Source organism: Cupressus sempervirens, chromosome 2, assembly GCF_028749045.1.
Source record: "Cupressus sempervirens isolate cs-2001-9-10 chromosome 2, ASM2874904v1, whole genome shotgun sequence".
NCBI classification, from domain to species: Eukaryota; Viridiplantae; Streptophyta; class Pinopsida; order Cupressales; family Cupressaceae; genus Cupressus; species Cupressus sempervirens.
This window is the reverse complement of record NC_143119.1, coordinates 381,490,034-381,634,212: the sequence shown is the minus strand read 5'-3', so window position 1 is coordinate 381,634,212 and position 144,179 is coordinate 381,490,034. Positions and strand designations below refer to the sequence as shown.

The 144,179-nt window shown below is 35.6% G+C and overlaps 1 pseudogene; it reads right to left on the bottom strand.

The window, feature by feature from the left end:
• Positions 1–49,816: 49,816 nt before the first annotated feature.
• Positions 49,817–120,548, bottom strand: LOC149572726 (ubiquitin C-terminal hydrolase 12 pseudogene; annotated as a pseudogene).
• Positions 120,549–144,179: the final 23,631 nt, after the last annotated feature.

Genomic DNA, 144,179 nt, shown 5'->3' with positions numbered 1-144,179 from the left:
AACCAATGCCAATCTCAAGAATATACCTCCCACTGCTCTTCCAAAGTTCTATGGCCTTGCAGCTGAAGACCCTGATACCTTCTTGTTTGAGTTTGACATCCTTTGTCATACTTTTGACTACAACACTGATGCCCATAAGCTTAAATTATTTCCAGCCACATTGAAAGAATTAGCTTTACGATGGTTCATAGGCTTAGGAGCCAATGCAGCTATGAATTGGGATGAAATGCAAGCCTTGTTTTTGGAAAAATATAAAGAATATTGCAAAGCATCTGGCACAAGAGGAGATGATATCTTTAGGATATCACAGAAGGAGGAAGAGACATTAGAAGACTATGTTTCTTGATTTTTATATACACTACAAAAGAATCCTCAGCACACATTGTCTGAAGATTCCCAAAAACTAGTCTTTCTAAGAGGAGTGAATGAAGACTGTTTGGAAGCATTGGACCTGATGGCCGGTGGAGATGTATATCAAGCTCAATGGGATGACCTCAAAAAGATATGTCAAAACTACTCAAGGTCAACCATGAAGAAAGGTCAAGGACCTTTTTCTACGATTACAAAAGGAATTAGTCAAGGCATTTCAAAACTTGAAATATCCAATTTGTTGTCATATTTCAAACAAGACATCATTAATGATGTCGCTACACAGTTGGATACAATGACTGCAAAGAAGAAGCAAGAAGAGGATGAGTTACAACTAGCTGAGTACTATCCTCATTGCCAAAAGAAAAAGAAGGATTTCCACTATAAATTGGTTGCAAGCATGGAGAACCAGCATCTTCCAACTGAATATGTAAAGACAGATGGAGATGATGAGCAAGTATTCTTTGTTGCTCAATGTCGACCATGGACTCAACGTCAAAGTATGCCTCAAGACCCCTTGCAAAATTCAAATTCATATGGTAATCAATGGAAAAACTGCAATACCCAAGGTCCTCCACAAAACCAACCCAATTGGAATAATGCTGGGCAAAATAACCCACAACAGTCTCAATGGTCTCAAAATTTCCAAAAACCTTGGCCTAACCAACAAAATAACCCATGGCCCCAGAACCAGCAGAACCAATGGCAACCACCCCAAGGGAATTGGCAATCTCCAAACCAATGGAAGGGATCTCAACAATGGCCTAACCAAAATACTCATGCTCCACAATTACCCCCTCCAGCTCAACAACCTGCTTTAATGCCACCACCTACAAATAGTGGACCTCAAAAGCAAACACAACTACCTACACAACCTCAGCCAAATCCAAATAGCCAACCACAATAGCCCATGTATAGTGTCGATACCCAGTAGTACCCTGCTTATCCCCTAGATGTCACAGATATATATTTGAGATCTGGAATGACCTTACTAGCACCAAAGCCACCTTTTATAACTAAAGTACTAGAATCTCCTACAACATCAGAACCTTTGGTTGATGAACCTATCGACCCAACTAATGTTACCATACCAATACCCTTTCAACCAACAATAGAGCCCCCTTTTCCAGACCAACTAATACAAAAGGAACCTGAACAAAGAAAGGAACAACCCTTTGACAAGCATTAGTTTAGCAGGGGGTAGATGATGAGTCTAAAAAATGTCATTATTTTGTTATGTTTAAGATACTTTGTGATACTCCATTTATCCTTGTTTTAACACTTATAAGCCTATGTTTGATAAACCTTTGATGATTTATGGGGTAGAAAAACTATGTCATCTTTTTCCTAAATTATATCTAATGTGTAGTATTTCATATAAATATCCAAATGTGTGTTCTTATACTTGAATTTAATTTGATGGATGTTTATTCACAAATATGTCTTATATCATAACTAACTTGATGATAAGGATTAAAGGATGAGCGAAAGAATCCAGAATTTGGTTGCCGATAGCATTCAAGGAGAAACGAGCATCAACGAACAACTACGAAAAGGAAGTTATAACCACTCCAAGAAACATGGCAGCAAATAAGGAGGAGCTTTTACGAGCCATTACCTTCTCTACATTTACATTGTAACAAGTGGATGCTGAGACTTCATTGCTCCCTCCTCAATTTCGTTATCCTTCCTTTTCGCTTTCAGTTGTTCTCCTATATTCTCTCCTATGGACTTAACTTAGGATAGTTACTTATTTGTTATGTAATAAAGAGTAGATTCCCTATATATGTCGGGATCGAGTCCGATGTGTGAAGTTTTAGTTTTTGGTTTTTGATAAGTTTTATTGAGTAAGAGAGAACACTGATTCACAGTTTGTTGCAGTTGTGTTTTACAATTCTGAACCATGTAATGACTGATTAATGAAATGAATTAGTTCTCTTTAGCTTCTATCCTACATTGGTAGATTAGAGAAGCCAACCAAGCGGGGGCACTTGGAAGGTGGATTAGATTAGGATAGAATAGAATCATTTTACTAGCATTAGTAGTATTTTAAGTAAGACATAGCTGGTTAATTCCTTCCTATAGCATCACACTTCATGAACATTCCTGCAGCATCTACGAAAATACTCTAGTGGATGAGTCAAGATGGAATCTTTGTTATCTTGTCATTGTGTTTTCAACATTCATAGATTCAGTAGTTTCCTCTTCATAGAAGTAGTGTAGTTTCCTTCCTTTGCATTTTTACTTTCCTGTAGCACAAGCATAATGACTCATCAAGGTACCTAGTGCACATACTGTGCCTATACATCCTTGGATTGAAAATCTAAATGCACCTCATGGTAGGGGAAAAGTAGTCCTTAGCTTGAATAGACTATTCCTAAGCCAAGCCTAGCACATGACTATGGAACACCTATTGTGAGGCAGTTCACTAGTGTACATACTGTGCCGACCATTTCAAGTATACTTCCTTGGGTTGACAATATAAATGCACCTCATGGTAGGGGAAAAGTAGTCCTTAGCTTGAATAGATTATTCCTAAGCCAGGCCTAGTGCATGACTATGGAACACCTGTTGTGAGGCAGTTCATTTTTGGCGCTGTTGCCGGGGATGGTGTTAACCAAGGAGCATTTTTTGAGTCATAGTTTTTAGATTAAGTTCTTTTTACTAGTGTGAAAATTTTAGTTGCATGCATCGAAGAGGAAGATGATGAGATGAATATGGAAGATTTCTTCGACAAGGATCTATTAATTTGAATGAAGAAGTTGAAGAAGAAGTTGAGTTGTCCTTTGAAGATGCAAGTCCTGTTTTCCCCACAGTATCATCATCAAGAGCTGAATCCATAGATATATCTGGTCTCCAACCTTTCATTGAAATAGTGACCAGTCTTCTTGATAACACTACCTTAAATCCACCAGTTGTTAATCATCCTGTGCCTAACATTCCTTTTCAGCAGTAACCTCATAATCCAATACCACTAGTCATGGCACAACCCACTCTTCCATTTCCACTTCCAAGTCTCATAACCAATGCCAATCTCAAGAATATACCTCCCACTACTCTTCCGAAGTTCTATGGCCTTGCAACTAAAGACCCTGATACCTTCTTGTTTGAGTTTGACATCCTTTGTCATAGTTTTGACTACAACACTAATGCCCATAAGCTTAAATAATTTCTAGCTACATTGAAAGAATCAGCTTTACGATGGTTCATGGGCTTAGGAGCCAATGTAGCTGCGAATTGGGATGAAATGCAAGTCTTGGTTTTGGAAAAATATAAAGAGTATTGCAACGCATCTGGCACAAGAGGAGATGATATCTTTAGGATATCACAGAAGGAGGAAGAGACATTAGAAGACTATATTTCTCAATTTTTATATACACTACAAAAGAATCCTCAGCACACATTGTCTGAAGATTCCCAAAAACTAGTCTTTCTAAGAGGAGTGAATGAAGACTATTTGGAAGGATTGGACCTGATGGCCGGTGGAGATGTATATCAAGCTCAATGGGATGACCTCAAAAACATATGTAAGAACTACTCAAGGTCAACCATTAAGAAAGGTTGAGGACTCCGCTCTATAGTTACAAAAGGAATTAGTCAAGGCATTTCAAAACTTGAAATATCCAATTTGTTGTCAGATTTCAAACAAGACATCATTAATGATGTCGATACATAGTTGGATACAATGACTACAAAGAAGAAGCAAGCAAAGGTTGAGTTACAACTAGCTGAGTACTATCCTCATTGCCAAAAGAAAAAGAAGGATTACCACTATAAATTTGTTGCAAACATGGAGAACCAACATCTTCCAACTAGATATGTAAAGATAGATGGGGATGATGAGCAAGTATTCTTTGTTGCTCAATGCCGACCATGGGCTCAACATAAAGGTATGCCTCAAGACCCCTTGCAAAATTCAAATTCATATGGTAATCAATGGCAAAACTGTAATACCCAAGGTCCTCCACAAAACCAACCCAATTGGAATAATACTGGGCAAAATAACCCACAACAGTCTCAATGGTCTCAAAATTTCCAACAACCTTGGTCTAACCAGCAGAATAACCAATGGCCCCAGAACCAACAGAACCAATGGCAACCACCCCAATGGAATTGGCAATCTCGAAACCAATGGAAGGGATCTCAAGAATGGCCTAACCAAAATATTGGTGCTCCACAATTACCCCCTCCAGCTCAACAACCTACTTTAATGCCACAACCTACAAATAGTGGACCTCAAAAGCAAACACAGCTACCTACACAGCCTCAGCCAAATCCAAATAGTCAACCACAGTAGCCCATGTATAGTGCTGATACCCAGTAGTACTTTACTTATGCCCTAGATGTTGCAGATATACATTTGAGATCTGGAACGATCTTACTAGCACCGAAGCCACCTCTTATAACTAAAGTATTAGACTCTCCTACAGCATCAGAACCTTTGGTTGATGAACCTGTTGACCCAACTAATGTTACCATACCAATACTAGTTCAACCAGCAGTAGAGTCTCCTTTTCTAGACCAACTAATACAAAAGGAACCTGAACAAAGCAAGGAACAACCCTTTGACATTGTTAATCAGTTGAACAATATGCATGTCCAAATACCTTTGTTTCAAGCTATTAAGGACATTCCTGCTTATGGAAAAGCTATAAGGGAGGCTTGTCTAAAGAAACCTGGAAGGAAGAAGAAGGATCCTACCACAGTTCATGTTGTTGGATACTTAGCTGATATCATTTTAAGAAGAGTGATTTCACTAAAATATTCTGACCTAGGGAGTCCAGTAGTAAGTGTTAGCATAAATGGTCAATTTGTTAAAAATGCCTTAATAGATTTGGGAGCTGCTATAAATGTGATGACTAAAAAAACCATGAAGAAGTAACAAATAGAAGGATTAAGGCCCACACCAACTATTCTGCAACTTGTAGATAGTTCCACTGTCATTCCTGATGGAATGATAGAAAATATTGTTGTGACCTTAGATTCCCTAGAATATCCTGTGGACTTCATGATTTTGTCTCCTAAAGTAAACCTATCTGGCTATCCTGTCATTCTAGGTAGACCATGGTTGGCCACAACTGATGCAAACATAAATTGCAGATCAGGGAATATGACCATATCAAATGGCCAAGCAACTAAACAATTTGATCTATATCCTCCTACACAACCATTACTAGATTTGAGTACATCTTTTTGGCTAGATTTAGGAGATGAAGAAGAATAGATAAATTCCATAGTACAACTTATGATGTTACATAAGCTATCTTTTCTAAAGTTGCAAGAAGAAGATTCAGTAATCCAGAACATCCTTACCAACACTTGTCTGGTAGGAAAATATGTGTCTGAAAGCTCTGTATTAGAATTGATTACATATGAGGAGTGTGATACAAGTTGTACTTTACTTAAGGAACCTAAAAATCTTTGTTCACTACTTCCCTGTGAATTAGAAGGAATCCCAATCTCTGAAATTGCTATGGTAGAATCCACTATTCCTGTTGAACTAAGCAAAGGCCATAAACTGCATGTTAACCCCAAATTGACATTTGTATAGATGGAACAATTAAAAGAATTGCTTTAGAAGCATGAGAAGACTTTTGCTTGGGATTATGGTGACATGAAAGGATTAAGCCCTACACTGTGTACCTATAGGATATACATTAATGAAGGTTTTCTACCACTTCGTCAACCTCAGAGGAGGATAAATCCAAGCCTTAGAGAAATAGTCAAAACAAAATTACAAAAATTGCTTGATGTTGGCTTTATCTATCCTATATTTGATAGTAAATGGGTATCACCACTGGTTATAGTACCTAAGAAAGGAGGAAAATGGTGAATTTGTGTAGATTATAGGGAGTTGAATAAGGCTACTAAAAATGATCATTTTCCTTTACCCTTCATAGATCAAGTTTTGGATACACTAGCTGGAAAGAAGTACTTCTCCTTTTTAGATGGATACAGTGGCTATAATCAAATCAGTATTGCTCCTGAAGACCAAGACAAAATACATTTACCTATCCATGGGGTACTTTTTCATACTCTTTTTTACCATTTGGTCTTTGTAACGCTCCTGCAATGTTTCAACAGGCTATAATTAGTATTTTTGCTGATATATCACATGATTGTATGGAAATCTATATGGATGACTTTACAACATTTGGAGTTACTTTTGAAGAAGCAATGATAAATCTTGAAAAAGTTTTGGTAAGATGTCAAGAACATAATTTGGCACTAAATAGTGAAAAGTGTTTCATGGTCATGCAAGAGGGTGTCGTACTCGGTCATTTCATATCTACTGCAGGTATACAAGTAGACCCAGCTAAAATCGAGGTAATTCAAACATTACCCATACCCACTAAATTAAAAGATATTAGATCTTTTATGGGACATGCTAGATATTATGGGTATTTTATAAAAGACTTCAGTAAAATAGCTAGTCCCTTGTACAAGTTGCTCACCAAAGAAGCTGAATTCAATTGGACACCTGAGTGTGATAAAGCTTTCCTACAGCTTAAGAAACTTTTGACCATAGCCCAAATTTTACAAGGCCTTGATTGGAACCTACCTTTTCACATATATTTAGATGCTTCTGATTATGCCATAGGTGCAGTTTTAGCACAGAAATACTCAAATCTTTAGAATGTCATTTATTATATCAGTAAGAGTCTTCATGGTCCAGAACTAAATTGTATAGTGACTGAAAAAGAATTGTTAGCAGTAGTCTATGCTCTAAATAAATTTTGGCATTACATCACAGGTTATCCTATCTATGTTCATACTAATCATGCAACAATCAAATATCTCATGAACAAACCTGCTATAACAGGTAGGTTAGCAAGATGGTTACTATTGCTACAAGAATTTGACATAACCATAGTGGAAAAGCCTGAAAAAACAAATGTTGTAGCTGATTATTTGTCAAGAATCAATCATCATGATACTAATACTACTCTGGTAGATGATGCATTTCTAGATGAACATTTGTTTCACATTGCTGTTAAAGTTCCACGGTATGCAGATATTGCTAACTACATTATAGCTAATAAGACACTAGTGCATTTTTCTTATAAGGAGAGAAAGCTACTCATACAGAAAAGCTTCCATTTCTCATGGATAGACAATTTTCTGTTCTATACTGGACCTGATCAAGTTATGCGCAGATGTGTAAGAGAAGATGAGACATATGATATTTTGCATGCATGTCATAATGAGCCCTGCAAAGGACATTTTGTAGCCAAAAGAACAGCTTCCACAATCTGAGCCACTGGTTACTATTGGCCTACCCTTCATAAAGATGCAATCAATTATACAAGGAAGTGTGACCAATGCCAAAGAATGGGTCGCCCAACCAAAATAGATGAAATGCCTCTGAATCTTCAAGTGGTCTTAACATCATTTGACAAATGGGGAATGGACTTCATCGGTCCTATTGATCCTCCATCGAATGGGAAGTCTTATATTCTGGTTTGTACTTACTACCTAACCAAATGGGTTGAGGTTAAGGCTATGAAGCATGCCCATGATGAAAAAGTTGCCAAATTCCTGTATGAAGAGATTTTTACACACTATGGAGTTCCTAAAGAATTGGTTACTGATCAAGGCACACAGTTTACTTCCAACCTGATTTCAGAATTGATGAAACATTATAACATCAGGCATTGTAGATCTAGTCCTTATCATCCACAAGCCAATGGACAAGCAAAAGTTACCAACCGTGAACTAGAAAATATTCTAACTAAAACAGTCCATTTGCATCATCGGGATTGGACTAGCCGATTACAAGAAGCTATTTGGGCTTATAGAACAACTTGAAAAACCACTACTGGATTCACACCATTTGAGCTTTTGTATGGGAAAGTGGCAATGTTTCTAGTTGAATTTGAACACAAGACTTTAAGAACAGCCTTGACCTTAGATATTGATCTTCCTATAGCACAAAGAGAATGCCTCTGGCATCTTAATTCTTTGGATGAAATGCGCAAGACCGCTTTAGAACACATTGAACTGGTGCAAAAATAGAGAAAACACTGGCATGATTCTCATATCCTCAACAAATAGTTCAAAGCTGGTGACTGGGCATTATTGTATGATTCCTACTTTAAGGATATGCCAGGGAAGCTGCAGACACGATGGTTAGGACCATATATAATCATCCATGTCTTTGACAATGGAACAGTTCAACTAACCATAATTGATGATGTGCCTTTCAAAATGCTAATCAACGGTCATTGACTTAAACTATACAAACAGCTTCAAACAAAAGTCAAATTTATGCAACAGTTCGAACAACCAGATCCAACAACAACTCAAGTATCTCTTCCTGCAACAGAAGGTGAAAACCTTTCGCTTTCTCCTCTTCAACATTAATTCTAATTTTCATGTCCATAATAATAACTTTATGTTCGCATAAAGTCCATTTTCTTTTCATGATATTTCTTTCCATTCATATCTCAATCTTCCATCCACCAACCCCACTCCATTTCTTAATCTTCCATCCAGTCAGTTTCTACATAATTAATTTTTTGTGTTTTCAATCAAATCTGCACATGCTGATGGATGCTGTGGTTTACATTATTTTTGCCACCTTTTTTTTGGAGCATGTGACAATCCACTTGGCAAGTATAAACGTTTTCAAACTATTATTCATTTATAAGTTTTCATATTTTGTTAATTATATATAATACTGCATAGTCTGTATAATTACAGTGTATTCTAGTCCCTCACCCATACTAGTCTGACAAGTGAGGACACTTGTCATAAAATTAGCAGGGGGTAGGGGAGTGTCATACTATCCAATGACATGCCTGATTAACTATGATGATTTTCTAAAATCCTGGCATTACTCTTTATTAATGAGAACTTTTTGCCATAAGTATGCCATGTCAAGTGTTGTACTCTCACTTTCTGAATGAATTTTTTTCCTTGTTCATGCTAATCCATGATGTGACCTATTTTTAAAATTTTGACATTTGAACCATGTTTCCAGACGATTCCCATGCAAATTCATGATTTACTTTTACCTAAAGTTTAATTATGGTACATAACAATTGGTTATCATAATTAATGTTCCCAAAATGAAGCGGTGAAGCGTCTAAGAAATAATGCAGCATTTTGAAGTTTGCATTCAGAAAGGGAGAGAGAAACGGAGTAGCAGAAGAAGTATCAAGAAATGGGAGGAGGTTTACAGAGAAAAGAGCCGGTTGAGCACATTTTGTTGCTCTCTGACATAGAAGCAGTAACAAGATTCAATGCATGCGAGTGGTTAGGTTATTATTTGAATTTAACAGCATATGATGAAGAAGTAGTTGTAGAATTCACCAGGACATTTGATGAAGGTGAAGCTTCTGTGTGGAGTTTAATAGTAATTGTAATAGAAGAACGAATTGCAGAAGTAATAGGGTTACCTTCTGCTAGAGAGCATTATCCGAGCTCGCATCATGCTAGGTCAGCAAGGGCCTAGTTCACTACCCCACATGACCCTCCATTGGATGTTACAAAGTAGGGGTGCAAGAGATTGTCGTTGCTGCCTCCATATCCTGAGCTAGAAATACATGTCATCAGGTATTTTACTTGTGAAGGAAGATTTTCTCACTTACATGCAGACAATTTTAAGTTGCTTAGTTGTATAAGGCACAATATTACTGTGGATCTTCCAAATTTTCTGTATAACATGCTCTGTATTAGTGCGGAAGAGACTCAAAAAGGGCAAGATAATTTTGTCACTCACCATGCCTTGATTAAGTTGTTAATAGAAAGGTCTCTTAGGGATGTATCTCTTTTGACATGGGATGACTTTTTGAAATTTAAAACCCTACAACCCCAAGTTGACCCTAGTGAATGGCAGGGTGAGGAAAATGTAGTTCCCAATAGTGAGCCTATAGAACAAAATAATGAAGGAGCTGAAATAGAAAATGCACAAGGGATTGAACCGAAATTTGCTTCCATTCAAGAGAATGTGCCTCCACTTGAACAGGACATCCTAAATCCACTACTAGTAAAGCTAAAAAGAAATGGAAGTCACGAGAAGAAACCGCTGCTCAACAAAATTCTAGTCCCACAATTAAGCAATAGAAGAAAACAAAGAAGGTTCCTGCAGCAACTAATCTTGTAGGAATGATATCGAAATAGAAAAGTAGGCAAAAGACAGTAGTACAAGAAGAGACTCCTTTGCGGAGAAGCCCTAGAATGAGAGGGCAGATTTTTAAAGATCCTATATTGTCTAAAGCACCTGCTCCAAAGTCTCATGTGCAGATAATTTCTAACCATTCTCCCCTTCACACTGAGATGACAGAAGCTTCTTGTAATCCTCCTGCAGCATGTGAGCAAGAAATTAACGAAACCTTAATGGATTTACCAGGTGTTTCAAGCCATGAGAATGAAGTAGTTCCTAAATGTCATGATTTGAATACTGCCTTAATCCCATATAAGTCAACATGGATCAATAGTTTGGCAGAACATCTATGGTGCGAATAGAAAAAGAAAAAGGATTATGAAGAGGATAACAGTGCCGTCACCTTGCAAAAACTCCATTTGCAATTATATGGACAGCATTTATTTGCTGAAGCACTATGGAAAGAGGAGAAGAAAAGAATGAGCAAGATCATAACATCACAAAATGAGGAGATTAAGAATTGAAAGAACAACTAGAAAGAAAGAAACAACACATGGAACATGCACTTAAATTAGCTGATCAAGCTCTTGCTTGCAGACCACCTCTTCGAGTATATGTTTTTTTTTAGAAGAACAATATCTTTTGTTTCAATTGATGTTAACCCTCAGAAATGTAAATGTAAAATTCAAAACTGCACAAGAGTTTTATGGGTTGTATCAAACCTTACCACCATGGTAGAAAAATCTATTGTGTGAGTTGTATATTCATAATTTTTTCATTCCTATAGAAACTGAGTGGAATCATTTTCTCTATATAGGAGATGTGCATTTGAAAGCTTTTATGTCATGGATGTCTAATGAGGAAAATTATGACAGACAATTGGTTAATTACAGAGATGAGGAGAGAACAAAACCTTTACCCTTGAGGGCAGAAAGTAAACAACCAGAAGAAATTCTTCAAGACTGGTTTACATTAACCTATGGGAAGAGTAATCCAGAAGTTAGAAAGAAGGTATTTGCTGCTAGAGCCAAAGTGTATGACGAATATGAAAACTTGCCCTACTTTGCATTCCAAAGAGTTATGACTGGAGTAAGAGGTAGATGGGCACGGTTACCTGATTCTCTCAAGAAATCAGAGCCGCACAGTCCTATTAATTTGGAAGTAGCACTATATAAAGTTCCAAAATATTTAGAATTGAGAAAGCAACTAAGGCCAGAGCTATGGTGTCCTTTAACCATGCAACCTCCAATGCTTTTATGGCCCCTGTATTGTATTGATGTTGACAAACTTGATAAGTTGTAGGAAGACCACAGGAAAGAAGTATGGGAAAGGACCAGAGGATTCTATTACACCTTCATGAGTAGTTGAAAGGGAAAGACAAAAGTTGGGGAGCTCAGATCTTTGACAAAGAAGTGTAATGCTTGAGAACAAGCATTAGTTTAGCAGGGGGCAGATGACGAGTCTAAAAAATTCCTTTATTTTGTTATGTTTAAGATACTTTGTGATACTCTATTTATCCTTGTTTTAACACTTATAAGCCTATGTTTGATAAACCTTTGATGATTTATGGGGTAGAAAAACTATGTCATCTTTTTCCTAGATTATATCTAATATGCAGTATTTCATATAAATATCCAAATGTGTGTTCTTATGCTTGAATTTAGTTTGATGGATGTTTATTTGCAAATATGTCTTATATCATAACTAACCTGATGATAAGGATTAAAGGATGAACGAAAGAATTCAGAAGTTGGTTGCTGACAGCATTCAAGGAGAAATGAACATCAAGAAACAACCACGAAAAGGAAGTTATAACCACTCCAAGAAACATGACAGCGAATAAGGATGAGCTTTTAAGAGCCATTACCTTCTTTGCATTTATGTTGTAACAAGTGGATGCTCAGACTTCATTGCTCCCTCCTCAATTTTGTTATCCTTCCTTTTCGCTTTCAGTTGTTCTCCTATATTCTCTTTTGGGGACTTAACTTAGGACAGTTACATTTTTGTTATGTAATAAAGAGTAGATTCCCTATATATGTCAGGATCGACTCCAATGTGTGAAGTTTTAGCTTTTGGTTTTTGATAAGTTTTATCGAGTAAGAGAGAACACTAATTCAGAGTGTGTTGCATTTGTGTTTTACAATTCTAAATCATGTAATGATTGATTAATGAAATGAATTAATTCTCTTTCGCTTCTATCTTGTGTTGGTAGATTAGAGAAGCCAACCAAGGGGACCCAATTGGAAGGTGGATTAGATTAGGATAGAATAGATTTATTTTACTAGCATTAGCAGTATTTTAAATAAGACGTAGCTAGTTAATTCCTTCTTGCAACATCACACTTCATGAACGTTCCTGCAGCATCTGCGAGAACAGTCTAGTGGATGAGTCAAGATGAAATCTCTATTATCTTGTCATTGTGTTTTTAACATTCATAGATTCGGTAGTTTCCTTTCCACAGGAGTAGTGTAGTTTCCTTGCTCTGCATTTTTACTTTCTTGCAGCACAAGCATAATGACTCATCAAGGTACCTAGTGCACATACTATGCCGACCATTTCAAGTATACATCCTTGGGTTGACAATATAAATGCACCTCATGGTAAGGGAAAAGTGGTCCTTAGCTTGAATAGATTATTTCTAAGCCAAGCCTAGCGCATGACTATGGAACACCTATTGTGAGGCAGTTCACTAGTGCACATACTGTGCCAACCATTTCAAGTATACGTCCTTGGGTTGACAATGTAAATACACCTCATGGTAGGGGAATAGTACTCCTTAGCTTGAATAGATTATTCCTAAGCCAAGCCTAGCGCATGACTATGGAACACCTATTGTGAGGCAGTTCTTTTTTGGCACTGTTATCGAGGATGGTGTCAACCTAAGAGCATTTTTTGAGTCATAGTTTTTAGATTAAGTTCTTTTTACCAGTGTGAAAATTTTAGTTGCATGCATCAAAGAGAAAGACGATGAGATGAATATGGAATATTTCTTTCACAAGGATCTATTAATTTGAATGAAGAAGTTGAAGAAGAATTTGAGTTGTCCTTTGAAGACGCAACTCCTGTTTTCCCCACAGTATCATCACCAAGAGTTGAATCCCTAGATATATCTGGTCTCCAACCTTTCATTGAAATAGTGACCAGTCTTCTTGATAACACTACCTCAAATCCACCAGTTGTTAATCATCTAGTGCCTAAAATTATTTTTTAGTAGCAACCTCATAATCTAGTCCCACCAGTCATGGCACAACCCACTTTTCCATTTCCACTTACAAGTCTCATAACCAATGCCAATCTCAAGAATATACCTCCCACTACTCTTTTGAAGTTCTATGGCCTTGCAACTGAAGACCCTGATACCTTCTTGTTTGAGTTTGACATCCTTTGTCATAGTTTTGACAACAACACTGATGCCCATAAGCTTAAATTATTTCTAGCCACATTGAAAGAATCAGCTTTAAGATGGTTCATGGGCTTAGGAGCCAATGTAGTTGCGAATTGGGATGAAATGCAAGCCTTATTTTTGGGAAAATATAAAGAATATTGCAAAGCATCTGCCACAAGAGGAGATGATATCTTTAGGATATCACAGAAGGAGGAAGAGACATTAGAAGACTATATTTCTCAATTTTTATATACACTACAAAAGAATTCTTAGCACACATTGTCTGAAGATTCCCAAAAACTAGTCTTTCTAAGAGGAGTGAATGAAGACTATTTGGAAGCATTGGACCTGATGGCTGGTGGAGATGTATATGAAGCTCAATGGGATGACCTCAAAAAGATATGTTAGAACTACTCAAGGTCAACCATGAAGAAATGTCGAGGACTCCGCTCTACGGTTACAAAAGGAATTAGTCAAGGCATTTCAAAACTTGAAATATTCAATTTGTTGTTAGATTTCAAATAGGAAATCATTAATGATGTCGCTACATAGTCGGATACAATGACTTCAAAGAAGAAGCAAGCAGAGGCTGAGTTACAACTAGCTAAGTATTGTCCTCATTGTCGAAAGCAAAAGAAGGATTGCCACTATAAATTGGTTGTAAGCATGGAGAACCAGTATCTTCCAATTGGATATGTAAAGATAGATGGGGATGATGAGCAAGTATTCTTTGTTGCTCAACGCCAAGCATGGGCTCAATGTCAAGGTATGCCTCAAGACCCCTTGCAAAATTCAAATTCATATGGTAATCAATGGCAAAACTGCAATACCCAAGGTCCTCCACAAAACCAATCTAATTGAAATAATACTAGGCAAAATAACCCACAATAGTCTTAATGGTCTCAAAATTCCCAACAACCTTGGCCTAACCAACAAAATAACCAATGGCCCTAGAACCAGCAGAACCAATGGCAACCACTCCAATGGAATTGGCAATCTCCAAACCAATGGAAGGGATCTCAACAATGGCCTAACCAAAATAATGGTGCTTCACAATTACCCCCTCCAACTCAACAACTTGCTTGAATGCCACCACCTACAAATAGTGGACCTCAAAAGCAAACACAACTACCTACACAGGCTCAGCCAAATCCAAATAGTCAACCACAACAGACCATGTATAGTGCTGATACCCAGTAGTACTTTGCTTATGCCCTAGATGTTGCAGATATACATTTGAGATCTGGAATGACCTTACCACCACCAAAGCCACCTCTTATAACTGAAGTATCAGACTCTCCTGCAGCATCAGAACCTTTGGTTGATGAACTTGTTGACCCAACTAATGTTACCATACCAATACCAGTTCAACCAGTAGTAGAGTCTCCTTTTCCAAACCAACTAATACAAAGGGAACCTGAACAAAGCAAGGAACAACCCTTTGACATTGTTAATCAGTTGAACAATATGCATGTCCAAATACCTTTGTTTCAAGCTATTAGGGACATTCCAACTTATGGAAAAGCTATAAGGGAAGCTTGTCTGAAGAAACTTGGAAGGAAGAAGAAGGATCCTAGCACAGTTCATGTTGTTGGACACTTAGCTGATATCATGTTAGGAAGAGTGATTTCACCAAAATATTCTGACCCAGGGAGTCCAGTAGTAAGTGTCAGCATAAATGGTCAATTTGTTAAAAATGCCTTAATAGATTTGGGAGTTGCTATAAATGTGATGACTAAAGAAACCATGAAGAAGTTACAAATAGAAGGATTAAGGCCCACACCAACTATTCTGTAGCTTGTAGATAGTTCCATTGTCATTCCTGATGGAATGATAGAAAATATTGTTGTGACCTTAGATTCGCTATAATATCCTGTGGAGTTCATGATTTTGTCCCCTAAAGTAAACCTATCTGGCTATACTGTCATTCTAGGTAGACCATGGTTGGCCATAGCTGATGCAAACATAGTTTGCAGATCAAGGAATATGACCATATCAAATGGCCAAGAAACCAAGCAATTTGATCTATATCCTCCTACACAACCATTACCAGATTTGGGTACATCTTTCTGGCCAGATTTAGGAGATGAAGAAGAAGAGATAAATTCCATAGTACAACTTATGATGTTACATAGGCAATCTTTTCTAAATTTGCAAGAAGAAGATTCAGTAATCCAGAGCATCCTTACCAACACTTGTGTGGTAGGAAAAGATGTGTCTGAAAGCTCTGTATTAGAATTGATTACATATGAGGAGTGTGATACAAGTTGTACTTTACTTAAAGAACCTGAAAATCTTTGTTCACTACTTTCTTGTGAATTAGAAGGAAGCCCAATCTGTGGAATTGCTATGGTAGAATCCACTATTCCTGTTGAACTGAGTAAAGCCCATAGCTGCATGTTAACCCCAAATTGACATCTATACAGATGGAACAATTAAAAGAATTACTTCAGAAGCATGAGAAGACTTTTTCTTGGGATTATGGTGACATGAAAGGATTAAGCCCTACACTATGTACCCATAGGATATACATTAATGAAGGTTTTCTACAACTTCGTCAACCTCAGAGGAGGATAAATCCAAGCCTCAGAGAAATAGTCAAAACAAAATTGCAGAAACTGCTTCATGCTGGCTTTATCTATCTTATATCTTATAGTAAATGGGTATCACTACTGGTTATAGTACCTAAGAAAGGAGGAAAATGGAGAATTTGTGTAGATTATAGGGAGTTTAATAAGGCTACTAAAACTGATCATTTTCCTTTACCCTTCATAGATCAAGTTTTGGATACACTAGCTGGAAAGAAGTACTTCTCCTTTTTAGATGGATACAGTGGCTATAATCAAATCAATATTGCTCCTTAAGACCAAGACAAAACTACATTTACCTATCCATGGGGTACTTTTGGATACTCTATTTTACCATTTGGTCTTTGTAACGCTCCTGCAACATTTCAACGGGCTGTAATTAGTATTCTTGCTGATATATCACATGATTGTATGGAAATCTATATGGATGACTTTACAACATTTGGAGTTACTTTTGAAGAAGCAATGATAAATCTTGAAAAAGTTTTGGTAAGATGTCAAGAACATAATTTGGCATTAAGTAGTGAAAAGTGTTTCATGCTCATGTAAGAGGGTGTGGTACTCAGTCATTTCATATCTACTGCAAGTATACAAGTAGACCCAGGTAAAATTGAGGTAATTCAAACATTACCTATACCCACTAAATTAAAAGATATCAGATCTTTTTTGGGACATGCAGGATATTACAGGCGTTTTATAAAAGACTTAAGTAAAATAGCCAGTCCCTTGTACAAGTTGCTCACCAAAGAAGCTAAATTCGATTGGACACCTGAGTGTGATAAAACTTTCCTATAGCTTAACCAAATTTTAACCACATCCCCAATTTTACAAGGCCTTGATTGGAACCTACCTTTTCACATATATACAGATGCTTCTGATTATGCTATAGGTGCAGTTTTAGCACAGAAATACTCAAATCTTGAGAATGCCATTTATTATATCAGTAAGAGTCTTCATGGCCTAGAACTGAATTGTACAGTGACTGAAAAAGAATCGTTAGCAGTAGTCTATGCTCTAAATAAATTTTGGCATTACATCACAGGTTATCCTATCTATGTTCATACTGATCATGCAGCAATCAAATATCTCATGAACAAACTTGCTATAACTGGTAGGTTAGCAAGATGGTTACTATTGCTACAAGAATTTGACATAACCATAGTGGATAAGCCTAGAAAAATAAATGTCGTGGCTAATTATTTGTCAAAAATCAATCATCATGATACTGATACTACTCTGGTAGATGATGCATTTCTAGATGAACATTTGTTTCATATTTCTATTAAAGTTCCATGGTATGTAGATATTGCTAACTACATTGTAGCTAATAAGACACCAGTGCATTTTTCTTATAAGGAGAGAAAGCTACTCATATAGAAAAGCTTCCATTTCTCATGGATAGACAATTTTCTATTCTATACTGGACCTGATTAAGTTATGCACAAATGTGTAAGAGAAGATGAGACATATGACATTTTGCATGCATTTCATAATGAGCCTTGCAGAGGACATTTTGTAGCCAAAAGGACAGCTTTCAAAATCTTAGCCACTGATTACTATTGGCCTACCCTTCATAAAGATGCAATCAATTATACAAGGAAGTGTGACCAATGCCAAAGAATGGGTCACCCAACCAAAACAGATGAAATGCCTCTGAATCCTCAAGTGGTGTTAACACCATTTGACAAATGGGGAATGGACTTCATCAGTCCTATTGATCTTCAATCTAATTGAAAGTCTTATATTTTGGTTTGTATTGACGACCTAACCAAATGGGTTGAGGTTAAGGCTATGAAGCATGCCCGTGATGAAAAAGTTACCAAACTCCTGTATGAAGAGATTTTTACATGCTATGGATTTCCTAAAGAATTTCTTACTAATCAAGGCACACAATTTACTTTCAAACTAATTTCAGAGTTAATGAAACAGTATAACATCAGACATCGCAAATCCATTCCTTATCATCCACAAGCCAATGGACAAGTAGAAGTTACCAACCATGAGCTAGAAAATATTCTAACTAAAACAGTCCATTTGCATCGTTGGGATTGGACCAGCCGATTACAAGAAGCTGTTTGGGCTTATAGAACAACTTGGAAAACTACTACTGGATTCACACCATTTGAGCTTTTCTATGGGAAAGTGGCAATGCTTTCAATTGAATTTGAACACAAGACTTTAAGAATAGCCTTGACCTTAGATATTGATCTTCCTGCAGCACAAAGAGAATGCTTCCTGCATCTTAATTCTTTGGATGAAATGTGCAAGACCGCTTTAGAACACATTGAACTAGTGCAAAAATAGAGAAATCACTGGCATGATTCTCATATCCTCAACAAATCATTCAAAGCTAGTGACTGGGCATTATTGTATGATTCTCGCTTTAATGATATGCCAGGGAAGCTGCAGACGTGATAGTTATGACCATATAAAATCATGCATGTCTTTGATAATGGAACAGTTCAACTAACCACAATTGATGATGTGCCTTTCAAAATGATGATCAACGGTCATCGACTTAAGCTTTACAAACAACCTCAAAAAAAAGCTGAATTCATGCAACAGTTTGAACAACCAGATCCAACAACAACTCAAGTATCTCTTCCTGCAACAAAAGGTGAAAACCTTCTGCCTGCTCCTCTTCAACATTAATTCTAATTTGGATGTCCATAATAATAACTTTATGTTCGCATAAAGTCCATTTTATTTTCATGATATTTCTTTCCATTCATATCTTAATCTTCCATCCACCCACCCCACTCCATTTCTTAATCTTCCACCCACTCACTTTCTACATAATTAAGTTTTTATGTTTTCAATCAAATCTGCACATGCTGATGGATGCTGTTGTTTACATTATTTCTGCCACCTTTTTTTTGGAGCATGTGATAATCCACTTGGCAGGTATAAACATTTTCAAAGTATTATTCATTTATAAGTTTGCAATTTTTGTTAATTATATATAATACTACATACTCTCTATAATTACGACATATTCCAGTCCCTCACCCATACTAGTCTGACAAGTGAAGACACTTGTCATAAAATTAGCAGGGGACAGGGGAGTGTTGTACTATCCAATGACATGCCTAATTAACTATGATGATTTTCTAAATCTTGGCATTACCCCTTATTAATGAGAACTTTTTGCCATAAGTATGCCATGTCAAGTGTGGTAATCCCACTTTCGTGCTAAGCCATGATGTGACCCATTTTTTAAATTTTGGCATTTGAACCATGTTTCCAAATGATTTTCATGCAAATTTATGATTTACTTTTACCTAAAGTTTAATTATGGCACATAACAATTGGTTATGGCAATTAATGTTCCCAAAAAGAAGCAGTGAAGTGTTTGAGAAATAATGTAGAGTCTTGAAGTTTGCATTCAGAAAGGGAGAGAGAAACGGAGTAGCAGAAGAAGTATCAAGAAATGGGAGGAGGTTTACAGAGAAGAGAGCTAGTTGAGCACATTTTGTTGCTCTCTGACGTAGAAGTAGTAAGAAGATTCAATGCATGCGGGTGGTTAGGTTATTGTTTGAATTTAACAGCATATGATGAAGAAGTAGCTGTAGAATTCACCAAGACATTTAATGAAGGTGAGGCTTTTGTGTGGGGTTTGACAGTAATTACAACAGAAGAATGAATTGCAGAAGTAACAGGGTTACCTTCTATTGGAGAGCATTATCCGAGCTCGCATGATGCTAGGTCAGAAAAGGGCCAGTTCACTACCCCACATGACCCTCGATTGGATGTTAAAAAGCATGGGTGCAAGAGATTGTCTTTGTCGCCTCCATACCCTAAGCTAGCAATGTATGTCATCAGGTATTTTACTTGTGAAGGAAGATTTTCTCACTTACATGCACACCATTTTAAGTTTCTTAGTTGTATAAGGCACAATATTGCTATGAATCTTCCAAATTTTTTGTATAATATGCTCTGTATTAGTGTGGAAGAGACTCAAAAAGGGAAAGATAATTTTGTCACTCAGCATGCCTTGATTAAGTTGTTAATAGAAAGGTCTCTTAGGGATGTATCCCCTTTGACATGGGATGACTTTGTGAAATTTAAAACCCTACAACCCCAATTTGACCTTAATGGACGGCAGGGTGAGGAAACTGTAGTTCCCAGTAGTGAGCTTGCAGACCAAAATATTGAGGGAGGTGAAACAGAAAATACACAAGGGATTGAACCAAAATTTTCTTCCATTCAAAAGAATGTGCCTCCACCTGAACAGGACATCCCTAAACCCACTACTAGTAAAGCTAAAAGGAAATGAAAGTCACAAGAAGAAACTGTTGCTCAACAAAAACCTAGTCCTGCAATTAAGCAACAAAAGAAAACAAAGAAGGTTCCTGCAACAACTAATCCTATAACAGTGACATCAAAATAGAAAAATAGGCAAAAGATAGTAGTACAAGAAGAGACTCCTTTGCGGAGAAGCCCTAGAATGAGAGGGTGGATTTTTAAAGATCCTATATTATCTAAAGCACCTGCTCTAGAGTCTCCTGTACAAATGATTTCTGACCATTCTCCCCTTCACACTGAGATGACAGAAGCTTTTGGTAATCCTCTTGCAGCATGTGAGCAAGAAATTAATGAAACCTTAATGGATTTACTAGGTGTTTCAAGCCATGAGAATGAACTAGTTCCTGAATGTCATGATTCGAATACTGCCTTAGTCCCATATAAGTCAATATGGATCAATAGTTTGGTGGAACATCTATGATGGGAACAGAAAAAGAAAAAGGATTATGAAGAGGATAATAGTGTTGTCACCTTGCAAAAACTCCTTTTCCAATTATATGGACAAAATTTATTTGCTAAAGCACTATGGAAAGAGGAGAAGAAAAGAATGAGCAAGATCATAACATCACAAAATGAGGCGATTGAAGAATTTAAAGAATAGCTAGAAAGACAGAAATAGCACATGGAACATGCACTTAAATTAGTTGATCAAGCTCTTGCTTGCAGACCACCTCCTTGAGTACATGCTTTTTTTTTCGAAGAACAATATGGTTTGTTTCAGTTGATGTTAACCCTCAGAAATGTAAATGCAGAATTCAAAACCGCACAAGATTTTTATGGGTTGTATCAAACCTTACCACCATGGTAGCAAAATCTATTGTGTGAGTTGTGTATTCATAATTTTTTCATTCCTACAAAAACTGAGTGGAATCCTTTTCTCTATATAGGAGATGTGCATTTGAAAGCTTTTATGTCATTGATGTCTAATGAGGCGAATTATGATAGACAACTGGTTAATTACAGAGATGAGGAGAGAACAAAACCTTTACCCTTGAGGGTAGAAAGTAAACAACCAGAAGAAATGCTTCGAGACTGGTTTACATTAACCTATGGGAAGAGTAATCCAAAAGTTAGAAAGAAGGTATTTGCTTCTAGAGCCAAATTGTATGCTGAATATGAAAACTTGCCCTACTTTGCATTCCAGAGAGCTATGATTAGAGTAAGAAGTAGATGGGCATAGTTACCTAATTCTCTCAAGAAATCAGAGCCGTACAGTCCTATTAATTTGAAAGTAGCACTATATAGAGTTCTAAAATATTTAGAACTGGGAAAGCAACTAAGGCCAGAGCTATGGTGTCCTTTGACCATGCAACCTCCAATGCTTTTATGGCCCCTATGATATTTATGTTGACAAACTTGATAAATTGTAGGAAGACCATAGGCAAGAAGTATGGGAAAAGACCAAAGGATTCTATTACACGTTCAAGAGCAGCTGAAAGGGAAAGATAGAAGTTGGGGAGCTCAGATCTTTGACAAAGAAGTGTAATTCTTGAGGACAAGCATTAGTTTAGCAGGGGGCAGATGATGAGTCTAAAAAAATACCTTTATTTTGTTATATTTAAGATACTTTGTGATACTCCATTTATCCTTGTTTTAACACTTATAAGCCTATGTTTGATAAACCTTTGATGATTTATGGGGTAGAAAAACTATGTCATCTTTTGCCTAAAGTATATCTAATATGTAGTATTTCATATAAATATCCAAATGTGCATTCTTATGCTTGAATTTAGTTTGATGGATGTTTATTTCCAAATATAACTAACCTGATGATAAGGATTAAAAGATGAGCGGAAGAATCCAGAAGTTGGTTGCCGACAGCATTCAAGGAGAAATGAGCATCAAAGAACAACCACGAAAATGAAGTTATAACCAGTCCAAGAAACATGGCAGTGAATAAGGAGGAGCTTTTATGAGCCATTGCCTTCTCTGCATTCATGTTGTAACAAGTGGATGCTAAGACTTCATTGCTCCCTCCTCAATTCCATTATCCTTCCTTTGCGCTCTTAGTTGTTCTCCTATATTCTCTCCTGCAGACTTAACTTAGGATAGTTACTTTTCTATTATATAATAAAGATAGATTCCCTATATATGTCAGGATCGACTCCTATGTGTGAAGTTTTAGTTTTTGATAAGTTTTATCGAGTAAGAGAGAACACTGATTCATAGTCTGTTGCAGTTGTGTTTTACAATTCTGAATCATGTAATGACTGATTAATGAAATGAATTAGTTCTCTTTAGCTTCTATCCTACGTTGGAAGATTAGAGAACCCAACCAAGGGGGCCCACTTGGAAGGTGGATTAGATTAGGATAGAATAGATTCATTTTACTAGCATTAGCAATATTTTAAGTTAGACGTAGCTAGTTAATTCCTTCCTATAGCATCACGCTTCATGAACGTTCCTGCAGCATCTGCGAGAATAGTCTAGTGGATGAGTCAAGATGGAATCTCTGTTATCTTGTCATTGTGTTTTCAACATTCATAGATTTAGTATTTTCCTTTCCACAATAGTAGTGTAGTTTCCTTCCTTTGCATTTTTACTTTCCTGCAGCACAAGCATAATGACTCATCAAGGTACCTAGTGCACATACTGTGCTGACCATTTCAAGTATATGTCCTTGGGTTGACAATCTAGATGCACCTCATGGTAGGAGAAAATTAGTCTTTAGCTTGAATAGATTATTCCTAAGCCAAGCCTAACGCATGACTATGGAACACCTATTGTGAGGCGGTTCAGGGTGCATTAGGGTCACATGCTATCTCCTAGGATTGTCGATGTCAGAAAGGGTACACGAGGAGGAATTTGCAAATGGTATCACCATAATTGAGGTTTCTCTAGTGACACGCTAGGTCACTAACAAAAAATCTATGTGACCTACTAGTAGCAACATAGTGAGTGCCCATATTTTAAAGGAAGTGGCAACCTTTTAAAAAAAAAAACTAATGTGATTGCAAAAATTCTCATGCAAGTTCATAAATATGCATGACCATATTCTTTGACACTATTATTGATTGATGAATTTTCAATAAATGCGTTTTGTGTTCTCTGTCATAAGAATTATGAATTTGTCGAGAGTTGCTATCTCAATAGCCAGTAAGTTGGTGTTCTCCCAATAGCAAGGTAGCGATTGGTCAGGAGATTGTGATGTAATGGAAATTTTAAAAGAGATGGGCCCCAAACAAGTGATTCATCAAAAATGAGTTGTGCATATTAAATGACATGTTGGCATCCTACTTAGCATTTATAGGTCAGAAGTTTTGACTCTGCTAGAGCTCACTATGTCGCTACCAGGAAGTTTGTGATTCCCACTGGTAGCAAGGTAGCAACATACCTAAAAATGAAAAACACGGTAGAGTCAAGGAAAAATGATGTCATTGGAAATTAAATAATATATATGTGTGCTAGCATGTTAGGCTAGCTTAGCAACAACAATATCTTGGACCCACCCCCTTCATAGAACATGTCAATGATTCTAAATTGTCAGATCAAGTATAAATCGACGATGCTCGCTAACTCGCTATAGAAAGGTGCTCGAAAGTTATGAATAGAGAGGTAGCAAGTGAGGGACCCACCATTTTTCACTTAAGGGTTGTATCAAATGTCTGCCACAAGATCAAAGCAAAATCAGTGGTTATTGCTAACTCACTATAGAAAGATGTGTGAAAGTTATGCATAGCAAGGTAGCGATTTGATGACATGTGTCCTCAATCATTAGGGGGGCCGTCAGAGTGACGAGAAATGAATTTGAGATTGATATGTGGCAAAGGGGGAGGAGAGAAAGAAGAAAATGATTTAAAAATCAAATTTCAAATGATTCTCCAATGCTCAGATTTTAAAATTGAAATATTTGAATAGTTTGACTATATGAGCTTTTTTAAAGAAATTCAATTTCTCTATTCAGTTCGGGAGGCATATTTTTCAAAATGGTTTCAGGGGACATTTTTCAACCAAAATATATAGTGTAATATATCGTCAAAACTGAAAAAGAGTGAATTTTCTATTTTTGAAGTCAAATTTTTTGTAGGTGTTAGCTAGTTACAACTACTGAGGTTTTTATTTTATTTTTGGGGCTTCATAGTGAATTGTGCAATTTTAATGTTGCAGATGAAATTGCAATCAGATATAGATATATTTTCATCTGATTTGACTTCTTTAGTAATTTGAAGGATGACTTGAATGTTTTTGAAGGTGGTGGAAGCAATTGTATTCTTGCCAACAACATAAGTGAATTTCACGAAAAAACTGATATGACAAGTAAAAATCAGATTTTGAAGTTCTAGTATAGTTTGTAATGCAGTCTTGATATTTTCTCCATAGGATATTTTGCAGATTATTAAAGTGGAATTATATTAGATATTTTGGCATCATTATGAGTTTAGTTGTAGGTAGTTGAAGTATGATCAGTTTTAGAAAATTTAGATTAAAGACATTCTTAGTGGGACAGATGTCATTTCCAGATTATTTTTCCTGAATATCTTCTCTCCCATATATCTTCCTTGTCTACTCATTGTAAAGGGTTCCAATTTTTTGGAGATTTTTTGAGGATATTGAGACCAATCTAGTTCCAGAGTTAGAGAATTTCCTGATAATTGTGATACCAATTTTCCCAGTGTTCCTCTGATATGAACATCAATATTGTATTTCTTTTGAAGCATTCATATGTCAAAGTCAGTTCTTTGTGTATTTTCTAAATTTTAATATGTAGATGATGTGTTGGTTTCAAGGAAATTAATGCAAGAGCTTCATTTCTTTAGTTTCATTCTGATTCTTGTCTCCTTCTTCAGTTGAAATACTTTCAGATTGTATGTTAGAATAAACTTACTATTGGAACAAAGAAGCCAAGTAAATGCTTATTTATACTGATAAGGTTGTGGGTTACACTAGGAGTATACTTCAAGTATCCATCTATATGTGAAGGTTTAGTTGGTGCCCTATGGATAAGGAACTGGTCAGCTTGAAGGATACATGTTCTTTGTTGTTGCATACTCAGGTTATGCTAAGAAAATCAAATCTTTAAATGAATATCAGTTTCCCATTTTATGTATTGAAGAGCTAGAATTGTGGGTCATGGCTTATTTGTTGTTTCTTTTTTTTATTGTAGTTGGCTTCTATAATCAAGAAAATTGTCAAAAAATTGAAGAAGAATATTGACCATTTCTACTATAGGGGATAGTCTTGCATAAAAGAGTAATAAGTTAATAAGATGGTATCCCTTAGGTTTTCCCACCTTGGCTTAGTAGAGCCTAAAGTGAAGTGATTCCTAATGACTCTATTAATTGGTCCAGAACTAAGATGTAGCCTTGCTAAACATAGGATTTAGCTCATCCTTAGGCTTGTCCTTGGTCTTTGTTTCTTGGTATTAGGTTTAAATCTACCTGATATGTTCTTTACAAGAAAGAACTCCAACAAACCTCTTGCAACAATGTGACTTTGTTATTTGGTAAACTTTGTGATACTTCAATTTTCACCAAAGAAATTAAAGATAAATTCTCAAAGATTGATAAAGATCTAAAGCCAAGTGCATAAAAGTTGCAACTTGACTTGAGTTACAACTCTTCCCACTATACAAAGATCAAATTTTTAACTAATATGTAGGTAGAATTGCTAAGAGAAGAAGCTAGGATAAGAGCTACACTGGTAGATATATAGGGCATGATTCTCCCAAACATGGATGCATTGAAAAAAGATATTGCACATGGTAAAACTCTCATCCATGATAACTACTTCTTTATTGTAGATCACATGATAGAACTATCAGTAGAAGTTTAGGTTGCATTGTACACAAGCTAGGTGTTGCAAGAAAATTGGGACAAGACAATGGCATTAATTCTAAAGGTACATTTAAATTTCTTGTTATATTTTGGCATTATTGTATAGTATATAATATACATATTTGGCATTAATGTCAAAAAGGGGGAGAAGATGTAGATAGCATATTGAAAAAGGGAAAGGATATGATATAATATGTAGTATACCAAAAAAAAATTTAAAAATATATAACATATAAAACATACTATAGAAAGGGGTAGATGATGAGAAGATGAGATGCATAAAGGGGAGAAGATGTGAAAAGATGTAGAATATCTTGTATATATGTATGGGGGAGCAACATCATGTTATATACATGTATAGATAATCAAAGAAACATCTCTTACAAAAGAAAATTTGAAAAATCTCAAAAACAAAGTATGCTAATGAGTTGAAGACACAAGATAAAGAATAAAGATTGTGTTTGAAATTTTTTGAGAATTCAATTTTGATTTATTAGGTGTTTTTGTCTTTAATGCCAAAGGGGGAGATTGTTGACATTGCAGTCAAGTTTGTTATTAGAGACACACACTTATTCAGACAATTAGTATCTACTGAGCATATTATATAGTTAACAATATTAACCAAGCATTTCAAGTTTTACCGAGTTCTATAGTTGCTACTGATTGAAGGAACAATATTTAGTTTGCACTGATTAGTTTCTACTATGATGGTGATCAACAGTTTAAACTTAGCATCCTAGTATTTACCAAGTTTCTTAGAATAAACTAAATTGTGTAGTGCTTACCGAGTTCCTAGTTACAGTGATGTGAATTCAGTATTGACTAAGCTACTCAAAATAAGCAAGTAATTTAGTTTAGACCAAGCTCATAGTGATAATTTTGACCGAGCTATGTAGTGTGAATCAAGTGATTCAATTTACATGCTGAGTTTCATAGTATTCACCAACTCACTAGTGTAAAACAAGTTCAAGACTACTTGGAAGTGATCAATATGGACCAAGCTTCTATGTCCACCGAGTGCATGACGATGTCAAGCATTGATAGTAGATGTTGAGTATTAGAACCTCACCAAGATAGTCTTCAGAACCTTGGTTCCTATAGTTGTGGCCAACTTTGTGTATTTTGTGTAAACTTGTATTGTAGCTAACTTTGTTAAATTATAATTTGGATTGGTATATATGTAACATATTGTATCACATCCAAAAAGAAGTATGAAAGTAATGTAATAAGTAGAGAAGATAGGAAGTGCAAACTATAAAGGCTATAGTAGTATAAAGAGTAGTAAAGGTTTATCTATCATAGCAAGGTGATCATTTCACTCAAAGGAATCTCATTAAATAAACCAAGTTGTAGATCAAAGATCAGTGATTGTTTCATCCTAACTAGGTGGATAAATTAAATGCTTTGACAAGGTAGAGCTAATAGTCTTTTGTAAATCTCTTTACCAAGTGCATAATTTATTGTATGTTCATAAATCCTTTTACAAGGTGGACCTAGAAGTCCTTATTGCTCCTAATAGGGTAGATCATCATAAGTGATCATTGTAAGCCTTGATAGGCCAAATTTATACTACAATACTAAAGCTTGTACGTATCTTCCCCACTTCAATTTTACTTTCTATTTGGAAGGTTTATGGGTCACCATATTGTGTGTCAAAAGTGTTATGAAAGTTCTAATATTTTTAGTTTCTTATGCAAGCAATTAGATCAGTATAAACATGAAGGATTAATTTGTAATAAAGGATTAAGTTTTATAGGTTACTGATTCACCCCTCCCCTCTCAGTGACTTAGCCTATCATATATATATTTCCAACAATAAACAACACAAAAAAAGAGATCTAGGACTAGCTGCCCTTTTCCTGCCCATGCTTGTCCTCCTTTTCCTTAGGAACATCCTTGTCTACATCCTCCCCCTCCACCTTAACTAGTTTGTCTAAGATGTTCTTTAGTCAGTCCTCTGATAGAAACCCATAAATTGATCAAGTTGTTTTGGTAGCTTTTCCTAGGTTCCTCTCCTCCTTATTGACCTACAAGAAGTAAAGGGTTGTGGCCATAGAGTGCATGACCTTGGTAGAAAACTCAACCAAAGTTTCAAATCTCTAGCATATACTAGATTGATTGCCAACTAAGTCCTTCATAGACTGCTCCCACCTTTTAAGTCTAGCCTTACTATGGTTGTTCTTCCCTTTCTTCCTAGTATCTTTGGTGGTGTATTTCCTTAGGGAATTAATGTCCTCCCCCAACTTCTAGCTAGAGTAGCCTCTTGGGTGTTAGAGCTATGGAAAGGCCTAAGAGGGCTTAGGGTAGGCTTGGTGTCCTAAGGCAGTTTCTTCTTTCTTGCAGGTTTGACATTGCTATCAAAAGAATTAGAGGTGAAATCATTCTTGGGGGTAGACTTAAATTTTTCTAATTGGAGACATTTATTGGTTCTCTTGGTCCTCTGCATACCCTTCCTAGTATTTGAATCCAACTCTATGAGGATAATTTTAACCTCAAGTTCAATTTTGACTTCTGGGCCAATGGTTTTCTTGAATTTCTTACCTGGGTTCAAGGAGACTTGGGGGTGATAGAGGCCAGAGGGTTAACAAAGAGAGGTGGGTTATGGGCCAGATGTTGACTATACAGTTTATTCATAAGCCCCTAATAGATAAGGTAGAACATTTCAACCTCGTCATGTTTTCTCCTAGCCTTATAAATATAATCTTCCAACAAATTCAATAAAAGAAATAGGAAACTATTTTATGATAGTTATGTGTTGTTTCTATGATAAAAGAAACTATTTTAATGATAACAACATTAATGAAAATATGGAAAGATATAAATTAATAAAAGGGTGCTACTATAGTTAGGGACAATGAATAAAATGTGTTAGAAGTAACAAATAGATGCATTAAAGAAAGATCAACCAATAAAATATGGACCAACATGAGAATGTGGTAAACGCACTTAAGATAATGATTAAATACCAAGGCAAGGGATTAGTGATATTATCATGATCAAGCAATAGTTCACTATGATAGTTATGCATGATGAGAAAATTGTTTCCTCTAAAATGAGTGTTCATTATCTTCTAGATTTTATTATTGGAAAGATTCTTAGCTATCAATATGACAACTAACAAGTCAATGTGAGATATAATGTTGTGGATTCCGTTTATTTTCACTAGAATTGATTACATGCTCTTAGTGGATTTAATATGAAAGAGGCATGGAAAACATGTTTGGGTCTTTGCACTTGTCTCCATTACTTGTCGTATGCTATTTTTGTGGTCTCTATAGATCTATTTGAAACTTCTCAAACCTAAATTTTTTTGTACAACTTTTTGTTGGTAATACTTGCATAAAAAAATGTAAGAGCATTCAATAATGAAATTTAAGTTATAAATAATATTAATCATAAATTGAAAATTAGAGATGTTCAATTGTAACTATTGGATACAATTGTTCAATTGTGTGTTGTCTTTGATGTCACACAAATGTCATATCAATCATCAGACAGTTTCTACCAAACTCATAAGGTCAGCATAGCAAAGGATAGCGTCTATCAAGCTCAGAAGGTTAGCAAGGCAATAGACAGTGTCTACCAAGCCCAAAAAGTTAGTAAAGATAGCTTGCAGCGTCTACTGAGTAGACAGTTGGTTACCGAGCCTCCAAGGTAATCAAATAAATTTAGTTCTTACCAAGCTCACTTGGTAATCGAAGAAAGCATGAAAAAAGAAGTTCTTACTAAGATCACTTAGTAATCAAAGAAAACATGAAAAAAGGAGTTCTTACCAAGATCACTTGGTAATCGAAGAAAATATGAAAGAAATAGTTCTTACCGAGTTCACTCAGTCATCAAAGGTAAATTGGTAAAAGTAGTTCTTAATGAGTAAACTCAACAGCCAAAGGATTTTGTAATGTTAATTGAGTCAAGAAGGTTAACTCTGGAAATTCCTGGAAGTAGTATTTAATGAGTAGGGTCGGCCCGTAAAGGACATTTATTTGTTTAAGAATAATATCTATAGCTGACTGTTGTATGGTTTATTGGTAAATGTAACATGTAAATGAGGTGACTTGACAACCTAAATGATATAAGTAAAAAGTCAAGTTACAAATTCAAGATAGCATGAGGTGGAAGAATGTGGAATCAATATGATATGAAGACTGATTATTGTGGAAGTAGTTTCGAAGGATGATCAAAGATCATTGAGAAGTAGCAAAGCCATATTTGATCAAGGAGGATCTAATGATGTTGAACAGAGACCTGTATCCAACAAATTTAGTTTCATCTTATTCAGGTCAATTCATTGTTTCTTTTAAACCATTGTAGTAGTGATTTCAAATCTCTTAATAGATTTGGTTTAATAACCAAATTGTAAATCCTCTAACAGGGTGACATTTTAGTTGAATTGTTCTAAAGACCTCTAGCAAGGCCACTCCTAGTAGGGTGATTAAATCCTCTAACAGGGTCACATCTAATAGTGTGTATTGTAACCTTTAATAGGGTTGGCTCCTAATAGGGCTCACTTCAGAAGAGTGAAAAATTGGTGACTAGTTACTTGGTGGTTTTTCTCATATTGGGTTTCCACGTTAAATCTGGTGTCTCTTATGTTCAGTTTATTTTCAGTTACATGCATGAATGCTTGTAAAGAAAGTAATAGTTTAATTTACTGAGTTACAGCATTTATTTACTGAGTACAAGCAGTAACTAGATCTTTAAGACATCTAAGCGATGTGTGGATTAATTTTTGGTAGTAACTGATACACCCCCCCCCACCTCAATTAATCTATCTTTAATTGCAATAGTAACTTCCTCATAAACATAAGTCCCTCTAAGGATTGTATTTTTCATGCCAGGCATAACTCCAAAAAAAATTACTAGCTAGGAAAGAAATGAGTTAAAATTAATATTTGTGAAACATGATAAAAATATAAAAAATAGTGAAAATGACAAATTAATAGCCCATCTTTCATTAGTACATGATAAGCTTGTCATCTACTTCAGAAGACCAGAGGCCTTTTTTGATTTTGGGTTTGGGATGAGGATGAGCTTATGGTCTGAGTATGAGAAAGTTGGACCACCTAGAAAATGAGCTCTTATGTGCTCTCACCAATGATTGAATAGAAATGAATTTACCCAAATCTCGCTTGAAAGAAGAGAAACATACATTTTAAATTTTCTATGGTCATGCCCCATCATTTTTTTCCCTCTTTAATCAATTACTCATTACTATACATAGGAGACCAACTCTTTATTTTAAATACAAATCATTATTTTATCATTAGCCAAACCCATGTCAATTAGCTTTAAAAGGCTATTTATTATTGGCAAAAAAAAATCATTTAGTTTTTACATACTTTTCTCACTCCCTTATCTTATATGCAAGCATTGCTTCCATCATTTCTTTCTTCAATCTTTGGTCAATAAATCTACATCTCCATGATTACTCTTTATCTCTAATTTCATCTCTAATTTCATTAACTTTAACTCAATTTGAAATCCTAGTTGTCTACTCTAGGTTTCTATTTACATGGACAAAAGAAAATAGAATGAATCACCAAAAAATGATTTTTTAATATTAATATTTATATATATCAAATTTAAAATTCCAGATCTACCATTTGAAAGAATTTTAATTTAACTTTTTCAGAAAAAGAAAGCAATAAAGAAAGCTTGTGTATTATTGTATAGGATTTTTAGAATATTCATTAACCTTTAAAAAATAATAAAATTAAGTTTGTAGCATAGCAATATTTAGTATAGTTAGAATAAAGAAGCATCAACATTTTCAGTCAAGAATAGAGATTTTTTATTAAAAAAATACAAATATCTAGAAAAAAAGAAGAAGCTATTTTAGTATCTTAAGGAAACAAGTATATCACAGTATTAGATTCACATATAAGTTATCCTTAACTACCATGAAACTACAAAGATAGAGAATAATTTTTTGTTCTTTCACATGCAATAATAGTTCTTGAGGTAGAACTTAACTAAAATTGCTTTTTGTCAAACACATTCAATTGATTATTTGAGCATATAAACATAGTTCCTTATTATTAAACATAGACTCTCAGTTTTGTCAAACCTAACTAATAAAACCCATTCAAAAACTACCAATTTTTTATTCTAAACATGTTGGTTTGAAACCATTCACGAATAAATATAGTTCAAGATTTTGACTATTTCTAATATTTAAACCATAATAATTATTGATATTTCAAAAATAAATCCAAGCAGTACTCTAAAATATTCCACTTGCAGAACAACATATCCAATTCATTCATCTAATACCAAATTCTCACATTAATAAATAAAATTAATTCTCCTTCAAGACTAGTGATAATCACAAATCATAATCATGGGTTAGATACATATTTGGGGTTGATTCCTTTGAAGTAACATATTAAATTAATTTGAATCCATTTTTAAATAACCAAATAGAGAATTCAAAACTCATATCATCTATGAAAACCTACATTCCTTAATACAATGAAATAGATCAATATTCATCTCAAAACCATAGCTTGGAATAACTCAATAGTAACATTCCCTACACACTTTTTCTCCCATCCAAAATTGATATATGATAAATAAATAAAAAGCATTTCATTTAAGTCTTAAATTATATGTCTATTTTCCAAATTTACTAGATTCTCTATATTAAAATTTTTCACTATATTTTTATATATTCTCCTTTGGGAATGACCCTCAATTTTCATCTTCTGGATGGGGCTACAACTCAATGGTATCAAAGAGTGTCCAAATAGCCTCAACAATAGCGGAAGGGATGAGGTGAATCATTAGGGGAATAGGACTCCCTCTCCTTATGGAGTTCTTAAAATTATTGGTAATGGTTCTTCCAGGGGGAATCTAGGACCTGATAGTATTAGGGGAGTGGCTCGTTGCAGCTCTGTTGAAATTAAATTCTTTTTCTCAGTGCATAAGGCTTACCATACTAACAACCTCATGAGGCTCAGGCCATTTTATATGTTGTGGAACAGTGTTTTTTGAGGGGATGGTGCAAGATTATCTATGAGTCTGGCTCTAAAGTGGTGGTGAACTTGCCTACTTTGTAGGAGCTTGAGGATTTTAGTTGGCAACTAGAGGCCCTATCATTGTTAATTAGACTCTTCTCTTTTGTACCTCTCTTGAGTTCATTACACTTACTTACATTCCTCATGAATGGAGCAAAGTTGTTGATTTTTTGGCCAAATTGGCTTCTGTTCATGCTCCAAGCTGGAATATTATGGATATGGGACGAATATCCCTTGATATGTTATGAGAATTTGATGAACTTGTTGTTCAGGACAAAGCTCCTTTTTGAGCTCTCCCTGTTGTAATCCTTTATGTCTTAATAAAAATTTACCCCTCTTTAAAAAAAAAAAGACTATTATTTTGCTAATTTGCAAATGTAGAATCATGGTTTGGATATTGTTATTTATCAATTTCCTCAAGGACATTGATTAAAATCATTATAAATGCAAGCTAAAGATAGTGTTCCTACACCATTAAGGTTGAAGATATATCATAGATGACCATTAAAAAAAGAAAATATGATAAGGGAAAGGAAAAAATGAAGTTACCATAAAAATTGAGGATATTCAAGGGAAATGACATAATTTAACTGAAACTATTGGAGATAGAAATGCTGACAAAAGAGGGGGAAAAAATACACTCAAATGAGTCTAAAAGTATAAAATGTTTACTCGGTATAAAAAATAAAATCAAAATAGTAAAAAAAAATATAATAACTAGAAATATTTTTTTACAGCTAGGGTTGACAATTTTCTAGCAAAAAATTATAAAATGAGGGTATATAAGCCTATCTACTTAATTATAGTTTGAATTGATTATAGATCATATATATTGACAATATTACTTCTTTTATGTTGAAGGGATTATAAAAAAATTACTTAACTTTAATATAATATATACTTATTATCACCTCTACAAATAATAGACTATAACATCAAATCTTAAAAAATCTTTATTTATAATTTTAAATAAATGTCATAATTAAAATTATAACATCTATCTATGGACATTACCTTTAGCAACTTGGATTAGATGGGTTAGAAGAAGCAAGAGCATATGGCTGAGGAGATCTAGAAAGGCTATGAAGCAATAGAAACAATGCAAGAGTTTGAAAGAAAGGTAGAGGAGTAACATAGGTTTTTCATTACTTGTCTTTTGGACTATTTGGTTTCTATAGTTTTTGGTTTTTGGATTTTTCCTTGCCTATTGTCTTGGCCTTTTGGTTGGCCATAGTACTATGGCTAGGCTTTTGTTTCTTATTATTAGCCTTCTGATATGTATTAACTTTTGGGTTTTAGGATCCATGTAAAACCTTTTTTTCTTATCAAAAACATATATAATTATATTATGTTCTCAAGAAAAAGATGGGCGAGCTTTAGAATAACTTCGATGAAGAAAGAACAAAACTATTTTTGATGGAGAACTAGGTGGGTAACATCCTTGAGAAGCTAAAGGCCTATTAAATGGAGTTGCATCAACTCTCCCATACTTTTGTTCAACTAATTGGTGGCCCTAGTAAGAGAACAAGGAAAAATACAAAGAATGTTATTGTTGTTGCCCATGGTTCAGCTGTGGAGGACAACATTCAATGGACTATGGCTGATGGTAATGAGATAGCCAAGATGATCAAAGAGCTAGCTTAATTTTTGGTTTTGATTATTGGTTTGGTTGCTATGCCTAGTTATTTGCGTGTTAGTTTCAATTTTCTAGCTTTTGTTTTATTGATATACTCTTAGGTTCTAGGTCCTTGTAAAACCTAGTTATGAACTCTGAGTTGTTATTTTGTAGGTTCTAGGTCATTGTAAAACTTGGTATTTGTTGTTGTTTTGAATCTTTAGGTTCTAGGTCCTTGTAAAACCTGGGGTACTTTTATTGTTTATTCCTTTTTTTTTCACTATAAGGGGTTTCAGGTCCCCTCAAAACCTACTTTTACCATAATATAGAACATATATAATTGTATATAGCATAAAGGTACACTTAAATCCATATGGAAGCTAATGAACTTTTATGGACAAGAACCAATGAGGAAAAATATATGATAGAAAATAAATAATTTACCTAATAAAATTAATTGCAAAATTGAAACAAGATCACCATCAAAACATAATAATGCCAACATTTTTAGCTACTCAATTAACTTATGCAATTTTTCAAAATTTATTGCATCAAGAAGAAGTTAATTTAATACATTTTGGTACTCTTAAAACCAATGAACATGCCTTTATGTCTACAAATCAAAGTCATAATTCTAGATCAACTAACCACCACAATCGTAGTAACCATAATACTTATAATTCTCATTATTTCATCATAATAACAATAGTCATAATCACTCTAATAAAAAATTTCATTCTAATAGTAATCATAATAATATGAATAATAATTATAATCATCAAAATAATAATTCTCACTCTAGGCCCTAGTGCATCTATTGTGGGAAAGATTTTCATGTATCAATAAGTGTTTGAAAAAGAAAAATGATTAAAAAAACCCATCACTTACAATAACCAAACTAATCAAACACCTAATCACAAGAAACATAATAATAATGGTCAAATATATCATCACGCACATGTAGTTAAAATGTTTCTAGACCTTTAGAATAGATCATAGATATTGATGCATTTCAACATGTTATGTCTCATAAAGAAGTTCTTCATGATTTGTATCATAATATTTATAATATTAAAATTCAAGTTTCTAACACTCATAGCTATAAATTTAAATATTTGCATGATGTGATTGTTTCTCATGAAAAAATCAAATTGAAAGCTAATCTTTTTTAAGTTTCCTAATTATTTAAACATATTGAAATTAAGTTTTTAAAGGACATTTTCAATGCTATTGATCCAAAATATAATCTTTCTTTTATTGTATTAAATAAGAGATATTCTAAGGATTCATACAACTTGTTTGTCCTCTTTTCCAAGTGTGAGGATATGTTATGTTGTTTCTCTCTTGTAAAAGGGTGAGGACATGTCATGTTTTTAATTCCTATACATTAGTACATTTTAGCAAATATGTGAATATATGACTAAAACTTTTAGTCACACCACTAAAACCTTTAGTCATGTGACTAAAACTAATCACATTCTACTATTTCCTTGTAATTTACAACTATATGTGACTAAATATATGACTAATTTGATCAAGAAGTGGAATCACAAGATAATTGAATAGAATCACTAAATAGACTAATAAATATACAACTAAATAAGTGACTATATAATTAGTCACCTACAATTAGTGGCTTAAGGACAAACTACTAAATAAACTAACAAATAAATGACTAAATAAGTGATTAGATAATTAGTCATTTAATGTACTTCCTCCCTTTACTTTTCTATGGTTTATTTATCAATGGATTAGGTTGAGTTTATTTTTCATAATTCATTCATGGGCCTTGGATCTTCTCTTTTGATACTAATTGTGGTTTGACTTTGAATCTACCAAGATACATCCCATTTTGTTGAATGACTTGAGAGATTCTATTCACCATTTTAGGAGATCTAGAGTCATTTGGAAATGAAAGGAGTCACTAAATATTAATTACTTCTAGATGATCTTATTTTTTAGGTGGTTTAATTATTGTCTTCCTTTGTCTTGTGATTTTCTATAATGTTTTACTCAAAAAATAAATGCTTGATTATTTGGTAAATTAAATTTTGATCACTTTATAATGGATAGCTATCTACAATTATCTAGATAGATATATTTAAGATATCTATATATATATATATATATATATATATATATATATTTGTAGAAATATGATGTTTAATTTATTTGGTTTATCTTGCAAATTGAGAATTCCTAATTGATGTACAATTATAAAATCTAGAATTTTCCATAAGCCTATTTCTAATAAACAAAAAATTTCAAGGGAAGTCTTGTGAAAACTCCAATATTGTGATTAGTGCCAATAATCAAATGTTATTTTATCTTTTGATGTGATATTTCTTTTAAAATTCAACTATGTAATTTTTTTTATTCAAACTAATTAACCAATATTTCACACATAGTATTTCATACAATCCCATATCTAACAAAAATCAATCAAACACTTAGACCTCTTGCTTTTAGAAAATACTTATAGAAGTAATCCATTCTTCGATAATAATAATAATAAAATCAAATTCAAATCTACCTAAAAGTTGCCTATAAAACACGAAAAAATCACTAAAAAATAAAACCTTCCTCATTAATGTAAAGGAGAATTATTTTGTGAGAGCTAATCTTGTTCACCCAAAATTGACCTGCTACTTGCTAGCTTCTCTTGCCAAAAAATTGCAATTCCACGGTGTCATTTCCTACACCAAGCATCAAAAAGCCCTCCACCATGCATGTTGTCTCCTCTATGTGTACGTATTTGGTTGTGTTCAAACAATAAATTGAAATCCAAATTCCTCTAAATAAAATGTTGGATTGCTTCAAAATGACCATGCCCAAATGAGATAGGGTTATAGTACATTGCAAATAAGTATGTTCTAGTTTATAGAAATTTTGAGATGCAATGGCCTTTAGCTTCTTAACAAGGGGACAATTCTATTGTTGTAAGTATATATTTTACCTAAACCAAATTTCTAAAATACAATGTGTTTGGAGAATTGTTGTTTGATTAGGTTTGTTCCTCCATAGCCCAATTTTGAGTTACAATGTATTAGATTTACAAAGTTCATTGCATATATGGTTTTTCATCATTTCCCCCTTGGATATTGCCTCTCCATGTTTGGCACAATTTACATCTTTACAACATTATTATTTCTTCTCAAATTTACTTCCCAATTTGGTCCTATGGGAAAGGTAAATGATCAATTATTCTTTTTTGCTCATTTTGTCTACTATGATCACAATCCAATGGGTTAGGCTATTTATTTTTATAAATATATTTGTAGATGAAAGTGTCATTCAATTTTATGATTTCTTTTATAATCATTATTCTTGTGAATTAATTTGATTCATTTTAATGATGTATATACTTCAAATTTCTTCCCATATATGTTACATCTTTTCCTTTCGAGTAATGAGTTATAGCTAAAGGATACATTTTTTTGCAATGAAACTATGAATATTTTAATGTTCTTCTTCACTATCTCTTGATGATGGATCATGGGAAAACAATTATGTTGGTCAGGCTATATTTATGTAGGTGCCTAATAAATTATGTCCCATTATACACACACACACACACACACACACACACACACACACACACACACACACACACACACACACACACACACACACACACACACACAGGAGTATGTGTAGGATCATGGTCAACCAAACTATGGCCTTAAGTGGTAGTGAAAAACTAGTAAATTAGGGTTATGTCAACTTAACACAAAATTTTTAAGTGGTTTTGGACTTTATATCAATAAGTTGTAAGAAAATAATTTGTAAGAAATTGAATTTAGTTTCTAAACTACTAGGTCTTCTTTGGAGAAAAAAATAATTGATTGGTCAAAAGTTTCGATTTTAATGCAGTACTATGAAAATTTGAGGGCGAAAATAAAAAGTAGGTGTATGTTTGACCACCTTAATCAAAATCAAATGATAATATTTTTTAAATATAATTATAGATATAAAAACTAGACTCATGCTCGGATGTGATGCATATTTTTGAGTATTTTTATTCAAAATAAATAATTAAATATGATTTTTTTATTAAAAAAATTTCAAAAAAAAACTCCCATGTCTGACCACCTTAACTAATAGAAAATTTTACCAAATTTAATTTAAAATTTTTTTTCTTATACTAGGTGAAGCATAGAATGTGACACAACTTTTGGATTTAAAAAATGTTATACCATTTGAAAGTTATAGCTATTTTTCAATTAGTATGTCAATCAACACTTTAAAATCATCTTCATTGAAAATTAACTAATAAATACTTATCGAACTCAAAATTTGATAGCAATTATATCGATGCAATCTCGAGAGTGTTATAAAAAGAATCATTTCATTTCATTCAATTTCGATGAAAATAACATTTTCAGATGGCTACTCGAAGTCTGAGTGTCAATGAAACCCTTCTCAAACACGTTTTCTAGGTTGACCGAATAGGCTTGGTAAATATCAAGGCTAATCGAATACCCGAATTCAAATAGGGTATCTGATTTCAAATCAAATACCCAATCTAAAATTGGGTATCCGATTAGGTCCGAGATTTTTCAATTGAAATTTGGAGGGAAATTTGAGAGAAAATAAATTTAAGAGGAAAACTTTAGAGTGTTCTAAGGAATATTTATTTGGGGAAAGTGTGGACATTGATATTATTATTATTGACTATTATTATTATATATGATTATAATTATTATTATATTATAGTAAAATGTATGATTATTATTATTAAATATAATATAGTTATAAATATAATAATAATTATTATAACTAAATATAATATAGTAATATATATGATAAATATTATTATAATAAAATATATATAGTAATATTATATGACTATTATTATATATAATAATATATATGGTTATTATTATTATTGAATCTATAATCTAGTAACATGTATGATTATTATTGTTATATAATCTAATAATATATTATTATTATATTAAAATATACAATATTATATGATTATTAAATATAGTATTGTCATAAAATGCATCAAAAGGGGCCATAGGTTTTCGACACATTCCCAATGGATCCCTAGGGGTCCTAAGGGTCCTAGGGATATACATTGTCATGAAATGCGTCCCTAGGGGTCCTAGCACCCCTAGGGAATAGGTTGTGATGAAATTCGTAGAGAGGGGTCAAAGGTCATCCTATGGCACCTTTCGACCCATATAGACGATTATGATATGTCCTTAGGTTTCTTAGGACCTCTAGAGACATATGTCGTCATGGAATGTGTCAAAAGAGGTCATAGGTCATCTTATGACCCCTTTCAATGCATATAAACAATTATAATATGTCCCTAGGGGTCCTAGGAACCCTAGAGACATATGTTGTAATAAAATGTGTTGAAAGGGGTCATAGGTCATCCTATGGCTCCTTTCAATCCATATAAATGATTCTAATATGTCCTTAGGGGTCCTAGGACCCCTAGATACATGTCATCATAAAATCTGTCGAAAGTGGTCATAGATCATCCTGTGGCCCCTTTTACCCATATAAATGATTCTAATATGTTGCTAGAGGTCCTAGGGCCCCTAGAGACAGATGTTGTAATAAAATGTGTCGAAAGAGGTCATAGGTCATCTTGTTGATCGTTTCAACTCATATAAAAGATTATGATATGTCCTTAGGTGTCTTAGGACCACTAGAGACATATCTCATCATGGAATGTGTCAAAAAGGGTCATAGGTTATCCTATGACCCCTTTCAACCAATATAAACAATTATAATATGTCCCTAGGGGTCTTAGGAACCCTAGAGACATATGTTGTAATAAAATATGTTGAAAGGGGTCATAGGTCATCCTTTGGCTCCTTCCAACCCATATAAATGATTCTATTATGTCCTTAGCGATCCTAGGACCCTTAGAGACACATGTCATCATTGAATTTGTTGAAAGTGGTCATAGATCATCCTATGGCCCCTGTTGACCCATATAAATTATTCTAATATGTCCCTAGGGGTCCTAAGACCCATAGAGACATATGTTGTAATAAAATGTGTCGAAAGGGGTCATAGGTCATTCTATGGCCCTTTTTGACCCATATAAATGATTCTAATATGTTCCTAGGAGTCCTAGGACCCCTTGAGACATATGTCATCATGGACTATAGTAAGAGGGGTTATAGATCATCTTATGGTCCCTTTCAACCCATATAAATGACTCTAATATGTCCCTAGGGGTCCTAGGGCCCCTAGAGACATATGTTGTAATAAAATGTGTCGAAAAGAGTCATAGGTCATCCTATGACCCTTTTCAACCCATATAAACAATTATAATATGCTCCTAGGGGTCCTAGGACCTTTATAGACATATGTTATAATAAAATGTGTCAAAAGGGTTCATAAGTCATCCTATGGACCATTTCGACTCATATAAATGATTCTAATATGTCCCTAGGGGTCCTAGGATCTCTAGCGACATATGTCGTTATGAAATATGTCAAAATGGGTCATAGGTCATCCTTTGGCCCCTTTCAACCCATATAAATGATTATAATATGTTCCTAGGGGTCCTAGGACCCCTAGAGACATATGTCATCATAGAATGTGTTGAAATGGGTCATAGGTCATCCTATCGCCCCTTTCGACCCATATAAATAATTATAATATGTCCCTAGGGGTCCTAGGACCCCTAGAGACATATGTCATCATGCAATGTGTCGAAAAGGGTCATAGGTCATCCTATGGCCCCTCTCGACCCATATAAATGATTCTAATATGTCCCTAGGGGTCCTAGAACCCCTAGAGACATATGCCATCATGGAATAAGTCAAAAGAAGTCATAGGTCATCCTATGGCCCCTTTCGACCCACATAAATGATTATAATATGTTCCTAGGGGTCCTAGGACACTTAGAGACATATGTCATCATAGAATGTGTTGAAAGGGGTCACAGATCATCATATGGCCCCTTTCAACCCACATAAATGATTGTAATATGTCCCTAGGGGACCCCTAAGACCCCTGGCGACATATGTTATCATGGAATGTGTCAAAAGTGGACATAAGCCATCCTATGGTCCCTTTCAACTCATATAAATGATTTTCATATGTCTCTAGGGGTCCTAGGACCCCTAGAGATATATTTCATCATGGAATGTGTTTAAAGCAGTAATAGATTATCCTATGACCCCTTTCAACCCATATAAATAATTGTAATATGTCCCTAGGAGTCCTAGGACCCCTAGCAACATATTTCATCATGGAATGTGTTGAAAGGACCTATGACCCCTTTCAACTCATATAAATAATTGTAATGACCCCTAGAGACATATGTCATCATGAAATGTGTCGAACCAATATAAATGATTGTAATATGTCCCAAGGGGTCCTAGGGCCCCTAGAGACATATGTTGTAATAAAATGTGTCAAAAGGGGTCGTAGGTCATCCAATGACCCATTTTGACCCATATAGATAATTCTAATACATCTCTAGGGGTCCTAGGACCCCTAGGGACATATGTTGTAATAAAATGTGTTGAAAGAGGTCATAGGTCATCCTATGGTCCCTTGCGACCCATATAAATGATTATAATATGTCCCTAGGCGTCTTGCGACACCTTGAGACATATGTCATCATGAAATGTGTCGAAAGCCCGGTCATAAGTCATCTTATGTCCCTAGGGGTCCTAAGACCCCTAGCTACATATGTCATCATGGAATGTGTCGAAAGGGGTCATACGTCATCCTATGGCCCCTTTCAACTCATATAAATGATTGTAATATGTCTCTAGGGGTCCTAGGGACCCTAGAGACATATGTTGTAATAATATATTTCAAAAGGGGTCATAGGTCATCCTATGACCCCTTTTGACCCATATATACAATTCTAATATGTCCCTAGGGGTCCTAGGACACCTAGAGACATATGTTGTAATAAAATGTGTCAAGAGGGGTCATAGGTCATTATATGGCCCCTTTCGACCCATATAAATAATTCTAATATGTCCCTTAGAGACATATGTCATCATGAAATGTGTCAAAAGAGGTGATAGGTCATCCTATGGCCCCTTTCAACTCATATAAATAATTGTAATATGTCCCTAGGTGTCCTACGACCCCTAGAGACATATGTTGTCATGGAATGTGTCAAAAGGGGTCATAGGTCATCCTATGGCACATTTCAACCCATATAAATGATTGCAATATGTTTGTAGGGGTCCTTGGATCACTAGAGACATATGTTATAATAAAATGTGTCAAAATGAGTCATAGGTCATCCTATGGCCCCTTTCAACCCATATAAATAATTATGATATGTCCTTAGGGATCCTAGGACCCCTAGAGACATATGTCATTATTGAATGTGTCGAAAGGGGTCATAGGTCATCCTCTAGCCCCTTTCAACCCATATAAATGATTATACTATGTCCCCCCTAGAGATATATGTCATCATAAAATGTGTCGAAAGGGGTCATAGGTCATCCTATGACTCCTTTCAACCCATATAAATGATTCTAATATGTCCCTCGGGATCTTAGGACCTATAGAGACATATGTCATCATAGAATGTGTCGAAACGGATCATAGGTCATCCTATGGCCCCTTTCAATCCATATAAATGATTGTAATATGTCACTAGGGCTCCTAGGACCCCTAGAGACATATGTCATCATAGAATGTGTCAAAAGTGGTAATAGGTCATCCTGTGGCCCCTTTCAACTCATATAAATGATTTTAATATGTCCCTAGGGGTCCTAGGGCCCCTAGAGACATATGTTGTAATAAAATGTGTCGAAAGGGGTCATAGGTCATCCTATGGCCTCTTTCAACCCATATAAATGATTGTAATATGTTCTAAGACATATGTCGTCATGAAATGTGTAGAAAGGGGTCATAGGTTAGGCTATGGCACCTTTCGACCCATATAAACAATTATAATATATCATAGGGGTCCTAGGACCTCTAGAGACATATGTGATCATGGAATGTGTCAAAAGGGTTCATAGGTCATCCTATGGTGCCTTTTGACCCATATGAATAATTATAATATGTCCGTAGGGTTCCTAGGACCCCTAGGGACATATGTCATCATAAAATGTGTCGAAAGAGATCATAGGTCATCCGATGGACCCTCTCGATGCATATAAATGATTTTAATATGTCCCTAAGGGTCTTAGGACCCCTAGAGACATATGTCATCATGGAATGTGTTGAAAGGGGTCATAGGTCATACTATGGCCTCTTTTGACCCACATAAAGGATTGTAATATGTCCCTAGGTGTCCTAGGACCCCTAGAGACATATGCAATCATGAAATGTGTCGAAAGAGGTCATAGGTCATCCTATGGCCCCTTTCCACCCATATAAATGATTGTAATATGTCCCTAGATGTCCTAGGACCCCTAGAGACATATTTCATCATGGAAATATGTCAAAAGGGATCATAGGTCATCCTATGGTCCCTTTCGACCCATAGAAATGATTTTAATATATCCCTAGGGTTCTATGGGCTCCTATAGACATATGTTGCAATAAAATGTGTTGAATGGGTTCATAGGTCATCCTATAACCCATTTTGACCCATATAAACAATTCTAATATGTCCCTAGAGATATATTTTGTAATAAAATGTTTCAAAAGGGGTCATAGGTCATCCTAGGTCATGTTGTCCTTTTTTTTTTTATTAACACTATCAAATATTGGGTATTTGATATAATATCAGATATCTAATATTTGCGACTATTAAAAAGAAAAAAGAGACAACCCATGAGTTGTTCACAAAACAAGACTGTGAAAACAAGCCGCGGCTTGTGTTTTTATTTATTTTTAAATTACACTAACAAATATCGGGTATCCTATATTGTATCTGATATCTGATATAATATCAAGTATCCAATATTATATCAGATATCCAATATAATATCGAGTATCTGATATCAAACTAGATAATTGATAAGGGTTGGGCCTTACTTTCCAGGTTTGGTACTTAGATAGCTGAAAGAAAGTCAGAGTGGATTTTGAAAGGCTTTTAGATGTTTTCAAACTCTATTTTTTCACATCACCACTTTTTGGCACACCACGATCCTGCATATAACCCCCCCCCCCCCCCCCCCCCACACACACACACATAGACACACACTTGCTGAATATTTTGTCATCAGTATGAAAAGTTGATGATCAAGATTGTATAAACTTAAACATTGAGGGATTACTCGAAGAAATGATGAATTGGAATGAAATGGTTATCAAGATGTTGATTATTCATTAGATCTTTATTAGATGGTTACTTATTTTTTTGAGCTGTATGGTTGTATGGTTGAGCTATTTGAGCTTCTTGTTGCATGCTTGAGTTGCTTGGTTGTTTAGTTGAGCTTCTTGAGCTTCATGAATGCATGCTTGAGCTACATGGAAGCACACTTGAGCTACCAATAGTGACATGTCATCAAGTATGTTAAAAGAATAAAATCTAATGGAATCTCATTGTAGTGACTTTTATTAACATTTCGAATATGATGATAAATCTAACTATGGTTAATGAAACTGATCTAGACATATGTAGATATGTAGATGGAATTGATGGCCTTCCAAAACATTTTCCAAAGCTTCCAAACTCTAATGGTGTTTTTTGATGAAGAGACATATAATAAAAGTTTAAAAAGTGGGTCTTGATAGCTATTGGTTGCATCTAGCTCTATAGGTTTCATGTCTACATCCCCAAAAAATTAGAGAAGTTTAGAGCAAGACCTAAATCTGACACATGAACTTGTAAAATTAGTAATAGAGTATATATATGTGTGTTTGTATATTTCTATATATTGTTAATATGTAAATGAATATCTCTATCTATGGACACTACACCGATAGTGAACTAAATTGAGTGAGAGCAGGACTCCTCCAAATTGGTAACAGAATATATGTCTGTATTTATCTATATATGTATGTATGTGAATATAAATATATTGATGTACACTCACATGGTTAATATTCTAATTAAAACCTTCAAATGATCATAGTCTGATGCAAACACATATTGTAATTTTCCTTCAGAATACTAGATTATTTTTAATTAATCTTTTGATATTTTAAGATCTCAATAATTTTTACTATATATCAAGTCTAGTTCTCCTTAAAGCTTACAAGAAGATTGAATTTTAAGGAAAGATTCCACAAGGAATTCAACACCTTTTTATATCAAGATATTCATAAGCCACATGGATACCATTCTATGTATTTTTTTCATTTCCTTTCATTATAGCTTAAAAGTAGATTGAACTAAAAGAAACACTCCATGATTCATAGAGTTGATTGGAGTATTAGACAATTATTTCTTTGGGTGGTTTTGTAATTATTCCTTTCTATATTTCTTGTTAACATTCTTCTTGTTGATGTTTAATATGATACTTTTCTTTTCACTAGGGGATAACATCTACTCTTTATGAAAAGAATCAAGAATCTCTTACAGTGATAGTGGAAGAAGTAACTCCTTGATCAGTTGGAGCTTTAATTACCCCCTATGAGCATGTTGTGTAAATTTATGCTAGTCTTGTCAACATTAATGCTTATCATCAACCTAGTAAGATCCTAATTCTCATGCCATTCGAGACTCTATGAGTTTAGGTTTTTGGATATATGTTAAAACTTTAGCTACTACATTTAATATATACATTTTCATCAATGTATTTGCTAATAATTGTTGGTTAGGCATCGACAATTTTGGCAAGTTATGGGTGAAAGTACAAAGATGTGTCACCTTTAGGCTAACTTATTAGAATGATCGAATTTGAGTATTTATATCTAAATTTTTTTTTTTTTCAAACATATGATCTAGATAAATTCATTCTTGATAATTTATATATGGTCTCACACTTTTCCAATTGGAAATGTCTATTAAATGCATGTTTTATACTAGTTTGTATCCAATTACTTAAAAAATAATATTATTTTAGAAAAGTTTCATTTCAATAACTCTTATTATTTTTTATGATTTTTTTAATAACATATAAACACCATTTTATAGAGCTTAGATTCAAGAACATTTTCATATAGATTTTATAGTGCTTAAATTATATATAGTATATTGTAATTAAAAAACTCTACCAGCATATATTTTAACACTTGAAAAGATGTTGATTTTGACAAAGAAAAAAATATTAAATGATATCAAAAAAATTTTAAAATTATAGAATGTTTTAGACCAAAGAGTCCTCTTCTCGAATATATAATTTTTGTCCTCGTTAGAATAGATTGGTTTTGAAAAATTTGGTGGGAGATGAAAACTATCGATTTCAAGTGAGTTGAAATTTGAATCATTATAAAAGTGGAAATATAGTTCTAAAGAAAATTTTTATTCTTGAATGTTCTACCTATGTATGTTATCTATAACATAGTTTGAGGTCAAAGTTAAATAAGTTAGTTTTTGTATAATTTTGTGCTGGGAACTAGACCCCTAATTTTCATCATTTTTTAGCAGCTAAAACATTATGTATAAAAATTAGGAAAATGTATCAATTCTTATTCTAAATAATTATTAAAAATTATAATCCCAAACTTCATCCATTTCTATACATTTCATTAGTTTACATCATTTTCAAATTCAAAATAACAATACCAATTTTATGTCATTGAAGGTGAAAAATTATACTTTTGTTAGACTTTTCCTTTACAAAAGGGTGACACATGTTTGTGCTTTTACCCTTATAGTCCCATCCTTATTCAAACCAGAATAATTCAAACCCAAATTGTTCAAGTTGGAGTTCAAACTAGTAACCAATATACTTTTGCCAAATTGACAAACTATGTCTTTCTCTTCAAGATACATGATTCTTTAATTGGTTCACAAAAAAAGACTGATTCAAACTCAACTTATTCCATTAAAATCAATAGGGCTAATATCCACACATGAATCAATTGAGTAAAAAAATGGTTGAACTGCAATCATTTTGGATAAACTAGAAATCGTTCTATTTTAAACTCAAAACTAATTTCTGATTGTAGAATGCATGCAAATGTGTCATTTCACAATTTCTTTGGGAAAACTAATTCCATACTTTAATGTGAAATATTTAAACCAATCTTTAAACCACTTAAATTTTGATCATAAAATCACACTATTTTTCCTAGAAACTATTGAATGATAAACCATTATAATCCATGAACAAAACTGAAATTTGTTTTCAAAATGGTGGGGTCTCAAGCATCTATTCCCTAAGCCAATAAAGCCCCTTAAAATTTAGATTTTGCATAGATTTAAATATGCAGTAAAGTGACCAATACCATGGACTAAACAAACAAAAATTTAAATAAGCTTTTGCACAAAGTAAAATCTGCTCAACAGAACCAACATGCAAGATTCACATGCTCGATAATAAGATAAGAAAAATTTAAACAAGATGAACTCAAAAATGAAATTAAAATTGTAGGCTTCTATTTTAAAAAAACTAATAGATGATCCATGATTGCCAACAGTTAGAGGGTCTTTAAATTTCACATTCTAGCTCTTACTTCCAAACTCTATTTTCTCCACAACTCTAGCCCTTTTTATAATACTCTTGGGCAGTTGTAGTTACAAACAACTCTCCATTTCCTTTATGGTTTTACAAATCTTGTGTTCTTTTACATGGTATTTATGATTATTAATCAATATTTTGAATAAATACATGATTTTGAACTTATACCTAAGCAGGGTAATATTCATAGTTAAGTGGTGTGAAGGTGTTCCTACACTAGTATGTTACATACATGTTGATATTTGAAATTTAATCTACTAGTTATGGGAACTAAAATTGATGCAAACTAGAGTAGCATTTGAAAGGCCATTTAACCCTTATCCCAAAGGAGCAAATGTTCCTATGGCTGTAGATGATCTCAATGTGCCATATTAAGCAACAAAAGAATATGGAACAATCAAGGAACAAATGTGTTTTTCTAGTGGCATAGTCACATTCTATTGTCAAGTTTATTATGTTCATTAACTTAGCTAAGCTTTTCTTGTACAAACTATAGATTGCAATGATTTTTCAACATAGTGTAAAAATGCTTGTATGGTATTATAAGTTGCTTATGAAGCCTATGTATATTCTAGCTGATGGTACATGTGAAAAATGATTTTTATGTTTCTTTTGATTAATAAGAGTTCTTATCTCTACAATTTATGTTTGTTTCACAAAAACCTTTGGAGACCCTTATGAAGACACCATCTTAAATTATTATAGATCTAGTTGTGTATCAAAGTATGCCTCAGGGTCCAAGTGATTACGAAACTATGTTCAACCCAGTAGTGGAAAGGAAAATGAAGTTGCAAAGACCTACTCCTAATATGGTAAGATATATTTAATCTATTCTTATGCACATATATTTTTTTAAATCTAGATGGAAAATTCAAAACTCTCAACATTCCAATTCTATATTGAAATTTTAAATAAAAGGCAAGCACTATTAATTCCAAGAAATATAAAGAGATATTCATAAGAAGTAATTACATACAAGAGGAGAGACAATTAACTATAACTACCACTTAGGCACATGAGTGGTTGAATGCTTAATTTAACTTAGTGCAATTGTAAAAGTCTTCTCAAATTATGTACATCAAAATAAGGGCATCTGAAGGTGCAATCATTTAACCTCAAGTTTGTGCATTTCAAGTTTAGAGCTCAATTTTATATATCTATAGGTTTCTCAAAGTTATGGTGTTCTAATTAGCTTGGTGAGATTCCTTTTCTATGCGATTAGAATGCTCTAGCCCAAGGTACTACTCTGAGGCTCCATAAACATGATGCTTCTAAAAATAAGTAGACATGGTATCTGTGTCTTAAAGATATTTTGGATGATGCAAGGAGAGGAAAGAAATTTTTTGCTAGGAAAGTTCATCAGGAGGAACCTACAACCTCTTTTTTATCCTTTCTTTTACTTTAGCCAATGTATCACCCTCACTAATAACCAAAATGAAAGGCTCTCAAAATTATGTACTATGTTATTTTGAAATACATCTTATTAAAGTGTTATACATGAATTAGCTGATTATGAGGACCTAATTTCTTTTCCTCCTCTATGATCTCTTCTTCTCTCAAAGTCTTTTACTAATCATTTATATTCTCAATCTTTTCATTCAATGGAAAAATCTTGCAAATTTTATGGTAGAAGACCTCAAGTAATCTCAAATCCATAGTTATCTTGGATAGCTCCATAGCGTAGGGGCACCTATTCAAGTGCGGTAAACCCACTCAAATGTACAAAAATAGAGTGAAACTAATATAATTTAGGTCCTAAATTTATTTTAATAATATTTAAAGGGTTAAGGGAAAATTTTAAGTCATTTGGATAATAATTGTAAAATTTGTTCAAAAGTTACCAAAAATTAATGAAAACTTTTACAACTTGGTGACAACTTTTTAAAAGTTGGTTTAAAGGTGTTAATGAGTAGATAAAGGTTTGTTGGAGACTTTCATGAACTTCTAAATTATATATATTTTGTCTCCAAGACATGAAATGGTAAGTTGGAGAAGTTGGAGGAAGGATTTGGAATGGAAGAAGACTTATTTTGATGTTGTATATTTTAGTTTTTTGGTTATTTTTTCCTACAATTTGTTTGATGTTTTGGTTGATGCAAACTCATTGTGAATGATATAGACCTAAAACTTACATTTTTAGAAAGGTATATGATTTTATTTGATTTGGTTTTGGTTTAGATGATTTTTATTATGTTTGGAAGAAGTTATGGCTGTTTTAGTGAAGACAGGTCAAATTCTGTCATAATATGATCAATTTTGAGGAAATTGTAATAACTTTTATTTCCTTGCTCAGATTTGGCTATAACTTGGTGACAATGTTTCTAACTCACTTTTACTGAGTCTCACAAAAAGGATTGGTTTCATTCTTTCATTTATGGAAGTTATTAAGGATTGATTAAGGGTTTTAAATTCTGCCCTAGTTGAGAAATTGTTATTAAAAGATGTGACGTTCTTGCATTCATTTCAATTATTGGAAAATATTATAAATGTGAATCCATACCTATAATTTAAAAGTTTCATGGAAGGCCCATATAGCACAATTTTGTTGTCCTCTCTGCATTAAGTGGTATCAGAGCCCAAAAGGTCTAGGCAAAAGATATTTTGCGGTTGTGTTTTTGTCTTTTACAAGTTGAAGAAAGAAACTAGATACCAAGAGACTAGGCCAAGAGAGAAGGTAGGGGAAAGGACTAAGGAGAGGTATCAAAGACAATAGGAAGAAACGTGAAAGATACTTTCCTGAAAATGGATTCATTTATGAAATTGATGCATGGTAATTTTGAGGGTAAGGGTCCATTATAGAAGAAGAAGGAAGAAAAAAGAATAGACAAGGGGAGATGGGAAGATTCAAAAAAGAAGCCAAAAATAATACAAAGAAGTTGGAGGCACTTCTTAAAATCCTAGAGCAGAAAATTGCAAATGGTGGGGGAGATGAAGAATTTAATTTCTCAGAGCTTCAAGAGGTTGAAAAAGATGTGGTGAAAGAGAATGAACTTAAAGAAGAGCAAAGAGAAACAAGTATAGAAGAAACAAAAGAGGAAGAGTTGATTGAATCTAATATGGAAGTTGAACCAATCAAAGACTCCATGAAGATGGACATTGCTAAAAATGGTTATGATGAATTATTTTTAGAGATAAAGGATGAAAATGAACAAATATTAGAGAGTGATTAGATTTATGATGAGAATGATGGTAAAAGAGAAGAGCCACCAAGAATATTGGAGAAGAAAGATGTAAAATTTTTTATTGATTTTGATACTAATCAATTGATTTTTGCACTTAATTTTTTTATCATACTCATTTCAATGTAGGTGTTGAAGAAATAATATTGGAGAGGACATAAATTTGTTCTGAACAAGTTCATATTCTCAAGAAAAAGGATTGAAAGACCAAAAGTGAAGATGAAGAGATCTTTTGAAACCCCATTTCCAAGAGGACTTGGAAAATTTTCAAAGTTGGGGAGTATGGTGGAGGTGCACTTATTCAAGTGTGGTAAAACCACTAAAATATATAAAAATAGAGTGAAACTGATATAATTTAAGTCCTAAAGTTATTTTAATAATATTTCAAGGGTTAAGGTCAATTTTGAAGTCATTTGGATAATAATTGTAAAAGTTGTTCAAAAGTTGCAAAAATTATAATGACAACTTTTACAACTTGGTGACTACTTTTTAAAAGTTGGTTTAAAGGTGTTAATGTGTAGTTATAGGTTGGTTGGAGAGTTTAATTTGCTTCTAAATTATATATATTTTGTCTCCAAAACATGAAATAGTACATTGGACAAGTTGGAGGAAGGATTTGGAATGGAAGTAAACTTATTTTGATGTTGTATATTTTAGTTTTCTAGTTACTTTTTCTTGTAATTTCTTTGATGTTTTGGTTGATGTGTCATGCCCAAATTTTGAGGGCAAAAACACACACCAATTTTTCTTTCAAGTTAATAATTAAAAATACTCTAAGTTTGATATTGTCATTTGTTTCACTATTTCATTTCTGACTTATAAAAATAATTTGCAACAATAATTTAATCAATGTTTATAAAATATTTAAACTTAGAATACAATTTTATAAACAATAGCATTAAAATTACTATCAAAATAAAACTTAATTAGATTTAAAATGTCAACTAAATTAATAACCAAAACTAACTAATAATAATTCATGATTAAAATATAATGTTAAAATTCTAACAACTTTGAAACTAACTAATCTCTACAATTAACATTAATACAAACTGAGATTCAACTTATCAATTACTAATTACTAGCACAATGATACTATATTACTTCCTTTAACGAATCAAATCAACCAACATTACCTAAAAAACATATTATACTTGTTGGAGTGTGAAAACGTTACCCATTTCCAATTACCCTAATGAGAACAAGATGCATCTAGGGGCAACTAACTCCCATTATCAACACATCCATTCAAACACCAGGCCAACTATAAGGCATGATCCTTCTTCTACTTCAGGCTCTGCAAAACCTAGGCGGGTAGACCTGTAGATTCTTTATATGGTACCAGTTGTCAAAGCATACACTGAATCTAATATGAAGCAGATAAAACCCTTATTTCTTCTATACTCAACCAGGAATCATAAGCATGAACTAGCTAAGAACATAACTCATGAAACTGGCAAGCTAAGTGTGGGTTAACATTGAGTAGCTTTCAACATAAAAGGGAAAATCGATTTAATATTTTGATATCAGCAAGACCCAAGTATGAGCAACAGAACTTAATGATCCTATCTCTGACCAGTGCCTTATCTATTGGGCAATTAAATGAATCATAACCATACATCTCCTGGAAACCTCAAATGTATCTCTACATTAAGATCCCTGATCTATCTTTCACCTTGTGAATAAACATCTGCTACAGAATGAATCTCATACTCAGAAAATCCTATCATGAAATCTACAAACCCTGTGACAAATATCAAGCAATTACATGGTTCTTTGTGCCATAAGCAAGACATTTTAACCACATACATTTCAAAATGTAATGCAACATAATTCATGCTCTTTGATCACAAATTAGAAGAAATAACAGAGCCATAATCAGGAGACAAGATTCAAACTGAACTTCAAACTTTTGCTGCACTTTATTTGTTTTCCTTGAAATCAAATACATGAAATGTATAGAAAATAACTCATAGATCACCTAACAGAAAGAAAATATCTGCATAAAAATTAAAATGTTGTTCAATACAAGAGAAAATGCTGAAGAATGGTTTCTCAGTGCAAAAACTGGAACCCTTTCAATGGAAGCAAGAAAGAAAGATATAGAAGAGAAAGAATTCCCGGATCTATTCTGAAGATGACAAGTGTCCACTTGAAATTCAATCCTCTGTAACTGAATAACTTCTTCCTTCCATCTCCCATTCTGATTTGATTTTGTTTCATCATTAATCTGTAACAAACTTTGCAAAATATCTATGCCTAATGATGAAAACCCTTTACTTGTCAAAAAATCTGATTTCCCCATGAAAAAGCCAGTGAAAATGAGTTTTTACTGAGTAAATCAGGACAAATTTGACCCTAACTGCATTTCCATTGCCTTCTACTGATATCCAGGTCATTATCTTGACAAACAACAAATCTGAACTTCTTGGTATGAATATGGTTGCACTTTAAGGTACCTGATAGAAAACCTCATGTAGCTCAAACTGACTGATACTTGTGTAAAAACTAACTCCAGAATTGGAAAGTTCGTCTTCTCCCGATTCCGGCGATATATAACACTTCATATTTTGGTTACCGGAAGTGCCTAAAATTGCCATTTGAAAATGTCCCCTCTGGCTAAAAGTTCATGCCTGCACTTCTTTGAATTTAAATTTCGCAAAATTTAAATATTTCATAAAGTTTAAAACTTTACAAAATGAAACTCCTTTTATTTAAGAAGTAAAAACTACACGCCAATGTTATGAGAAAATGATAATAAAATATTTAATTTTTTATTACTCTTTACATTTTCCTTGCTCCTTAAAACTGTAGTCAAACCTCTGTTGATCGATGCCACATGTCGCCTCTTGATTCGCTCAGGCCTGCACCATCCGCCACATGGCACCTTCTCATTCACCAATTTGTTGCTAGGCAGGACCCGCTTGGCATTCTAACTCTTGTCGAATTTTGGGGTTTTCCGACGACCTCGCTACCTTGCTAGCCGGATTTTTTAAGATTTTCCGGCTAGCGACATAGCGACTAGCCGGATTTTATGCTTTCCCGACCTCTCCATGTTTGCTAACGTCATCTCTGTTTTGCACATTTTTCGATCAAAATACTATTGCTTAGTCGACTCTAGTTGTCCAAGTCGGACCCACGCGCAATCTTGAGTTTCCAAGAAACCTTATGTCTTATGGACACGATACCATGTGAGTGGACTTACATTTAAATGATTTAGAAAGCCCATCCACCGGCAATATGGGATAATCTTTCTAGTTTTACCTCTGCACCCTACGCAAGTTTTCTTTTAACATGAAAGGAGAATGGGGTCTTGAAACGTGGTCCTGCCTCCATTCACTATAGACTACGGCTTCAATCTTCTTGTGAGCATTGATTCTCGTCATTGCCAATTTTGATTGATGCATGGGTTTTTCTCCATACTTACGTGAGTTCCTTTAGACATGACATTAGAAACTCCTCTGCTTGCGGGATTTTTTTCTTGACTGTGTGATTGTTTTTGCTTGAGCCTTCTCCTACAACATTTTTCTTGCTCTGATGGCATCTTATTAGATCTTCCCCTGCTTGCTAATATTTCTTTGTTTTCAGCGGCTTGGTTGGATCCTGCTACTCACGTTGCTTGGACTATGGCATGAGCTGCAGGCTTCATGGACGTGAGTACCTATCCTCCTACTGTTGTGCATCACTAATGCCTCCTTCCCTTAGCGCAGGTGTCTTGCCTTCTGACTGTGGATCCCTTCTTTTACTTATAACGTGGACCTCCCACTCAGCAACAAGCACGTTTTTGCAACTGAATACCAATGTAGACATTAAAGATGTCCCCTTGCATGGATATGGGCATTTTTTACATCATCACTGGCTGCTTATCTTTAGACTTCTCTGCTACAACTTGGTTCTAACTCTATCTTTAGCATGGACTTTTCTCTGATTTTCTTTTCCTTGCGCTAAGATTGCAAGGTTTCTCCGATGCAGGGGTCGGCTTAGGGGCACCAAATGTGGTGGAAAATTGGGCATAAAACTCAAAAATTGCGTGGTAGCTGAGCCATAGATTGCTGGCTGCTAAGACAAGGTAATGCAGATTGATGAACTAGGGGGCATTGATGTGGTGATTGTGATCCTTGACCATGTCTTGGCATGAATGCCTAGCTAGGTGTTGCAACTTGGTTATGTGTTGCTTGTAATGCTTTGGTTGGACCACAAACAATTTGACCATAATTTTGAGCTTCTCAAAGCTGATGGAAATAAGTAATGAATCCCAGCCAAATCCTTTCTATGATAGAAAATCCACACTACAGTGTCCAACTGTGATCTATAATTCACAATAAGTGCCCCACCTACCATAAGTGATTTCGCCTTTGATGAGAAAAAACCCTCCAATCTTCAAACTCAAACTCAAGAATCCAGGGTTAAATTAGCGACACACGCTATGTTTGAAGACTCCATTTTAGGATCATTTCTAGCATATAATTTTCAAATAGGTAGTGATGTTCCTTAATGCAAGTCTCATGGCAACAATAAGCACACACTCAAATGCCTTTTCATAATTCCTCACAAATCAATTTCACCCATATTAACTTTCAATCTACAAATATGAGTTTTCTGTAGTCTTCAGCAGTTGGGTCACATTAATTGGACCCCATTAAGACTTAAGTCATCCTTGCAATGCAACAATGCTGATAGAGCCATATCTTGATCACTGGAGTTAGGTCACATGGTGACCCGACTAAAAAATTTCGTTTTCGGGTGACTAACTTTTCAAATTGATATATCAATCATGTTGAACTGATTAGAATCAAATACAACTCATTTCACCACTGATCCGCAAACTATCATTTTTTGCGGTAGGAGCTCCTGTTGACTGCCTTTGAAAACTGACCTGAACAACTGACCAGGCTCTAGAAACTAGCACACTAAATCTCTGTTCTGCACACTCTCAGCTTGTCGAATCTCATCCCATGACGAATTAGGAGTCAAAAGATATTGACCCTCAAAGCCGCCTTCTCAGATTTATCTGCAACAAAACATGTCAGAAAAACAACAAACAAGGTTCGGATTTAGCTTGGAAAACTGGGCAAATGAGCACATGGGGAGATGAAAACTGGGGCGCTAAAACTCCGTCATGAGGTGAGTATGACTATTCAATTTTGGCTCATGATGAATAATAGGGCGTAAATGGCGATCAGTCAAAGTGGGCTACTCAGAAATTTGCAAACTGGACATGCTGACAGAAAGCATTTTTGCGAATGGAATTGATTTGGAAAAGTGTGCAAATTGATTCTTCATGACTTAAGAACTGGCATACTTCAAGGATTTCTAGGAAAAAACACAATTGTACAATCCATTTAGGCTAGCCAATCACAGGATCAAAATTATAACATGCCAAATAGGGGTACGGATCAATCTGGATACCTTAGCCGTAACAAAACAATGCAAACTGGGTTTTTGATCATGTTAGCAAACTGATCAAATGGATTCGACATGATCTCAAAATTGGAACATATGAAGTTTCTTACCTCTAGAACACAATTCAAAAAGAATTTTTTCATTTGGGTCAACTGGGTCAAAGAAATGATTGGTCGAACAGGGCTTCCCAGAATTGTGAACAACTAGTTAAATGCACAAAACAGTAAATGACCAACTTTGGGGGGTGCAAAACCTAGTCAAACGGATTCAAAATGACTTGAAAATTGAAACATAGGTTCTTTGATATGCATACAAAAATCTCCAATGTGGTGAGCTATGACACATTCCTGGGTAAAAGATATTCAAATTCAAACTGGGCCTCTGATTGCTACTTGACACTTCGGTGAAAAATGCAAAATTGATATTAGCTAAAAATAGAACTTTGCCAAATGACTCAGAAACTCAATTTAACTTCATGAAATGCTTAGGCACGCTGAATGAAAGGTGTTAGAAGCATCAAACACTCTAGGGGTCTCAACTGGACAACCGGGTACAACCAAGCGCATGCATTTTAAAAGCATTTAAGGGCTTGATTTTTTTAATGGTTCTCAAAATTGACCATGCAATTTTTAGTCCCAACAGTGGCTCTGTCTGGGGATGCATGACCCTTGCGGGCATGACAAGGATTTAGATCTCTGGAGGAAGTAGACCATTCCCAAAAACTTCAGAACTTCCCTCAAACAGCTTATTGAAAGCAAGGAAACAACTACAACTACCAAGACTATGTACATACGATGGCTGCAGGCCACCAAAAAGTTTCAGAACTTTTTACCTCTATCAAACACCTGATTCTCATTCACATCTCCCTGAGGTAAACTGAAATTCTCATTATCATTTGTTTCACCCAACGTATCAACATTTGCAATTAGCTCAATAGGCAAAACAAAACTATCGTCATCTTCATAGTGCATATAAAAATCAAACATACTTTCTTCATCTTGCCCACTATGAAAAAATGGATCAGCATGACCATAACAACTGATATCAAACTGAAACTGATCACTACTGATTGAATCATGGATTATTTCAACTGGAAAAACAAAGTGCTCATATTCAACTTCATTCAACGAGTTACATGAATCAGATGGTAACTCACCTTGTGCTTCCATAAATGAAGAGTATGTGAAATCTGATCGTTGCCTACTTGCAACCATGTTACACTTTCCATCAGATTTATCCTTTTCTGAAACCTTTTCACACTCAAAACATTGATTAGTCACCATATATGAAAATTCATTCTGAAAGTGTTGATCTAGACTATGCTGATCACTATCATTTTCTTCATCAAACTGAATGTCGGAATACACCTTGAACTCATCTTTACAAGACTTATTAGCACATGAAGAAAATCTATAATCTGATTGACAACCTTCACTATTTTCCTCCTCATCATATGAAAACTCAAAACTTATTGTAACATAACTAGCATGGAAAGAATCTGAAACAGCATTAAACTTCCCTTCATTAACATTCTCTACATCCAACAAATCGTCATGTGCAAAGACATTTGAGGAACTGTCACCTACACCTCCAAAGTCTAACAAAGATCATTTGGATTCTACCTCTTTTTCCACGTCAAACTTTGGGAAATTGATTTGACTGAATGAGAAAGTATTATGAGAGAACATGTGAAGATCCTTAGAAATACTTACGAGCTTTTCAAACTCATGAGCCAACAAAATAGAGATTTCATCAGAACTCAAGAAGATTGCCTCAAAAATCTTCTCCTGGCTGTGATGGTCATCTGGATAACATGAAGAACTTACAACAGTAGGATCCTTAGTGTAACAATCTGGAGAATCAAAATTATTACAACATTCTTTCTTATCATGGCAATCACTGGATCTACTGTTGTTACAACTTTCTTCAACTTCATATGTACTGTAACTTAATTTATCTTCTCTTTTATATCCATCCTCTTCATGCTGATCACTATTACCTGATTCAGTAACATTTGAATCCACCTCTTCACAATCAGAAGATAGATTATCTTGCTCTATGGACTCATTGTATTCATTACTACCTTGGCTTTCAGCACACTCATTATCATCATCATCAAGAGACATAATATGAAATATGTAATCATCATCTTCCATCTCTTGAATGAATCTTTCAATTTGTAAAAACTTTTGTAATCTTATAGGTGCTGGCCAATTGACTGAATCGGGTACAAGAACATCAAGGAAAACACTAGGCATTGAAGATTCCTTAGGTCTACAATGAAAAGGCATCTTACTGATTACTGACTTAAGCCTTAAATAACATTGTTCGACACTTAGACCTTGAGTACTACCTACTTCAGTTCTTATAATATTGATAATCCTTTTGTAAACCATTGTGTTCAACATAGCAATATTATCATTCACAGTTTCTAGACTCTCAAAATTTGGCAACCTAATCTCAGATCTGAGATCTGACTCCATTATAAAACAAAATTTCTACCTCTTCTTTCTAGTGCTGAAAATCACTGAATAGAGGCAACTTTTTTAAACACTTGACTTCCATGAAAAGAAGCATGAAAATCAAAATACCTCCAGTGCTGATACTGAACTTGGATCTGCTGATTTGGCATAGGTGCAAGACTGAAAATCCTTTACACCACTGATCAAACTTTGTAGAGTCGCCACCTCTTTGCAAGAGGAATGAAATAACCACTGTTGTGATCTATTTTTATATTTCAATTATTTATAACAATAGATTGCAACCAGCACTTAAAAATTTATCAAGAATTTGAAACTCCTTTTCAAGAAACTACCAAAAGCTTCAGATCTGCCCATACAACTGAAAGTCCTTCAAAATTTTGCAATGAAATCAACTAGGAACAAATTGGTACAGAGATTTGAGAGTCGCCACTCACGCTTAGTGAGAAATAAAACAATAATTTGTCTCTTGACAAATCTGAACCAGACTTTCAATGTAGGAAAAACTTGCAGATCATTATTATCTTGAAAAGAATTTACACTTTATAAATGAATTCTTGACTCTGAAACTTTCTCAACAGTATTTGAAAACTGGACTGATTGAAGATAGACCTATGACAGTCATAGAACACAATTTTCATCTAGTTTCAACATACTGCTGATAATGAATAAAGCTTAACTTGGGGACATGAAACTTTAGCAAGGAAAAGGAACACATCTTGCTATTGATATGATATATCCAATCTGTTTCATGGCAGAGATTTTTATTCTTTCTATATGCAATTCCCTAGCAGAGTCGCCATTTTGTTGGAGTGTGAAAATGTTACCCATTTCCAATTACCCTAATGAGAACAAGATGCATCTAGGGGCAGCTAACTCCCATTATCAACACATCCATTCAGACACCAGGCCAACTATAAGGCATGACCCTTCTTCTACTTCAGGCTCTGCAAAACCTAGGCGAGTAGACCTGTAGATTCTTTATATGGTACCAGTTGTCAAAGCATACACTGAATCTAATATGAAGCAGATAAAACCCTTATTTCTTCTATACTCAACCAGGAATCATAAGCATGAACTAGCTAAGAACATAACTCATGAAACTGGCAAGCTAAGTGTGGGTTAACATTGAGTAGCTTTCAACATAAAAGGGAAAATTGATTTAATATGTTGATATCAGCAAGACCCAAGTATGAGCAACAGAACTTAATGATCCTATCTCTGACCAGTGCCTTATCTATTGGGCAATTAAATGAATCATAACCATACATCTCCTGGAAACCTCAAACGTATCTCTACATTAAGATCCCTAATCTATCTTTCACCTTGTGAATAGACATCTGCTACAGAATGAATCTCATACTCAGAAAATCCTATCATGAAATCTGCAAACCCTGTGACAAATATCAAGCAATTACATGGTTCTTTGTTCCATAAGCAAGGCATTTTAACCACATACATTTCAAAATGTAATGCAACCTAATTCATGCTCTTTGATCACAAATTAGAAGAAATAACAGAGCCATAATCAGGAGACAAGATTCAAACTGAACTTCAAACTTTTGCTGCACTTTATTTGTTTTCCTTGAAATCAAATACATGAAATGTACAGAAAATAACCCATAGATCACCTAATAGAAAAGAACTATCTGCATAAAACTTAAAATGCTGTTCAATACAAGAGAAAATGCTGAAGAATGGTTTCTCAGTGCAAAAACTGGAACCCTTTCAATGGAAGCAAGAAAGAAAGATATAGAAGAGAAAGAATTCTCGGATCTATTCTGAAGATGACAAGTGTCCACTTGAAATTCAATCCTCTGTAACTGAATAACTTCTTCCTTCCATCTCCCATTCTGATTTGATTTTTTTTCATCATTAATCTGTAACAAACTTTGCAAAATATCTATGCCTAATGATGAAAACCCTTTACTTGTCAAAAAATCTGATTTCCCCATGAAAAAGCCAGTGAAAATGAGTTTTTACTGAGTAAATCAGGACAAATTCGACCCTAACTACATTTCCATTGCCTTCTACTGATATCTAGGTCATTATCTTGACAAAAAACAAATCTGAACTTCTTGGTATGAATATGGTTGCACTTTAAGGTACCTGATAGAAAACCTCGTGTAGCTCAAACTGACTGATACCTGTGTAAAAACTAACTCCAGAATTGGAAAGTTCGTCTTCTCCTGATTCCGGCGATATATAACACTTCATATTTTGGTTACCGGAAGTGCCTGAAATTGCCATTTGAAAATGTCCCCTCTGGCTAAAAGTTCATGCCTGCACTTCTTTGAATTTAAATTTCGCAAAATTTAAATATTTCATAAAGTTTAAAACTTTACAAAATGAAACTCCTTTTATTTAAGAAGTAAAAACTGCACGCCAATGTTATGAGAAAATGATAATAAAATATTTAATTTTTTATTACTCTTTACATTTTCCTTGCTCCTTAAAACTGTAGTCAAACCTCTATTGACCGATGCCATGTGTCGCCTCTTGATTCGCTCAGGCCTGCACCATCTGCCACATGGCACCTTCTCATTCACCAATTTGTTGCTAGGCAAGACCTGCTTGGCATTCTAACTCTTGCCAGATTTTGGGGTTTTTCGGCGACCTCGCTACCTCGCTAGCCGAATTTTTTGAGATTTTTCGGCTAGTGACATAGCGACTAGCCGGATTTTACGCTTTCTCGGCCTCTCCATGTTTGCTAACGTCATCTCTGTTTTGCACATTTTTTGGTCAAAATACTATTGCTTAGTCGCCTCTAGTTGTCCAAGTCGGACCCACGCGCAATCTTGAGTTTCCAAGAAACCTTATGTCTTATGGACACGATACCATGTGAGTGGACTTACATTTAAATGATTTAGAAAGCATATCCACCGGCAATATGGGATAATCTTTCTAGTTTTACCTCTGCACCCTATGCAAGTTTTCTTTTAACATGAAAGGAGAATGGGGTCTTGAAACGTGGTCCTGCCTCCATTCACTATAGACTACGACTTCAATCTTCTTGTGAGCATTGATTCTCTTCATTGCCAATTTTGATTGATGCATGGGTTTTTCTCCATACTTACGTCAGTTCCTTTAGACATGACATTAGAAACTCCTCTGCTTGCGGGATTTTTTCCTTGACTGCGTGATTGTTTTTGCTTGAGCCTTCTCCTACAACATTTTTCTTGTTCTGATTTCATCTTATTAGATCTTCCCCTGCCTGCTAATATTTCTTTGTTTTCAGCAGCTTTATTGGATCCTGCTACTCACGTTGCTTGGACTATGGCATGAGCTGCAGGCTTCATGGACGTGAGTACCTATCCTCCTGCTGTTGTGCATCACTAACGCCTCCTTCCCTTAGCGTAGGTGTCTTGCCTTGTGACTGTGGATCCCTTCTTTTACTTATAATGTGGACCTCCCACTCAGCAACAAGCACGTTTTTGCAACTGAATACCAATGTAGACATTAAAGATGTCCCCCTGCATGGATATGGGCATTTTTTACATCATCACTGGCTGCTTATCTTTAGACTTCTCTGCTGCAACTTGGTTCTAACTCTATCTTTAGCATGGACTTTTCTCTGATTTTCTTTTCCTTGCGCTAAGATTGCAAGGTTTCTCCGATGCAGGGGTCGGCTTAGGGGCACCAAATGTGGTGGAAAATTGGGCATAAAACTCAAAAATTTCATGGTAGCTGAGCCATAGATTGCTGGCTGCTAAGACGAGGTAATGCAGATTGATGAACTAGGGGGCATTGATGTGGTGATTGTGATCCTTGACCATGTCTTGGCATGAATGCCTAGCTAGGTGTTGCAACTTGGTTATGTGTTGCTTGTAATGCTTTGGTTGGACCACAAACAATTTGACCATAATTTTGAGCTTCTCAAAGCTGATGGAAATAAGTAATGAATCCCAGCCAAATCCTTTCTATGATAGAAAATCCACACTACAGTGTCCAACTGTGATCTATAATTCACAATAAGTGCCCCACCTACCATAAGTGATTTCGCCTTTGATGAGAAAAAACCCTCCAATCTTCAAACTCAAACTCAAGAATCCAGGGTTAAATTAGCGACACACGCTATGTTTGAAGACTCCATTTTAGGATCATTTCTAGCATATAATTTTCAAATAGGTAGTGATGTTCCTTAATGCAAGTCTCATGGCAACAATAAGCACACACTCAAATGCCTTTTCATAATTCCTCACAAATCAATTTCACCCATATTAACTTTCAATCTACAAATATGAGTTTTCTGTAGTCTTCAGCAGTTGGGTCACATTAATTGGACCCCATTAAGACTTAAGTCATCCTTGCAATGCAACAATGCTGATAGAGCCATATCTTGATCACTGGAGTTAGGTCACATGGTGACCCGACTAAAAAATTTCGTTTTCGGGTGACTAACTTTTCAAATTGATATATCAATCATGTTGAACTGATTAGAATCAAATACAACTCATTTCACCACTGATCCGCAAACTATCATTTTTTGCGGTAGGAGCTCCTGTTGACTGCCTTTGAAAACTGACCTGAACAACTGACCAGGCTCTAGAAACTAGCACACTAAATCTCTGTTCTGCACACTCTCAGCTTGTCGAATCTCATCCCATGACGAATTAGGAGTCAAAAGATATTGACCCTCAAAGCCGCCTTCTCAGATTTATCTGCAACAAAACATGTCAGAAAAACAACAAACAAGGTTCGGATTTAGCTTGGAAAACTGGGCAAATGAGCACATGGGGAGATGAAAACTGGGGCGCTAAAACTCCGTCATGAGGTGAGTATGACTATTCAATTTTGGCTCATGATGAATAATAGGGCGTAAATGGCGATCAGTCAAAGTGGGCTACTCAGAAATTTGCAAACTGGACATGCTGACAGAAAGCATTTTTGCGAATGGAATTGATTTGGAAAAGTGTGCAAATTGATTCTTCATGACTTAAGAACTGGCATACTTCAAGGATTTCTAGGAAAAAACACAATTGTACAATCCATTTAGGCTAGCCAATCACAGGATCAAAATTATAACATGCCAAATAGGGGTACGGATCAATCTGGATACCTTAGCCGTAACAAAACAATGCAAACTGGGTTTTTGATCATGTTAGCAAACTGATCAAATGGATTCGACATGATCTCAAAATTGGAACATATGAAGTTTCTTACCTATAGAACACAATTCAAAAAGATTTTTTTCATTTGGGTCAACTGGGTCAAAGAAATGATTGGTCGAATAGGGCTTCCCAGAATTGTGAACAACTAGTTAAATGCACAAAACAGTAAATGACCAACTTTGGGGGGTGCAAAACCTAGTCAAACGGATTCAAAATGACTTGAAAATTGAAACATAGGTTCTTTGATATGCATACAAACATCTCCAATGTGGTGAGCTATGACACATTCCTGGGTAAAAGATATTCAAATTCAAACTGGGCCTCTGATTGCTACTTGACACTTCGGTGAAAAATGCAAAATTGATATTAGCTAAAAATAGAACTTTGCCAAATGACTCAGAAACTCAATTTAACTTCATGAAATGCTTAGGCACGCTGAATGAAAGGTGTTAGAAGCATTAAACACTCTAGGGGTCTCAACTGGACAACCGGGTACAACCAAGCACATGCATTTTAAAAGCATTTAAGGGCTTGATTTTTTCAATGGTTCTCAAAATTGACCATGCAATTTTTAGTCCCAACAATACTAATAATGGAAACTAACTTTTCTAGCAATAGTCCAATGTTAAATTATTCTGACAAACGTCCACAGTAATAACTAATATACAAAAACATAATAATTAAATTTCTTAAAACTAACACTAACTAAAACTAGAATATAAAATGACAAACCAACTATAACCTTGATATGCTAAGTTCAATCAAAAGAAATAAATTACTAACATTAAAATGTACCAAAACCTAAACATATTAATTAAGTTACCAATGAATTAAAACAAATCCATAATTAAACTAAAAATAAAACTTAAAACATATATTAACAACCTAAAAAAGATGATAAATAAATTAAAAAAAACACTAATATCTAACATATATGAATATTTTTAAAAAGACATAATAATTTAATTATAAAAATTAATTTCCAAACTAACTAATATTATCAAAAGAACACTAAACTAATCTTACATAACAACCAAACAATTAAAAAAACCAAAACACTAACCATTTCTAAAATTATCTAAGATCTAACATTTTAATTAATACTAATTAAGTCATAACTAATCTAAATCTAATTACACTTAACAAAAAAAACATAATAATAACAATACTTAAAGATAACTGACATATGACTTTAAAGCACTAACCAATTCAGATTTATTAATATCTGATTAAAACCAATCTTATAATAAATAACTACAAAAGAAAACCACAAACCTAAAACTTAAAATAATCTATTCCCACTAACACTAACCTACTTCTAAATGTCATATCTCCCCAAGGTGGTGCCCAACTACCAAAATGGCTTCTATTACTTCCCATGCTACTAGCGCTTCCCAAGCACTTTCCAAATAGTGGCACTCTGCCTGAGCCAAGATCATGCGCTACCCAAGGTGGAAAGGTGGGAGAAGTCTTCAAAAAAAGAAGTCTTAAACATAAACAAGCACAATGCAATAAATCAAGGGGTAAGATAAAGTTGCGAGCTCCTATCATGGGGGTACTAGGGTGATGTCACCCTAAACATGCTTAGTTTGACTTGATAAAAACTAATCATACCCCTTCAAGCAAAAGCTGAGGCCAAGAAGAAAATGGTTAATGCCAAAAAGTTTGGGGTTTCTTTTTAAAGGTTAAGTAAATAGAGTGCTAAGCAGGATCAAGATATAACAACAACAAAAACAAACTTTTAAACTTTTTCCCTTCCACTTGCATACTTCACTCAAGGTGATGGGACAAGGGGGTGGCATCATCAACAACATTTGTGTTTTCTTCCTCACTGTTATGCCTAGTGTGAATGCAATTAAGTAAGTGGGGTGGTAGAGTTTATGGTAGAAAGATAAGTAGTTAGGATTGCCATTGGGATATTTTACGACATTTGTTTAATTATTTAATTTTTTATTTTTTTTGAAATTAACTTTGAAATAAAGGATCAATAGAATATTATCTGTTACCAAAGGGGGAAATTTAATTTCTTTCCCATACAAAAACCAGAGAGTTTTTTCTCTCTTGGGACAATTTTTTTTTAAAGTCTTTATTTTTCTAAGTGTTGAAATTTTAAGAGCGAAAGGCCAAAAGATAAATTTTTTTCTAAGTATGAATACCAATTTTATCCATTATTCAAAGGAGGGTAACTATATATATATATATATATATATATATATATATATATATATATATATATATTAATGCTATTGAATTATGCTAAAACATAGTTGGGCCAAGAATTGAATATCTTCTTTAAACAACATTACAAGATTGATTTTTGGTTTTCAATAATCATGAAACTGAACCTACGTTCATAACATAATTTTTGTTTTCAACATATAAGGAACTTGAAATTTTGCCTAATTGAACATCATCACCTCATCTTATTTTTTATGTGCATCCATATGATTGAAAATTACAAGAAAACTTATGAGAAGCAATAATACTCAATCACTATTTTATTGGCAACCTAATTCAAAGGCTCAACCAGGAAAGAACTAGGAAGAAAACCTGGTGTCGTTGCCACTACAACAAAGTTTTGAAATACAATTTACATAGGATTCCAATCCAAAAATTTCAAATATCCAATATAAGTTTACTTCATGACCCTTATCAAGGGGTACATATCATTTCTGCAACACATTGCTAAGATCATGGAGGGAACAGAATTTGATCAGGTGTCAAACAAGCATGACCAAGAGACAAAATCAAGCATGCATATTCATACTAGGTTTTCACAATAGGATTCACAATGAATCAAAACTAGGGAAAGGTGGATTTTTCCAATAGGAGATGTTAGACACAACACCAAACTAAGTACCCAATTCGGGCTATAACTCAAGAACTTCAGTTCTTCCATTCTTACATGCCAAAACTAATATGTGGTTTGTGTTGACAGGTAGGGGCCCATAACACCCTACCCTCTCTCCCTCTTCTCATCCTGAGAAGAGACTCTACACTATTGGAGTCCAACCAAAAAGACCTTTCCCAAAATTGGCCACTTTTGCCCTCTCCAAGGGTGATTAATGCCAAAACACCCATACAAGAAAACTTTGAAATTCAAACAAAAAAAAAACAACACATGAAAGGAAAGCATTCAAGAAAACATGGTTTCAATCTTTCCCAATTATACCCAACATACATACAAGCATACCAATAAACAACACAATAGCATAAGCATGAAACAAGCATGAAACATCATGTAGAAACATGAACAACATGATCAAGGAGATGAAGAACTCCTGCCTTTAAAAAGAGGTTATAGTAATATGAACAAATTGAGAAGAGCTTTTCCTTCCTTGCCTTCAATCTTCCAAGACTTCTCTCTAAAAGTAGAGATTGGGTAACAACCAAAACTACTCCAAAAAGGGCCTCTAAATAAGATCCAAACTCAACCACCAAAAAGGGCAATAACTTCTCCCACTCACTTAAAAAATCTAGAAGTTTCTAACTCAACCAAACCTAAGGTTAACCATTAAGTGGAGTTGAGGTTATGCAACTCATGATAACCACTTCCAATTTTCGTACAAAGGCAAAAATAGACTTTTTGAGTGACCTCAAAAGTCAACAAAAGGTGCTTAGGGGGTGGAAAATTCCCCCAACCCATACCCATAACCCTTGGGTATAAAGATTTCATGTTTAAAGGCCTTAGGAATTGATTTGGGACCAAACAAATAATAGAAAAAATTTAGGACCATCTAACAACTCCAAAAAATGTAGATTAGGCACTAATCCAAATTAGCATTAACTAAACTCGATTGAAACAAATTAGTGAAAATGATACTAACTTGACCCGACTTAGGTCCAAAGATTGCTCAGATAATCCTAACTAGCATGCTGAAAAACATAAACAATTCATGAGTGTCAAGTGACACTATAAGAACACAATTACGAAACATTAACATTTACTGATCACATAAAGATACATTCATACATCTCACAAAAATAATTAAGTTGCAAACAACAAGGTTTCCACAAAAGCACATAGGGATCAGTTCCATTCCTCTGTCGGGTTTCTCAGCTAAAATATCTTGCACACTCATTGCACACATCAGTAGTACCATAAAATCACATGCACATATGTATATATGTATCAAGGAATCACATAAATTAAAACATACATCTAAAAATCAATCAGGGTTTCTCTCATCCTACTCATATTCTTAATCATTAAAATCTTTTAATCAAAGTGTTAATCCTACATTTACTTATTTCGTCAACATACATGTTCATAAAGCATTAAATGACGAACTCAAATATCTAAAAGTAACATCACACAACATGAAATAATATAATATGTTCAAGTATCTGATAATGTCTCAACATCTTAAGTCGTGAGTATCAAAATAATAATGTATCAACTATGGCTTCGAAGGGTCAAGGCAAGGCCTCACATCCTTCCCCACTAGGCATGAACTTCGTCCTAGAGTTCATAAAAAAGATAAGGGTATTGAGATTGCATCTGTGTTGCATCCTCCTATGAAGCCACAACCTCATCATAGCAATCCCATTGGACCCTATCCTGGCCCAACTCTCGACCTTGAGGAGCTAGGGTCTGCTATGCAATAATACAGATAGGCTCTAGCACTAGCTACCTGACTGACTCCATCTATAGCCTGATGCTCAACTTGTCAATTATCAACTGCTGCAAAAACTCTATGGGACCTACCCATGTCTCCAACTGTCGGCTATGAAGAAGCCCCTATTTGACCACTAGATGACTGTCCCTATGGACACTCTCTAGCTATGTGACCCATGCCACCACAAGTGTAGCATGGCCCTCAGGTATAAGATCATGCATCCTGTGATCCAGATTGTTGTGGGCCTCCTGACCTACTAGACCCACTATATCCACCCCTAGAAGATTCTTGAGTCTTCTCTGACTGTGGCTGTTGTGGTATCTACAACATATGCCCCATTCCTCACTAGGAATGGGGACCCCCTACTTTCCTTCGACTCCCAAACTCATAGTTCGAGAACTTGAAGAAGGAGAAAGTTTCCTTTGAGTCGGTTAGGGTAAAATTCAAAATTCAAAAAATAAAAAAAATAAAAAGTAAAAAATAAAAAAAAATTGCGCGCAACATACATCTCTCATGGAATTAAAGGGACTTTCAGTTTGGAAATTAGAATCCTAGACTAACAAACTCTCAACACTTTTCAAATTTAAAGATTTGATGGTGTTAGGTGTTGTTCAATTTCAAGTCAAAGATGACGAGAAATGATCCAAATTCTGACCAGTTCAAACAGGAGGGGTCTCCTCAAAGGGTTGCTAAGATCGTTGTTTGGCGTAAGAGTTTCTTAAAAAGTTCTAAAATAGGAACGCAAGGGATGTTCGTAAGAGATCGAATCCAAGAAATGAGACTGATGTTCTGACTACATAGTCTAAGCATAGTCAGGATACAAAATTCTAAAAAAGAAAAAGAAAAAGAAATGAAAGACAGTGTTAGGTCTGACGGATTTTAAAGATCTGAAATGGCTAAAGATACGTTGCAAAACAAAGTGTCTTGTATTCAAAAGTATTGTTTCATCAAAAGTAATGTGTTGAATGATATAGAGAAATTATGCAAAAGGCTAGAAATTAAAAGAACGTGACATCCCGCCAAGAGCCCTCAAACTGATTCTCTTATCCGGTCAAGCAATTGATTGATAAAATGCCTTCATGGAGATTCAAAATGAATGAGTTGGGAGGAGTGGAAGATTGTTTCAAGTTGTTAGAAAACTCTGATTGATTGCAGCTTGACACATCAAAAGGAATGAATACACAATGCACACACTAAGCTAGAAGGTTTCGAGTTTTGAGATTTAGACTAAGAAGTCATCCAAAAGATGCTTGGAATGTTCGAAGCTTGGTTGGTGTTTGACACAAATCAGAGAAATGTTTGCTGATTAAGAAATGCCTTGGTCATTTCTTCTTCTTTTTCGGGGCTATTTGTTGTGGTATCCACAACACACGCTCCATTCCTCACTAGGAATGGGGACCCCCTACTTTCCTCTGACTCCCAAACTCATAGTTCAAGAACCAAAAGAAGGAGAAAGTCTCCTTTGAGTCAGTTAGGGTAAAATTGAAAATTATAAAAAAAATTAAAAAAATTCATAAGTAAAATAAAATTGGTTTTTTGAATATCCTTTTTTTAATGTATCCAGTAATTAATCAATTTTTTTTTCTTTGTGACGTGCAGGTAATACAATCAAATGGCATCCACATCTAGATCAATAGCAAAGCCAGTTGTATACAAGTTCCAAAGCGTAACCCCAAAGTCATGATTACACAATGAACACTCTGAGATCAAAGACATAGAACTTGGACACACAGACTTGGGAGAATTTTTGAGGGTTTGTAACAACCCAACTAAAAGATCTTCTTTGAGATCCACCTTAATATGGTCTGGATTGGTAAATACAGCATCACATCCTAAGACTGTTGAGTCAGCTAAATTGATTATGACCTTATCCCAACATTTTATTCCCAAGGAAAGGGTGGTAAAGAGCGTCATTGGGGAAGTAGTCTTGGATCTATGACCTAATAATATCAAGAAAGTCTTTCACTTACCTAGAGTTGATCAGTTTATCAGGCTCTCATATGAAGCAGCTGAGAGGTGGCATAAGGACCATCACCAGGAGGCCATGGAAATCATATATTCCTCATACTTCATTGAGAAGCCATCTTGGGGAAAGATGATCAGCAAAGTAGATATGGCTTGAGGATACATTAGGGATGACATTGGATATTCAATCATTCTCCTAAGCAGAATTATGGCATTGCTTGCAGCAGGTCATCTTGCTCCATTCATAGTTAATTTCATTGAAACCATTAGACACACAAAGATGCCACTGGATTGGGCTACCACACTTAGTGAGAACTTGTGTGATTAGTTGCAGACAGTAAAGGACAAGAAGAAGTTCTATATGAATTCTTATGTGATATATCTACTTGTAGCAAGAGCCACCAACTATCTCAGGTTGTACAAAAAGGGTAGTATGCAGGATCCTAACGCATGGTCATATATAGTTTATCCTCAGCTAGTTAAGAAAAAGCTCTCACGACAAAGCAAAGAGTACAGGATTATGAATGATGCCTTTATCTTTTCCATCATTTGATTCATCGAAGGCGACTAAGGAAAGAGATTGTCTAATGAGGCCAAGGCATAGATCACAGCTCTCGGTGCATATTTTATCTAGTTCCAAACATTCACATACATTCAGGTTAGTGGTGCATCTATCCATCCAAAGAAGCTCCCAAGGTACCCAAGTGACAAGTTGGTCTAGATGGAAATTTCTCGATAGATTGAGTCAGCCTATGAGAGGATCAAGAAATAACGAAGGGCTTGTTGGGATTGGCCTTTTGTAATAGGGGCATATCAAGTAAAGAGAAAGTAGGATATCTCAACTTTTGAGTGGGAGTGGGTGAACTATCCTCTTGAGGAATATAAATCTCCCCGACCATTCTTTGACAGTGTTGGTAAAGTGGAAAATTTGGCAGGAAAAGAGTTCTACCACAATGACATCATTGAAGATCATTGGATGCATGCCACAAATGACTATGATGTTCGTATTAGGGACTATTGTAGAATGACTTTGTATTTAGTAGAGAAGCCTCTCTATTTGACCATCCCATATGAGATAAGGCTACAAGATTTGTAGGAGCTACTAGATCCCTTATTCAATATAGATAAAGTTGGCGAGAGGCCCATTCTGAATGTAGAAATCGATAGAGAGGAAGGAGATGATATTAATCATCGAGAAAGACATGTCATCAGAATGACAAAGAGTTGGATCAAGTAAACCTTTCGACTTGATCCAATTTTAGATATAGTGATATTCCATATACATGCTCGCCCCAAAAAGGTAAAGGGGAGGAAAGTCACGGTTCCTATATTTGTGCTCCAGTCTCCTATCAGGCCAGAAACGGTCTACCAACATAATCGTCCAGTGGGATATAACCATCCACCAGAGAAGAAGAAAGAAAAGAGGAAGAGAGCCTTTCCTCAGAGGATCTAGACATAGCATGTTGAAGAACGAGCCCCTTTGCAGCAACATGAATCTACTCCCCAAGACCCCCAACACTCTGGGATTTCTCATATCTAGGTTGATTTTACATTACCTCCTATTTTTTCAAGCTAGCAAGAGGAGGGAGAGATTCTAGAGACATCCATTCCTCTGATGCATCAAGAGCTCGCTTCTCCTATGGTTCCACAAAAGCAAAGGAGGGTCAAGGTTAGAATGAACAAGAGGCCGAGAGTTCATAAAAGATTAGTGCCTAATCTATCTATTCCTGAAACCCTTCTCGAGGAAGAATCAGATGAGGATGAAATAGAGTTAGATGGGGAGGAAGAGCAAGTGCCTCTACAAGGGAGAACCCGACTTGCTAAAGCTACAGAATTGGAAAGAAAGAAGAATGTCACAAATACCCCACAACCCAACTAAACTGAAATAGAAGAGCTCTCTTCGTCAAAAGACAAAGTACAACGATGGGTGAATGAGCAAAGAGAGCTAGGTGATGATATTCTCTCCATTCTATATTTTGATTTCATGCAAGTAGGTACAAAATTGGTTGGAGATAAGATTAGAGATACTCCTACAAGTGAATTTCAATAGCAAGATTGGACGCAGATGTCACCTGAGACACAAGGTCCTCATCCAACACCCCCATCTTCACCTCGGTCTATGATGGTAGATAAGGTTTTAGTGACACCTCCACCTCTGAGTTTAGAGGAACATGTTTAGAAGGAATCATCATTACAAGAAGAACTAGAACCAAGGGTTACTGATGAGCCATCAAAAGAGGCACAGGTAACGGAATGTATACAACAGCCTTCCTAGGAAATTGAGGATCAAACTACAGGATCTACAAAAACTAAGACTACAGAAGAAGAACCCTCACAACAGGAGACTCTGGCTAAGAGTGGCAAAGGGAAGGAGATATTTGAACACATCCCTTCATCATCTAGAGCCAAGGTTACTGAAAGACATATCCTGAGATGGTTCCGAAAGGAAATAATGAGAAGTGCTAAGCATCAATTCCTTGCTTCAGAGGATGATATCTGTGACATTACAGAGATTTTGAGCAAGCCAGACTCTCCATTACAGGATGCAACACCATTTTCTTTCATTACCACTACTCAGAATCAAGAATTATTTGGACAAGTGGCTCATCCCCTGAAAGGTACAGATGAAGAAGCTATCAACCTTCAGGACTATGAAGTAAAGGATATCAAATTATGGAAACCTACATGGGATACTTCTCGACAAATGATGACTATGGGAGTCACAGAGGTTCTTAACCACATGGAATGTGATGAGCTTCAAATCAGAGCACTTCGAAGGCAAGTTGAGATCTTGAAAGGATATCTAGCTGAAGTTATTGGTCCTCTTGATTCTGAATGCCCCGAGGAGACTTTGACTTCCATTCTTAAAGAAGGGGAAGGTGTACAGCTCAATCCATTTTTGAGAGCTTGTCAAAATTGGTGAGACAACCTTGAGGATAGGGGTATCACTATAATTATAGGAAGTCTAAAATTATTGCATGCTACATAAGACAATGTTCATAAGATTGTGGCAATTTTGAGGTAGGACTTCAGCATTATGGATGAGGTACAGGTTTGGAGCAAGGATTTGCAAATTCTACAGGCCATAAAAGGATAAAGGTACCACATTTTGATTGATGTATATACTGACAAAGAGCTAGACATGATGGATTATTGGATAGAAAAGATTATAGAAGGAAATAAAGTGATGGAAACATTGCATGATGAGATACATAGGCTTAAGGACCAAGCTCAAGAGCGAATTTTGGAAGCAGAAAAGTTATATAGTGATGCATGCTTGGATATTTTTGAAGATGAAGAATGAGAGAAGCTTTTACCAGTTGAGGTAGTTTTAGAAAACTTCAAAAAGACATTAGAGGAAGCATCCAGTGATGAAGACATTAGACAAGCCTTCAGGACAGAAGAAGCATTGTTAGAGTTGGATACCAAACTTGGGGATTTTGCAGAAACTCGAATTGAGGTGGAAAACTACAAAGAGAAGGTTAAAGATAAGTATGAGGCTTTGGATCTTCCCAATGCTACTAAGATTACTGAGATTATAGAGAAATTCAAGGGAAAATATCCAAGCATATCTTTAGGATGAAGATGAACAAAACCCAGATGCCAAAATTTCAATTTTGACACTTAGAAAATTTTGAGGTTTTTGACTCAGTCGAGATTCGTAGCTCCACAAGTCTGCAGCTCCACATTTTCACATGGCTCCACAATTCAGAGGTGCACTGACAGTTGACTGCCAATTTTAAAAATAGCACTTTCCATGCATTGGAAATGCATTTTGATGGCAAGTTAACTCTGACACACATCAAGTGAATGGCTAGCTTCTATTTTTGGGTGTCTGCATGCACTTCTACTTTGATTGATGGCTTCCTCCTACTTTCTCTCTCATGCTTTCATTTTTTTTGACATGAAAAGGGCTCATGCATCCAATTAATGAATAAAATATGGATGGAGTCCCTCTAAGCACCAGTTAGATTACTAGTTTGTATATATTTAGTTTGTTTTAATTTTTTTTTTTAAAAGCATTTTATTGCATCAAGATATCTCTCACTCTCAACACAAATTGAGGAGATGATTTCTTATAAATACCCCATTGAAAAATATAAAAAGGGTTGCTGTTCTTATGCAACTAAATTATGCTTTTGGTGCTAGCATTCAGAGTGTAGTTATTCTTGCCTAGATGTGTCATTGTTTTATGGATTTTATTCATGAGATTGTGATTGAGCCAAAGGTTTATTGCATTGTTTCTAGTTGTGCGATCTTTTAGTTTTGGTGTTTCCTACAGATATATGAATTTCGTTGACGTAATGAGCTTGTGAAGAGATCACCCAATTGTGTCTACATAGCTTTTTGTCTCACATGAGCGCACTTTCCATGGCCTTGCAATTTGATGAAGAGTGAAATATCATTCGATTTGTTATAGATTCTCACCGATAATTGCATCAATGGATTCTAGGAAGCACTGCTCCTATTTTCATTGGTTTCCTACTAATTTCTTCAAAGGTTTAACTCGCAGTGTGTTGTGTTCTATAGCTTATGTCCATTTAGGAATTTCACTTTCAAGTTATTTGATTTCATGTTATTTTCTTTTAGTTTCATTATTTGCTTTAGTAACCCCCCAGTTAGAATAGGACCTCATAGTAGTTGCATTGTTAGAGTTGCATTCATTGAAAAATAGAAAATACAAAAACATTGTTCTTTTGGTGTGATATAATTTTGAGACAGCAAACAGATTTTACTTGATTCCAAGGTAAAAGAGTTTTTGGAACCAGCAAAGGCCTCCTCATGAACATTCACATTTATCTTCTACTGAGCAAATTTTGGTACGTCACAAGACAAACACTAAACCTTGGAGTGGATCCTTAAAAAGATTTTCTTTTCAAGAGAGGAATTACACTATGGATTCCTACCATTAATCTCATGCAAAAGAAATGCCCAACAGAAGTGGCACTAGAAGGAGGGTCCTACAAAGAACATACTATTGAAAACAAGAAAAATTTGATCAAATGTTGAAAATTTTGCACCCTTACAATAATCTACACTACGTAAAATGTTCAGAAATCACTTCTAAAATTTTCAAAAATTCAGGTCCATAGCTCCGCAGTTTCGCAAGTCTGGAGGTCTGCATCTCTGCAGATTTGCAGGTCCGTAGATCCGTAGAACTCTATGGTTTGCAAATTCAGAATAGTGAGGAAGTGTACTTCTGCAGAGGTGGGCTTTTCCCAGAATTGATACAAACTGAAAGATATTGATCCTAGTGTAGAACCAGAATCAGTATGCAAAGAACATTAACAAATAAAGTAAACATTCACAAACCAAAAACTAAATTGACATATATGCTTAGACAAAGAAAGCAAACAAGAAGTGCAAACCTCACAAGAGAAAACACTCCATGCTTTCTTGATTCTGTAGATGTGTCCTTTTGCTGTGGATGTATGCTCAAGATGCTCAAAAGCTGCTTCAATGGAGATGGGTAATGGCAAATTGGTAGCTTTGTGAGCTCTCAATTTGGCATTATAAGGGTATGGTTGATGGCTTTGGTTCTCAAAATAGCATGGTAACTTTAGCTCAAAGATTGTTGATGAAATGGCTTGGGATGGGATTCAATTTATAGGCTAAGGGGTAGAGGGATGGAGGGCTTAGATGCAAGGATGGATGAAGGCTTAAGGAGGGCTAAGATGCACTCAAAGGGGAGCACATGGATTGTGCTTGTTTAGCACCAATGGGAAGGTGACACTTGTCACAAGGAGGATGAGTGTGAGAGGGTAGGGTAAAGGGTTGGTTAAAGTCATGATGAATGGGGTTGAGTATGTAAGAGGGATGTAAGAGGAATGAGTGTGAAAGAGGGAAGAGTGTGGAAGATGGGTGTAAGAGTCATGAGTGGGCTTGTAAGAGTCTTTATTTTTTGTAAGAGCACTCATGACTTAGTGGTTGAGTTTTTTTGAGGGGAGACTTTGGTTTGGATTAGGAAAGTCTTAAACTTGTTTAAGGAATGTGACAACATTAGGGGGTGGATTAGGCTTGGGTTTAGGATTAGATTAGGGATGTTAGAGATGTGCAAGTGGATGGCATTAATGAGGGTGCGTGAGTTAGTGGCTAAGCATGGTTAGTATGGGTGGATGGGGTGGATTAGGCTAAATGGAGGATTAGAGATAGGTTAGGGGTTTTTGAATTTGAGGATTTCATTTATCAAATAGATTTATTTAATAAATGGGGATTTTTGGAATTAGATAGAAGAATAGGATTTAATTGATAAATAATAGATTATTTGATTTATCAATTAGGACTATAGATGATTAATTAAATTAATCAACTAGGGGATGACAAAGGATTAATTAAATAGAAATTTAATTAATAATGCCCTTTTTAGATAACTAAATAGGATTACTGAAATAGTGTAATCAAATTTAGGTGTCTACATTTTGCCCCTCTTTGACATAGTGTTGAGACAACACTATTTCAAAGAAGTTTGAATGAAGACGACACGAGGAAGATGTTTTAGCAACAAGGTTGCCCCAGTCTCGGATAAGAAGAGGACAGACTAGACTTAGATGATGCCCCCTCAAGAAGGTGGCGGGAGAGAAATGAGGGTCGACGACTTCTTGAAAAGTACAAGAAATTGAGACGAGCTGAGACCCAGGTTGGCAAAGGGGCTGAATTAGCTCAAACTCTTACTATGGGAGAATGATAAAGGGAAATCAGAGGCACAATAGTAAAGCAAGCTTAAGACTTTCCAGGATTGGGGGGGGGGGGAGATGGAGGAGTGGAGCGCTATAAAAGGAATCCATGATAGGGAGATGGATGATAGAATGATAAAGCTAATGCAACAGGATTTCAAAGAGTCAGATTGGCGGAAGATGGGTTTCGGAGATCCCTAGGACTAGGATTGTGGATCTTGAAAGATGAGGCTTGGTGGATTGATTTGATTGGTGGATCCCTAAGACTAGGATTGTGGATCTCTAAAGCTAAGCGTGAGGAGTGATTCAAAGAGATACTGATGCATAAGCTGGGGTAGGAGTGACAGATGTAGGATATGGATGGGGGATAATGGAGATGAAGGGAATCCATTGAAGCTTTTTGAGCAGGGGGATACTTCAAAGAGAAGTACCACCATGTAGTTGAGCACTAGATTTGCTATAAGACTGTTGGTTAATTGCCAGGGTTACCAAGAACATCAAGGCCTTTTTACCAATCGTCCAGAGGACTGACGAACTAACTCAAAAAAAATACACAAGGATTGCCCCAGTATCACACATGAATCCCAGAGGAAGCAGCCTGGAAATGACACTAGGTAACCCACAAGCAAAAAAAGAAAACAAGCAAAAGACCTGATCAAGAGCTTATGCTCTAATTGCCCCATTCGCAGCATACCATGATATGGAAGATCATGGCAACCTTGAGGAGGGAACAAGGAGATTGCTTGGAAAAGATATTTCAAGACCCAAAAGGGAAGATCAAAAGAAAGTGAAAATCTAAAAGAGAACTATTTGCCAATGAGATGGGTAGGACGAGGTACTAACGAACCAAGATTAGACATGAGGAAAGCTATATCCTGCAAGGACCTATCAGAGAGCACCTAAGCTAATGGATCGGGATGAGTGATGCATCTAGCAAGCTGAACTAAGAAGGATAACACTTTGGTGATAAGAGATCTAGCTAAAGGATGCATTGGAATATCTAACCAAGGTGTGCGATGTGTGCAAGATGTTGACCAAGGATGAACTAACACGAAAGTCAGATAGATACAATGATACTAAGCTAAAGAGGATGTACAAGCTGACAGACCAAGATATGTTACAAATGTACAAGTTTGTTCATGTTTTGGTTTTTTGTGAGATGGAAATGTTTGTGAAGGATGGGGTGTCTATAATAGTTGATAGGTGAATAGGTAGATGGTTTGTGAAAAGCTTAAGGAAAATGGGATTATGTGTGTGCATGTGATAGGATACAAGCTAGGATACAAGATCATTTACAAGATGGAATATGGTACAAGCTTTGGACAAGATTCGAATATATACAAGGTATGGTACAATATTTACAAGGTATAATACAAGCTTTGGTACAAGATTTACAAGTTGCACAGGAGGTATTGACAAGCTCCATCAGATTTTGGATATTTGATTGGAACACCAAGGGAACAAGCAGGTGTTTTATGGGATGGTGGGTGGATGGATGAGGGATAGGATAGTGATAGATAATGGATTAGTCTTTAGCACACAAGGCACCTGAATTACTAGGTTTTCACCAAGGTACCTATCCAAGGCGCTTGAATTGCCAAGTTTTCACCATTGGACGCTTATTTCTCTTTACTATTTTTTTTTTTTGTATTTTTTCAAAAGTTGGATATACCAAGGATCTTCAAGCATAGAACTTCTTGAGATGAATGATGTTAGTGGGATCATTCAAGAGTTCTCCTTCTAGTGTAGATAATTGATAGGCTCCAGAGCCAAAGGAGGCAGTAACCACATAGGGACCAAGCCATGTAGGTTCAAACTTGCCTTTCTTTTCTCGATCTGCTTGGACTTTCATATTTTCTTTGAGGACCATGTCACCTGGCTAAAAGTGTCATGGGAGCACCTTCTTGTTGAAATTCCTTTTGAGACGAGTTTGATAGACTGTGAGATGGTCATAGGCTTGTTGTCTCTTCTCGTCTAAAAGATCTAGCTGGGTGAGTCGAGCTACTTTGTATTCTTCATCTGAGATTTGCCCTCGCAAAGATATGCGTAGTGAGGGAAGTTCAACTTCTATAGGTAATACCGCTTTGGCACCATAGACTAGGGAGTATGGAGTTGTGCCCATGGATGTACGAAAGGAAGTTTGATAGGCCCATAGAGCCGGATTTATTTGAAGATGCCAATCACGGCCGGAATCATTGACAACTTTCTTTAGGATTTTGAGGAGGGTTTTATTAGTTGCCTCTGCCTGGCCGTTACCTTGTGGGAAATATGGGCTAGAAAAGTGGTGATGGATGCGGAGGGAAGTGCATAATTCTTCCATGTTGAGATTTTCAAAGTTACCTCCGTGGTCAGTGAAGATGGTGGATGGGATGCCGAAGCGGCAAACAATGTGGTACAAGATGAACTTGGAGACTTGAACTCCTGTAGCTGAGACTAGGGGGACTGCTTCCACCCACTTAGTGAAATAGTCTGTAGCTGTTATTATCCATTTATGTCCATCAAATGAGAGAGGGGTGATAGTTCCAACTAGATCAAGGCCCCAACAAGCGAAAGGCCAAGGTGGTGCAATAGGCTGTAGATCCTGTGCTGGAGCGTGCACAAGATTTGCATGCTGCTGACATGGGAGACACTTTCTGACAAAGTCACAAGAGTCTTCTTTAATGGTAGGCCAATAGTAGCCTGCTCTAAGGATTTGTCGTGCTAGGACAATACCACTCATGTGGGCACCGCAAAGTCTGGAATGTACTTCTTTTAATGCCATTGCGGCCTCATTTTCATCTAAACATTGAGAGAGAGTATCGTGATAACCCCGACGATATAGGGTATTGGCTATGATAACATAGCGGGATGATTTTCGGATGAGGTTCTAGCATTGGGTATGTGTGAGGTGAGGGGATATGATACCATCGTTAAGGTAAGCGTGAATTTCATGGTACCAAGGGGATTGGGGACCAACCAAGATACAAACACGATTTGAATCCTCATTCGCATAGGCAGGTGTGAGGAGCTGCTCAACCAAAAACTCATACTGCGTAGCTTCTTGGGGAATTTCCAAGAGTGAGCCGATAGTGGCCATGGCATCTGCTACCTTGTTCTGCATTCGAGGCACTTGTGTAAATTGAAGCTTTGTAAAATGCTGGGTCAGCTGATCAACTAGCTCTTTGTAGGGTAATAGCTTTTCATCTTTGGTTTGATATTCATTTAAGACTTGTTTGATAATGAGTTGGGAATCACCAAAGACTTGTAACTCAGTGATATTCCATTCTGCAGCTATCTTTAATCCTGCTACAAGAGCTTCATATTCTGCTATATTGTTGGTGCTAGGGAATTGTAGCTTGAAGGCTTTTGGAATGTAATCTCCTTGAGGTGTAACTAATAACATTCCTGCCCATGATCCATGAGAGGTGTATGAGATATCAAAATAAAGCTTCCATGGGGGTTGTTCTTCAATTAGGCAGATATGCTCATCTGGAAATTCTGTGAGCAAAGGATATGCATCTACTAGAGGTGCATCAGCTAGGTGATCTGCTATAGCTTGCCCTTTGATTGCCTTTCTGTCCACATACTGGATGTCAAACTCACTTAGTAGCATAACCCATTTGGCCAAACGGCCTGTAAGTGTTGTTCTGGAGAGCATATACTTGAGAGGGTCAATCTTGGAGACTAGTTGGATGGTATAACTTAGCATGTAGTGGCGAAGCTTTTGAGTTGAGAAAACAACTGCCAAACAAGCTTTTTCCATAGGAGTGTAATTGAGTTCATAACCAACTAGGGTTCTACTGATATAGTAGATGGCTCTCTCTCTGCAATAATCTTCATGTTGTGCTAGAAGTGCCCCTAGAGTAGTAGGTGTTGCTGATATATACAAGATCAAGGGATGACCAGGAACTGGTGGAACCAAGATAGGGGGATTTGTGAGATACTGCTTGAGCTGATTGAAGCTGCGCTGACATAAAAGATCCCACTTGAAGTTCTCATTCTTCTTTAGCAAGTGTGAAAATGGTGTACACTTATCTGCAAGTTGGGAGATGAAGCGCCGGATAGATTGAAGTTTTCCCTGAAGAGAGCAAAGCTGTCGTAGTGTCTGGGGAGGAGGCATGTCTAAGATAGCCTTGACCTTTTTGGGGTCGATCTCTATACCCCATTTAGAAACTATGAAGCCTAGAAGCTTGCCAGATGTGACCCCAAAGACACACTTCTTGGGATTTAGCATGAGATAATATTGGGCCAACCTATCAAAGACTTTTTCCAAGTCAGCAAGATGATCCATGAAGGTGTGAGATTTGACCAGGATATCGTCCACATAATCTTCCAAAATGCTATGGATAAGATCATGGAAAATGGCTGTCATAGCTCTTTGATAGGTAGCCCCAGCATTCTTTAGGCCAAAAGGAATCATGGTGTAGCAAAAGGTTCCCCAGGGGGTAGTGAATGTTGTCTTATGCTGATCCTCTTCTGCAATCTTGATCTGATTATACCCAGAAAATCCATCCATAAGGGATAGGATTTCATGTCCAGCTATAAGATCTATAATCATATCTATGTTGGGCAAGGGAAAATCATCCTTTGGACAAGCTTTGTTAAGATCTCTAAAATTAGTACAGATTCTGATATCACCGGAAGGCTTAGTGACAGGGACCATGTTGGAGATCCATTCTGAGTAGTCGATAGGTCGGATAACCTTAGCAGCTAACATTCTTTCTAGTTCAGCTTTGACTAGTAATGCCACCTTGGGGTGCATTTTCCTAAGCTTTTGTCTGACGGGCTTGATCTTTGGATCGACTGCAAGATGATTAACTACAAGCTTTGGATCGAGTCCTGGCATGTCCTGATATGACCATGCAAATCGGCCAATGTTCTCTCGTAAAACCTCAAAGAGGAGGTCAGCTTGGTCTTGTGATAGGGATGCAGCAATGTGAACAATTCTAGGGATCTCTGAAGAACCAATGTTGACTTCTCTAGTATCCTCTATTAGAATAGAAGACACCTCTGGTCGATTATCTTGAGGAGGCAATACTAAATCCTCATGTTCTACTTGTGGCTTTGGATTTTCTTGCTGAGGGGTTCTCTTTGCTGCCTTAGCTAGTCCCAGATTTACCTTAGTTCCAATTTTGGGTGTATCGAAACTAGGTTGGGGATTTTCTCCAAAATACCCTTTGGGATCTAGCTTGTAGATGTAGGTAGAATCTGGCTTTGTCTTCTTATGAGGAGTTTCAGCTCCCATGAATCTTAGAAGCGCTTCCTCTGATGTGAACTCATCAATATGTATGACACTTGGTTGGTCCCAATCTATGAGTTGTGGATGAGCAAGTGGTAGGTCAATGAGATGGATGGATAGTTCTTAGAGAACAAAGTCTCCTAGGAAGATTTGGTCTGGGATATCGTCGTAGGCTCTCTTTTCAACTTCCTCAGGAATGTCTTTGATTTCGACAAGGTCGCGGTGGATGTTCAAAAAAGCGTGACCATTCTCATTGGTGCCCCCAGTTGTGGGTATGCCAAAGCCAAGACCTGACTTTATTTCCCAATCATGTGCTTCGATGGGACATTGCATGCCCCTTTCTTCTGGTCCTAGTCCACCTCCTTGATAGTTCCATTTTTCAGTGACGAGCTTATGTTGTTGGGGATACTTTTGGCTGAAGTGATCAAGGCATGCTTGATTTCTTGGAGGTGCATCCTTATGTAGCCAATTGTTGATATCTGGAGTGAGCTCCTCATGAAGAGGGGTTTTTGAGGACACAAAGGTGGTTGGGCCAAACTATTTGTATCGAGGAGGTGGGATCTCCTTAGCTTTGTGAAATGTTGGCCATCCATGGGTATGTGGATCAAGTGGGATTGCTCCGACAACAAATGCATCTGATAGACTATATTCTCCACAACCTTTGTTGTTGATCTTTATAGTAGATAGGGTGGAGGCAAGGATGGTTTCTGCGTCATTACAAGTGTGGGATGAGCTGGCGATGGCTGTGCCGATGTCTATTCCAGGGCAATGGTTTGTATATGAAGCTTCAACCGCATTGCAGTAAGCAAAGGGTTCTGGATCGGCATGGATGGTTACCTCAGTGCCTTGATGCGGAAATTTGATGCACTGATGGTAGGTGGATGGAACGACCTTCATAGCATGAATCCATGGGTGACCGAGGAGGATGTTAAATGGTAGGTTTAGATCAACAACATGGAAAATTGTCTCTTGAATGACTGGCCCAACCTTGATTGGTAGCAAAATAGTCCCTTCTGTGGTCCTTTCCAAGTTGTCATAAGCTTTGATGGTGATAACCTCACTGATCATATCTGCCTCAGTATACCCAGCTTGTTTTATGAATTTTAGGGTGCAAATGTTCAAGGCTGATCCATTATCTATCATTACTCTTTTCACAGCAAAATTGGATACCATGATGGCTATGCGAAGTGGAAGGGTGTGATCTGGCTCAACCGCGGGTATGTCGCTGGGTTTGAAAGATAGGGCACATGAGGATGAAAGGTGTCCAACAAGATTACAAAAATTAGTAGCATTGATATCAGAAAGGACATGGGATTCTATGAGATCACTTTCAAGGATGTCTTTGTACACAGGACTAGTGCGGAGAAGGTCTAAAATGGATATTTGGGCTGGCATGTTCCCAAGGTGTTCCAAGATATTGTATCAGCTTTTTGATGGAGCTGATGGTGTTGATGAAACTAGTGGGCCTACGATGTTAAATCGCGCTCTTCGAGTGGTGACCACACACTCATTGTCTGGTCCTCGGATATTGATAACATTGACAGAAGGCTCTTTCTCAGATATACAACCTATAAGGCTACCATAGTCTATATAGGATGAAGTGTGTTCATTGTTCTTCCCATGCTGTTGGTTTGGCTGGTGGTTGTTGGTGTTGTTTTGGATAGGTGCTTTTCCAAGATTTTGGTTGTTGTGTGGAGGAAAAGCATTTTGATAAATCTGTAAGTCTACATTGGGAGAGGTTTGGGCACCGACAGTGATTTCCTTCTGATCAATGAGGTCTTGCACATAGTCTTTCAGTTTCATGCATCTGAGGGTGGTGTGACCATTTACCCTATGGAACTTGCAATACTCATTGTCCTTGTACCATGTAGCTTTGGATTGGCTTGGATCAATTTGCTGGGTAGGAGGAAATTTGATGAGGTTTTCCTTAGCCAATTTCTCAAAAATAACATCCAATGGCTCACCAAGGGGTGTATAGTTTCTAGGTGCAGGTTGGAATCTGGGCTTTTGCCCTGCAGCTACATTGATGGCATTAGCTTGATTTTTAGACCCTTGAAAGTTTCGTCTTGTATTGTGGTTTTGATAGCTTTGGTTATTTCGTTGTTGGTAATTGGTAGCTTGTTGGTTGTTTGTTTGATATGGTGGGTTAGACTGGTTTTGAGAGGGACCAACGATATTCACATGTCTGGTGTCAGTAACCCCATCTATTGCAACATGCTTGTTTTTGTTCCAATACCTAGACTTGTCATTGGAATGTGATTGATTTTGGTTGGCCTCTTTGTAAATCTTTACCACACCATCTTTGATGAGTCCTTGCTCAAGGATCATTCCTTTCTCTTTGATATCCTTATAGGTCTACAAACAGTTCATGGTCATGTGGTGAGCCAAGCTGGGATGTGCATTATCAATAAACATTTTCACCACATGGCGTTCTGGCAAGGTGTAGGATATGCGGGTGGTAAGGGTTTGCCATCTTTGCAAGTATTTGGCAAGGCTTTCTCCACCTTTTTGCTTGGTGTGGACAAGATCAACTATTGATAGATCTATTTCAACAAGATGGGCATATTGGGCTACAAATGCCTCAGATAATTCAGCAAAGTTTTTAATTGTGCCATAGGGGATTCTATAAAACCATTCAAGAGCTGGTCCAGCCAAGCTTTTGGGAAAAAGGCGCAAGAGGAAGACATCATTGTATGCCACCTCCTGGCAATGCATGTAAAATTCTTTGATATGTGTGACAGGGTCTCCTTTTCCTCTGAATTTGTCAAATTTAGGTACCTCAAAGTGTTTGGGAAATGGTGTCATGGTAATGGCTCTGTCAAATGGGTAAGGACACACATTCTCAAACTTGAATTTCTTTGGATCATTCCCTTCTTGGATGGCTTTTAGAGCTGTCTGGGGTGCCCCCAATGTAGGAGTGTCTTGAGGTAGGTATGTGCTGGATGGGGCCATTGAATATGGATGGTTATGAGGGATTTGCTGATAGGGATTGTACATTGTTTGGGCAGCTGCATGGTGGATGACGGGTTGTTGAGGGGGAGGTGGCACATATTGTTGCATGTGCTGCAAGGCTTGCTGTTGATATGGGATTTGAGGTTGGGATTGAGGAACATAAGCTGGCTGTGGGATAAATGGATTGCTTTGTGGAGGTAAGGTATAAGATGGTTGTGAGGCTTGGGGAAAGGATCAGGGGGCTTGTGGGGTTTGACCAATATATGTGGGTTGTCCCCCCATTTGGGATGGTATCTACAAATAATTGGTGGTTGGTTGGGGTAGTGGATTACCTCCTAGAAGTGGCATTGAAAAGTAGTTGGTAATTGGAGGTAATGGATTAGTTGGTGGTGGAGGTGGTGGAAATTGAAAGCTTGGGAATGGAACTAATGGGGTTTGATAGCTTTGTGGCTGGATTTGGAAGCTTGGTAGAGTGGTGGTGGGAGCTGGGGTCACTTGGGAGCTTGGTAGAAGATTGGCAGTAGCTTGTGGGTTTTGATAGCTTTGTGGAGTGAAGGTAGTAGCTTGTGGATTTGTGGCTGGTGGTATTGAGCTCCCGAGACTTAATGGAAATGATGGGATTGTACTTTGGGCTGTGGTGAACAAGCTGGGGGCAATGAAAGGTTGATTACTTGGCCCCATGGGTGGCATCCCTATTGTATATTGCTGAGGTTGGCCAAAGATGCTAGCACTAATTTGGGAGATGGGTGGATTTGGAAGGATAGGTGTGGGAGCAGCAGCAATAGTGAAGGGGGTGAACGGTGAGGTGTTTTGAGTAAAGGGGGTTTGGAGCGGAGAGGTGTGAACCAAGGATGGAGTGGTGGTGGCTGGGTTGGCTTGCGGCATGGAGATTTCAACTTGGGTGGATGATGGTATGTTTGGGTCTGTTGGGTCATATGGATTGGCTAGAGGCTCTTCTTTTGGAATATATTGAGGATAATTTGGATCATAAGAGCCTATGGGTGGTGGCAACTGCCCAAACAATGGGTGAGATGGATCTGATAATGGAGGGGGTCTTCCAAAGTCAAAGGTTCCTACATTGTCCCTTCGAAAATTAGCCATGATTGTCTCTTTGTTTTTGTCTATAATGGTGTTTACCAATACTGCATTTCTTGGTTGGTTCATGAAAGCTTCAATGTTAGTAGGTGATGGCATAGCTTGCTCTGGGCTGAAGGATGGCTGAGTGCTCAAGGGGGGTGAGGTTGTTCGATCCAAATGATAGGGCTCCATTGTTTCTTTCTTCTTGGCTAAGCGAGTGACGGGTGGCATGAAAAAATGCTCCTAGGGATGAGATGCAATAATGCTGATGGATGCAAAAGGGGGAAGGCTTTTCTATGCAAATTATTTCCTAGGTTGAGGCAAAGCTATATGACAAAACATAAGGAGGATCGGGTTGGGGATTCTAACTTCAAAGATATGTTGTCAAAGCACAAAAGTTCTGCTTTCCTATGTGCAAGCTTGGTGGTGATTGTGTCAACTTAAGGATAGATTGATGATCCTTTAGGAAGAACACGAGATTGACCACTTGCGAATCCCAACCTTTAGCTCAAGGTGATGAGGGATAACAAGTGACAAAGCTAGATTACCCTAGACAAAGCTCTGTCAAAGGGATAACCTTGGTGAGATTGGTGGATTTGTAAGATTTTAGGAATGGCAAACTTTTAGCAAGGTGACAACAATTTTGAAAGCTTAGATGTGCAGATTTTTGATTACTAGCTAAATGGTATGATTCTAAATGAGATGGATGAGCTAATAATGCTTAAGGGGATAACCTAAGATGGCTGGCTTTTCTACAAAGATGACTCTAAAGTGAAGCTTATCCAAGAAGATGTCGAGAAACAAGGGTGTCTAATCATAGAAATCATGCCTAGTTGGTAAGGCATAAGCAGGATTAACTCCTGGATGTTGGCTAAATTTGATGGTGCGCTCTAACCAGGCCTCTTGAAGTGCTTCGTTGGTAGCTTTGTCCTCTGCTTTGTGGAGTTTGAAAATTCGTGGGCTTGGTGTTATTTCTTTTCTCTTGGCTGAAAGTTCTTGGTATGCTAGAGATGGCTTGAGTTTGACCTTGTGAAACTTCTGTTTGGGTCTGGGTTGTTTCGACATAAATTTTTGAATCTGCTTGGCTTTGGGAAAAAACTCAGTTGTTTTGCTTCAACTTGTTCAACTTCCAAAATAGGCAGTGACTATGCTAAGTGTGCCCTAAGCTAGGATTGAACAAGTTTGGCAAACATTCATTCAACAAGTAAAATAAAAACAAGCAATAGATAGGAACACCTAGATAGAAGTTTGTGGTTCTCAGAATGTGATACTTGCACCAAGGAGTGTGTATGTTCTACAAATGTTTCGATCAGTCACTCCAAACACATTAACATCCTAGATGGTTTTCTGCAAGGCTGACAATTGGTTTAGCTAGGGAGTCCTCGATATACGCAAGGTACGTGAGGCCCAAATCTGTAGATGAGACCAAAAGGATGTCACACAGCCGAGAGGAGTGGTAACCCACTTCTCCTCTTTCACTTCTCAAGGGTATAAAGTTCCTTGAGGCTTAGCCCGAATGACAAAATCTTGATCCCAAGAGAGGTGTCTTTCGATTCACCTCCTGATTCTTATACTCTGCCGGAGCGCTGGAGTTGAGGTTGTCCAAGGGGTGATTAAATCCCCAAGCAGGCCTCCTAAAAAGAAACAAGGTTTTGGATCCTAATCTTATGCACCCAAGATGGCCTCGAAAGACGACAAGGGGAGAGAAGACTCGGATGACCTTGGGCTAAAAAACACGCTTGTTCTTTTACCAACTGACTCTTATGTGTGCTAATCTAGACTTTGCAAGCACTCATGTTTAAGAGACAATGTTCAATTCCAACTTGAAGCACCAACAAAAGTAAATCGATCGAAGAATGCAAACAATAAGAAGAGTTAGGGTCAACAAAAGAAAACTCGCGCGCTCGGAGGCCCTCCACGTCAAGTATCAATTAATTTTCCTTAAGGCATTCAAGACTGAGTGTGAGTTTGTTTTAAGCCCAAAACAAAAGTGTGTGAGATTCAATTTCAAGCACGCGCCCGGAGGCTCTCCACGTCAGTTGTTGTTCAATTTTAGTGCCCAAACTTGAAGTGTGATCGATTTAATCTAGAGTTTTGGCCATTTAAGAATTTTGATAAAGTTAAAGCAAACGTTCAAAGACCAAGTGAGTGAGTTAGATTGTGGAATATTTAACACCTTTTTCAAGTAGACCCATCCCCATAAATGGCACTGAGATTGCAACCAATGGTTAATATTTGATGGGTGATTAGAAAAGAGGTGAGTCCAAGGAACTACTCAAATTGATTTTTATAAATTTGTATTTTAACTTAACAAAGTTTCTTAAATGTCCAAAAATTAAACTTTACCTAGATTGCATGTGAAAAAGAGATTTGTTTTGTTCAATTTTAGAAGCTCCAAATGAAGTGTTTGATATTGTAATGGTTAATTGATCCTTGGCATTCAAGATTGGATTTTTTGTTTTAAGCATGCATTCCAAAGAAAGTTGATTTTAATCCATGACATTCAAGAGTGTGTTTTGAGCAACATTCATTCAATGGAAAATGTGTTTAACCATTCAAGTTTATTTTTTTTTTTTTTAGCAACATGCATTCAAAGACAAATGGTTAAACATTCAAGTTCATTTTTTAGCAACATGAAAACCTGCAAGAAACATGGTTATTGGTTCCATATGTGCTCCAACCTGCAATGAGACAAAAAAAAAGCAATTTAGTTAGTTAGCCAAAATCTTCAAAAATAAGAGCTTAACTATGGGAAAAAAAATTTTAACTTTTTTTGTTGTTTTTTCTACGCGTAAAAATGCTTAAAATGGTCTAAATCCTATGGAACCACTAAAAGTCAAATTTTGATTTATACTCTTTTTTTTTTTTTCTTTTTTTTTAGGTTTTTTTTTTTTTTTTTTTTTTAGCTACAAAGTGCAGAAATAATAAAGCAGAATTGCAACATAAGCAAGCAGAGAAGACAGTCTGTCAAAATACGAAGACGCTGAAATACAGAGATGCCAAAATATGAAGAGGAAAAAATAGATTTGCAGCACAGAACACAGGTGACAAGCAGAGACGCCGATTTTCTCAGATGCGGATTTTCGCAGACGACAATTTTCGCAGACGCAGATTTTTGCAGATGTCGATTTTCGCAGACGCGGATTTTCGCAGACGTCGATTTTCGCAGACGCAGATTTTTGTAGATGTCGATTTGCACAGACGCGGATTTTTGCAGACGTCAATTTTCGCAGACAGAACAGGTTGCAGACGCCAAAACTGCGCCAAAAAAGCTGAAAAATGCGAATTTTTTTAGATGGTATTTCTTCTTCCTAAGTGCATTCTTTAACCTGCAAAAACAAGCAAAACAACCTCACAACACACTCAAATAACAACAAACATTAGATGGTTAGAAAAATGACATATAGATGAAAATAGATGATTAAATGACCCATAGTGGGGTCCCACCGGGCGTGCCAAAATGTAGAACCAGAATCAGTATGCAAAGAACATTAACAAATAAAGTAAACATTCACAAACCAAAAACTAAATTCACATATATGCTTAGACAAAGAAAGCAAACAAGAAGTGCAAACCTCACAAGAGAAAACACTCCATGCTTTCTTGATTCTGTAGATGTGTCCTTTTGCTGTGGATGTATGCTCAAGATGCTCAAAAGCTGCTTCAATGGAGATGGGTAATGGCAAATTGGTAGCTTTGTGAGCTCTCAATTTGGCATTATAAGGGTATGGTTGATGGCTTTGGTTCTCAAAATAGCATGGTAACTTTAGCTCAAAGATTGTTGATGAAATGGCTTGGGATGGGATTCAATTTATAGGCTAAGGGGTAGAGGGATGGAGGGCTTAGATGTAAGGATGGATGAAGGCTTAAGGAGGGCTAAGATGCACTCAAAGGGGAGCACATGGATTGTGCTTGTTTAGCACCAATGGGAAGGTGACACTTGTCACAAGGAGGATGAGTGTGAGAGGGTAGGGTAAAGGGTTGGTTAAATTCATGATGAGTGGGGTTGAGTATGTAAGAGGGATGTAAGAGGAATGAGTGTGGAAGAGGGAAGAGTGTGGAAGATGGGTGTAAGAGTCATGAGTGGGCTTGTAAGAGTCTTTATGTTTTGTAAGAGCACTCATGACTTAGTGGTTGGGTTTTTTTGAGGGGAGACTTTGGTTTGGATTAGGAAAGTCTTAAACTTGTTTAAGGAATGGGACAACATTAGGGGGTGGATTAGGCTTGGGTTTAGGATTAGATTAGGGATGTTAGAGATGTGCAAGTGGATGGCATTAATGAGGGTGGGTGAGTTAGTGGCTAAGCTTGGTTAGTATGGGTGGATGGGGTGGATTAGGCTAAATGGAGGATTAGAGATAGGTTAGGGGTTTTTGAATTTGAGGATTTCATTTATCAAATAGATTTATTTAATAAATGGGGATTTTTGGAATTAGATAGAAGAATAGGATTTAATTGATAAATAATAGATTATTTGATTTATCAATTAGGACTATAGATGATTAATTAAATTAATCAACTAGGGGATGACAAAGGATTAATTAAATAGAAATTTAATTAATAATGCCCTTTTTAGATAACTAAATAGGATTACTAAAATAGTGTAATCAAATTTAGGTGTCTACACCTAGATCCCCATTCCATTGAGCATTAAGATCTTCACCAAGTGCCCAAGAATTTCTAGAGCTTAATCATTTTCATAAGCCACGTAGTGACAGAGGAATACCCCGAATTCAACCACTTCCATTCGAGATTCCATCATCTTCTTCTACTCCATCACCTTTCAACCCACCAGGTGGACCTCCACATATTCCAACACTCCCATCACCTTTCAACCCGCCTTTAGGTCCACAAAATCCCCTGATGGCTTTTTTCACAAACGCAGTTGATTCACCCCTTAGCTTGAGAGGTGCCCACCATGACCTCCCTAAGAATCCTGAGAAATTTTGTCCAAGGTTTATTTATGGAGAAACAAGAACCGCCAAAGATCATGTCAAGATTTTTAAGGAAATTTGCATCCCAAAGCAAATTACCAATGAAAATGTGGTTCTTCGTTTATTCCCCTACTCTTTGGGGGAAATCGCCTTTAATTGGTATGTGAACCTACCACCAGGATGCATTGGAGACTGGGACACTTTCGAAAAATCATTTTTGGAACAATTCAAAACATTCATCAATCTAGCAGTGATACATCAACCATTCATATCAATAAAAAGGGATCCAGCTGAAACGGTCTCACGCTTCAATCATCATTTTCATATGGCCTACCGCAAGTTGGAAACACCATACACAATTATGGTTGAAGCTACCATCCAAGTTTATTTCAATGCCATGGATCCTCTTACTGTGATTTTTTTTAGAAGACTTCCTACAGTAAATATTGACACATTGGACAAAGTCTTTGCAAAAGCAATCATGTTCACAAAACAAGCTAATCCTAATGGAGGGGGAATGATGCTTCCTATGCAAAAACTTCCTACCATGCCAATGGTTCCTGTGGGAGCACCCACTATACCTAGTCAATTCATACCTATGAACCTAGTTCCATTACAACAGGTACCCGGTCCACAAACTCAAGCGATAACATATCTAGGGTATGAGCCCCTGAAAATAGCCTTCTTTGAAAAAAAGGTGACAGTTCCTATGGAAGCAGATAACAATCTCCTATCAAAAGTTGGTTAGATGAAGAAAACCATGTCATAAATGAACAATGAATTGAAACATCTTAGATTGTCTCAAGGAATCAATAACAACTTCCAAATAAATAATGTCGGCCCCTACAACAACAATTATGGTCAGAATTACAATAGGAACTTCAACAATAATGGTAACCACAATGCAGGAAACAACGGGGGAGGAAACAACTTCAATCCTCCTGATTGCAACAATGGCTTCCAAAGACAAAACTAACAATGGAACACTAGACCAAATAATGGAAGCATTCCTGCCAATAACAACAACATTCAGTATGCTGACATTAATCAGTATGATGATAGCCAAAATATGCCTAGCAATGATGGTGCATACTACAATGGTAATCAAGATGTGAATCAAAACCCACCAATGAATGATAATCCACCTCCTATTCAATTCAACACAATGCTATTAGAATCTTACGATTCTACCCAAAATGTACAAGTGGAACAAAAAGAAAATGAAGAATTCTCGTTCCCTTTTTGTCAAGAACCTGATCTTCAACATGATGATATGTTTTCCTTTCAAAATGATAATCAAAACACATATAATCTCAGAAACAAAAAGGATCCCTTGGCTGATGGAATTCCTCCTGGTTTACAACCAACCCCACCTGATCCTAGAGCAAGCAACAATCCACCACCGGTAAGGCCAGCCCAAGGAGGACCACAGTATCAAAATCAAGTAAACATACCGACAATACTGAGGAACCCTGCTTGGTCTACTAAAAAATATAATGCGGTTGAAGACCTGAAGAAAAAAAAAGCCAATATGTCCATGTTTGATATGTTGCAGAATTGTCCACAACAAAGAGAAGCACTCATGAAGACATTGGATAATACAAAGGTTTCCCATAATATGAATAATGTCCCCCAAAAGATAGTGACACAACAAGTAAATACTACAGAAGCGATGCCTACTATGTTCAAGGAAAAAGTCGAGGTACCCCCATTTTTGCTGAGCATAAGGATATATGGAAAGAATCTACACAATTGTCTTATTGATTTGGGAGCTTCTTGTAATGTGATGCCATTATCAATAGCTCAAAGGCTAGGAGTTAATACTCAACCCTCTAACCGAGTGGTCATATAGTTGGATAAAATAGAGGTAAAAGTCATTGGAGTGTTGAAAGATGTGCAAATATAGCTAACAGTTGATCCTCAGATCAAATATATTGTTGACATACATGTGGTTGACATCCTAGAAACATATGGATTACTCCTGAGCAGAGAATGGACAAAATGTCTTAGAGGATGGTTCTCCATAGATTTCACTCAATTATGGTTACCATGGAAAGGTCTGAACAATCAAATCAAGATAGATGTCAAGCCCAAATTGAAAACAATGATCATAGATTACAACGCCCTGAATGAGGTAGCATTCTTACAATCTAATTTGGGTTCATACAAAGTAATGGCATTGGACATGGTTCCTAACAAGACATCTCAAGACCAAAATGAAGAACCTAAGGTGTTGATACCTACAAATGAGACCATGACACAATTCATAGAAAGTATGGTGACTAATCTATAGTGTTTAGGGGAGGAAGCTAACCCCAGTATCCTCCTCCTTCCAGGGTTTTTCCAGTTGCACAAAGTTAGTCATTTAGAGTTTGAATGTTCAACATGCCAAGAAGTAGTAGCAAAATTTTTAACACAAATAATGGGAAACAAAAGTACGAAGACCTCAAGCGATGAAGTCATCCAAAGTCTAAATTCAGTAAATTCATCCAACCTTGTTAAGCAAGCTAAAGAGGAAAGTGAAGATTTAAATGTATCATACAGTGATACCTCTTCAGATGGTGGAGGTTTATATTCTCCTCCTCTTGGGATGATTAAAGTTCAGAGAAGAAGATGATATATTAAAGGTAAAGGATGGACCTCAATAGTCATTCATCCAGAACCTAAGGTTGAACAAATAAAATTACTGAGCTAATAAAGGAAATTTAGGAGGAGAAAGAAAAACACACTCTTCCTCTATCCATGGGGTATGAAGGAGGTTCATCAAGCCCTACACAAGAAAAGTTACAATGGGTGCCTAAGAAACATCCATTCAAAGCTCAAGTAAAAGAAAAGTTAAGGACAAATAAGCACAAAGTCAAAAAACCCAAGGAAAATACAATTTGGACACTCCGCTTTGATGGGTCCAGATGCAAATCAGGAGCTAGTGTAGGTATTGAACTAATTAACCCAAAAGGTAGGTCTTTCTATGCCGCATATCGATTGTTGTTTAGATGTACTAAAAATGGAGCAAAATATGAAGCCTTGATTCGAGGACTTCTCTTTGCATTGGAAAAAGGAGTTACTACTCTTATAATCGAAGGGGATTCTCAACTAGTGATAAGACAAGTAAAATCCATATACTCATGCAACGACAAAAGAATAATCACTTACAGGAAAAGGGTATGGGATATAATGGATGACTTTGAAGCTCTGAACATCAAATCCATTCCAAGAAGAAAGAATGTGGTAGTAGATGCCCTTGCAATTTCAGCCAGTGCTTTACAACTAGTAGAAAGAACAAACTTGAAAAGATTCTCAGTTGAATTAGTTGTCGTTCCTGCCATTCCCAACAATATCACAAACTTTCAAGTCTTTCAAGATGATCAACATATACTCAATTTTATTATTTGCAGTTGCCATTTCCAAGGACAAGAGATTGATGATACACCTAAAGATAAGCTCAAAGATGATGAGCTTGAGGATGATGATGGAATCCCTAATTTGAAAACCAACAACATTCTAAAAGGGATGGTTGAACTTGAACACATCTTCGATCGTGACGAATCAGCACTCCATAGAAGGGAAACTCAAGAGAAAGGAATCGAAGAATGTGACTCGTACAATTTAGCCACTGATGAAGAACCAAAAATGGTGCAAATAGGAAAAGCATGCAACCAAAAGGAATGGGATGACATGCTCAAGTTTCTCATTGAGTATAAAGATGTCATTGCTTGGAGCTATGAAGAATTAAAAACTTATGATCCTAAGATTATCACACACGACATCCCATTGAAGCCAGATGCTAAACCTTTTCGACAAAGATAACGACTGGTAAATTTGATAATTGAACAACTGATTATGAAAGAAGTCAAAAAACTATAGGATGCTAAGATCATATTCCCTATTTGTCATTCCACCTGGGTAGCAAATTTGGTCCCTGTACAGAAAAAGATTAGAGAGATTCGCCTTTGTGTTGACTTTCGTAACTTGAACTTGGCATCTCAAAAGGATAACTACCCTCTATCCTCGTTAGATGAAGTGTTGCAAGTCATTAATGGTTCAAATATGATGTCATTTTTGGACGGTTACTCAGGATATAACTAGAAGATGGTCGATGAAGAAGATAGGCTAAAGACTGCTTTCATGACCAAGTGGGAAACGTTTGCCTACAGAAGGATGCCTTTCGGGTTGATTAATGCGGGAGCTACATTTCAATGAGCAATGGATGAAGCCTTCAAAGGATTGATAAATAGGTGTATAGTCATCTACATGAATGACTTGAGTATCTTTTCAAAGGATCAAAGTACTCATGTTGCTGATCTAAGGTAGGTATTCAATAGATGTCGCAGGTATGGCATATCACTCAATCCTAAGAAATGTTTGTTCGGTGTTACTAAAGGAAAGCTCCTGGGACATGTCATTTTTGAAGTTGGAATTTCCATTGATCCAGATAGAGTTGAGTCTATTTTGAAGTTAGCACCTCCTCATAGCTAGAAGGAATTGAAATTTTTTTTTGGAAAGATAAACTTTGTACGCAAATTCATAAGTGGTTTCGTAGAGATAGTGTGCCCCCTCAATCATTTACTCAAAAAAGGGGCTAAAAAAGAATGGGTACCAGAGATAAAGAAATCCTTCCAAGATATTAAGCTTGCCATCTCTACAGCCCCAATTTTGGTAAGTCCAGATTATAGGTTACCTTTCAAGATCTATTCCTTTGCTTCCAAACATTCTTGCGTAGGGATCTTGACACAAAAAAGAGGAAAGGAGGATGAATGACCCATTGTTTTCATGAGTTCTCCTCTAAAGAATGCTGAGTTAAAATATTCAAATCTTGATAAATAGTCCTTTTCATTAATCAAGGCAGTAAAGAAGTTCCATCACTACATACTCAAAAGTAAGGTGTATGCAATTGTACCTGACCTAGCAGTAAAAATGCTTTTGATGTAGAATGAACTTGGCAAAAGAAGAGGAAAGTGGATGGCAATACTTCAAGAATTCGATCTAGAGATTCAACCTATGCAATTAGTCAGAGGCCAAGAATTATCCAAAATGATCGATGACAACCAAGAAGGAAGTCAAAAGGAATTCAAATTTGATTATGAAACTAATGAAGATGATCTAAAGAAGATGGTTGTATCACAAGTTGATATCAGTCAAGGTGTGGTGACAAATGTGTGGTACCAGGATATTGTCTATTATCTCCTACAAGATCAATGCCCCAAGTGGATGAACAATTCGCAACATAGGGGACTTAAGATGAAATGTGAGTCTTATAAGTTACTTGGTAACGAGTTGTATAAAAGGAATTACAAGGGGATTTATTTGAAATTCTTAGGACATGAAGAAGCTAAGGATGTCCTGGAATAGTTTCATGATAAGTATGGTACAGGACACGGTTTAGCAGAAGCCTCAGCACACATGATTTTAAGATCAAGTTATTTTTGGCCCTCAATATTCAAGGATATGTTTGAACATGTAAATTCCTATCATACATGCCAAACTAGTGCTAACAAAGAGAGGCACCCAACAATGCCACTGCCACCGATATACGAGGTGTGCCCTTTCACAAAGTGGGGACTAGATTTCATTGGTCTAGTGAACCCACCGTCATCAACTGGACACGCATTCATCCTTACAGCTACCAATTACTGCACACAATGGATGAAGGCTGAGACTTTTAGAAATTGCACTGCTAAGGTGGTGACAGACTTTTCAGAAGAACATATTGTTACCAGATTTGGAATGTCGTTTTCTCTTGTATGTGACAATGGATCTGCATTTGCATCTGCATTTTTGACACAATGGGCATTTGAAAACAAAGTCATCATCAAATTCTCTTCAAATTACTACCTACAAGGAAATGGGGTAGCGGAGTCTACAAACAAAAATTTGATCACTATGATAAAATGACTGTTGAAGGAGAACCCTAGGGATTGGCATACACAATTGAAATATGCCTTGTGGATAGATCGGGTCAGAGTAAAAAAGGCCTTGGGTACTTCTCCCTATTTACTTGTTTACGAGCAAGAATCAGTATTCCTGCTCAATCTCAAGATTCCTATTTTAAAATTCATGAGTGGGTATGCTGATGACACTGACAAAGTACAAATCTGATTGATGAATCTTTTGGAAATGGATGAGAAATGAACAATTGCATTAGAACACATGGCTAAACATCAAGCCATTGTCAAGAGATGGTTCAACAAGAGGGCCACGATAAAATCCTTTAGGATTTTTGACCTAGTCCTACTTTGGGATAAGGCGAGAGAAAAGTAGGGAAGCCATACCAAGTTTTAAAACTTGTGGATAGGCCCATATCAGATTACAAAAATTCTTGAAGAAAACACATTTAGGCTAAGTTCCTTACAGGGGGAGTTTCTACCTTTTCCCGTAAATGGGCAATTTCTAAAACATTATTTTGAAGCCTAAAAGAAAAAAAAATTAATTTAAAAAAAAAATTCAAAAAAAAAAAAAAATTAGTTAAGTTTCATTTCCGCATGTAGATTAAATTTTCATTTTAGCAAGAGTGTTTAATTCTGCAAGTGTGTTTCCTTTTTCTTCAAGTTGTCTGTTTGCTTTCAGTCGTGTGTTTTCTTTTAATGTCAGATCAGTCCTAGGGGGTAAGGTGTATTTGTGATTTTTCTCAAGATTTCACTAACTAGTCTTTGGTCCCGATTTCAGGAGGAGGTATTTCTTTGTCAAAACATTTGGACAATTGTGTGTTTTATACCAACCAAGCAACATACATCTCTCATGGAATTAAAGGGACTTTCAGTCTGGAAATTAGAAGCCTAGAATAACAAACTCTCAACACTTTGCAAATTTAAAGATTTGATGGTATTAGGTGTTGTTCAATTTCAAGTCAAAGATGATGAGAAATGATCCAAATTCTGACCGGTTCAAATAGGAGGGGCCTCCTTGAAGGGTTGCTAAGATTTTCGTTTGGTGTAAGAGTTTCTTAAAAAGTTCTAAAAGAGGAACGCAAGGGATGTTCATAAGAGATCAAATCCAAGAAATGACACTGATGTTCTAACTACATAGTCTAAGCGTAGTCAGGATACAAAATTATTAAAAAAAAAAAAAAAAGACAGTGTTAAGTCTGATGGATTTTAAAGATCTGAAATGGCTAAAGATACATTGCAAAACAAAGTGTCTTGTATTCAAAAGTATTGTTTCATCAAAAGTAACGTGTTGAATGATATAGAGCAATTATGAAAAAGGCTAGAAATTAAAAGAACATGACATCCTCTCAATAGCCCTCAAACTGATTCTCTTATCTGGTCAAGCAATTGATTGATAAAATGCCTTCATGGAGATTCCAATGAATGAGCTGGGAGGAGTGGAAGATTGTTTCAAGTCGTCAGAAAACTCTAATTGATTGCAGCCTGACACGTCAAAAGGAATGAATACACAATGCACACACTGAGCTGGAAGGTTTCAAGTTTTGATATTTAGACTAAGAAGTCATCCAAAAGATGCTTGGAATGTTCGAAGCTTGGTTGGTGTTTGACACACATCGGAGGAATGTTTGCTAATGAAGAAATGCCTTGGTCATTTCTTCCTTTTTTTGGTGCTATTTGTTGTGGTATCCACAACACACACCCCATTCCTCACTAGGAATGGGGACCCCCAACTTTCCTCTGACTCTCAGACTCATAGTTCGAGAACTAGAAGAAGGAGAAAGTCTCCTTTGAGTCAGTTAGGGTAAAATTGAAAATTCAAAAAAAAAACATAAGTAAAATAAAATTGGTTTTTTGAATATCATTTTTTTAATGTATCCAATAATTAATCATTTTTTTCTTTGTGACATGCAGGTAATACAATCAAATGGCATCCACATCTGGATCAATAGAAAAGCTAGTTTTATACAAGTTCCAAGACATAACCCCAAAGTCACAATTACACAATGAACACTTTGAGATCAAAGACACAGAACTTGGACACACAGACTTGGGAGAATTTTTGAGGGTTTGTATCAACCCAACTAAAAGATCTTCTTTGAGTTCCACCTTAATACGGTTTGGATTGGTAAATGCAGCATCACATCCTGAGACTGTTCAGTCAGCTGAATTGATTATGACCTTATCTTGACATTTTGTTCTCGAGGAAAGGGTGGTAAAGAGCATCACTGGGGAAGTAGTCTTGGATCTACGACTTGATAATATCGAGAGAGTCTTTCACTTACCTAGAGCTGATCAGTTTATCAGGCTCTCATATGAAGTAGCTAAGAGGTGGCATAAGGATCATCACCAGGAGGCCATGGACATCATGTATTCCTCATACTTCATTGAGAAGCCATCTTGGGGAAAGATGATCAGAAAAGTAGATATGGCTCAAGGATACATGAGGGATGACATTGGATATTCAATCATTCTCCTGAGCAAAGTTATGGGATTTCCTATAGCAGGTCATCTTGCTCCATTCATGGTTAATTTCATTGAAACCATCAAACATGCAAAGATGCCACTGGATTGGGCTACCACACTTAGTGAGAACTTGTGTGATTAGTTGCAGATAGTAAAGGATAAGAAGAAATTCTATATGACTTCTTATGTGATATATCTACTTGTAGCAAGAACCACCGACTATCTCAAGTTGTACAAAAGGGCAGTATGCAGGATCCTAATGCATGGCCGTATATAGTTTATCCTCAGCTAGTTAAGAAAAAGCTCTCGCCACAAAGCAAAGAGTATAGGATTGTGAATGATGCCTTTATCTTTGCCATCATTCGACTCATCGAAGGTGACTATGGAAAGAGATTGTCTGATGAGGCCAAGGCATAGATCACAAATCTTGGTGCATATTTTCTCCAGTTTTGGACATTCACATACATTTAGGTTGGTGGTGCATCTATCCATCCAAATAAGGTCCCAAGGTACCCAAGTGACAAGTTGGTTTTGATGGAAATTTCTCGATAGATTGAGTGAGCCTATGAGAGGATCAAGAAACAATGAAGGCCTTGTTGGGATTGGCCTTTTGTAATAGGGGCATATCAAGTAAAGAGAAAGCAAGATATCCTGACTTTTGAGTGGGAGTGCGAGAACTATCCTCTTGAGGAATATAACTCTCCCCAACCATTTTTTGACAGTGTTGGTAAAGTGGAAAATTTGGCAGGAAAAGAGTTCTACCATGAGGATGCCATTGAAGATCATTGGATGAATGCCACAAATGACTATGATGTTCGTATCAAGGACTATTGTAGAATGACTTTGTATTTAGCAGAGAAGGCTCTCCATTTGACCATCTCGAATGAGATAAGACTACAAGATTCGTAGGAGCTACTAGATCCCTTATTCAATACAGATAAAGTTGGCGAGAGGCCCATTCTGAATGCAAAAATTTATAGAGAGGAAGGAGATGATATTAATCATCGAACAAGACATGTCATCAGAATGACAAAGAGTTGGATCAAGAAACCCTTTCCACTTGATCCAATTCTAGATACAGTGATATTCCATATACATGCTTGCCCAAAAAAGGTAAAGGGAGGAAAGTCACAGTTCCTATCTTTGCGCTCCAGTCTCCTATCAAGCCAGAAACGGTCTACTAGCTTGATCGTCTAGTGGGATATTACCATCCACTAGAGAAGAAGAAAGAAAAGAGGAAGAGAGCCTCCCCTTAGAGGATCCAAACATAGCATGTTGAAGAATAGGCCCCTTTGCAGCAACATGAATCTACTCCCCAGGACCCCCAAGACTCTGGGATTTCTCATTTCTAGGTTGATTTTCCATTAGCTCCTATTTTTTCAAGATAGCAAGAGGAGGGAGAGATTCTAGAGACATCCATTCCTCTGATGCATCAAGAGCTTGCTTCTCCTATGGTTCCACAGAAGCAAAGGAGGGTCAAGGTTAGAATGAACAAGAGGTCGAGAGTTCATAAAAGATTAGTGCCTAATCCATCTGTTCTTGAAACCATTCCCGAGGAAGAATCAAATGAGGATGAAACAAAGTCAGATGAGGAGGAAGAGCAAGTGCCTCTACAAGGGAGAACCTGACTTGCCAAAGCTACAAAATTGGAAAGAAAGAAGAACATCAAAAATACCCCACCACCCACCCAAGCTAAAATAGTAGAGCTCTCTTTGTTGTAAGATGAAGTACAATGATGGGTGAATGAGCAAAGAGAGCTAGGTGATGATATTCTCTCCATTCCAAATTTTGATTTCATGCAAGTAGGTACATAATTGGTTGGATATAAGATTAGAGATACTCCTACAAGTGAATTTCAATAGCAAGATTGGATGCAGATGCCACTTGAGACACTAGGTCCTCATCCAACGCCCCCATCTTCACCTGAGTCTATGATGGTAGATAAGGTTTCAGTGACACCTCCACCTCTGAGTTTAGAGGAACATGTTCAAAAGGAATCATCATTACAAGAAGAACCAGAACCAAGGGTTACTGATGAGCCATCAAAAGAGGCACAGGTAATAGAATGCATACAACAACCTTCCATGGAAATTGAGGATCAAACTACAGGATCTATGAAAACTGAGACTACATAAGAAGTACCCTCACAACAAGAGACTCTAGGTAAGAGTGGCAAAGGGAAGGAGATAGTTGAACACATCCCTTCATCATCTAGAGACAAGGTTACAGAAAGACATATCCCGAGATGGTTTCAAAAGGAAATAATGAGAAGTGCTAGACATCAATTCCTTGCTTCAGAGGATGATATCTGTGACATTGCAAAGATTTTGAGCAAGCTTGACTCTCCATTACAGGATGTAACACCATTTGTATTCATTACCACTACTCAGAATCAGGACTTATTTGCAAAAGTGGCTCATCCCTCGAAATGTACAGATGAAGAAGTTGTCATCCTTTAGGACTATGAAGCAAAGGATATCACGTTAGGGAAACCTACATGGGATACTTCTTGACAAATGATAACTATGGGAGTCAAAGAGGTTCTTAACCACATGGAACATGATAAGATTAAAATCAGAGCACTTCAAAGGGAAGCTAAGATCTTGAAAGGATATCTAGCTAAAGTTATTTGTCCTCTTGATTTTGAATGCCCTGAGGAGACTTTGACTACCATTCTTAAAGAAGGGGAAGGTGTACAGCTCAATCCATTTTTGAGAGCTTATTAGGATTGGTAAGACAACCTTGAGGATAGGGGTATCACTATAATTACAAGAAGTCTAAAATTATTGCATGCTACACAAGACAATGTTGATAAGATTGTGGCAATTTTGAGGTAGGACTTCAACATTATGGATGAGGTACGGGTTTGGAGCAAGGATTTCCAAATTCTACAGGCCATAAAAGGACAAGGGTACCGCATTATGATTGATGTATATACTGGAAAAGAGCTACACATGATAGATGATTGGATAGAAAAGATTGCAGAAGGAAATAAAGTGATGGAAACATTGCATGATGAGATACATAGGCTCAAGGACCAAGCTCGAGAGCGAATTTTGGAAGCAGAAAAGTTATATAGTAATGCATGCTTGGATATTTTTGAAGATGAATAATGAGAGAAGCTTTTACCAGTTGTGGTAGTTGTAGAAAAATTCATAAAGACATTAGAGGAAGCATCCAATGATGAAGACATTAGACAAGCCTTTAGGACAGAAGAAGCATTGTTAGAGTTGGATACCAAACTTGGGGATTTTGCAGAAACTCGAATTGAGGTGGACAACTACAGACATAAGGTTAAAGATAAGTATGAGGCTTAGGATATTCTTGATGCTACTAAGATTATAGAGATTATAGAGAAATTCAAGGGCAAATATCCAAACATATCTTTAGGATGAAGATCAACAAAACCCAAATGCTAGAGTTTCAATTTTGACTCTTAGAAAATTTTGAGGATTTTTTCTCAGTCAAGGTTTGTAGTTCCACACCTCCGCAGCTCCACAGATCTGCAATTTAGAGGTGCGCCGATAGTTGACTTCCAGTTTCAAAAATAGCACTTTCCATGCATTGGAAATGCATTTTGATGGCAAGTTAACTCTGACACACATGAAGTGAAGGGCCAACTTCTATTTTTGGGTGTCTCCATGCACTTCTACTTCGACTGATGGCTTCCTCCTACTTTCTCTCTCATGCTTTCATTTTTTTTGACATGTAAAGGGCTCATGCATCCAATTAATGAATAAAATATGGATGGAGTGCCTCTAAGCACCAGTTAGATTACTAGTTTGTATATATTTAGTTTGTTTTAATTTTTTTTTAAAAAGCATTTTATTGCATCAAGATATCTCTCACTCTCAACACAAATTGAGGAGACAATTTCTTATAAATACCCCATTGAAAAATGTAAAAAGGGCTGTCATTATTATACAATAAAATTATGCTTTTTGTGCTAGCATTCAGAGTGTAGTTATTCTTGCCTGGATGTGTCATTTTTTTAAGGATTTTATTCATGAGATTGTGATTGAGCCAAAGGGTTATTGCATTGTTTCTGGTTGTGCAATCTTTTAGTTCTTGTGTTTTTTATAGATATATGAATTTCATTGACGTAATGAGCTTGAGAAGAGATCACCTGATTGTGTCTACATAGCTTTTTGTCTCACATGAGCACACTTTCCGTGGCCTTGTGATTTGATGAAGAGTGAAATATCATTTCATTTGTTACAAATTGTCACCAACGATTGCATTAGTGGATTCTAGGAAGCTCTACTCCTATTTTCATTGGTTTCCTACTGATTTCTTCAAAGGTTTAACTTGCAGCATGTTGTGTTCTGTAGCTTATATCCGTTTACAAATTTCACTTTCAAGTTATTTGATTTCATGTTATTTGCTTTTAGTTTTGTTATTTGCTTTGCAAACCCCCCATGTTAGAATAGGACCTCATAGTAGCTGCATTGTTAGAGTTGCATTCATTAAGAAACATAAAATACAAAAACATTGTTCTTTTGGTGTGATATTTTGAGACAGCAAATAGATTTTACTTGATTCCAAGGTAAAAGAGTTTTTGGAACCAGCAAAGGCATCCTTGTGAACATTCACATTTATCTTCTATTGAGCAGATTTTTGTATGTTGCAAGACAAACAATGAACCTTGGAGTGGATCCTTAAAAAGATTTTCTTTTCAAGAGAGGAATTACACTACAGATTCCTACCATTGACCTTGTGCAAAATGAATGCCCAATAGTGGCTATGGGGTATGTACTTCCTGATCCTACTATGACTGCCATTTCTTGGGCTTGGAGACCTGATACCCCTATGAGGGATCCTACTACTATGACTATTGGTCCTTAGAGGACCCTGGTGTATATTTTTTATTCTGTTTCCAAGGGGGTTTCTATTGGGTAGAGTTTCGATTTCGAGACCAATCCTGTCACTCTTGTCGACCTTGAGTATCCTTAGCAACTAGTGCTATCTCCACTACCTGCCTAAAGGTGGTAGGGAAGGCCATCTAAAAGGGACCCTGAAGTGAAAAATTCAATCCCATGATGAAGTGATGAATTCACAATTTCTCGTCCTTCATGTATTCAACATAAGGAAGGAGCTTGAGAAATTTTCTCTCGTGCTGAGCTACTGTAGGACCCCTCTGATAAAGAGAATAAAACTCCTGTATCTGCCTCTGTCTAAAGTGCTCTAACAAATACCTCTCTCAAAATCTCTCCAAGAATGACTCCCATGTGAGGGTATCCATCCTCACTCCTATGATTTCCTCCTGATGCCACCAATTGGAGGTATCTCCTCTCAGTTGATGGACTACTAGATGAGCCTTTAGATTACTCCCATAAGGTCATAATCTGAAGCACCATTGTAGGCTCTGTAACCATGCCTTTGCTACTGTCCCCTCAATGGAACCGGTAAATAATGGTGGCCTGAGTCGAATCAATTCCCTGATATCATCTCCTATATTCCTAGAAGGTCTGTCAAGTGGGGGTCCTCTCTAGTGTACTAACTCACCCTCATGCTCACCTTGTCCCTCTAACTATCTTGGTAGGGGACTCCTAGTACTCTCTCTACCTCCAGGCCTGCCTCCTCTAGGTCCCTCTGCTTCCACTACTGGAATCTGCTGACCTGGCTAAACTACAAGTACTACCCTCTACTGGGCTACACTAATCATTGTCTGAAGAGCATCCAAAATGTCCTCGTTTGGGTTCGGTGGTGGTGGAGGTGGTGGTGGTGGTGGAGGTAGTCCATCCTCTTGTCCTACTCTACCACCTCTTGCCCTATGACCTCTGCCTCATCAGTTGCTTCGAGTAACATGAGGCATCCTACACAATTTAATGTTTAGTTTTAAGTTTTAGAAGCATAATGGTTTAAGGTTCCTAGTGTTGAAACATAGGCTCTAATACCAAAATGTCATGCCAAAATTTTGAGGGCAAAGACACACACCAATTTTTTTTTGAAGTTAATAATTAAAAATACTCTAAGTTTGATATTGAAATTTGTTTCACTATTTTATTTCTAACTTACAAAAATAATTTGCAACAATAATTTAATCAATATTTATAAAGTATTTAAATTTAGAATACAATTTTATAAACAATAGCATTAAAATTACTATCAAAATAAAACTTAATTAGATTTAAAACTTCAACTAAATTAATAACCAAAACTAACTAATAATAATTCATGATTAAAATATAATGTTAAAATTCTAACAACTTTGAAACTAAGTAACTAATCTCTACAATTAACTTTAATACAAACCGAGGTTCAACTTATCAATTACTAATTACTAGCACAATGATAATATATTACCTCCTTTAATGAATCAAATCAACCAACATTACTTAAACAACATATTATACTAATAATGGAAACTAACTTTTCTAGCAATAGTCCAACGTTAAATTATTCTGACAAACATTTGCAGTAATAAAAAATATACAAAAACATAATAATTAAATTTCTTAAAACTAACACTAACTAAAACTAAAATATAAAATGACAAATCGACTATAACCTTGATATGCTAACTTCAATTAAAAGTAGTTAATTACTAACATTAAAATATACCAAAACCTAAACATATTAATTAAGTTACCAATGAATTAAAAAAAATCCATAATTAAAATACAACTAAAACTTAAAACATATATTAACAACCTAAATAAGATGATAAATAAACAAAAAAAAAACTAATATCTAACATATACGAATATAGCAAGCATGACCTTTCTAACTTCATCAATGGATTGGCTTTTTTGGATCTGGACCTAATGGGAGGTGACTTTACTTGGTCCAATAAATTCTTAGTCAAGGAGTGTATTCAGATTAGACTAGATAGAGACCTCATTTCTCTTGAATGGCTACAGTCCTCCTCTTGCAAGTTAGCTCTTTTGCCTAGTTGGGTCTGACCACTCCACCATCTCCCTCTCGATTGTTCCTTTTGATCCCTGTAGACCTCCTCCCTTCCATTTTGAGAAAATTTGGACCTCCCACCCTAACCTTTTAGAAAGAATTAAGGTCTGGTGGAGCATAGATGTGGAAGGCACTGCAATATTCAGGGTAGCTAGAAAACTCAGTAATGTTAAAAGGATAGTAAAAGCTTGGAATAAGTCAGATTTCAATGATTTATTCACTCTAAAAGAGGGTCTCTCTACTAATCTCTCTTCTATCCAAGCCTTCATTTAGGAAAATGGGTATGATGCCTTGAGTAGGGAAGAAGAGCTGTCCATCTTGTTTGATTTACATGATATCATTAGCAAGGAGGAAAAGTTCTGGAGGCAAAGATCTAGAATCAATTGGCTCAAGGAAGGAGGCCAGAACACAAAGTTCTTCCATTTATCCACTCTCAAGCATAGAGCTTATAATAGGATTGCTAGCTTGAAGAAAGATCAGGCTGTACTGACTAAGGAAGAAGATATTTCACTTCAAGTAGTTTCTTTTTTCTCCTCCCTTCTTTCTTGGGATCCTTTTCTCTCTAAAGTGGACCAAGACAACATTGTCTCTTGTATCCCTCAAATCATCCAACTCCACCATAATAATATGCTCTGGGCCATTCCTTCTAATTCTGAAGTGACAGAAGCTCTTTTTTCTCTTCTGGCAGATAAATCGCCTTGACCTCATGGTTTTCCCACCTTCTTTTTCCAAATGTACTGGCTTGTCATTATGAAGGATGTTGTTAGATTAGTTTAGGAGTTCTTTGGAGCCAAAAATATTCTAAAGGAAATTAACTCCACATTCTTAGTTCTTATTCCCAAAGTGCCAGGAGCTGACACTCTGGATAAGTTCAGACCCATCAGCTTATGCAACTCATTTTATAAGATCATTTCGAAGGTGCTCACTTCAAGGCTTCTTAAGCTTCTCCCCCTAATTATTTCTCAACAACAATCTAGTTTTGTCTCGGGTAGATAGATTTTAGATTCGATTATAATGGTGCATGAAGTGATTCACTCTATGGAAGATGGAAAGAGAGAAGGGATGTTACTCAAACTTGACATGTCCAAAGCTTATGATCAGGTGGATTGGTTTTTTTTGGATTTGGTGTTGAAGTCTTTTGGCTTTGATGTCAAATCATGCAAGCTAATCTCCTAGCTGGTCACCACCCCCTCTCTAGCTTTTTTAGTGAATGGATCCCCCTTGGATTTCTTCAAACCTACTAGAGGCCTATGTCAAGGGGATCCTCTATCACCAACACTCTTTATCATCTTGGCAGAATGTATTGGCAAACTCATGGAGAAGAAAAAGAAAGAAGGGAGGATCAAAGGTTTTAAACTGTCTTCCAAATGCACCCCCTTTATGCATCAAAAATTTGTTGATGATACTATTATGGGTGGAGAGGCGTTAGTTAGGGAGTCCATGGCTATGAAAGACGCTTTGGACACCTACTCTAGAGAGTTGGGGTAGCTCATCAATTGGGACAAAAGCTCTATTTTCTTTATCAACACTCTGGAGTAAAGACAATAGAGAATCTCCAGAATCATAGGATGTTAGGTGGGGAAGCTTCCTTCTACCTACCTTGGTCTCCCCTTGGGAATGACCCCTTCTGGAATGGCATCATGGATAGGTTTAGTAAGAAGCTGGCTGGCTAGAAAGGAGCCATTCTTAGCCAAGCTAGAAATTGTCAACTAGTTAAATCCATCCTCCAAAACTTGCCAATATATGCCCTGAGCCTTTTCACCATACCAATAAAATATGCCAAGAGGATGGAGAAAATCCAAAGGGATTTTTTATGGATGGGAACTAAAAGGAATAAAAGGTACCCCCTTGTTGCTTGGGACAAAGTTTGCCTCCCTAAGAAGAATGGAGGTTTGGGAATTAGGAAGCTCACTCACATCAACAAGGCCCTCTTAGCAAAGAAAATCTAGCACACCTTTAGTAGCACAAAGGAATGGAGAGACACTGTGGTAAATAAGTATTTAAAAAAGCCCTCTATTTAGTTCACTTTATTCAGTGAGTATATCCCAAGAGGCTCAGTTGTTTGGAATGGTTTCTTAAAAGCCAGGGACTTGGCTAATTCTAAAGTCTCCTAGAAGCTGGGTAATGGGGAGAATATTATGTTCTATTTTGACTGCTGGCTTTCTTAGGGCCGCCTCATAAATAACCCTAGCTATGGAGTATGGGCTAATGATTGCATCAATATTTTTGGGCACAAAGTCAGAAATTAATGGACTGAATAGGGATGGAAGGACCTTTCCATTATCTCAAAGGACCTCAAACTAATCATGATCATGCTTAATTCCTTATCCCTTAGCAACAATAAGGATGAATTGGTTTGGAGGGATAATGCCAATGGGCTCTATTTAGTTACCTCTAGGTACTCTGCTTTATGGAGCTTAAAAGAGTCTCCCCCTTGGTCAAGGGCCTGGCTCCTGAGCCTAATGCCAAAAGTCAACATGTTTTTTTGGTTGGCTCTTCAGGACAAAACTCTCACCTAGGAAAATCTCATTAAAAGAGGTCATATCATGCCTAGCAGATGTGTTTTGTGCAAAGAAGAGTCAAAGATAGTTAATCATTTGTTCATTCTATGCTCTTACTCCAGGACACTTTGGGGCTTCCTCACCCAAGACCTTGGCCATAGCTGGTGCTTTCCTTCCAACCTTCTAGACTTTTTCTGTCAATGGCATGACATGTTCAATGGGTCTGCCTTGCAAGAAATTAGCTCCTGGCTCCTGCCCCATTTTTGTTGGAGCATATGGAAGGAGAGAAACAATCAAATTTTTAGAGATAGGGAGGAGCCAACTTTAGTTGTTGGAAGGAAGATCTTCAGTAACATAAAGGAGAATTTTTTTGTGAGGAAGGGGGGTGTTTTTGAGATAGGAGGCAAGAAAAAAGAGAAGGTAAAAGACAAAGTGAGGAAAAGATAGGAAGCCAAGTGGCTCCTCCCCCCTAAAGGTTGGCACAAAGCCAACTTTGACAGAGCCTCCAAGGGCAACCCTAGATCCTCGGGTAGTAGAGGTGTGGTAAGGAATGAAAATGGAGATAGTATTGTGGTTTTTTCTCTCTTGTTGGGTTTCCAAACAAATCATTTTGCTGAAGCCAACATAGTGTGCAATGTTGTAAAATTGGCTTTTGAAATAGGGGTCACCAATTTATGGCTTGAAGGGGATTTGAATAACATTATAAAGTGCATCAATGGAAATTTATATCCATCTTGGATGATTACAAATATTATTGATAAGACTAGAGAGACCCTTGCCAAATTTAATAAATTCCACATCACCTACACTTTTCGAGAAGCAAACCCAGTTGTCGATAGGTTTGCAAATATAGGGGTCAACATAGACCAAAAAATGACTTGGCTTCCCGAAACTTGTTTGCCGGCGAATGTTAAAAGCCTAACCAACTTGGATAAAATTCAAGGAAGTACGGAGGAAATCAAGTTTTAATTATGAATATGAAAGGGTTAAGAAATAAGGGTACTTTTCATAATAGAAGCATGGGAAATCATAAATGCAGTAATCCTTTATTGATTAATCACCATGCTTTGTGGGTTGTTTATCGCAATCATTTCAGGGGCAATAGTAGGTTTTTTTCTTTGTTCTTTGCTTACTCTCGGTGGTCCATTTTAGTCACAGAGTGAAGAGCACATGAGTAAAGTGGGTGTGCAGTGTGTAGAAATGGTGGGTGAGAGATGTAGAAAGGAACTGGTGGGGGACTTTCAGAAATGAAGAAGTAGGCCGAAAGTGTGGGAAAAGCTTCAAGAGGGTGGGGTCACCAAGTATATCATGAAGTTGCATGGTTTTGATTAGGAGGTGACCAAAAGTATGGTGGGGTCCTGGAAGGATGGCATGGTTAAGATGAATGGTATCTACTTCCGGATTACGAAGGATTTTATTGTGGCGGTCACCAAAATCCCTATCGATGGTTTTAAATTCTTCAGGGATAAGAAGCTCTCTACCAATGTGGTTCGGGACTTTGTGGAGAGTGAGAAGGAATTGAAGGTGTTGAAAAAGATTGACACCTACTATGTCCCCAACTCCATGAAGAAGAAATTTAGGTACGTTCTTAAAGCTATTATTGAGTACATTACATTGGACCCTAGGTTTGATAGAGCCCAAACCCACCACTTTGTCATCTTGAATCATTTTTGAAAGAAATCCAAAATTTCCTTCCCATATTATCTGTTAACCTCAATGAGCAAGCTAGTGGACAGCTTCAAAAAGAAGCCCATCGCAAACCCAGCTTTGCATGAGGGGCTATTGTTGCTTATCCATGAGCACTTCAAAGCTCAGACCCCCCCTTAGACAGAGAATGTGGAGTCTGGAAGTTCCAGCTACTCCTCTGACTTGGATGAAATTTAGAGCCTCAGCTTTGAGAAAGGTGGGATCTCTTCTTTGGGGAAAGCAACAACTTACCATGCTAAAAAATCCCCCTCCCCCATAACCCCAAGCAGAAAAAGCCCTAGGGGTCTTAGGTAGAAGCCTATTGAGAAGGCTAAGGAGGGAGATAGCGATGATGAGGAGGAACCAGAGTCTAAGGAGGTCGTTAAGGAGACGTAGGAGGAAATTAAGGAGGAAAGTGGAATGAAGAAATGCAAGAGGGAGAGTTTGGAGGAAGTGCACTCTCAATTTGGGGAGGCGTCTGTGCTGCCCCTTTCTCCTTTCCATCTCCATCCAGAGGAGAAAAAAGAGAAGAAAGCTGGGTATGCAGAAGGGGAAGTGCAGACCAATGATAGGAGGAAAGTGTGGATCAACTTCAATGCTAAGACTTCCAAGATGGGCATCTTCATGGAGGCCATGAATCCCCAAATCCTTGTGGATAATCAAGAAGAGTAGTGGCTAGAAGAACTAATTGATCCAAAGATTGTGGCTATTTTGGATAGAGCCAGGGAGACAGGGATGAACCTCTTAAATAATGCTTGCAATAGTATGATTGATAATTTTAGATCAATCAAATGACTTTTCCATGAGCTTGAGGAGGTTAAAGATCAGGTGAAACATATTGAGGCAATAAGAAAAGGGATGGATGTTAACAGGAGGATGGATTCGGCTGACAGGATTAGTCTAGCATAAAAAAGGATACACAACTTGGAAAACTACAATCACAACCTTGGAAATCACATGTTCTCCTTGTTAAGCTCCATTAACAAAAACATCATCTCTCTCATGGGTTGGATCAAAGATAGAGAAATGGATGAAGATGAGGATGGAAAAAATAGGGATGAGGCCAGAATGGAGGATGAATCTGCAAAGGACAACTCCATTCCTGATCAGGACCAGGGGAATCAAAGGGTGCAATAGACGGAAATAGAGAAGAATCAACTGGCCTTTGAGGCTACTCAGGTTATGCATGATTTGGAGCAAAAGAATGAGGAATAACACTCACTTGTTCTTTTGTTTATCATTGTCTTTTGGCTTTTTTTTCTGGCTTTAGGCCATGGCTTTGCTTTCTTTTTTTTCTTGGTCTTTTCTCAGAACTCTTTCCTTTGGCTAGGCTTAATGCTTATTATCAACCTATGAACTTAAACTTTTTTGGCCAGGCTTTCACGCTTATTATCAGCCTTTTTTTGTTTTAAGTATTGGGTTTCAAGTTCCCTGTAAAACCTATTTATTTAATAAAAAACATATATGAATATTTTTAAAAAGACATAAAAATTTAATTATAAAAAGTAATTTCCAAAGTAACTAATATTATCAAAAGAACACTAAACTAATCTTACATAACAACCAAACAATTAAAAAAACTAAAACACTAACCATTTCTAAAATTATCTAAGATCTAACATTTTAACTAATACTAATTAAGTCATAACTAATCTAAATCTAATTACACTTAACAAAAAAAACATAATAATAAAAATACTTAAAGATAACTGACATATGACTTTAAAGCACTAACCAATTTAGATTTATTAATATCTAATTAAAATTAATCTTAAAATAAATAACTACAAAAGAAAACCACCAACCTAAAACTTAAACTAATCTATTCCCACTAACACTGACCTACCCTCTAAATGTCACATCTCTCCAATGTGGCACCCAACTACCAAAATGGCTTCTATTACTTCCCATGCTACTAGAACTTTCCAAATAGTGGCACTCTACCCGAGACAAGATCATGTGTTGCCCAAGGTGGAAAGGTGGGAGAAGGCTTCAAAAAAAAAGTCTTAAACATAAACAAGAAAATGCAATAAATCAAGGGGTAAGATAAAGTTGCAAGCTCCTATGGTGGGGCTACCAGGGTGATGTCACCCTAAACATGCTTAGTTTGACTTGATAAAAACTAAACATACCCCTTGAAACAAAAGCTAAAGCCAAGAAAAAAATGGTAAATACCAAAAATTTTGGGGTTGTTTTTTAAAGGTTAAGTCAATAGAGTGCTAAGCAGGATCAAGACATAACAACAAAAAACAAACTTTTAAACTTTTTCCCTTCCACTTGCATACTTCGTGCAAGGTGATGGGACAAGGGGGTGACATCATCAACAACATTTGTGTTTTCTTCCTCACTGCTATGTCTATTGTGAATGCAATTAAGTAAGTGGGGTGGTAGAGTTTATGGTAGAAAGATAAGTAGTTAGGATTGCTATTGGGATATTTTAGGACATTTGTTTAATTATTTTATTATATATATATTTTTAAATTAACTTTGAAATAAAGGATCGACAGAATATTCTCTATTACCAAAGGGGGAAATTTAATTTATTTCCCATACAAAAACTAGAGAATTTTTGCTCTCTTGGGACAATTTTTTTTTAAAGTCTTTATTTTTCTAAGTGTTGAAATTTTAAGAGTGAAAGGCCAAAAGATTAATTTTTTTCTAAGTACGAATACCAATTTTATCCATTATTCCAAGGAGGGTATCTATATATATTTTTTAATGCTATTGAATTATGCTAAAACATAGTTAGGCCAAGAATTGAATATCTTCTTTAAACAACATTGCAAGATTGATTTTTGGTTTTCAATAATCACGAAACTTAACCTACGTTCATAAAATAATTTTCATTTTCAACATATAAGGAACTTGAAATTTTGCCTAATTGAATATCATCATCTCATCTTATTTTTGATGTGCATCCATATGACTGAAAATTACAAGAAAACTCATGAGAAGCAATGATACTTAATCACTATTTTATTGGCAACCTGATTCAAAGCCTCAGATGGGAAAGAACTAGGAAGAAAACTCGGCATCATTGCCACTACAACAAAGTTTTGAAATAAAATTTAAATAGGATTCAAATCCCAAAATTTCAACAATCCAATATAAGTTTCCTTTATGACCCTTATCAAGGGGTACATATCATTTTCTGCAACACATTGCTAAGATCGTGGAGGGAACAAAATATGATCAGGTGTCAAACAAGCATGACCAAGAGACAAAATAAAACATGCATATTCGTACTAGGTTTTCACAATAGGATTCACAATGAATCAAAACTAGGGAAAGGCAGATTTTTCCAATAGGAGATGTCAGACACAACACAAAACCAGGTGCCCAATCGGGGCTATAACTCAAGAACATCCATTCTTCCATTCTTACATACCAAAACTCATACGTGGTTTGTGTTGACAGGTAGGGGCTCATAACACCCTACCCTCTCTCCCTCTTCTCATCGTAAGAAGAGACTCTACACTGTTGGAGTCCAACTAAAAAGACCTTTCCCAAAATTGGCCACTTCTATGCTCTCCAAGGGTGAGTAATGCCAAAACACCCATACAAGAAAACTTTGAAATTCAAACCAAAAAAAAAAGCATGAAAGGAAAGCATTCAAGAAAACATGGTTTCAATCTTTCCCAAGTATACCCAACATACATACAAGCATACCAATAAACAACACAATAGCATAAGCATGGAACAAGCATGAAATATCATGTAAAAACATGAACAACATGATCAAGGAGATGAAGAACTCCTACGTTCACAAAGAGTTTATGGTAATATGAACAAATTGAGAAGAGCTTTTCCTTCGTTGCCTTCAATCTTCCAAGACTTCTCTCTAAAAGTAGAGATTAGGTAACAACCAAAACTACTCCAAAAAGGGCCTCTAAATAAGATCCAAACTCAACCACCAAAAAGGGCAATAACTTTCCCCACTCGCCTAAAAAATCTAAAAGTTTCTAACCCAACCAAACCTAAGGTTAACCACTAAGTGGAGTTGAGGTTATGCAACTCATGATAACCACTTCCAATTTTCACACAAAGGAAAAAATAGACTTTTTGAGTGACCTCAAAAGTCAACAAAAGGGGTTTAGGGGGTGGAAAATGCCCCCAACCCATACCCATACTATAAATATTTCATGTTGAAAGGCCTTAGGAATTGATTTGGGACCAAACAAATAATAGAAAAAATTTAGGACCATCTAACAACTCCAAAAAATGTAGATTAGGCACTAATCTAAATTAGGATTAACTAAACTTGATTAAAACAAATTAGCAAAAATGATACTAACTTGACCTGACTTATTTTCAAAGATTACTTAGATAATCCTAACTAGCATGCTGAAAAGCACAAACAATTCATGAGTGTCAAGTGACACTATAAGAACACATTTATGAAACATTAACATTTACTAATCATAGAAAGATACATTCATACATCTCACAAAAATAATCAAGTTGTGAACAACAAGGTTTCCACAAAAGCACATAGGGATTAGTTCTATTCCTCCATCGAGTTTCTCGGCTAAAATATCCTGCAGACTCATTGCACACATCAGTAGTCCCATAAAATCACATGCACATATGTATATATGTATCAAGGAATCACATAAATTAAAACATACATCTATAAATCAATCAGGGTTTCTCTCATCCTACTCATATTCTTAATCATTAAAATCTTTTAATCAAAGTGTTAATCCTACATTTACTTATTTTGTCAACATACATGTTCATAAAGCATTAAATGACGAACTCAAATATCTAAAAGTAACATCACACAACATGAAATAATATAATATGTTCAAGTATCTAATAATGTCTCGACATCTCAAGTTGTGAGTATCAAAATGATAATGTATCGACTATGGCTTCGAAGGGTTAGGGTGAGGCCTCACATGATGAGAACTCATTGTGAATGATACATATCTAAAACTTACATTTTGAGAAAGTTATATTAGTTAGCTTTGATTTGGTTTTGGTTTGGATTATTTTCATTATGTTTGGAAGAAGTTATGGTTGTTTTAGTGAAGACAGATCAAATTCTATCATAATATGATAAATTTTTAGGAAATTGCAATAACTTTTATTTCCTTGTTAGATTTGGCTATAACTTGGAGAAAATTCTGGTAACTCACTATTATTTAGTCTCACAAAAAGGATTGGTTTCATTCTTTCATTTATGGAAGTTATTAATGATTGATTAAGGGTTTTAAATTATGCCCTAGTTGAGAAATTTTTATTAAAAGATGCAACATTCTTGCATTCATTTCAATTGTTGGAAAAGATTATAAATGTGAATCCATACCTCTAATTTAAAAGTTCTATGGAAGGCCCATATAGCACACTTTTTGTATGCTACTCTGCATCACTCCACCTTCCCCTTCAACTCACTAAGAACATCACCAACAATACTTTGATTTGAAAGTCTTATATTGTTGACAATAACCCTATCATTTGTTGAATGATGAAAAATAAACTTCAATATTTTTATTCCCTACAACTCTAGAAGTGGGATGTTAAGGACTTTATAATATAAGATATCCAATTTTTAATTATAATGGACTAATATGTTACATAAGTGAGCTATGGCTATATACTTTATGAGAAGAGGATTTGTTGCTTGAATAGAAATTATGTGGTGTAAGTCTTAATTTTGAAGGATCATCCAATCCAATATATTGTGCAACTTGGTCCACAACATCATCATAAGTGAAGCATTTTGAAAGGTACAAACAAAAGTATCATTCTTGGGCTTATCTAGGTGTTTGAAATATACAATGTGTCTATTATGAATATTATCCAAAAATGAAGAAACATCTAGATATAAATGTACATCCTCATCAGTTGTGAAAGCTTTCTCATAACAAACAATGTCACCATCTTCAAGCTGGCTAGCTCAAAAAGAAATATTTTTTTTAATGATCTCACAAATGAAATTTGGATCAAGTTTTATTTCCTTAAAAATTTCAATTTCCTCATTTGATGGAAAACTTTCCATGGCTTTCAATTGTTGCATTATTTCTATAGGTTTTCCTCCAACCTTAACAAAAAGTATCACAACATAGTTGAGCTCTTCTTTTTTGGATCATAGAGTTTGAAAAAGATAAGTATATATTCCTTTGTTTTCTCAAGAGGTTGGAGTATGCAAAAATGCAATACACATTTGACTTCCAAAAAAAGCTTCAATTCTATAATAGGTTCTTTATTAAAAGTATCCATTAAGTATCAAATACATTAAGATTCCTTCAATTGCATCAATGACATGTTTGTATGGTATGTGTGGTTTTGATGCTTTTCCCAAATCCAAAATTACATATATAGCCTAGGGATACCAAATTATTTTGCAACTCCTTCCTTGAAGGATGTAAATGTAATTTTATTTAGAATCAGAATTGTTTGTTCTTTGTCATGATCTACAAGGTCAAAAATAAATTCATTGCTAATTTGATTAGTAAGATCAATGTCATGGAAAACCTTAATAATTGTATAAAGGTGAGCCTCTACCTTTTCTTTTCATTTCTATTCTTTATCATCCTACTCTTTCTTTAATGTCACCCTTGAGTGTCGTGCAATATTCTTCTCATCAAAATTGTAAATAATATTTTCCTTATCACCCTCTCTTACATACACAAGCATATTAAGTATTTGAATATTTTTTGAACTTTAATGAAGTGTTGTTGAAACTAGGATTTATTTGTATCAATTCTTCTTCACCATTGTACTATTCTTCCAAGGCTCTTTTATTATCTTCCTTTGTAACATGTTTTTCATCAAATTTGTACCACTAATCTGATAGAGTTGGTGTGATAAAAGAATAATAACATCCTACATGCACACCCCCATTGTGAAAAAATACACTATCCAACATGTACAAATTTTTCACACTCCTATATGCTTTTGGAGAGAGATGCTTTCTATTTTTTTTCTATCCAAATGAAGCCCGCAACAATCATTTATATTGACCATTGTATCAAGTATGAAATCATATTCAAAGTGTTTGAGTTGAAGTTGTAGCACTAGAGGAAAATAAACAAAAATAAGCCTTTTCCTACCCCTGCAATCCATAATACTCTGCATGATATTATTATCAGCTTCAAGCCTTTTACCTTCCATTTACCTGTCAAAAGATGCATTGGCATCTCGAAAACCTTTACATCAAGTTTTTGACCATAGAGTGACTTTATATGTGGATTTTTAATCTACATTAATACATTCAATGTAATTCATATGATGACACTCAAATAGTTGTATTGTACCCTCTTTAGCAATACCCTTTATTTTGTTCTCTAGTTTCTGACACAACACATGATTCATCTCCTGCAAATCATGTTGCAAAAAAAAATATGTATCCCATCCAAATATTTGTGTCAAATATTTTGTTGACATACTAGTGTCACTATATTGGAGTTTGTAGAATACACTCTATAGAGCCAAATGAATGCTATTTTAAGGCATAACATTTTTAGTACAATTTTAGTATTTGACATATGATAGACTACCTTTCTAAAGAAATGCTAGGATACAATGTTTGAAGAAGGGAATTCATGTAGCATGTTTCTCCTTGTTTCTATAGTCTAATTAATCCAATTTTTTTATTGTAACTCCAATAGTTAGGCTTTTTTATATACTAACTTATGCTTCTACTATCATAGTGCCTTGTATCAAATACCCTTTTACTAGGAAATGAAGATCCAAAAGTTGCATAAATGATTTGAAAGCCCAATAACTCTCCCAAGTAGTGAAATTATGTTGAGTTACATTTTGAATAATATGGCTTGGATTAATTTGATTGACAACAGCCTAGCTAAAATGAGCATATCTAGTCGAACCATAAGGTAAAGTGGAAGCATCTACCACATCCAAGTTTATGGACAACCAATCTACACTATTTCCTTTTGAGAATATAAGAATCTTCCATTTATATCCTCAAACTATAAAATTGTTTGAGTAATATTTTCTTAGGTTAAATCTAGATAGGTGTTGAAAAATCCATGTGAACTTTGATGTTGGCAGATCCACAATAGTTGTCTCTTCCTCATGATTCTCCCATCTTGATCACTCTCTTTTCTTTCCCTACTACTCCTTCTTACATAACCTTGTTAGGATGGGTATGAGGCCCCAAAATATTCATTTCTTCTTCATTTGTTAATGTATCTTCAATGTTCAATGTATAGTCTTTAATTATAAAAATGTGGTTACAATCCACATAAAATTCAACACTCTATATATCATTTCCCTTGGTAACATTCTACTAAAATATCTTTGATCAACTCATATAGTTCAAGAGAAATGCTCATGTGGAATCACTCATATAGAGCCCTATTGAAGCCTATCTATTTCAAAGAGTAGTTGGGATTGCTAAGTAGTTGTAAGCTGTTACTAAATGATGTGTTGGATACCACTGAATCTTCTTTTATCTTTACAAAGTTTTTCTTCTTTCACAAGTTTTCTAACTATTATCCATTAGGATAGTGATTGACTATAGCTACCATCCCATTATTTTAACTAAGTAAATTGATTAACTTTTCCCTAGCTTTGTGTTTTGTGCCTATTATCCATAGTGTATCAACTAGAAACTTGGTAAAAGATCTTATTTTGGCACAAAAAGAAACTTGGTTTGAAACTTTGATGTATACCTATACACTATTTCAAAGATCTTATTTTAGTACAAGAACAAGGAATGTTAGCATAAGTTTTAAAATCTACCTCTAAACATTTCGATTTCATCTTATTGAAAGTTTATAGATCCCTTTGACTAATCCATTTCATACATATCTTGCAATCATTTAATTCCATGAGAAGACATCATGTAAGTTCTTTTATTGAAAATTATACCTCTCCCTGCTATTAAGTCCATGGTGTTCAGAATACATTTTTTGTTGAAAAATTAGGTTTCTCTATACTATATCATTTTGTTGGATCTAGATACACTCATCTACTTAAGCAAGTAAAATGAAATCCCAAAGATAACAAATAACAACCCACCTTTTTTTACTTTAGTTTCAAACAATTCACAGTATGTATGATTTTAAGATGGCTCAAAGTTTCCAAAAGTGTTTAACTATAATCTAGGCACAATGTTTGGGATTAGAACTCTATTGTGAGGCCTTTGGGTTGAACCACTTCCACAATATTGGACTTTTCACTTTGTTCCAGTATATTCATTAGAATGTGCACTCCAATGATATTGTGATGTCTGAGATAGTGTTGGAACATATTAGGTGAAGCCTCATGGGTAAGGCTTTAGGTTACTCATGTAAGGCACAAACTATGTTCAAAATTCATTATCTAGCCCATTATAATTAGAAGGTTCTAGAATCTACTAGAAGAACAAAGAAATGATATTGCCAATTTGTGGTGATTCTTACATGGTTAAGGGAAAACTTGATGCATTATTAAGAGTCATTCAAGTAAGTTAAATCTTTTGAACAATGGAAGGAAATTCTATTCCCACCCTGACCCTTGTTGATACCTTTAATGAAGTTTAGTGATAAATCACCTTGACTTATATTGGCTTCTATCCTATTGCTTTGTGTATGCTTGTAGTCATGTTCGTATGCTAGTTTTAATGATAATTTCTAGTCTATATCTTAGTTCTTATGAGTCTTGCTTTGTTCATCTATTTGGTGGTTTTCTTTTTTGTAGATCCTTTATTGATATTTTCTCATTGCTTAAGAATTTTATCTACAAGAACATAATGTAGGGAATTCAAAAGAAAACTTTAAAATAGTGTGAGGTGTTACCCCCTCAATCCTCTATTGATTTTTCTAACTACATAGGATTATAACTTCTAAAAGTCTTCATGGACATCTTACATTATAATTTTTTTCTCACATGTCTAAATATGACACTAGTTCATATTCTTCTCAATTATACTTTTAATATACCTAGGACAACTTGATTATTGTCAAGATGCATGTCTATAGACAATAAATTTAAAGGAACCCTCTCTACATGTTTACAAGGGAATATTATGTTGGTGTTTTGAAATATCATGGTTTCAAATTACACCAATGAGAAAAAGATAGGGGAAGCTACTTACCACCTTTAACATATCCTTTCAGACACTGGGCCAACTATAAGGCTAGACCCTTCTACTACTTTAATCTCTACAAAACCTAGGTGGGTGTACCTTAGATTCACTTATATGGTACTAGTGCTAAAACATATACCTAAATCTAACAAAGCAGATAAAAACCCTAAATCTTACAACACTTATGCAAAGATCTTAGAAATGGAATAAATAATAACATGGCCAAATAAATTTCTAAGCTAAGTGAGGGTATCACATTTAATTCTTCACCATTAAAGGGAAAATACTTGATTAATGATATTGATTTTTAGTAAAAAAATTATGACATGAACAACATAGTACTTTGATCCTCTAGCTGATCAATGCTTTATCTATTGGGCAATCCCATAAAACCCTAACACACATCCCTGAAAGTCATTGACATATCCCATACATTAGGACTTCTTGATCTATCTATTCACCTTGTGAATCAGATATCTGCATCTTTCTAAACCTCATACTCGACCTATCCCTTCATGAGATCTACAATCCTATAATGATGAATCAAAAATTTACATAACTCCTTGATTCATAAGCAAAATAAATCAACATATACAACCAACATATTGTAATTGAGTTTCATATCCTTTGTTTACAAAACAAAAAAGATCACAAATAACATGAATGGGAGATAAGATATCAGAATGAAGACTAACTTGTTGCTACATTTCCATTCACTTATTTGAAAAAAATATAATAAGATGCATGAAATTGACATGTAAAACATCCTAAAAGACCTAAACTATCTATATTCTTATTTCTTGTCATTCATTATAAGGGAAATTGCTAAAGAAAATGGTAGAATCATAGCTCTGGATCCAACAATGTGGTCTCACAAAAAAGCTAGAACCAACATGGTATCACAACAATGAAAAATTTCTTCAAAATAGGAACCTCTCCAATGGACAACAAAGAGAAAGATATAGAAGAAGAATGGAATTCTAGATTTGATCTAGAAATGACACATGTCCACTTGAATCTCCATTCTTGTAGTTGTAAAACATCTCTCATCTTTCTACCCATGAGATCTTATTTGGTTTTCATCATTGTTTTGTAACAAACCCAAAATATCTCTTCTTCAATGACGAAAAACCTTGTATTAACAAAATATCTGAAATGCATCATGGAATGATGATTAAACCTTGCTTCAATTGATTTGGATGTGAAACAAATTGCCCATAACTTTATTTATTTTTACCTTTTACATTCAGTTAGTTCACCATTTCATTGGAAATCCAATTTGAACTACCCCAATTGAACAAAACTAAAAATTGGGCACTTGAGGCAAATCCTTGCATAACTTCAACTAGTAGCCTTTTGTAAAAAAAAAAAAACTCCAAAAATGGAAAGTTTGTTCTCTTCTGATTCTGGTGATATATAATAGTGCCATATATCTACTTATCAAAAATGCCTAGAATCTTAAAATGAAAAAAAAAAAGTGCTCCTTCTATGGCTTCAAACAACATTTTTGCAAATACTTGACCATTTTCTAAAGTCTAAACTATAGAATTTAATCAAATTTTATTTAAAATCTCCAGCTGCATGTTTAGAAAAGGAAAACAATAAAAAAATGATTTCTTAGGCCTATTTGATTTTTCCCTCTCCTTTTCATCTGCATCAAACTAGTTTGACTGGGGACCTAACACGTGTTAATGCTAGATTGGTTGATTTCCTACTTAGAGACCTAACATACACCACCTAGGCACCACATGTCACTACCTTACTGGTCCTTTGTTCTACCATGTAGCCACCACATCATCTTTCCATGTCACTACCACATCATTAGTCACTATGTCGCTATCCCAATCAACATTTTGCCACATCGTCACAACATAAAAACATCGCAACACATGGTGTTATGTGCCACCTTAGTAACTTAGGAGGCGTGCCACATCTAAAGACTTTTCCACTTGTCAATTTTCAATTAGTCCATCTCAGTCCATCTAGTTGCCACATATTGCCACTTGTCACTCTGTGAATCATTTGACTCAATCCACTTGTCACATTTTGGTTCATCCTTGGATGTCACATGTCACCCCATCACTATGCCACATTAGTTGGTTGCCATGTCGCATGGATATCATTCAAGCATCTTTTTTCTTATGACATAGCAACAATTTTACAATGTGCCACATGTCACCATCCTATGTCTTAGATCTTGGACTACCACATCATCGAGCACGTTGTTCAAAATTTATGCAAGGTTGCCTCAAGTTCACCGTGGACCCCATGCACAAGCTATCCTATGGCTTTTAAAATCTAAACGTCTTAAAGACATTTAAATATTGAATGGATTTGTATTTATACATCAAAATATAACCCTACCTACTCAATGTGGGATTAATCCCTCATGACTTTTTATTAGACATGCAACTGTCAGGCGATGCATTTGTTGAATACTTTAGTCATGGCATTACGAGTAATGTATTCAAAATTACAAGCACGTAGCACCCAAATTGCAATGCAAAAATTACCGGCATGAAATCATATGGTTGTTTTTGATAGCTTACCCTAGTTTGATGACATCAATGACATCTCCTTCATTTGATTCTTTTCAATTCTTGTTTGTAGATAAATGGGGGTGAAGTGGGAGGTAGTCCTTCCTAATTTCAAATGTCATACACATGTCCATTCTATCTCATAGAAAAGACAAGACCATGCAATGGTGAGTCTAACCATAGTTAAAACATTCTATAACTACCTCTATGCTCGCTTTGACAACTAGGGACCCCCTTTTTTTAGATGGCAGTCCAAACAAGAATGGGTAACTAAAATGAAAACTCTTTATGTTTCTAAAGACATATTTATGTGATAAACACATTCTCTACACCCTAAAAGCTCACTACTATCTTATACTTGCTCTTCTCTTTATTTAAAATCACGTGACCCTATGGATAATGTGGACTTCCAAGAAATTAGAATTGACATGGTTCTTAATGTTGTCAGTCTCCCCTTCTAGGAATGATAGAAAGATCATCCACTAGTAGAGCATTCCTCCAATGCTATACTTCACCTATCAGATACACAATGAAACCAATATTCTCATGCCACTTCAAATTAATGCCATCCTATGGTTACCTAACTTTCAATGACTTTATCCAATGAATTATCCATACTAAGTGTTATATTATAATGTCAGACATTAGTAACTTGTTCCTATTTTATATCTATTTAGCAGTACCCTTGTTGTAGGTGATGGCAGTAGCACAGTCAAGCATATGACTAGTAGAGTCACAATGTGAGTGAGTGGTGTGGCCTCTTTGTATTTTTGGGTAAACTTCAGCATAAAAACACTTATTTGAAAAAAAAAACCACACTCATTACTGAAAGATCATCAATTTTGGTGTTGAGATTCCTCTCTTGAGTGCATGGACTCAATCATGTCAATAAACTCCCAATGCTACTATACTAGATCTGTCTATGGTTGCATATAATTTTTTAACCAAAAATTTATCCATATGTCTATTGTTGCAATTCCAATCCATTAACCATTCTTCAGGTGTTCTTCCACATTGGAGAAACAAATAGGACAAGAAGGAGAGATTATCTAAATGCATTAATATAGTTTTCAAATTTGATAACAAAGCTTTGACTTTTGAGGAAGCTATGGATAAATAGTCACAGATGTTCTAATGAAATATTCATAGGTAATGTGATATCTAACAAAAGCAAAAACTTTGAAATTCCTCTTAATCAGTCTCCCTATGAAGCATCCCCCTGGAAATAAAACATGATGGCAATGGCATAGGCATTCAAATTTCATCTCCTTGACATAAAAACTTATGAAACAATATTTATAGGAGAAATTTTAAACATGTGTTTTAAAAATATGGTCATTTGATGATGGAACTTTAAAATGAGTACTGGCATTGACGCTCAATTCTCTCCTTTATTTCTCTCCTATCAGCTTGATGAAGTCAGTCAGACCCCAAAGTGGGTTTGGCTAGAAAAAAAATCATTTTTGGACAACTAACATCTCAAATTAGTTTGATAAACACCTGATAGTGACTAAAATCAAATTTTGTTACTAATTCATCTTTTAAAGCTTATTTTTAACACTTTCTGCAAATTGTTAATTTTGTGTTGAGAAGTCCTCTAACTGGCTTTAAAAAACTAACCAAAACACCTGACTGAGCTCTAAAATCACATTCACCGATTCTATATTCCATATTCTTGTACCCTGGTAAATCTTGTGTCATGATGATCATTTAGTCAAAATATATTGACTTTCAAAGTTGCTCATTTCAAACTACCTGTAATCAAACACGTTAGAAAACAATAAATTGCATTTGGCTTTGAAAACTGGGCAAACAAATACTTGGGGGCATGAAAACTAGGGCATTGGATCACTATCATGAGGAAAATATAAATCTATGATTAGGAATCATGATGAATAATGGGGTGAATTTGGTGAGCGGTCAAAGTGTGCTACTCAAATTTACAAGACTGGAAACATTGGCAAAAAAGTGGTGTTTGCAAACGAAATGGACCTGGGAAAGTATGCAGACCAATTCATCAAGAATTGTAAACTAGCACACTTAAAGAATTTTTAGAGTAAAACACAATAGTACAATCCATTCAATCTCACCTATCATGGATTCAAAGTTATGACATCATGAACATGGGTACCAACCAATCTGCACTTTATGACACCAGTAAAACTTTACAAATTGCTTTTGGAAATGGATTTGAAAATTGATCAAATGGATTCATCATAAGCTCAAAATTGAAACATAGCAAGTATTTGACCTCTAGAATGCAATGCAACAGTAATTTTATCATTTTAGTCAACTGGGTCAAAGTTATAACAAGTCAAACAAGGCCTCCCAGAACTCTGAACAATTTACATCAGCATGACAATAATAATTGACCAACTTTGATAGATTCAAAACCTAGTCAAAACATATTGAAAAAACTCAAAATCTAAAACATAGGTTCTCTGCCATGGATAATAAATTTTCCTAAAGTGGTGAGTCATGGAACAATACTAGGTGTGAGATATTCAAATGCAGATTTGGTCATTATTCAAAATAGAATTTCACAAAATTACTCAGAATGACAATTTATCTTCATGGGATGAGTGAATATACTAAATGCAAGGTGTTAGAAACATCAAAAACCTCTTAGGCCTCAAATCGATTGCTAGGTACACATTCATTAAAAAGTGCTTATAGGGCTTAGTTTTTTGAGTGGTACTCAAAATCAAGGCTTCATTTTTGAGTCTTAGCATATTGTACTATTATGATTGATAAGAGAGTTTTGTCTCAGAGGCTCAAAAATAGGATAAATGCCAAACTCATATTCTAGGTCTTGACCTTGCCATTTTTTATTTCATGTCTACATTAAGGTTGCATATATTTTACATGCCATTTGTTAATAGAAACTACTCTTAATATTGTCAAATTTGTCAAAAATGTCTACTTTGTTATTTTTGAGCCCCCATTGGTGTTTGTATAATTTAGGTAGTTCTTGTAAATGTCCTTTCACAATTGGGTTTCTTGTAAAATCTCTATATGATCAACTAATTTAGAGAAGTGGGTTTTATTTTATGTTTAGAAAACAAGTAAGAAAAGGGAGTCAAAGTTATTCCTCATCTTCTAACAACTACAGATAGAGAGTCAATCCATCACTAGTAGTTGGAGGTGGAGGAGAATCGTAGGTGAGAGTAATGGATGGAGATGCCCATATTCAATATAGGGGCCTCTACATATTTAACTTTTAAGATCCTTGATATAATCAGCTAGCAACTGCAAAACACTCATTGGTGTTGCCTTCTTATATAGATAGGGATGGCCATATATATCTATGTTGCCTCATATTATGTACTATAAAATTGGTTGGAGATCCACTCAGGTACTAGCAATGAGAGGCTACCCATCCTATCCATTCCCATCTCCATCTTTTAGATAGTGATAAAGGATTATATGGATTGCCTACTACAATTCATGAAGAATTCATGTACTCCAAGTTCAATAAACCCCAAAGTATGGAGGAAAGCATAGGATAGGAAAACATGACATGTATAATAGTGGGCATGATGGGCATGAACAAGCCTAGTCCTAGTTATTATTTATGATCATAGTATAGTCTACCTATGCATAGTATAGTAAGGTATAGTTAGTGCAGATATCAAATTCACATGGAGCATAGATAGTAGTAGTCTTTTGTAAAAGATTATGCCAATAAATTTCAATTATCTTCCCATCTAGGCTTGAAAACTAGACAATGTGTTCAGAGACCTATACATTAGGAAAAAATAGAAGCCTCCAGGTGCTACTCTAATTACATTTATGCTGAAATTTTCATTGTTCATCCTAAAAAAACCCACCTTCCTATTTTATAGTTGTTGTTCATAACTGAGTAAGAAGAACTAGGAGTTAAAGGTACTAAAATTATAAGATCAACATAGTGTCCAAAGAAAACAATGCACTAAGGATAGATGAAGTTATAGATTGATGCATTCAACACATTTCACTATTTTGTGCAATGACAAGCAACAACTTCTTCCTATCACCACAATAGGCTGCATATGCATGGAAATGTGGCAATGGGAATGAGTGTTGCAATTAACTAGCTAAGATAAGTCATAAGAATATGCATTTAAATGATTTTCTGATATTAAATTATTACTGTGAGATTTATTAATAAAAATCAAAAAAGATCAATAAGATAAGAAGTTGAATGAAAACTAACTTTTGTTGTTCTGCCCTTACTAAGTTGTCCTCAAATATCTAAGTCTATTGTGATGTTGCACCCTTTTCCTCCTAGTGATCCTATCATTCCTCCTTGGGTAAGGTCTCTCCAATCTATGCTTGGGCTTCAGGACGTGTTATTCAAGAAAAAAAATGAAATCCTCTTGTCCTTCTCCAATGCATCCAATCCTCTTCTTTTATTCTCTTCTTTGATTTAATTCCATCCACCTCCTAATCTACTATGATTAGGGAAGTCTTCCAAGTAGCCTTATCTAGGTACTTTTGTGAAGTTTTGTTTTAAACATCTCAAAGGAACCACAAATATGGTTGCATATTCCTCTATAGAAAAGTGTCGTGGATAAGTGTAAAGAAGTTCAATACATGTTAATAAAAGGAATTAAAATGAAGATGAAGACTTTTCTATAGGGGAATCAAAATTTTAATTAAATCTTGTAGAACATATCTACAAATGTGGTTTCATATTCCTCTATAGAAAAGTGTTTAGCTTAAATCAAAATAGAAATCTTATAGAAGTAGTCAGGGACGATGATGTACATGGAAGAGATTCTATGACTGATGAATAAATTTTTCTTCAAGGTGATGAATAGTCCTGGATTTCACCACCCAACAACATAGGAACCAATGGGTATAAGTCTAATGGTAATTCCTCAAAGAGTACCATTTTCCAAAACCAGGAAGACCTTGTGGGTATCTTTAATGACTGGGAATCTCATATAAGTGTAGTTGACATGATTAGGTTTAGTGAAGGGGAGTTGGAAGTTTCCTCAAGATATATAGTAAACAAGGATATTTTTTTTTCTTCTCCATCCTTCATTGTTAATAGCTAGGAAGATCCTACAGTAGTTTCACATATTGGAACTAATGGAAAATTTGAAGTTCCATATATCGGGAATAATTAGATTTGTACAGACAACAATCAAATTCCCTTCTCAAGGAGAACAAATCATAAGCAAGAGGACTCACCAACATCTGTAAAGGCTAACTCTTAATTCCTAAGCACTACGCAGATAAATGTTTTAGAAATAGGGAATACCTATTTGAATGCTACTAAGAATCATCAAACTAGAGAGTTGCAATAGGAAAATAGGTAGAAATAGATTCATGTAACAATAGATAAAGGTAGGGTTGGAATCTATAACAAATTATCTACTTTATTTTCATTTATGAAGATATAACAAAGAAGTCACACTTTTAGGGGTATGAAATTTTATTTATTATAAAGAGGTTATGGAATTTTCTATAGTTGTGATTGATAATCAATCACAAATCTGCCTATTTTGTAGCTCCAAAAATGATAAAGATTTCTAATCTTAGTTCTCATCACTATTGCAAAAGTAATCCAAGAATGAGACTTCATCTTATGATATGAAATACTTATTGTTTCATGTGATGCTCCTTCATTATTCAATTGGAACTCTATAAAGATTTATATGAATTAAACACCAATACATGTAACTCCCTTTTACAAATCATTTGTGTGTCCAACATGCTAAATTATATTTCTTATTTTGGGAGATCCAACTTCCAAAGACTATATCTCTCAAACCAAGGGTCTAATTGATGAACCTTTTGAATCTTCAAACATGCTGTTGGTGTTTTAAATGGTACTAAAACTACTAAGTGACAAAAAGCTTAATACCAGAATGACAGTACATACATAATCTAAAGACTAGCCTATTCTTATCAACAATTGCATATGTAAGGTATTTGGACCCAACTTCAACAAAACAACAAATGGTTTTCTACTCTTTTGGCTCTGCACAACCAGGGTGGGTATACCCAGGGATGGTTCAAATCTGAAACGACTGTATGAGGATTATTCTTAGTTTCATTCTGATTCTCATTTCAAAATCCTCAAATATATACATAATTCTTACTAACTTTCCAAACACATCCCATAAATAGATATGGCCAAGAAGTCTTCTATAGATATGCAAACATTTTCAACAACAATGGCTAACTGAAGCTAAAAAGATTTCATGCAGACAAGTGCTGGCCAACTTTGAAGATCTACAAGAAATAAAAGTAAAATTTGATTTGATGATGCATTTGAAAAACCATTTGTAAGATACTTCTCCTTCAGCTGAAATAATTTGATCAGTGCCTAATTCATTGGGGTTTAGAGTCTATAGCAAAATCTAAGATCTAATTTGTTGCCTTACAACAAATTGTATCAGCAATTCTCATCAGAATTTATCATTCAAAATCCTTTTCAATACTTGAGGAATCTTATCACATTCATCAAAGCTTTTACTTAATCCATTGAATTAACATCAATGATAGATGGATATACAACCTAACTAGATTGCATTCAATTATACAGGCTTTTACTCATACAACATCAAGGTAGCTAAGTATTGAGTAAGAGACAAAATTCAAAAAGAACTGATATGGGGACAGTTCATAGTTTGTATTCATTTCCTTTGAAAATGGTACATCTTTTACAATAAACTCAGAATAGCCTTCAGAAATAAACACAGTTCATTCTATCTTCATGTATTTTCAGAAAATTTGACAGAGAAACACATTACAAACTTGCCTTCAAAATTTGGACCAAAAACTAGACTAAGCACAATACTTAGAAGAAAAAGAATTTGGACCCTTCTTTAGCCTTGGGATCTCACTTAAATAGTGTGAGATGCAACAAGATTAGGGCTAAAGAGAGTGACACGTGTCCTTTAAAAGATACTAACGAATGTCTGTAGTAAAAGACAAAAAACAAATAACAGAGAAGCTAACACATCAAAACATCCTGGGTGGGTCCCTTTCTATTATACTTCTCATTTATTTTAACAAGAAGATAGGATTTGATTCTCCAATTATTCTTCATCCTCAGAGTAAGTAGCCATGAGGTTTGAAAGTGATGTATTGTCTTCAGTTACCTGTAAATTTACTTCAACCTGGGGAGTTTCTGTGTCCTCAGTATTAACTTCGGGGGTGATTGTTACTTTTTCACTTTCTTCCTCATCATCTTCTGATATTTGTTCTAGAAACTGATTTTTCCATTTATTAAAAGCATCATCATCTGGCCAATCAAATCTCAGAGCTTCTCTTTGTATCATTATTAAAGAATTTGCATTTTCTTCTAAAACATCAAATTCTTTCCCCATAGCAGTATAAAATAACTGTACTTTTACTAGTTCCTCATTAGTCTTAGCCTAGAACCAGTGGCCAGTCTCACTCATGATGATTATTATTCTTTCATTTAATAATTCATCCATCTCCCTTTTCCACTTTTCTTTTTCTTTTAGCATATCAACATATTCTAAAGCACAAGGAAATAGTGTGAAATTTTTAGCGGTGTATTGGGAAAAGTAGAGTGTTAATCTTCTCTATAAAGAATCCCTTTCATCATCAAAATTCTCTAGCTTATTTAATAAATCAAAAATCTTCTCAACTTGATGATAAGGCATTTGAACTACAGATATACATATGATTGTAATATCATTATTTCTCTCCCTCCATTTCTGTGCAAGAAGAGTCAGCTTATCCTTATCCTTGTTCAACTCATCCATGAGGGCTACAATTCTGGTCAACTGATCAAAGAATTTTGACCATTTTATTTTATCCCTCAAATATATTATACCCTGTTTCAACTTTTCTTCATATTGATTTCTCAATTCTATCTACAACTCATGCAATTTTGTTTTTTCTGCTTCAAAGTCCTCTGTAGTATAGTATTGGGGCCTTTCAGGGGTGTCGGGTATTTCAATGATAGGGGTTGATCCAACAAATGACTATGAAGGGTACGTAATTCTAAGTGTACTAGATTCTCCCACCTTTCTTTTCCCAAGTATCTTCTCCAATTGAGATACCTTGTTTTCCAGCTCAATTCTCTTTTTTACTTCTTGATTGTAGGCATCCACCACTATTTCATACTTACTCTGCAAATCAGTCATTTCCTTTTCTTCTCTTTCTGCAGTGGCCAAGGCAAATTTAGAATAGTCCACATTCATGTAGGCTGCCTGTACATTTGAAGTATCAGTGACCCTCCTCACAATGATATTCCCTGTTAGTCCTGAATCATCAAGCTGTAATGGAGTAGTCCTGGATCCTCTTCTTAGTGACCACATAACAAGGGTAGCTTGATCATTACTGAATGTTGTTCCCAAGAATTCCTTTTTATCTGGATCCTTTAATCCTAAATTATTTGACATAGAATTAAAAATTAAGGCATCAGCAATATCCCAATTGGGCAATAATAAAATATTTGCATTTTTCACCATCTATCTACCCTCATCAGGGGTTATATTTTGGAATTCTTGTATCATTTGTTCTTTTATTTGATTCTGAATGGAGGCTTCATCCATTTTTGGATGCTCTGCTTTCATATTCCTACACCTTTGTTCAAAAATGTGCATGTTTGCCCTCCATGCAAACTGATGGAAAGCCCTAGATTTTACAAAATTGTTATTAGACAAAAATTGCTGACTAGCCTACTCTAAAACTGGGTCTAATTCCCTTCCTCTGAAATCTGCTACAGTTAATTCAAAACTTGGCAAAGGAGGCTCCTGGGGGTTCCCTTCATCAATTTCTACTTGAGTAACAAAAACTCCTCCTTGCGACCCCATTTGTTCAATTTTCTCATTGGTGAGCTGCTCTTCCTCAATTCTCATTGGAGTTTGGGAAGGTGAGTAACCTTCATCATGGGATTCCTCTTCCCTTATTATTTTTCTTCTTTTGGGAGAAGGTTTAGGGGGTCTTTCTTCAAGGATAGTACTAGTAGATTCAATTACCTATTTTTCTTTGTTTACAATGGGCATCTGCTCCCGAATAACAGTATATCCTGTCCTCTTTCAGACAACTAGTGAACCTACTCCTGTGTTAGGGGTGAAACCCAATTTCCTCATAACTTCTCTGGCTTTATCTGGAAAAGAATCAATAAAATGTTATTTCTTTTCATTCATTACCTCCATTATTTCTGAGAATGTACTCATGAGCTTATTTATCCTATCTGCATTAGTTGCAACATTACTAAGAGGACTGTAATCTTTGTCAAAACAATTAATAAATTCCAAAACTTTTGAATAGACTCTCCACTTTTCTTTCTTTGTTTCTTGCTCCTGGAGAGAGTATTCATTCCTTATTATATCTTTAGGGAAGTAGAATTCATGCTAACTTGGATGAAGCTTGATCCTATATCTAAGAGCAGAATTAAAGAAGTCTTCTATGTCACAAAAATGAGCATGAGATACTGCCATCTTATACCGATCCAAAAATTTGTAGAGGAAGATCCACGCTTCTTTAGTTATTACAAACTGGTGAGCTATAGTGCAAGTAGGAAAAATTGATCCTGTTCCCCTTTTGTGCAAAAAAGTCTCCTCCACTCCTCCCAACTGCCATAAAAATTCAGCTACCCCTACCTTTAAAGGTACCTGATAGGGTAGTACATGGGGTGTCCCTTTGAACCCATAGATCCTAATGACATTTGAGACTAGATATGGGATAATATCTCCCCAATTATGTGAAACTTTTAAACTATGGGGTCTGTCCATAGGCCTAACAAGATGCATTAGTGCCTTAGGAATTTTGGGATTGTCACTCAATATGAGGCATCTTAGTTTAGAAGCAAAGTGCCTATCAAATCTAACAAAACTAGCATTTTCTGCTTCCCAAGTCATGTCTGCATTCCATAATTGAACTGGTAGTGCCTCCCCTTCTTGTTCCCTATTTAAAACCATTTCTTTACCGAAATATGTAACCCCTTTAAAAAGAAACATATGCATCAATAGGGATTACTGACCCCAAACCTTTTCCACCTTGCCCTTTGCAATCCCCACCAATCCATTGTGAATCTCATTAGCCAGGTAAGATGCAAAATCAAAAAATATTTCTACACCGAAAGAAGAGATTTGGGTTATCATATACATGAAGCTCACTAGAATAAAGTCTTCTTCACCCTCTCCGAAGACTCTGCACAGGGTCCTGTATATTTCTACTACCCTGGCATTAAAGCATGATTTCTTGAAAGGTTCTTTAGAAGATGATGTTATTGTTGGTAGGTTTCCAATTCTTCCTATGTGGGCTTTCAATGCACCTTGTCTAACTATATCCCTTTTGGACATATATTCTTTTTCTAACTCTATCAAATTAATGGGCACATGATACATGGTGAGAGGTCCCAGACTGAAAACCTTCCTAATTTCTTCTGGACTGATGGTAATTAAAACCTCACCATCCATTCTTCTCACTACCTTAGTGGCTAGATCATAGCTTTTTGCTACAGTTTCAAGTAGGTCATAATCCATAAACACACTGGGAACAACAAGCTTTCCAAGATCAAAATTCCATATATTGGCATGAGGGACATATAATTTCCTTTCTACGAACCATTTTTTGAACAGACTCAAACCAGTTTGAGAAGTCTGAGCATCCTTAACCCAATTACCCTTATGATACAGTCCATTAGCTATCCTTAGCCTAGGGTTCAATGAGGTTAACCTCTTAACTTGTGTTGTCTCTACAGTAGACTCAGGAAGCAACTCAAGCAAATCATCATGCACATTCCTATCCAAATAATTTACTGCACCTAAAAATCCCTTCTTTGGAGGCATCTTGGACTTATTTTTCACAGAACTGAAAAGCCTACAAGGATTATGGTAGTATTACTTACTTGAATTTTGTCTTTGTTTTCCTCTGTATTTCCGCAAACTTTTTGCAAATAGACAACTTCACAATTTCTACCAGGCTTTGGCACACTTTCCTTCAGTAATTGCTTATGCACTAGAATGGCTTCAAATCTTTGCTCATGTAAGATGAAACTAATGAAATCTCTCTGTATTATACTCTATTTTTTCTCACGGACGATGCTTTCATGTCTAATTAATACAAGGAGTGGCACTACATTTTGTGTTTAAAACTGTGTCGTCAATCTTCAAAGATCCTACGATCATGTGATACGGAGAGAACAACTAGGAGTTGCATTTGACATGTCAGTCAATTTACCCAATGAGAACTTACCACGTATATCATTCTTTCCTTGATGGCACTTGTATCTGGACCCATTGACATCTGAGGACATGTGTCAGCATGTTGCTACTTTGTTATGCATAAAAAATGAGCATCTTGCCATTGCGAAGTAGTGACAATCGTCGATCTAATTCAGAATCAATCAAATGATATGCTACTGGGTTTTCTCAGAAAGAAGGCAATGGGCCCTATTTGCTATGTCGCTATAATTATCTCCCTCACAACTCTTCATAGTGAGAAGATGACAACCATTGGTCACATACTCAATCAAAGGTGAGGAAACTACACGGGGTCTTCTGATTCATATTCGCTATGTCGCATGGCTTAAAAAGCATGCAATTTTGCATAGCGAGGTAGCAAGCTCCGTTGATTCCGTTCCAAGATGATGTTTAGGATCTCTTTGTACAATTGGTCAGAAAGGCATTAATGAAAAATGGATCTATGCATAGTTGGCGCCTGTCAAAAATTTACTATAGTCCTAATTATCATTCCATGTCACCAAAGGTCCTGCCGATCTTCAAATTTCACGAGGCCTCACTACTTCACTAACGGTGAAGTATCTAATTTTTCCGATAACAAGGTGGTGAAGCATCGGAAAAAGTCATCATTCTGGCTCTTATTTCAAATATCCTACTGGGTCCCCTTTCCTGTTTGGATGGTAGTTGCAACGTGTACCTGCACAATAAATCATTCAGAAAATAAAGCTCCGACCGCCGTATCTTCACTTTACGATCCCACCTCATAAAATACTCAACATTCGCTACCTCGCATGGCTTAAAAAGCATGCAATTCTTCATAGCGAGGTAACAATAGCGGTAGATCTACTTGGATCTGACGGCTGGAAAAATTGAGAAAAAAAGGGGATCTCAGAGGAACATAAAATAAAAAGGGACAGAATATTTGTCTCACTTGAAAATTCAAAAGTTTTGTGCCCGACAGTTTATGAACAGAGAGAACATAGGGTTTTCATGAGTTTTTTCTTTATGGATGGATTATCCAGAAACCCTATGTTTCACTTAGAAATAAAAATTATGACTTTTCTACAATTTAACAAAAACTTATGTTGCACAAAAAGTCAGACCAACACATGCTTTATCAAACTATGATTGGCTATGTAGGTATTAAACACTTTTAGATAGTTTCAAAGCCTCTAAGGTCTTGAAGATTGAGTTTGAACCTTTCATTCATAACCTTTGCAAGTTTAATCACTACATCATATGAAATGGCTATGGTAAATAAAATAAAATTGAGTGTATCAGAAGGAAATTAGAAAGAGGAGGAAAATAAATTCAGCACAAGTTATTAAAAAACAAGAAGTAATTAATATTTTTCTATGAACCAGTCTTGTTAACATGTATGTTAAATGTGGGAACTTAGTTGATGTACGCCAAGTGATTGAAAAATGTTATAGTGAAGGATTATGTTATGGATTGCAATACCTATAAGATATGTTTAGAATAAGTATTTGGAAGACAATCTCAAACTTGTGGGTTCAATCCATGATTTTCATGTGAAAGTGCCATTGGTTACATGTATAGGAAATGTGATCTATTAGTGGATGCACACAAAAAAATTGAAATTTTTTTAGAGCCAATCTTTGTGTCATGGACTATAATGACAATAAGTTATGTTTGAAATAATGGACAATAATAGACAATAATAGAGAAATCAATGGACACATTTTTTGAAACATTTGACCTTATAGAAAATCAACTCCTCATTTTCCATTGATTTGATCCTCTCTATGCTATTGTATTTAGACATTATTGTTATCATCATCGTTGAAAGAAAAGTCACTAATACACTTTCCTTTGGATGCCAATTTTCATTTAGTATCTTATAAACTATTTTGATAGTGTATTAATTGTTAGTGTAACGAAAATTAGCATCACTATTTTTTAAGTCTATAAAGTTAGATTAGAAATAACATTCATCACTCAAAGTGATAGGAAAATAATATAGCATACTCTCCATTTTAAAATTAGATAAGGATAATATCATTTAGGAAAAACATTTATTGAACTTCAATATCATCCTTACATAATTATTATCAGTCATATAAGATAATATAGTAATCAATATCTAGTCTTTATACTTTTGTTGAATTAATACACACACAAAAACATATCTTGTTAGTTGCATAACTTAAACATTCATAAGTTGTATCATAGATCATAATTCATAGTAATAATTGAGATTTGAAAGAAAGAAGTGTATTGCAATTGATTTTGCAATGCAATTTTTCCGATTTCATAACTCATCATAAAAAGGGACATTACAAGTGGTTGTAGAGCATTGCATTTTGTGGTCATATTGTCATACCATGTTTAGAATTATTTGGTCTTTTTTGAGAAAGTGGTTGACACACTATTCAAATCTCTATAAGGGAAGGACCTAATATTGAATTTCTATTGCTTGTGAAACATATTCTGTCTTCAATTCTAGAAAGAATTAAAAAGAATGTGTAACACTTCTTAATGTTTGTGTGTATAAAAGCATGTAGGTCCATTTGTGGCATCTGGAATGATTTTAAAAATACACACTATTTCATCTGGTCTTTCTTAAATAACAAATCAGCTTACAATGAAGCTATTCAAAGTGTAGTTGTATATCACATCTTGAGAAGAATATGAAATCTAGTTCACTAGACCTTGGAGAATGTCTTCTCCCCAACCTTCTAACTTCTTGCTAAAATAAATTTTTTTCTATTAGTATTGTTCAAGAGAGGCTGAATTTTCTACAAGGAGGTTAATGTAGGATCTATAGAATTTATTTAATAATATTGTAGTTGACCAATTATGTTTTGTTTTCTTTTAGTAGTGATGTAACTTATTATATTTGGTTATTAATTGTTATATGATCTATAACTAATATATTTTCATTTAACACACAAATTTTTAGATTACTGTACAAGAAAATTTTGAAGGGACCCAAAACCCTTTACAAAATACTAAAGATAAGCATTAATGCACTACCAAGTTTTACAAGGATGTGAAACCTAAATTTTTTCCAAAGAAACATCCAAACTAGGTTTTTCAAGGCCCTAAAACCAAAATTAAAACCAAATAGAATGACTAGGTTTTACAAGGACCTAGAACCTAGAGTTTCTAAACAAACTAGAAAGCAAAAAGGAAAAATTAGCAAAACTACCCAAACTAGAAACCAACACACCTGATCCATAGCCAGTACCTATAGTAGCTCCTTGATAATGCTTGCCACCTCTTTACCTATTTCAGCAGTACTCTAGATGATGTTAGTAGGTAAAGGAACAAGAGCCCCAAGAGCCTCAACAATCTTTTTCCTTTTTCTCTACCTGGTTCTCTTACTGGGCCCACAAAGACTCCCCACAATAGTATTACTAGGAGACATAATCTTTTCATTACTTTTCTTTCCCATACTGGCCACTACTACATAAACACTAGAAGTCACCAGTTCCATTTTTAGACCACTTTCTTGAATAAAGTGATGAAGCTCATGTTCATCTTCTTTAAGCTTATCAGGTAAGTTACCAATTCGCACTTCCAACAGAGTTCTCTTAGCACATTCAACATCCAAATATCTCTACATTATCCCCATTTTCTTCTCGAGAACTATTAGTTCATTGTGCAACCATGAATCACCCTAAACAGATGTCTCTACCTTAAGATTAGCAAATTGGAGAAAGGAAAGCTTAGCATCATAGGAGTCATCCCTCCCATCAACCACATTCCTAGGCTCAAAGGAAGTCCTAGTATTGATTTGGGTATCAGTATTAATGTCCTTATTCCTCGTTCACACCTTTACTCTGGCTATTATCCTTAACAATAGGGTCTTTGTCTTCATTCTAATTTCTCGTTTCTTCATCCATTTTCTCCTCACTAGAATTATGTGAGGGGTGATCACTCTATTTTTCTTCCTCTTTCCCATGGGATTTTGACCCCACATTCATGTTTTTTTTTTTTTTTCCTATCATGACTTCCCTCCACATTTTCTTTACCAATAGACACCCCTTTACTCCTAGAGTACCCATCTAGGTTAGAACTAAAATCCCCCATATCCATTTTCTCATCATTATCTATTTCCATCTTCTCATTATTTTTTGAGTTCTCAAATTCTGTAATTTCCTCAACATGTTTCTTAGTCCTTTCTATTGACATAATAGTCAAGTTTTTTATTAGTGACATACACTTATTCAGATTATACATAAGTATCTACTTAGCTTATTGTATAGTTAATAGTGTTAACCAAGCATTTTAGTTGCTATCGAGTTCTACAGTTGCTACTGAGTCAATTGGATAGATTTTAGTTTGTGTCGAGTAGTTACTACTATTGTGAAGATTAGCAGTGTAAATTGAGCATCTTAGTGTATGCCAAGCTTACTAGTGCAAACCAAGTTGTGCAGTGCTTATCAAGTTCGTAGTTGATGTGATGTGAATCCAATGTTGACCGAGCCACTTAGTGTTAACCAAGTGATTCATTTTATATCAAGCTTATAGTGAAAGCATTCATGAAGTTATGCAAGTATGAATCAAGTGATTCAATTTATAAGCAAAGTTTCATACTATTTGCTAAGTCACTAGTGCAGGCCAAGATTGAGACTACTTGGAAGTGATCAGTATGGACCGAGCTTCTATGTCTACTAAGTGCATGATGATGTTGAGCATTCACTGAGTATGAGAATCTCACCAAGGCTATCTTTAGAGCCCAAGTTTCTATGCTTTGGTAAACTTTGCAATATTTATGTAAACTTACATTATGGTTAACATTGTAATTGTGCAATTGGATTCATCTATATGTAATGTATTGTATCACATCCAAATGTATGAAAGGAAGTAATATAAAAATCAAAGAAGAGTAGAAGAGTGAATTAAAAAGGCTAAAATAGTATAATTAGTAGCAAAAATATATCTATCATGGTAAGGTGATTTGTACACTTACAGGAATCCCATTTAGCAAACCAAGTTGTAGATCATAGATTAGCTACTACTTCATCCTAACTGGTGGATTAGTCAAATCCTTTAACAAGGTAAACCTAATAGTCTTATGTTAATCTCTTGACCAAGTTCATACTTTATTATATGTTTTTAAATCCTTTTGCAAGGTGGAACTAGTAGTCCTTATTGCTCCTAATAGGGTAGATCATCAGAAGTGATCAATGTAAGCCTTAACCAGCCAACTTTATACTATAGTACTAAAGCTTGTGGGTATCATCCCCACCTCAATTTTACTTTCTATTTGGAATTTTTCTGGGTCACCAAATCTTGTGTTAAAATGTTGTGTATGCTTTCATGTTTTTAGTTTCTCATACATGTAGTTAGATCATAATTCACATAAAGGATTAATTGTTAATAAGAGAAATTTTTTAGAAGTTATTGATTTACCCTCCCCTCTCAATAACTTAGCCTATCTTAATATTTCCAACAATTGGTATCAGAGATTTTTTGGTTCTTAAAGAAAAGTTTAACAACTTAAGCAAAGATCAAAGGCCATGGAGATATTCAGACTTGACAAGGCTATTGACAATGAGAATCTAGATTTGGAAATGGCTATTGCCCAACCCAAGAAAGCAAAGGAGAAACTCTCTCAATCTTTGAAAAAAAGAAAAGATATTGCAATTCAAATGAATGATCATCTCTATGCTAAAGAAATAATTAAAGATCTTCATATAGAAGGCAACCTAGATGAAGAAAATGAAGTAATCAAAGAACTCTTAGAAAAAAATGGTTCACTGCAAGAAGTGAGAAAACTAAGAAGAGAGCAAGAAACTTAGTTAGTAAAGCAATGTGAAGTTATGGAAGAGAAAAGAAAGATAAAAGGAGAATTAGAAAGAAAAAATAATGAGAATCAACATTTATCCCTTTAGCAAGCTTAATTCATTAATCAGCTCACCAATGCAAATGAAAAAATCTTGAACCTAAGATCAAAAAGTGAAAGATTGTAGAATGATATAAATGCTAAAAAATAAATCAATGAAAGAATGATGAAATCCCAAACAAAAAATGAATTAGTTGAATGATCAAAGTCATCAATGATAGAAAGGAGAAGTAGGAATTGGATATAAAAATAAGGTGAATCATCCAAACAAGGAGCTCAAAAGAATCAAAGACCTACTTGCAATCACTGTGGTAAGATAGGTCATACATCAAACACATGTTGGAGTGATGGAAATGAAAATTCAATGAAAAGTACTACAATTACAATTATCTTGGTCATAAGGCTAATGAATGCAAAGAGAAACCAACATTTGAAGGAAAATGTCACAAATGTAACAAGCATGGACACAAGTCATCAATATGCAAAACAAAGATATTGAATCTAGCAGAACAAATTGTAAAAGCTATATTTGGTTGGGACTATAATAGTTGGTGTAGATGTCATTACTGTGGATAATTTGGATACATTGGAATGAATTGTGTAAAGCATCACATGAGAAAAAGAGATACCACTAGAAGATGTTTCATTTGTACAAAACTTGGTCATCTTGCCAAGAACTATATGAATACTGAAAAAATAGAAGATGAAATGAAGGCAAAAGTTGATAACATCAGAAAGTAGATAAGATAGAAATGGGTTCGAAAAACTTCTGAGAATGCAAGTCTAAGAAATGATTATCAAGTCGCTCAAGAATTGGATGACTCTAGAATTTCTACTTGATCTCTTAAAGGTGAACTAGAATTGTGATACTAAATGAGACACCAAATATCAATTCTAGTCAGTTGGATTGAAGATCCAAATCAGCATTCAAGATGCAAAAGGGATCACCAAGTAATAGATGAAAGTTATCACCTAGCAAGGTTAGGTTACTATCATACCAAGCAAGGTCTAGTTACAGACTCTATCGAGCAAGGTCAAGAGTAATTAAGGTGCATATGGTTACTGAGTCACAAAGACTTCACTGAGTGTTCAATAAAAGAAAGTGGGTGACAATTTGTCAATTTGATCTAACATTCATACAGAGCATTTATGGAAAAAATTGATAAAAGGAATAAAATTAAAGTAATTTTCCAACATGAATTTTTGAGAGCAAATTGTACAGAGTGATCTTCAAGAGCATTCAACCAATTTGAGTGTATTATTACCAAAAAAATTTGAACTCTCTTAAACCCTACCAAGTGAAGATGGCAACTACTAGTAGTAAAGCAAAATGAGGATTAGATATGCTGGTTAATGGTGTAGAAAGGAAAGCACTAGATTTCAAGCTCACTCCTACAATCTTGGAAACCCTAGATCCAAGTGGAGCATAGTCGCAAATCCCTCCTATGGTACTCTTGATAAACAACATTCGTTCTCATTTTAAATGCAAAATTTAGGATATTGGTACTCTAGAAATGGATGAAACCCTAGAAAAGATGTGTGAATGGAATTTTGAAACTGGAACACCAACATTTGGAAGAAAAAGGTTTATTACATATCTTTCACATGCCACGATGTCATGGCCCTAATATTTCTTCATCTGTTACCCCGAATTCTGAGATTTGTTTAACCTTCTGTGTGGTTTTGTACTTGGTTTGAAACAATTATTTCATTGATACTATTAGTTTTCATCAGCATTACGTTGATTTTTAGACACTTGGAGAATTCAGATGATTACTTAGATTTGGCTCTCAGGATAATGTCTTTAATATTATTAAGTATTATGTGTGTTAATCAGGATCTCATAAGCTGAATCAATTAAGATTCAGGTATCCTTCTATAAGAAAAGGTTTCAAAAAAATAGAATAAAAATTAAAAGAAGACAATCTAGTTTTAAATTTTTATGTTGGATTGGTGTTGATTTCGTAATTTATGTCTTTATCATACTTGCAGATCTATGTTGAGGTAGCATTAAAATGTTATTGCATTTGGTAATTTCTTATGCCTAAAACCAGAATATATTTATATTTATATTTATAACATTGTATCAATATATATAAAATTAAATGCGTTACATGAATTAATTATATATATATATATACATATATATGTGTGTGTGTCTGTATATATATATATACACACACACATATATATATATACATATATATATGTATATATATGTGTATATATATATACACATACATATATATATATGTATATATGTATATATATCTGTGTGTGTGTGTGTGTGTGTGTAATTGTTTGTATATTAATGTGCTTGTATTTATGTTAATGCAAGTTATAATTATAAGTATGAATATATATATATATATATATAGAACATATTTGTTAGTAGTATTTTATATTGAATAACATTAAAAATAATAGTGTTATTAATATTAATGTTAAGCATTGGTATTAATATTGATAATATTACATATCACCTTGGTTTGTGATTCAAAATATTCAAAGCTTAAACCAAAGTATTATCATGGGTTTTGATCTGGCATAAGGCGGCAATGTTGGTTGCATTAATGCTGGTAGATTTATTGGGTATCGAGTTGGTACTTGGGCGACCATGTGTCATCAAATGCTTAGAAAGATGGGTTAAAAGATAAGCTCATTGTTAAGAGCTTTCATTTCATTTGATTTGGTCTAGAAGTTGTTACGAGATGTGCTCTATTCTCCATTATGGAACTTCAGTTGAAATGCATGAATTTTGGTTGAGCAAGTTTCTCTACACTATTTTGGGGAAATTAGTGAACATAGAGAAGAGTTTAGACTCTCATCAGTGCTATAAACCTCCATGGTTTCATATTTTGCATTCTTCTATCATTCTTTGGTTGCATTTTCGGTTTTGGATGTTGTGAAGTTTGTTTGGTTTTGCTGTGAGCATGGCTTG